Source organism: Toxorhynchites rutilus, chromosome 2 (genome assembly GCF_029784135.1).
Source record: "Toxorhynchites rutilus septentrionalis strain SRP chromosome 2, ASM2978413v1, whole genome shotgun sequence".
Lineage (NCBI taxonomy): Eukaryota > Metazoa > Arthropoda > Insecta > Diptera > Culicidae > Toxorhynchites > Toxorhynchites rutilus.
Genome location: NC_073745.1, coordinates 35,932,857 through 36,055,483, shown reverse-complemented (window position 1 = coordinate 36,055,483; position 122,627 = coordinate 35,932,857). Strand labels below are relative to the sequence as shown.

At 39.4% G+C, this 122,627-nt stretch overlaps 3 protein-coding genes across 3 annotated transcripts; all 3 read right to left on the bottom strand.

Annotated features, from left to right (window-relative positions):
* Positions 1-11,039: 11,039 nt before the first annotated feature.
* LOC129765211 (transmembrane channel-like protein 7) lies at positions 11,040-87,908 on the bottom strand. The gene is made up of 5 exons (XM_055765263.1): positions 86,881-87,908; positions 31,102-31,374; positions 30,893-31,024; positions 20,845-20,945; positions 11,040-20,776 (listed from the first exon to the last, which is right to left on the bottom strand). Exons 2-5 carry the CDS (start codon positions 31,262-31,264, stop codon positions 18,137-18,139), a joined length of 3,036 nt encoding a protein of 1,011 aa, XP_055621238.1. The 5' UTR covers positions 31,265-31,374; positions 86,881-87,908; the 3' UTR covers positions 11,040-18,136.
* An 8,278-nt stretch (positions 87,909-96,186) lies between these two features.
* LOC129768280 (protein LTV1 homolog) lies at positions 96,187-120,137 on the bottom strand. Its single transcript, XM_055769805.1, has 5 exons — positions 120,005-120,137; positions 119,733-119,918; positions 118,933-119,666; positions 96,563-96,832; positions 96,187-96,496 (listed from the first exon to the last, which is right to left on the bottom strand). Exons 1-5 carry the CDS (start codon positions 120,005-120,007, stop codon positions 96,247-96,249), a joined length of 1,443 nt encoding a protein of 480 aa, XP_055625780.1. The 5' UTR covers positions 120,008-120,137; the 3' UTR covers positions 96,187-96,246.
* LOC129768279 (uncharacterized) lies at positions 96,841-108,982 on the bottom strand. Its single transcript, XM_055769804.1, has 2 exons — positions 102,886-108,982; positions 96,841-102,825 (listed from the first exon to the last, which is right to left on the bottom strand). Exons 1-2 carry the CDS (start codon positions 103,583-103,585, stop codon positions 99,092-99,094), a joined length of 4,434 nt encoding a protein of 1,477 aa, XP_055625779.1. The 5' UTR covers positions 103,586-108,982; the 3' UTR covers positions 96,841-99,091.
* Positions 120,138-122,627: the final 2,490 nt, after the last annotated feature.

Sequence of the window (122,627 nt, the reverse complement as noted above, 5' to 3'; positions counted from 1 at the left end):
AAAACCTTCATAACGCAAAATGTCATCATCATAATCAATACGTTCGAACACACTTCTATGATTTATAAATTCAATTTTTATCACTTTTTTATTACAATTTTTATCATATATATTTATCATGTGGGCCTGAAAAGAACCGATAGGTATGCGTGATTTTGTAGAAGCTGCTTAAGATGGTTGATACACGATTCATTATTTGTATTGCCGTATTGCCACAGGCGATACTGTTTTTGTTCCTACACCAACATTATTTCCTTTGACAACACATTAAATCAACAATGCTTACGTGTGATTTAATCATGCAAAAATACTCCACCTAACGGTATAAAATCGACGCGATACGTTCTATTTAATATTTCTCTTCTGTCCATCAGTGCTAGCACTGTTCCATGCTTGCTTCGTGCGTATTCTAGGAATGCATTCTGAGTCAAGAAATTTCGTACATTCGTTCAATACGATAGCACTGAGGTTGGCCAAGGGCGATCACAGTATTCATAGTAGGGTAAGTGGGGGCAATTTGGATCCCCTAAGCAAATCACCATATATTTCCAAACCAATACGGTCTAAATAAAAAAATGTCACATTGAACACTGAGCTACACTTGTTTTCTCTCAATCGATAATATCTAATCATTATATCAAGCTTCAAACTACCAAATATATCATAAAATGAAAGAGATGATTTTTGGGCATGAAAATTTGATGCGGGGTGATTTGCTGCAGTGTGTGCGAATTGTAAGAACCTACGATAAACTTACTTAGGTACTAAATTACTCGAAACTTAACCTAACTTTACATAATTATATAGAAAGTGAAATTGAAGTTTGCTGTTTGCGGAAGAATTAATTGTCTAATACTACTCCGGCAAACCGAATTTTGTAAGTCTGATTAATATATACTTATGAACTATTGTAAAACTAAATTACAAATAAACTTACAGCTAAAGCTACTTTACCAGGAAATACAAATTTGTGACTGGCTCGAAGAAATCGATCTGAAAAACAATTTTTGAAAACATAACCCAACACTCACCTTATTTGCAATATTAAAATGCCCCCGACTTGCATATATTTGCAATGTCAATTTCTCCTAGGCAGCTTGGTTTTGATGTCTGAACAAAAGTTCCCCCTACCTTCATGTATTTGCAATGCCGCTTTGCCCCAGGCAGCTTGGTTTTGATGTCTCTGTTGGGGACCCGCTGCATGTGTCGTCAATTTCGACCAATCATAAGTGGGTATTTCCGTTAGGATAGGGGTTGAGATTTTTCAATTGTTCGATAGTTAGTTTCATGACATATATTATTTTCTTTAATATGAAAAATTGTTATGGAGTGCCGAAATCGATTGACGCAAAAATTGTATCAATCCATCATGAAATGACTGAGCAATAAACGTTTGAAATTGGACACGATGTGCTCGATTTTCGGTTTTCAATTTGTACCCTAGTATGTTTCGAAAGACGTAATCCTACGTCAAAACACACTTATGTCTATGTGAAGTAATTTGAGATGATATTACAATCAGTAACAGTGTTCTGGGATCGATACCAGGTGTCTTGGACAGCTTCTAGACCAGAAAAATTGATGGCCTGCGTTGCTTTTTCAAACTCCTTCTTCTTCCAACGTTCCTTTTTTTGTAATTCAGCGTGCAATCAATTAGACCAAAGAAAAGCTTCAAACCAGTATTACCAATCCACCATTGTCCATTATTTACCACGTGTCCATGTCACCCCACACAACATGCAAAAAAAACTGCAATTAATTTCATTTTTTGTAATCAAACTTACAGTTTCGCTGCATCAAATTGTTCCACTCCAACTTACCCTACATTTACTGCCATTCGACGACATGCATTTACCGCGGAAAAAATGACTGAGATGGATTTTCAAGCTGGTGATTTTCTATTACCGTTCTGCGAAAGGTTCTGCATAGTCTAATGTTCGTTTGGAAAATTGTGTTTTTAGGAGTGTTGGAGATGTAACTTTGCTAAGAGATACTGATAAACTAATTGGATATTCCATAAGTTCAGTGTTCCGTTGTTTGGAAAATTGGGTTTTTAGGAGTGTTGGAGATGTATATAACAAACCTAGATTTAACCGTAAAAGACTTACCTTTCAACTTTCCAATGCTCTTATTGTCACCAAAACAATTCCACATACAAAAAGCAAAAAAAAAATATATGCAAAATATTGCTGATTGTTTATACACACTGCGGCTGATGGCCAAGATGGCTGAAAGGCCTTTCTCATAAGTCGCGGTTCCGTATTGTACTTATTGTTCTTATAATGTAGCCTGGATTCATTCCTCTCCAGGTAAGGGACAATGTATGTCTGAGGCTGTACTCGGATGATGTTTAGAACAAGCCTTGGCCTTCATTACGCGCCATACTGAGTAATCCAGCGGATTAAGATCGGGGCTGGATGAGGGCCAGATATCCTTCGCTCAGAACGAGGTATGGCACGGAGCTCCATCTAGTTGAAATACAACATTTGCTTTCGAGGCGAGATGCTCTTTTATTCACGGCATAACATACCTCAAATTCCGATGTAGACCTCCGCGTTTTCTTTGTAGGGCTAATCAGGAAAAAATCGACACTGTGGGTAAAACCGACACCCCCTGATTTTTTCAGTTAAAGGCAATTTTTTGAAAAAAGTTCCGATGTCCCCCGTACCCACTTGTAATTTCTTACCGTTCGATTCACCCCACAGCCTAAGTGGTGCGGACTCAATCCACTTCATTCTCAAGCAAATTCATGCATGTTTTCAAGCGATTTCTTGCAATAAATTCTCAGACCACCAGAGATGCCAGATTTACAAATATGTTTGTAAATTTACAGACATATCTGTAAAACATTCATCACATCTATTCATCACATCAAAAATATTTGACTCACCATATGACATTTTTCCATAGTTTTAATACAGAAAAGTTATTATATTTAGTATATATCAATACACATGACGTTAGACCAGCGATACTCAACCTGCGGCCCGGCAGTCCTTCTTGTTGGCCCATCTGGTTTGTATGATGTTTGGAACTCATACACATAAGTACTTTTGCCTCGACATCATTGCAGACGAAAAAGAGGATACGGTTATTCACAATTAATGAACAATTGCATTCTCTGCAGGTAAGGAAAAATCTTGAACGAAAATTGTCTCTGATAATTATTTTCTGTTCTAGATAAGATTGTTTTGCTGAAATGCAAGGAGATTTATTGAAAAATAGTAGGGTCAGGACTATGTCTTCTAAGTATTTAAACAACATCGAATAAAAATTTTCATTCTATTTTCAACAACTTACATTTGCTTTCGGGTCTGCTTATGACGAAATATGGGTTACTGTTCGATATTGTTACGACAGACATGGTTCATGGCCGTGTGGTGATCTAAAACTTGTATAGCCTTGCATGGCGGATGGAAAATATACACTGCATTTTTTTATAAATTTCATCAACGACAAGACCGCAAGCCTAAGACGGCGCCAGTGGTTGTGTGGTTAACGTAACAGCTTCACAATCCGATCAGCCTGGGTTCAATCCCAGCTGGCGTCGTTGGGATTTTCTGAGGTGAAAAATCTCTGGTTACGTCTTCCTTCGGAAGGGAAGTAAAAGAAGTTGACCCGGCTCATGAGTTGTTGAGTCTGATAGGTAGGAACAGGTGGAGTCGCCTCCCTGATGTCGGTGATTGGCACTAAAGTGGCGGAAATAGGCCGACGAAAAATAAGCGAAGATAAAAAAAAAGACCGCAAGCCTTAGTGGATGTCCAATATATCAACGGAGAAATACTGTTTTTCATAAAAATTAACAACGCGTATGTATGTGTAGATCGTTGAAACATTTAAACACACTTACAGCACATAAGTTATTAAGTGGTCCGAAAAATAATTTTTTTCCACTTTTTCCCAAATATGACAAATGAAAATTAATAACTTTTGAATCACTGAATCGATTTAGATGATCGACATATAAAATTGACCCTTTTATAAAAAAATATTTAACTTGCGAAAAACATAATTATATTTTTGTAATTATTGATTGTAGTCGTTTTTTATTTTTTATGACTTTAGACTAGAGGGCGCTATATTTTTTTATATTTTTTCTTGAAAGCTGAGGATTTTTTACACAACATATCTCGATATCAGGGTTGCTATTTTTTCGTTTTTTAGATATGATTTTTAAAAACAAATCATTTTTCCCCATTTGTCCAAAAATAACTTTCTGCAAAAAATCATAACATTTGAACTACTGAACCGATTTAGATGATCGATATATTAAATTGAAGCCAATAAGCAAAATTCACACTTGCGGGAAGATAGGATTCTAGTAGCATAGGTCTAGTTTAGTCACATATGAATATTGATCGAAGACTTAAAACATGTTAAATTTACAAAATTCTAACTTAAAAACGATAATTTTAGCATCTCTGATATCGAGATATGTTAGGTAAATAATCCTCAGCTTTCCATAAAAAATATAAAAAAATATAGCGCTCCTATCTTTAACCGAGAAAACTATGAAAAACTAACTGAATCCATAATTACAAAAACAAAATTCTATTTTTTCGCAAAAGTAATATTTTTTCAAAGAAAAATAACTCGTAAGCTTCAAATTGATATGTCGATGATATGAATCGGTCCAATAGTTCGAAAGTTATGACTTTTTGTAGTGGGAAAAATGGGGAAAAAATGTTTTTCGAACCATCGATTAGTTTTGCAAAATCATATTTCAAAAACGAAAAAAATAGCATCTCTGATATCGAGTTTTTTTTTATAGATATGCAAGTTAAATATTTCTCAATTAAAGCTCATTGGCTTAAATTTGATATGTCGATCATCTAAATCGGTTGAGTGGTTCGAAAGTTATAAATTTTTGAAAAAAGTCATTTTGGGAAAAAGTGGAAAAAAATGATTTTTGGTATCACCCTAAAATGGAAATGGGCACCCTAATGACAAATTAAAAAAATACGAGTTTAATGTTTTGCGATAAAGAACAAAATTACCACTTTTGACGAAGATCTGAGAACCACTATATTAGTTTGGCATGGAATGGCTGTATATATATACAGAATACAATCTTACGTGCATCGTGATGTACAAAGTATTAATGAATAAGTGAAAATTAACGTTAAAAGACATTTCTATAGATCTGCACACTTTTACAGACTTTTCCACATTTTTAACAGACATTCACATGTTTTTACAGACTTTTTTTAAAAATCATCTGGCAGCTCTTCCTTCCACTTTTTATCGAATATTTCCAAATCGCAGGAGTAAACATTTACGTGACTCTGACTTTGTTTGTTTTTGTTACGTTCGCAAAAACGTTATGACAAAGAGAGGGGACATTAAAAATGCGTTGCTCAGTGAAAGGCTGAGATGCTATTTTAGAGATGCAATGGTTAATTAAACAATTGACGGAAAAATGTAGTTCGTTCATTTTTTAATTTTACTTATTTTTGCCCTTGACAACAATACCTCTTTTATAGTGTTGATTATCATAAGAAAAATAACACTCCTGATCGTTGGATCTCTTTTGACATTTCAATTGGATCTTTTTTGACAGCCGTTTTGATTCAGTCCGCACTACCTAGCCCACAGCGGCGGAAGTCGCTTTGCTGTCAAAACAAACAACAAAACAGAACCGGTTAGCAAACAGGAGACAGTCCATGTAAAATTACGCTCGTGGAATTTAAGTGTTAAAGTCGGAAAATTTTGGAAAATTCGATACTTTTATGAGCTTAACTTATCTTAGATCACCAATCACATTTGAATATACGATGGGGTCGACCGAAGTGGAAAGAGTTGCAGCCGTCAAAGACCTGGGTATCGTGCTCGACAACAAGCTAAAATTTACGCAGCATATTGCAACGGTCACCGCTAAGGCTTTCACCGTTCTTGGGCTCATTAGACGCCACACTCAGGCATTTAGAGATGTCTATTGCCTCAAAGCATTGTATGTGTCGCTCGTACGCAGTATATTGGAATACGGTGTTACTGTTTGGGCCCCATACCACGCTGTTCACATCGCTCGTCTGGAACGTGTGCAGAAAAGTTTTATCCGATATGCTCTTCGTCATCTCCCCTGGCGCAACGACCAACATCTGACCACATATGAAGAACGCTGCGCACTGATTCACTTACCGACACTGCAGAAACGACGAGAATTTCTCCAGAGACTGCTGATTTTCGACCTTCTTAACAACAATCTTGACTGTGCTGAAGTTTTGGGCAAGCTTCAAATCAACGCTCCAGGTAGAACAACCAGACAATTTGTTTTCTTCCGGCAAGCAGCACATCGTACTCTATACGGACAGAATAATCCCTTGGATGTTTGTTGCCAACGGTTCAATGAAGTGTATCATTTGTTTGAATTCGATATGTCCAGAAATGTGTTTGTTATAAGGATTCAATAATTGAATTTTAGTCTGTCCGACAATTTCTTGGCGAAGACTGAATAAATCATTGTTCAGTGTAGTTTGTGAGGCGGTAGGTGGTGTTGTTGCTTATAAATGCTCGAAAACATACGTTTTGAAATTTCGAGTCCATTCGGGGTAAAACCGACACCTGGTTTGTGTTTCACAGACAGGAAAAATGTGTTCTCACTTATTTGTAGATGCCTAGTGCTTATATTCGAAAGGCAAAACGGCTGAGCTGAACTGGTAAAACTGCCAAAACCAACGTTGAATCGGGCAAGTAAACAAAAATGCCTGGCAGAGCTCATTGTACCATTCGTTCAACGTTTATCGGTGCATTCCACGTGGATGTTCACCTAAGCTGGGATCTTAAAGTGTCCACATAAAGGGTGTGTCACATCAAATTGCATCACGGAAAAAACGCTGTAGAAATTTAATTTTTAGGAATTATATCTTCAGCTTTCGGTTATAATCAGATAAGAGTGTAAAGATCACGTTGGCCATGCTTCACTGTCAATTTTTCGTAAATTTGGAAAAATGTCGTCGAACGAAAAAGCGCGTCGTGAATTAATCTTGTGCACTCATTTAGAGAACCCGGAGTTGTCACATCGGGACATCGGTAAGATGCTGGGAATCGTCCAATCCACGATCAGCAGAGTACTAAAACGATACTTCGAGAACCTAACCATCGACCGGAAGGTGAAGAACGGCAAAAATGGATGCTCCGTCAGTGAAAAAGATCACAAGCGCGTAGTTAAGCAGTTTAGACGTGATCCGAGAAGTTCGGTCCGGGATGTCGCCAATAAGCTGAATTTGTCAAGTTCATTCGTCCAGCGGACCAAGCAGCGGGAGGGCCTACGTACATACAAGGTTCAGAAGGCTCCTAACCGCGACGAAAGGCAAAACATGGTGGGGAAGACGCGAGCCCGGAAGCTGTACACCGAAATGCTGACGAAGCCGCATTGCCTGGTAATGGACGACGAAACCTACGTCAAAGCGGACTTTCGTCAGCTGCCGGGCCTGTTGTTCTTCTCCGCAGAGGACAAATTCAGCGTTCCGGAGGAGATTCGCAAGCAGAAACTATCCAAGTTTGCCAAAAAGTACATGGTGTGGCAAGCGATCTGCTCTTGCGGAAAGCGGAGCGTCCCCTTCGTGATGACCGGCACGGTAAACGGGCAGGTTTACCTTAAGGAGTGCCTACAGAAGCGCTTACTACCACTATTGAAGCAGCACGAGGGCCCGACCATCTTCTGGCCGGATCTCGCTTCGTGCCACTATTCAAAGGACGTGTTGGAGTGGTACGAAGCCAACGGGATCACCTTCGTGCCAAAGGAAATGAACCCGCCCAACGCGCCGGAGCTTCGCCCAATAGAGAAATATTGGGCGATTATGAAGCAGGCCCTCCGGAAAAACCCAAAAGTTGTCAAATCGGAGGCGGACTTCAAGAGAAAATGAATTTATGTTAAAAAAAAACTACAACCTGACGTTGTACAGAACCTTATGGACGGGGTACAGAGGAAGGTGCGAGCATACGGGCTTGGGCTCGAAGTATGAATAAAAAGAAAATGCCAAAAGTTGTTTAATAGTTTTTATTTTACTGTCTAAAATTTTCAAAAGGATCGGTCTACTGGGCGAATTTCTACAGCGTTTTTTCCGTGATGCAATTTGATGGGACACACCCTTTAGTATATAGATAACCTCTTAATAATTTGAAATTATTCTAACAAGTTTTTATTCTTTTCTTCAAAGGTGTCGGTTTTACCTGACAGGGTGTCGATCTCACCCGCAATCCCATTTCTTTCACCTGAAAACATCAATTTTTGTATTCTGTCAAAACTCGAACTCTACTCAAAAAAATCATCAACAGATACTGTAGGATGGTTCATAAACAGTTGGAGAGAGGTTCTGTAACGATTTGAAGTCGAAGACACATGATAGATCTTGGGAATATGTGGAAATCTTTAGGGAGTCGATCTTACACTGATTTCCCCTACATTTCGGAAGCCATCAATTTAAACACCATAACGTGGAGGCGATCTGGCGTAGTGGTAACATCTATACCTCTTACGCTGAAGGTCACGAGTTCAATTCTAACTCCCGATATTCTTCCAAAAATGAAAGTAAAAAGTGAAAATAAGTTGAAAGTCACTATGATAGAGAAAAAAACACCATAACGCTAGCAGGATGTATGCTCAGATACACGTTTTTATGCTTATCGGCCACGTCCTTTACCGCGAGAGAACTAATATAGCGATCGGTTCTAGAATTTGATACGGGATCGAAGGTAAACATGCTCTCGTCGGTGAACAAGATTACCTTATTTTTCCGGTTAAGGAAGTTCAAGATTTTTCTAAATCGCTCGACTCGTAGCTCCCTGATGCGGTTGATAATCATGTGAGTGTTTTTCCATGCCCTCGACTTCGCCTCGAAATCTTCCTTTACGATCTCCCGTGCCGTGAAGTAGATGATCCAGTGTTCTTTCGCCATTTTCCTTATTGAACACACTGGAATAATGTAGGAATAATGTCCACATGGGCATGTAAATTTTAAAAAAGAATGCATTTACATCTATATTCAAGAATAAATTAAATCTGTTCTGGATTTTCAAGAATTTTTAGTGTGAAACAATTAACAATTTTCAACCATGAATAAAATAATATATATCATGTGACTTACTATCGATTAATTGAAAAATCTCAACCCCTATCCTAACGGAAATACCCATTTCGAAATTGACGACACATGCGGCGGGTCCCTAACAGAGACATCAAAACCAAGCTGCCTGGGGGAAATCGACATTGCAAATACATGGAAGTAGGGGAGCTTTTGTTCTCACCGAAAAGTGTTCCCTAACAGTTGATGTCTCGTTGAAATCGTGGGACATATAATGGAGTCGCTGATTGTGGATAATGGAAATCCAACGTGCCCCACGATTTTATTTTAGTCTTATCAATGCCCTAGACTAATGCAGGAGAGGTGTGATAACTGCTAACTGCTACTTGCCTAATTATTTTCTAGCATTTAGTACATTATTATGTTTAATCACAATTAAACCGTTTAACTTAAAAATGTTTTTTTTTACTTATTTTGTTTTCTAGTTTTTAGCACATTATCTGTTTCATTAGGATATTTCTCTACAATAAAACCATTGTACTCTATCAGTCAAATAATTTCATTTGATACCGATATTGAGGGGATTGCAGAAAATACATAGTGTGTTCTTCAAGTCAAGTTCGTTCGTTTGATACACATATCTCAATCAACCCTTCTTTTTAGATGATATGGAATCAGCTATTTTGTAGCGGCGGCCAAACTGAATTCTTCAAGATAAGCAGTTTTAAAATGACAGCAGAGATAAATATGTTTTATAAATTCGGTCAGTTCCTATTGGTCAAATTTCTATTGATGTGGGACAACCCTACAGACATACAAACAGTTCAAGCTAAATCAAACCGTTTAATAAAATAATTTGCCATTTTGTGATTGCGGCCATCTTGGATTTGGATGTTCCATGATCTACTGTGATCTTTCATTTGATACCCATATTAATGGGGTTTTGACATAATATGTAGTCCGCCATTTGGTAGGATTTTGATGGATTTGCATTTTTCATAAATAAACGTGTTCTACTAGTCAAGCCCTTTCATTTGATACCCATAATAATAGGGTTTGTGCTCCCTTGGCTGAGTGGTTAGCGTCATAACTAACATGCCGGGTGTTCGGGTTCGATTCCCGTTCTGGTCGGGGGAATTTTTCGTCAAAGATCACACGTATTCTAGAGCTTGCCACTCAGAATGCATTCAAGGCGTGTTATTTGGCATAGAAATCTCAACTAAGTACTAATCAAAATGACGCAAGTAATACTACGTTGAGACGGCGAAGTTCCTCTAGGAACGTTAGTGCCATTGAAGAAGAAGAAGAATAATAATAGGGTTTTGAGAGAATACGTAGTCTACCATTTTGTAGTGGAAGTCATCTTGGATTTGTATTTTTCATAAATTAGTTTGTTCTACTAGTCAAGCCCTTTCGTTTGGTACCCATATTGATGGGGTTTTGGAAAACCCTTATCGATGAGGTTTTGAAAAAACATGTGATCCGCCATTTTGTAGCAGCCGCCATCTTGGATTTTCAAGATCATGAAATTGGCAGTTTTATAATGACTACAGAGATAAAGGTGTGTTCAAAATTTCAGATCAATCGGTTAACAGAAAGAGGTTCAAATTTCTATTAATGTGAGTCAGCGCTACAGACAAACATGTTACAAACATACAAACAGATTACAGGGCAAGCTAAATAAAACCGTTTAAAAATATATCACGTCAATCCATCATTCCTAGTAAATCTTATGGCTTCCGTTTTAACATATCCCGTGTTTCAACTTGACCCAGAGTACCTTACATTATTTTGGCTTTGGCTTCCCATCTATTTGTTCTAGGCGAGATCCTGCGTCAACTCCTCAAAATTTTATTGTTCGCAGGGACCCTCTCTTCTTCACAGACTGTATTCCATGTTCAGCGCGCTCTATCCCATCGTATCAATTTGGTGGTCCGTTCCATTCGAAGCGACTTTCAAGGCGTTCGGATTATTGATCGTATTTTCCTCACACTTTTTTTTTATAAAGTTTATTTCGTTTAAATCTTGGATCGTTTTCGGTTCAATTTGTATACAAATAGTGAAATACAAATTAGATTATTGTTTGCTAGATATTTTCTGTAGGATTCAGTTTTGCTACAGAATCCCGTCGTTGTGATTTTGTTTCCCCCCCTTCAAACGGTGCCGTCTACTTTCTGTGTCCATTTCTGCCTGGCTGGATGCTACAGGAAACATCTCGTGCACAGTACGATTCGAATATTTGCTACGTCTATTACAAAAACCGAATTCATGCTTTGCATGAAGTATTTATATAATTATATTTACTATATATATAGCGATTAGCCCTGTCTGTAGTTTTATATTTACATTGTGTGCCAATATTTCACTCGAAAGAAAAGAATTGTAAAACACTGAAAAACGTCGTGTCACGTAAATATGTACAAATACTAGTATGTAATGGATGCGTATTGGTTCTAGTATATGGTACTGCACAAAAGGTATTTTTTTCTGTTTAATATTTGTGTATAGCTGACACATTTTTTCTACAGTGAAGCATGGTTTTCACTTGTGATGATTGCATGCTGATAAGCACGCATATCTGCGACGTTTATCCGCTATTTACAGTTGATTTGTTTATGTTGTTTGTAGATGTAGATGTACGTATTTGTATATGGGTTTATTTTTCTCTATCCACAGAACGGCTAATGTGCAACTAGCTCAAATGGCAGTCTCTTTCCTGGGTTTATCTTATTGTTTATATTTAAAATTTAAATTTAACTATACCATGCCTTGCATTGAGCACACGGAAATGAGAATTGATCATAATTGAATTATCGAATTGTACTCCAACTTCGCGAACATCTCTAGCAAGTGCCAGGTTTAGGTCTAGGATTGTTCTGTTCACTTCTACCGCATAGCGGTAAGATCCGTCTTTGTTATAACATTCTAACCAATGTAGTTTCTTTTCTACACGACTAACATTGTCTACTCCCAATCCACCAATCCCCAGTGAAGGGCGACAGGATTTTTATGTCTGTTTTGTTTTTGCTAAAAAATCAGTAGTATATTAAAAATAAATATCCTACGCTCAACTCTACCAAAGGTGGAATAATATATCACGACTAAGGTTTTTCCTCGCGGCCTCGATTTCGATAAATTATTTCGAACGAAACATTATACATAAAATGACTAAGTTACAACTATCGTCTGACTTGCACGAGGATTATCCTCGTACCTACCCGAACCGATGCTGGGTCCAATAATCTCATGGAAAACAGTCTACTGGAATAAACTTAGGATACAGTAAGGTTGCTGTGGACATTGAGCAACGATTATTCGGTTTTGTGACCATCGTGTACAGTTTCTGAGGGCCCTCTAAGTTTTACGAAGAAATAAACGGAAGATTAAAATAAAGTGTAGATGTAGAATACATTCTGTCAAATATATACCGGATATTTTTTTTCAAGTTGGTATATTGGTAATTTCAATTTTGAGCGCAATCTGTCATCTAGTTTGTTTTCAGCGTCATTAAGCGTCATGGATAATCCTATCCGTCAAAGATGTTGTGAAATTATTTGTTGCAAACAATGTTTCTTGTGCAGATACGCTTAAAAATTTGCAGAATACATTCGGTGACTCGACTATGTCGAAAACACGGGTGTATGAATGGTATGAGGCATTCAAAGAAGACCAAGAAGAGATGAACGATTTGCCACTTCTAAAGGATTGCCAATAATATTTGGAAATACACTTCTACATAATGTACTCATGGTAAATGCTCTCAAACTAGTTCCATGGCAAAGCATAACAGAAATATAGAATTTGTTGAAAATTATGCAACAATTTTGTACTATATCAACCAAATGAAACTATTCATGAATACAGTGATAGGGCTAAAAAAAGCCCACCTTGCATATTTAAAAACTTTTTTCAATTTCTGGACTACCGTAATTTCGTAGAATTGTATATTAACTATTACTCTTCCAAATAATCAACAAGTTTTGCCATTTTTGTTAGGTTTTGTTTACTTCCGTACACGCCTTCTTCAAAGTATGCAAATATGCGATGACAAAAATAAAAAGATTCACAAAAAAACGTCCGTTAATCAACAAGAAAAATACATTTAAAGAGTTGGAATTTACCCGGAAACATGTTAACAAACCCAAAGACTTTCGGAACAAAGTGCTTTGAACAGACAAATCGAAATTTGAGCTTTGCAACAAGAATCGGCGCGAAAGAATGTGACGGAAGGATGATGAAGGATTGCAGGAACGTCATTTGCAGGCTACAGTCAAGCACGGAGGAGGCAATGTAATGGTGGAGATGCTTTTCCTGTGCTGGTGTTAGAATTCTGGAGCAAATTTACGGAATCAAGACAGCCTTCGTAATCTTAAGGACAACCAGAAGGAATCGCTTTGAACAACTGACCTACTAAACAGCTTCGTTTTCCAACAGGACATAAATAATACCCCTTGAATGATCCCCACAAAGTTCTGATCTCAACCCGATTGAGAACCTTTGGGCCATTCTCGACAACAAAGTGGTGAAAGATGGTGTCACTAATAAGGACACTTATTATTTATAATGTATTTAGCTCGATAGAGGCTAAGGGAGGGTAGTCAGATTATATTTTCCATTTTTAACGCCGCTATCCCTTGAAATATGTATATTCATATAGACCGCATAGTTTTACTAGCAACACCGCTCCAGTGAGAAGCAAAAACTCTCGCGTTTTATCTCTTTTCCCATTCGCTGCCCTCCGCAAATGGTGACTAAATGATGACGTAATTTTTCTTGTATCATTTATTGCTTTGCACTTTTCTGTGCAGTGGGTTTCGCTATAGTAAAATGGGACAATATATGCGGTTCAAACTTGTATGCAGGCTTCGAAAATGGTATGCGATGTTTGATACAGATCGGATATGCAATCAACAGTCTTCGTTCCTCTCTTAGTTTAATCACTAAATGTTACACAAGTGATTACTGACATTCATACAAGTATCTGAAAGATCCTCTCATATTTGGTTATATGTTCGTGAGAGCTTACTTGCATGACACATTGTGTATCATTCGATTTTGATCGAAATCCAAACACTGGGGAACGTTAGTGCCATTCAAGAAGTAAGAGAATATGAGCTATCCTGATTTTTGAAAATTGAAGATGGCAATCCTAGTCCATATCAACAAACCGCCTCATGCTTGCTTTAAAATTAACGAATTTTTCACGTACGAAATTGGTTCTTGCGAAATGTTTTCGCTAAAGTCATTCACATTTAATTACGAAATCACGCGGATCTGTCAAACTATCGTCCTTACTACGAAAACAAGCTGTACGAGATTGGTGAAACAAATTCATATTACTGACAAATGTGAGTTCAAGTATATCTCGAACTCCATACAATTCAATATTACAAAATTTTGAAGGGTATAATTAGAAATTCAGAAAATTATTTATTATCTTGCAGCAAGCTTGAATATTGCATACATCGTTTCATCGATGTGAAGATATCTTGTTGCACTTGTTCCAACTTTCTGATGTGAGCAGAGGCAACTGTCAAAGCAACGCGAATTCGTATTTTTTCGCAGAAAAAGCTTGGGAAGTTCTATCTTTTTTCGCATTTTCGCATGAGATCCTGCACTTCGTTTTTTTATTACAGAGTCAGGTTGGAACTAAGCCAGGTTCAAAGACTTAACCACCAAGGATTTAACCATCATGTGCAAAAAACACGAGTTATTAGAAAGCTCGTGAGCGCTCCTTAATATGTTAACGTGGTTGTCACTTGTTGTATATACGCATTGTTGTGGATTGAGTCGATTGTTGATCGTCCATTAGGGTGCTCGTACACTGTTTGACCGAAGCCAAATATTCGAATTTTTTTGACAGATAGAATGTGATCAACGTGTACTGATCACATGTAAGTTTGGGGAAAAAGTAATCCATTATTGTTGGGTGAAATTCAAAATCTTTTTAGTATACTTCGGATTGTTCGATTTGGGTCCAATATGCACCGTTTTGTTGTAAAATATGTTATCATTCTAAAAGTAGCTTCATAATGTCTCTCTCATCTCTCATTGGCTCTTATTGGAGAAAAACTCTAGCAGTAATTTTTTACAATCTTCTCTTGATTCCAATATCTTATTACTCAGGAAGTATTACAATATGAGAAAAAGGTGGTAAATTGCCGGAGTTGTGTGGCCTTGCGTTGTCCTGATGGAGCACAACACTTGCTCTGTTGGCCAATTCTGAACTTTTCTGGTCAATCGCTAGCTTCAAACGTTTAAGTCGTTGACTGTAGAGATCTGAATTTAATGTATTGCACTGAAAAAAATATTTTTTTTAACTGATAAATTTTTCAAAAAATTGAAATTAAAAAATATTGCACCTATTTTAGTGTTACAATATCGACATCATAAACGCCATTTACAATTTCAGCAGGGCTTGCATTTTCGCCTTTTTTAAAGAAAAAGAGTAAAATGTACCGAATTTTCATTTTTTGATTTCCATTGTTAACACCCTGTAATTCACAACTGAATGGAACAAACAAAAAACAGTAAAAAAATTTTTTGCGTGAAATGTCACTTTTACAACGAGTTTAAACATGAAATTGTATGATCGGTATTACGCGAGATATTGATCACTGAAGCCAGCTACCGAGAAAATTATGGATTACTTTTCCCCCAACCTAATATATTCAACACAAAACACGACAAGCAAATTTTTAATAAATGGAATTCCAAAATATTTTTTCAATCTGTTTTTCCTCGATCCAGGGATGCCAGGTGTTATTTTAAAATGTCTTCACACGGTACGAAAAAAATGTCTTCAAATGTCTTTTCATGGTACAGAACAATGTCTTCACAATTATATCGGATGAAACTAAAATTCATAACTTACTTTTAAGCAAAGTTGAATAGCTAATTCAATGTTTATTTAAATTGGTATTGTTATACAGCGCATTTTATTAAACTTACTTTTAGGTTTTGAAGTTTATTTCAATAAATGTGAACAAAGAATATACAGGGAAACTTCGATATAACGTACCCTCGATATAACGTACACATTTCCAAAGTGTAAAGGAAATTTTTTTTCAATATTTTTTTTCTGATAGAACAATGAATCACCTGTATTGTGATGTTAAACAAGTTTTGTACTTTCAATAAATCCCGAAATACAGCTGGTTTTGTGATTCCGGATTCTAAATGAATCAAGCTTTAATCAACAGTACGAAGGAAAACATCATGAGAAAGGCTAGCTTCGTCTTCTGATTGAAGTTATTCATTATCTTTACTAAAACAGCAACACAATAATGTATTATAGACTACGTTTGTGAGTACTTTATTATGCTTCGATATAACGTACAATTCGATACAACGTACAATTTTGAAAGTGAAATGTACGTTATATCGAAGTTTACCTGTATTGCGCAACTGCGAACTAAATTTTATGAGTTTAGAAATGATAATTGGCTTGATAAACCGTTGATTGGGGTAATATAAACCCAGTTCTTCCACAAAAACGGAACTGTGATAACTCAATTTGTTTATTTTAGCTTTGAAGTTTTGGTTTTAACTCAAACCATATCCATAAACTAATTATTGAAACGGTATTTAACCGGAATACCTTCGAAAATGAACTAATGTTTCTAGAGGCAATATGCATTCAAACCGCTGGGAGTTCTCTAGAATTTGAAGTAAAAGTCGCTTTGTTGTTTAATTCTTTCTATATGCATGTGGATTTTCTGCTTGAAAAAGTTTAAAAAAGGAAGTTAATAACCCCGAGACAAAAGTCTCCGTTGACTACTAAGAACAAGAGTGAACAAGTGACAATGATAAAAAAGATTTATACGATATTTTCGGCCAATATTTAGAATTTCATGGAAATAATATCACTCAATAACCCACATACGCTATCATACTGAAATGTCTTCACATTTTTCATATTGTCTTCAAAATGTCTTCACAAATCAAATGTCTTCACAGTACGTCAAATATCTTCAAAATGAAGACATGTCTTCAAACCTGGCATCCCTGCTTCGAACCTGTCGGTACATAGTTAAGGTGGCCGTACACTGTTTCCCCGGAGGTCAAATATTTGATATTTTTTGACAGATAAGGTTTGATTTGATATTTGTACAAACACTATTTTGTTTGCCACTCTTCAATTTTCAACAGTAGTAAACAATATCAAACACCGAACATGGAAAAAATCCACTGAAATATTCAAGGTAACCTAACCATGTACCGACAGGTTCGAAGAATAGACTGAAAAAATATTTTAGGCATCCAATAATTGAATATTTGCTTGTCGTGTTTTGTGTAGAATATATTTGATCAGTACACGTTGACCAAATTTTATCTGTCAAAAAGAGTCAAATATTTGGCTTCGGTCAAACAGTGTATGAGCACCCTTAGGTTACCATAAATATTTCGGCCAATTTTCTTCCATGTTCGATGTTTGACATTATTAGTCACTGTTGATAATTGAAGAGTGGCAAACAAAGTAGTGTTTGTACAAATATCAAACCAAAGTTTATCTATCAAAAAGTATCAAATATTTGACCTCCAGTATACGACCACCTCAACACATTGCGGACCGCTCACGTGTTTTCTCGTGTTTCGCGTTCCGTCTGTTACGGATGGATCACGAAATAAGCCGTGTTTTCTACACTTGATGGTTAAATCCTTGGTTTGCCAATAATCTAACGCCGTCGTCTCATCCAGATCAAAGGAAACGTTCTCATTCGTGGAATCCGAACAAATGAAGCGTTAAAGTTTGCCCCAAAACGTGCGGTCCTTAATATGTTAAGTAAAATGTATTCGTCTAGTATGTTGTGAATAAAGTTTGTTTTATTCAAATCAAATCCAAGGTTCCGCGGTACAAAGCTTCAGAATGGGCCTATTTTGAGGGAGATAATATAAATTTAGATGGTAAATAAAGCATTTTAATCAAAAACAAAAAAAATCCCGGTTTATATTTGACAATGTACAACGCCAATTCGACTCCTGCATTGATCATGGCGCAATCATATACTTTTTGCAAGATTGAAACACAATATACAAATAACAAATAATTAAAATATCACAGGAAACGAAACATCAATCACACTCATAACTCTGCTGCTCCCAGTCTGCATTCACTTAATCTCTCCGCTCCCGTTCTCCTTCCGATCCCGATCCCGACTACTCGGTTTAGAATCGCGATCCGCCCTGGGTGGCAGCGGGGGCTGCTGCTCGGGTTGTTGTTGTTGCTGTTGTTGCAGCTGGGGTGGCTTTGGCGGTGCCACCGGAGGAGGAGGATGCTGCACATTATTTCCCTGAAGCTGCTGCTGTTGCTGTTGCTGCTCGATGGCTTGCCGCATCATCCGTTTCTGGTATTCTTGCTGTTGTTTGATGAACAGACTTAGTCGGCTCAGCAAGAACTGCTTGTCGTGACCTTCGAGCACCAGTTGGTGCTTGAGAACCGACACCATGTGTCGGTTGGCGGCCGAAACGGCATAGTAGTAGTAGATGAAGAAGGTGAGCACCACGAAACAGGGAATGGCAAACGAGGCCGTTCCGAAGTAGAAGATGATGTTCTGGAAGAACAGTGGCATCTTCATGAACGCATTGATGGCTCGGTCCCATACGGATGGCAGGCCCCGGAAGGGACCACACGAGCGAGACGGGATAATTTCGGCCCATGCGTAAACCACCGGGATGATCGCCACAGTGAATGAGATCAGCAGGGTTGACATGAAGAGCGAGTTGGAACGGGATGCCCGGTACAGAACCGTGGAGGGATTCGAGTTGACTAGACAGGCAAACTTTTTGATGTAGAACATCAGGAAGAAGAGAACGGCGGCGATTGCTGGGAGAAATGGTGTATAGAAGGTACCCAGCCAACAGAGAGTTTGCGAGTAGATCACGTCCAGCACGTGTTTCGACAGCTCGAACTCTTGTTCGCCGATGAATTTGGCGAAACGGCTGGACGAGTGCCGAGCGAACATTGCTCGAGGAAAGTTAACGAAGAACGTCACCAGAAAATGGGTGACGAAATCAACGATGAAAAGCTTGTAGAATTGTTGACCAACAAACGTTTCCCAGCATGGCGGAGTGCCTCGATTGTAATCGTGGCATTGTTCTGTTGCGGTACTGTTTGAGTCGATTGTGTAATTGCTGAATAGTTCTGTACTATTTGCTGGTAATTGGTGAACTTTTGGATTAACGAGAAAGTAAAAGCGACTGAGTAATACAGCTAGCGAGGACAGTCGGAGGAAAACCGTCCGAAAGAGTGAAATTTTGATAACAAAGAGTGGCGAATATTTTTCGAATTGGACAAGATAGTTGAAAAGTAGGGGGACAACCAAATTCATACATACGATCGCTAGGTAGGGAAGGAATTCATAAAAAAGCACCTCTAGACGGGCCGATATACTAGACTCCAGATCGCTTGGAGTCATGGGCGAGGAAAAGTCCTGTGAGATCATGATGTACGGAGGAGTTGAGCTTGTCGATGGCACAATCATGGTAGCGGAGCGACCAAACGCGGAGAACGAGGACCATGATGGAACGCGGGGCAGATTGATGGGATGGTTTGGCTGGAAATTCGGGTCCAGCTTGGACATTGACTCGTTGAACAACACGTAGATTATCACGACAGCCGTTATGAGTATAACAACCACTACAAAATTAATCAGGAATCGTATCGCCATAAGCTTAACCATAAAATCGCGAGACCGATTGATACGCTCATTCTCAAAACGTTTCATATGAATCAACGACCGAATCTCGTTGTATAGTGCCTTATGTTTAACATCGGCGGATTTTTCGTTGTGAATACAAAAATCCCAGCCTCCGAAGACTAAATTACAGTACTGATAGAAGAGGCCCTCGCCCTCGGCTATGCGATCTTTGAACTGTCGCACCACGGCCTTCATTATGGCAATCAACGCCACCACATAGCAGATTGCCGTAATAATCACATAAACCAGCGGGAAATCGTAGTACAGAACTGTATGAGATCTGACTGCTGCTTTACTTTGGTCAATAGCTTCTTCCGTTTCCATCACTAGCGCATCGAAAAAACTTTCGTTGAGAACACTAAAATTACTACTTCTAATTTCTCCTATCACTACATCACCCATCGGAGTGGTGGTTGCTTCGGTAGTGCTAGTACCGGTACTGGTACTGGTACTGGTACTAGCACTTGTGCTAATATTACTATTTCTCTTATTACTGCTGCCACTTATTGCAGTACTACTTGGAGCCATAGTCGTCATGATCATTGTGGTCGTCACCGATGACATAATACTCGTTCCGACAGCTGCTGTCATCATTCTATCTTCCGCTGGACTGTACCCGTAAATCATATTGGTGTACATTCCGTAGAAAAGCAGTGTTCCCTCCATGAAGCCCGTCCCCTGTATCACATCGAGTACGGAAAACTCCGCATTCTTGGTCGCATTCACGTACGACTCCGAGCAGCACTGCACCGACACGGGGTCAACCTGCTGCTCACAGGGCAAATCCTGTGGTTCCTTCAGTGCCACATGGGGCAGCACGATGAACATCGACACAAGTCCAAACACAATCAGGTTGAGAAACATGAGCCAGCGGAGGAAGAGAAAGTATGCTACCACGCCGGTTCCGAAGTTACCTTCGATGGTTTTCAGCGACATCCGCCACAGCTCGAGCTTGGTCCGGTACTCGCTCCACTTCGACCGAATGCTTTGCCATGCTTTCCGGCGACGCCACTTGATCTGCTCGAAACCCTGCAGGCGTAACTTGGTAGCGTTCTGTGTTTGAGAGAATTGGTTGTAAATATAAAGGTTTCTGGGAACATATAAAATAATGATTTAAATACCTGTAATTGTGCTTTCATTTCACGTTTTTGTGCCATCGGAACGGGCATCGATTTGATCTCCTGAATCTCCTCCCATGTGCGCTCCTCATTGATAAGATTCTCTGAAAGATGATCAAACACAACAGTGAGTATTTGTTTGGGGGATTAGTGTTGACAAACATATGATAATGTGATTCCCATTTTCGCGCTTCCGAAAAAAAACACATGTTTCTTAAATTATAATCCGCAATGCAAACCAACGACACATTTTGATTGCTGAACTTCTCGGGAATACTAGAGCAGAAATAACTGCATCGGTAAAGATTGAAGGTGCGCCGGAAACATCTCGCGGTCGGTGATAATTAAATTAGTTAATTGAACCAGGGCGGATAGTTCACGTGATAGAGGGTTCTGGTAACGGTTTAATTTATTGCCTCAGAAGACCCGTCGGTTATAACTGCGTTCTGTTATCTGCTATATCAATTAAAGGTCTCCGTCGGTCATGAAACGAAGAGAGGAAATCCTCACAGATCAATTGAGGAATTTTAGGAACGAGTTCCAATATGGACCATCGAAAAGGTCGTTATCGATCATCACACAATAAATTTTTCAATAACAATTCCGAATCCAAATAGATTTGTCGAGGAAATATTCCCGGAATTCCATATGGGAGAGACTTTTTAATTAAAAGTATAACTAACCAGACGTGCTTAACCCTTTCAGGACCATAAGATGACTAAATATGCCAATACAACACAATATCGTAGCTATTGTGGGTGTAAAGTAATAGAATATCACCAGAAAAACATAGCAGGGTGTATAGGTTTTGCTATAATTTCATGGGAAATAGTTTTTCCTATGGACCATAAAAGTAAATATGAAGAGTTATGTTTATTATATCGGTATTGCTTTGCAATACAAAAAACATAATAAAAATTATCAGAAAAGTAAAATAAATAGTTAGTTATGGTGTTCTACGAAAAAACTTCGTTTACTTGTGAAGCACAAGTGGACATTGCACATAACACGTTTATTATGTGGTCTTTGTTAAGTCAGACCGGACCATGTTTGACAGTTCTTTTTTATTTGTTCAGAAACACATTTGCTGCCTTGGACATACGTTTTATTTTGACATTCAATAAAGAAAAATGAATTCAATAGTAATTGAACAAAATTGATAACGATTTTCATAGAAGGGAAAAATATTTCTTTTGGTCGTTCAAGGGTTAATATAAGAGGTTTTTTCTTTTGATTTCTACTCGACGATTCTGCTATCTAGCTTCAAATTGTAAAATGCCATTTTAATCTGTCACTTGTCTAAGGTATACATTCCTAATTTGTGAGTGATACGAGTTGTCATCGTGAAGTTATGACTAAATGTTTGAGAGGGCCACGTGCGATGGTTTTTCATTCTGAAATTTACATCGTGGTTTATCTTCGCTTATTTTTCGTCGCCCTATTTTTGCCACTCCAGAGTGCCAATCACCGACATCAGAGAGGCGTCTCCACCTACCTATCCTACCTATCAGACTCAACAACGCATGAACCGGGGCAACACAACTTTACTTCCCTTCCGAAGGAAGCCGTAACCAGAGATGTTTCGCCTTAGAAAATCCTGACGACGCCAGCTGGAATTGAACTCAGGCTGGTCGGGTTGTGAGATTGTTACGTTAACCACACAACCACTTGCGCCGTCGACATCGCGGACTTGATTAATGTATTACACTCAGTTTTTTTATGCGGAGGATATGTGTCTCGTAAAAACCGTGTTAATTCCAAAATCCTTGTTGTATCAGAACAACAAGTCATAACACAAATACAACAACTGAACTAAATGTTTAAGGATTTTTTCATGCCAAGAATGACGTTACTTGAGCGATAATGGGTGACGAGAACTATTTGACGCTGGGTGAAAACGAATGGAAAGGAACCAGCTACCATACTTTTCCAAAAAAAACTTGTAACCGACGAAGTAATGTTCATTGCACATTCCAATTTTCTCCAAAAGATCCGACTGTGGCTAATATTTTATTCTTCCGAACAGTTTATGAATACCAAGTCAGTAAAAATCGTCCACTGATCCCGGATGGAGCTGGATTTTCTCGATTTTTGTCAACAAAATCATAAAAAACAAATCGCTACTGAACAAGTGCGTGCCCAATCGTGAACATTGCGTACGGCGGCGACAAGCTTATGGTGGTCGACGAGTTTATCTACTTTGGCTCATTGATAACAACCGACAGCCGTCTGATTCGGAGACGCAAAATGAACGGAAGTCGTGCCTTTGAGCTCCATAATTTCATAAGGGTAGGACCTTATAGGAAAATCCGACCTCGTACGAAGTGCACCATGTACAAATCTCCTACATTCTACTTCGTTGCAATACAAACAGTTAGAATTTCAACAAGATACATTCATACATTGTTGAATGCTCAGAATAAAATATATTTAACGTCAATTTCGTTCAAAAGAGTTGTTTGTTTATTTATTGTGCTTAAATATGATAATTTCAGCAGTCCAGTTTCTATAAGACCATTTCAAAATTCATAAGTATTATCAATGAAAAATTCAAAACGATCGGCTGATTTACATGTCAATAATTGGCAATCTTGCTATTTCGGCTAATAACCTGGAAAATTCGTGTCGGAATATGATTTACCAAATGCTGCTGAGCGAATTTCTCGATATTTTTCCATATTTTCGAAATTGCGACCTTGAGCTCTTCAATCGTGGTGTACCGTTTTCCCTTAGTGTAAATTCTGCATACAAGGATCCCTCCTAAGATTTTCAACAGGATTCAAGTCTGGATAGCGAGCCGGCCAGTCCAACAAATAAAGTTTTTGGTCCTTAATCCATTGCTTAGTTTACTTGCTGGTATGAAAAGTAGCATTGTTTTGCTAGGATGTTAATTTTTTTTGTGACGATATCCACGCATAAACGTTAGGAGAGAGGATTCCTGAACATGTATGTGATCCTCGAATGATGTGAAAGCTATCTTGAACTTTCCGGTTGCACAGAATTCCGCCCAAACCATGCACGAGCCTCCACCAACATTCATGATTGAAAAATACTGTTCCTTCCTCCGTAAATTATGCCAGTACCCGTGGAAACTGTCAGAACCATTCTAATTAAACTTTTTTTCGTCAGTGAAGATAGCCTATACATTGAAGAACTTTTCGTTATGGTATATAGCAAAATATATTCTTTTGGAAACATTCTTTGTCACAACATACCATGTCCCACTGTCGGCTCATGTGAGCTTTGGAAAAACTCAGACATCTTCCGATGTGAGATGGTGTAAGATGAGGAGCCTTAACCTTTTAAACCCTCTTTATGTGAGGATTTTTCACCGAAACTTGACGAATTGTCACCCGAATAACATTTAAATTGAAATATTGATATATATAATATGCATGAACGATTTTGAGGTACCGCTCTGAATCATATTTCGAACAGCATCATATTTCGGACACTTTGTAATAATATCTTGAAATGCTTAATGCCCTGATGATATAACAGTGAAATTAATATCACTATTGATTCTTTAGATTATCCCCTTGGTTTCACTATCATTTTATATTAGGTTTACTTTTAAATTATAACATAGTAGGCAAAAATATAACAGCGCTACTCATTATTGTTTGTGTTTGACGTTCGCTTAGCGTGAGCAGGTAGAGTATAACCGTTTATTAATAGTTCAATTTCTCTCGTGTTTCATCCCTGATCATCATCGTTATCAGTTAACTGTTATTGCTTGGTAAGTGTTTCACAGTTGATTATGAAACATAATGAAGTATATTGTAATTTTTCTTCAAAAAATTATAAAATAAAATGTCCGAAATTTGATTCGAATTTTTTTCCTACGATTCATATTTCGGACAACTAAAATTGGTGATATTACAATATGTGTTTTCAGGTTTATTATGAATGCGAAACGTAAATACAACAAGGACAAAGTTGAAGACGCTTTGGATGCCATTCGAGCAGGATCATCTATCCGTACTGCTGCAACCCAAAATCCAAAATCCTTAGGAAATCCTCAGAATCAGTGTTGACAAACATGCAAAGCGGATGTGGGCGGATTGAAGCGGATGGATGAGAGCTCATTTGAGATATATAAATATATACTAGTAATATTGTAACTAAAATCAATAAACATCATGTTCATTAATAGTAATAAAGGGTGTGTCACATCAAATTGCATCACGGAAAAAACGCTGTAGAAATTTAATTTTTAGGAATTATATCTTCAGCTTTCGCCTATAATCAGATAAGAGTGTATAGATCACGTTGGCCATGCTTCACTGTCAATTTTTCGTAAATTTGAAAAAATGTCGTCGAACGAAAAAGAGCGTCGTGAATTAATCCTGTGCACTCATTTCGAGAATCCGTAGTTGTCACATCGGGACATCGGTAAGATGCTGGGAATCGTCCAATCCACGGTAAGCAGAGTACTAAAACGATACTTCGAGAACCTAACCATCGACCGGAAGGTGAAGAACGGCAAAAATGGATGCTCCGTCAGTGAAAAAGATCACAAGCGCGCAGTTAAGCAGTTTAGACGTGATCCTAGAAGTTCGGTCCGGGATGTCGCCAATAAGCTGAATTTGTCAAGTTCATTCGTCCAGCGGACCAAGCAGCGGGAGGGCCTGCGTACATACAAGGTTCAGAAGGCTCCTAACCACGACGAAAGGCAAAACATGGTGGGGAAGACGCGAGCCCGGAAGCTGTACACCGAAATGCTGACGAAGCCGCATTGCCTGGTAATGGACGACGAAACTTACGTCAAAGCGGACTTTCGTCAGCTGCCGGGCCTGTTGTTCTTCTCCGCAGAGGACAAATTCAGCGTTCCGGAGGAGATTCGCAAGCAGAAACTATCCAAGTTTGCCAAAAAGTACATGGTGTGGCAAGCGATCTGCTCTTGCGGAAAGCGGAGCGCCCCCTTCGTGATGACCGGCACGGTAAACGGGCAGGTTTACCTTAAGGAGTGCCTACAGAAGCGCTTACTACCACTATTGAAGCAGCACGAGGGCCCGACCATCTTCTGGCCGGATCTCGCTTCGTGCCACTATTCAAAGGACGTGTTGGAGTGGTACGAAGCCAACGGGGTCACTTTCGTGCCAAAGGAAATGAACCCGCCCAACGCGCCGGAGTTTCGCCCAATAGAGAAATATTGGGCGATTATGAAGCAGGCCCTCCGGAAGAACCCAAAAGTTGTCAAATCGGAGGCGGACTTCAAGAGAAAATGGATTTATGTTCAAAAAAGACTACAACCTGACGTTGTACAGAACCTTATGGACGGGGTAAAGAGGAAGGTGCGAGCATACGGGCTTGGGCTCGAAGTATGAATAAAAAGAAAATGCCAAAAGTTGTTTAATAGTTTTTATTTTACTGTCTAAAATTTTCAAAAGGATCGGTCTACTGGACGAATTTCTACAGCGTTTTTTCCGTGATGCAATTTGATGTGACACACCCTTTAGAATATATTTTTTGAGAGACGAACGAAACAGATGAAAATCAAAACAGGCTCTACTGCTCTTAAGAGGGGACCCGGTGAGGAAGGTCGAAAAAATCGATTTTTTTTTTGCATTTTTGGGAAGCTCATGTCCTCAGAAATTTTGTCCTAAAACGATTTTTCGATATAGTATTGTTGTACGAATTTTTGAACGAGTTTTTCTCGAAACCATGTTTTTTCAGCTGGTAGTATCGATATCTCAGGTATTAATCAACCGGTTTAGCCATTTTGGATTTTTTTAGAATTTTCAAAAACCCCTAAGTAACGCTTTAGGTGGTGTCCTGAAGTTTCAAAATATTCTAAGGAATTCGTTCAGCAACACGCCATTGCTTCAGAACCGATACCAGCATCAAGATACCGATTATTCGTTCACTCAAAAAATGGAGAAAACATCTAGAAATATACCTTAAACAATAACCAAAATACCCGATCACTTCAATTGAAAAACTTTTTTATCTAATAATTGTTGATATTTTAACCAAATAGGCACCAAAGTAGAAAGCTTAAAAGCTTATTGAACTAATTTAATCAACCAAATAGTACTTGTGCATAATGTTTAGATCTGTTTTCTGCATCAAATGCCTTAAGCGTCCGAAATATGGTTCAGAACGGTATTCGAAGCTGTTCTAGCTATTTCCCGCTTATTCCGGTTAGAGAGCTTCGATTTACGTGGAGCTCTCTCCTTCTTACAGTATCCTTGAGAACTACTTGATGGGATCGTCCAATCTGACGAGAAATTTCTCTGATACTTACATTTTCTTGGTAAAATGCATCGATTTGTCTTTCTTTTCTCTCCGTGAGCACTTTTTCCAGATTTATTGATCAGAACAACTAAAACAACGGAAAAATGTAACTGGTCTTATAGAAACTTGACATTACAAAAATACAAAACCTTTGGTTTACGCTCAGCGCTTGCACACACACACATATGAAAATCATGCAGTGTATGGTAGTCACCAATACTAATACACTAGAATATAAGTTGAAACATTGTTTGTTTACAATGACACAAAGCAGCAAGATCATCACCTGGTCTTATAGAAGTTGGACAGAGTGTACTCTACGAGTACAAAGCATGGACGATGCTCGAAGAGGACGTGCAAGCGGTGTACAGGAAAACGGAGTATGGAGAAGGAGGATGAATCACGTACTGGCGGAACTCTACGACGAACTCAGCATCCAAATGGATGAGTTCGAAGGACGGGACGTGCTGCAAGATTGCCGAACAGCAGTCCCGCAGAGATGATGTTCGCATCGAATCCGGTGAGAACAAGAAGAAGAGAGGCTCAGCGGACGAAGTGAGACTTGGTAAAAGTTGATGCCACCAGGGGTTGGAAAACTTCAGAAAACTTCAATTGGCGAAAAATTGTGAAGAAAATCTAATCTCTCAATGGGATGTAGTATTATTATAAATAAATTAATTAATCACATAAATATTATGATGGTGGCACTTGCTTTTAGGATAGAATATCGTCACCGTGAAACAGATCATGTCTCTTCAAGAGATGTAGCATCATTGTAAATAAATAAATTAAATCGTCACCGTAACACTACTGTAACATGTTTAGTTTATCGTAGCAATCAATTTCATTCTATTGCAACATATTCTGTAGTGGAAAAAAATAATAAACATAAATCACTTCCCTGAATTTTTTTTTTTTTTGAGATCTCAGTAAATCTTGACGTTTCATGCAATTTTAAAACATTCGGCATCGACAATTTTTTTTACGTGGGACAACGTCTAACCGAGATATATGGGGGTAAAATGAAAAGATCGGAAAGATGTTTGCATCAATTGATAGCTTATCTTAAGATAAGCAATTGAACAACTGGTCGGTGTTAAATCAGACCGGACCATGTGACATTTTTATGATTTCGAGAAAAACGAGATTAAAGTTTGATGCCATAAGAGGTTTTTATTGAGCATACTAAACAATTTCGATACGTTATTCCTGCTGCACGTGTGATTTTCCTAATCTGATAAATGTGGTATGCAGTTTACGAAATGCTTAACCTATTGCAATCAATAAGTCGAAATTTTTAAGGGGGGACCCCTGTCTGGAAGGTCGAAAAATAATGAATTTTCGCGATTTTTTTTCGAATGTTAGGAATCAAGTGAACTATTCGGGTATTTTGGTTATTGTTTGAGGTATATTTGAATATGTATTTTCCATTTTTTGTGTGCACGAATAATGTAATGCGGGATTTGTAGATGCTGTCTGAAAATTGGTACCTTGCTGGTGGTATCGGTTCTGAAGCAACGGGTTGTCGTAGAAAAAAATCCAATGAATACTTTGAAACCTTAGGACAATACATAAAGCGTTACATAGGGGTTTTTGAAAAATCAAAAAATTGTTAAAATGGCGGCCATTTATGTTATAAATGAGTTATTTTCATGAAAAATCGAAAAAATGAGATATCAAAAAACGGCTACGTAACGCTTTAGATAATCCATACAAATACTATCCATACAAATCAAACACAAATTTTCTACATTACTCGAGAATTAATCAAGCAAATGGAACCGAATTAGGCATATGGAGGTTTTAGGGTGCAATAAATGTTTCTATGGTGGTTAGATACTCCTCCCCCTTCTCTTAGGGGGAGGGGGGCTGCCATACAAATGAAAAACAAATTTCTTCATAACTCGAAATCTAATCAAGCAAATGGAGCCAAATTTGGCATTTGAAGATTTTAGGGGGCACGAAACGTTTCTATGGTGAATGGACACCCCTCCCCCCTCTCTAAGGGGAGAAGAGGGGAGATGTCTGTATTTTTTCTATCATATTTTCTGTATCAAACTTTTATTCCATGTAACGGAGAAACATGTTATTTGCAAGTGTTTGAAAAATATTGAACGAGAATTGTGTCTGAAAATGATCTGATATTATCATGATGAGTTTTGGTAGAAGTACTAGGAATTTTTTAGTAAAAGGTAAATTCAACGGGGTCGATTAGAAAATCAATCAATGAACAGTTCTGCGATTGGACTCATGAACTTAGTAAGCGCTTAGTAAGAAAACGTGAATGTTTGAAGGTATTGATTTTTTTTATTGCTATTGATAACAAAAAAAAACGGGACGAAGTTTTCCGGGTCAGCTAGTATATCATAAAATAAAAGAGATGATTTTTGGACATTAAAATTTGATGCGGGATGATTTGGTCCAGTGTGTGTTTCATTTAAAAAAAAACATACTTATTTTTGTGTAAAGTAATTCAAGATCATATTACAGTCAGTAACAGTGTTCTGGGATCGATACCAGGTGTCTTGGCCAGATTCCAGACCAGAAAAATTGCATTGAGACCATTTCGAATTCTGCATGAATCTTTTCACCGTTGTTCGAGCATTTTCAAACACTTTCAATGCAAGGTCAAAGAAAATCCGTCCTTGATGGCCTGTGTTGCTCTTTTCACTTTTTTCTTGTATTCCACGCCATCTGGAATCAATTAGACCAAAGAAAAGCTTCAAACCTGTAGCACCAATTCGCCTCATACAACATGCAAAAATTTAAATGCAATTAATTTCAATTATTGTTATCAAACTTCCAGTTTCGCTGCTTCAAATTGTTCCTCTTCTGAAGGTGAACAGAACTTTATTGCAAAATACACGAAACGTTTGTTCAATCAGCGGAAAACCCTTAAAACCACGATCTAAGAATTCACATTTTCTTACAATCAAATACTTGCTTTGTTCATGCTACCGTTTCTCCCAACCTGTAAAATTTTACCAAAGTTTTTTTACGTTAGCTACATACGGTTCAATAATAGAAGAAGATGACATTATAAAAAAGCCAAGTGGAGCCGTACTTTTCGAGATGAAGGGGAGGTCCAAATCCCCCCGAGTTACCCTCCGCGTCTAGAACTCTATTCAACTGTGCTGCATTTAAAGATTTCTAACAAGGGCGATAGTAATCAATTTAGAGGATCTCATTAACCATTGATCTTAAATAAATTCAGAACGTGTGGTAGATAATCATAAGTATACAAAACACATGGGGTGATCGAGCTCCCAATGGGCTTTCAGGGAGCAGCTAAGGTTGTCACTGTTAGTGCACTGAACACTCGTCTTCGTAAATTTATTCTGCCTTCTAATGAATGAACATTTCTAAACAAGATGCTATTGAACTTATGCGTCATATGTTTATATACACTCATGACGATTATTATTATCTAACACTTTGTTCCACACCGATCGCTGAATCAATCAAAAACAGGAACCATTAAATTGTATTAGATGGGGTCTGTGCGTTTACGTTTTGTTGATGATGGCGTATCAATGAAACCAAAAAATACGCTTCACCATATGACACACTAAAAACTATTCAGTCATGTGTGTCATCGCCGCTTGGTTCATTCCGTACGGGAAGATATTTGTCAGTGTGCCGACAATTAGCGGCCGCGAGATTCGATTCGTCATAGTGTTTGAAGAGTGGTTCACATGATACCGACGGCTTCTCACCATCCATGATTGTTATCACTATACGTTACTGGCAGTCCAATCATTGATTGATTGATTCGAGACATTTTTTTTCGTTTGTTTCAACCCTTCTGTACCTGACAAATCCGGAAGAGTGGCAACTTGAATCTCATGATACTGCGATCCTCTCCTGGCCACCGTGGAAAAGCTGGTTCTCCTTCGCGTGCCTTTTGTGTCTTGCTGCGACGGTCGCACTCTACGGGTTGTAGCTGAAACCAACCGAAAGATGGGAGGATGAGTAATTCTGGATGTGATGTAAGAGACAAATTTGGACCACTGATATTACCATTTCTGGTCTGCTTCGACGGCAACAGAGTCGCAATCTTGGACGGATCCCTCTGCATGCCCTCCAGATCGGCGGGATAGCTCTCCTGGTAGAATTCACCGCCGGCCTCCTCCCAGCCTTGGGTCTTGCTGGCCCTTGACCTCCGATCTTTGCCACCGGACATTGTGCGATCGGTTCAACTGCTCAACGTTTTAGGGGTGGCGTTGTCCTCGGTTCCTTATTTTCCCACCGGCTGCTGCAAGTAGCGCGTTGCATTCGCAACGAATCATACACCTGTAATGAACCAAACAGATAGAAGAGTGAAACCAATGACATACGGAACTTATTATTTTCCTTTCTCGCGTGTGCGTGTGTGTGTATGTGTGGGGTGATATCGTTTTGATTTGCTATCATATAGTTTTGCATTGATGAGCTGTGAGTAGTGTTTGAGAATGTGGTAACATGGACCAGAGGTTGGAACGACATTCGTGGCAAAATTGTCACGCAATTGCCTGCTACACTCGGATGTTACACATCAATTTCACAGTCATCAACCTAGGTGAATCACTGTTATTGTCGACCTTAGGTACTTGCTAACTACAATCGGCTAACTGGAAAGTCATGTAGTCTCGGAACGAACGGCTTTGATGTGTGTATTAAACTTTGATTTACATGCGCTGTAGCAGTCTAATTAGATATTAATTGACACAGGTTAACAAAAAAAAAACGCGATATAAATTTCATAGTATGTAATCATTATCAACTTCTTGGGGTTGATTAGATAACAATATATGAATTGGCTCAGCAGCAGTTGAGGATCTTGGACAAATGTTATCTGCCTGGAAATTCCCCTCATGCAGAGTTAGGTGGCAATAACCAGTCAATGATTGTAGCAAAGTTAATGAATGGCCACTCAAGAGGTTGTCTGGGGTAGTTAAGTTCAAGATTGTGGAATTCCTACTGGCTGATTAATGGAAGAGAGTGAACTGAAGTTCTTTCTTCTTCTTTCTTTGTTTTTAAGAGGCTTTAAACTTTGCAGTTCATTCGCCTCTAAGTTCTTTCTCTTATCTGGCATGATGTTATCAGTATTTTGTGGTTAGCATAACAAACTCACATTCCATCTGGTCCAATTTCAATCATAGTCGACGTCGCCTAGGAGTTACCGAGGCGAAAGACTCTATTCACACATATTTCTTCAGAAATATGTAGAAATATTTTTTTACATAAATATAATTTCATTTTATTTGAATTTTGTTTTATACAAGGTGCTTACAGGTTAAGTGAACAGCTTATGCTTTGCATCTTAATTCTAGATAAAGAAATTGCATTATGAAATGCACGTTTTATATGATAGAACTTTTTTTAAATTTTGAATGTTGGACAGTTCCATTTGCTGTTGAAAATTACTAAAATAAACTACCTAGTTAACCTAATCTTAACCTATGAAATTGCTGTACAATTTGCGGATAATCAAATGTCTGTAATAGGAGCACTTTTCGGTACAAATAAAGCGCGATTTGCCCTCAACTTCGCAGGAGAGACGGGACATCAACCAAAATTAGAAGCATTCACGAATTACCAAAAACCTGTATATACGTACAAAAGGTTCGCGGAAAGATTATCATAAATTATTATTGTTTTCTCCTGCAACCAACGCATTTGAAAAAAAAAAAATTAAACCAAATAATAATTTCGTTGCATCTAAGATTTGAAATAACCAACATTATTTATTACCCTGAAATCGTTGCTTCTCATGATCGCACAGTATTTGCTGCTTGGAGCTTGAGAAAATATTTAAATTTGTCGCAAGAGGTGAAACGAACTCCACGTTCATAAGCTAACAAAGTAACATAATCACTAATTTCAACCCGCGAAATTGCTTTTCGTAACGGTCAAAGTATGTTTCCTACAATTAGTTTAGATTTTAATAATTTAGAATGTTTGTTCTCGGTGGTAATGAGCAATTTCAATACTAGAACTATCGACCGATCAAAAAGACCAGTTATTTTAGGTTGGGGAAAAAACCATTATTTTCTCGGTAGATGGTTGTAGTGATCGATATCTCGTATACTACAGTAATCGTTCGCTAACTGGACCTGGTTTAACTGGTCTGATTTTCAACTGGGCGAACGTTAACTGGTCCTTGGACCTGAATTTCGTAAACAATCGACACCATATTCAAATGGAAGATTTGCTGTGAGGGCCATTCGAATGTAATTTGAAATGTAATGAAAAAAATTTTCGCATGAGAAAAACATTGATTAAATTGCAGAAAAATAATTTCCTCAAATTATATTTCACACCTGTTGTCGCACTCAATGCGAAACTTTCAATGGATTCCTTTTGTTTATTCGATGTCATGATCTACGCGAATCAAACAATTCATTGGAGTTCCCCTCGATTTTATTTGACGTTTTACAGGCCGGACCAGTTAAAACGCGTATCTCGATAACTGGTCTTCCCTTTTTGCACGCGAACCCAAATAAATTAATGACTTATTATAAATTATTGAATAACTTGGTATTCCCCAAATAATTTTTTGGTGCACAACCTTAAAACCTGCTTCACCATAGCATCAGTTCAATGCATTGATGCAATGTCAAAGGCACCAACGAAATCTTTATCATGACAGAAAACAAACAATGTTAACTGCTTGGAAAAAGGATAAATATTTGCCTCAGCAGAGATTCATTACTAATATCCTAGCGTAAATAATTCCCTCCCGCTATCTCCCCTCCTCGTTTATATTTATCATTACAAATAAGGTTTCAGCGTAGCGAAGATGCACTATTTTTTACGTACGGGTTATGAAGCTCTTCGCAACAGGAGCTCTTTCTGTTAATATTGCCAGTCTAGATTAGCTTAGCTGTCATCCTTTGTGGAGAGATTTTTCCTACCGTCATGCGAACCCAAATCACTGTCACAATTCCAGAACATGTATTTTCTTGGAGAACTGACGATAGCCTTGCTTGATGATTCTCCACACAATTATGTAGCTCAAAACATCAATGCAATGGCGTTAGTTTGATACAATGATTGCAATGCCATAGACATCAACGAGTGAGTAATTTGCAAGGAAGAACAAGCGATGTTCATTGTTTCGTATCTAGAACGATACCGAAAGTTTGCCTTCCCTTCATTTCCTTGTTGAATTAAAGAGACTTTAAACTTCTTCAGTTCATTCGTCTCTAGTCTTTAAAAAGGCCCTTGGAAAACTCCACTCTTTCCTCATACTACTCCTCCACCCCCATTGCCTTGAGAAAACCATTCGATCCCTCGCCGTCCAGCTCGCCCAGCAACGGTGTTGTGCAGTCGGTGTCCTTACGAAGAATGAAGTTTGCCTCAGCAAGATCTACTGTTTATACTCTAGGCAAATATTCCCCTTCGATCTTCTTCTTTTCCATTGTTCACGGAGCTTTACATCTTCGTTGCTCGTCGATAAGTTGCTCGTTATTGACAGCTTTGTTCGGGAAAGCACACAAATGGACAGAATAAATGTATGTCGAAGTGGGAATGCTTCCAATTTTCATCAATTTAAACCATATACAGACTATGGGATTGTAATGTATAGCATGTCAAAAAAATCTTAAGGAATTTCCGATTCGTTTGGTTTGTAAATCACCAGAATCCAGTTCACGGCAAAAATAGTTATTAACGTTAACTTCATTTCATAAAAACGTGACCTGTTTTCTGATTTGGCACCCTTAATGAAGGAAGTAGTTCTACGTAAAAAAAAAAAGTTGCTGTTTTTTGTTTGTTCCATTCCAAGATGCTGAACGATAGGTGTTTCGTTCTTGGCACTTTCAGGACATGAAGTGAGACGAGCAGCGAGACGTAACTTTCAGAATTATTTACTTTTTGTTTGGGTTTGTGGTTATGGTTTCATATCAACTCGCTGAGGAAAATAACTGAAGAAAAAAACCAGCAAATATATATTCGTGAAAAATAGTGCACAACTTCCTCCACCCAACTTCTCGTAACTGCCCTTTCCGGATCTACTGGATCTGGTAATCTCCTTCCTGGTATAAGCACAGCATTCTCCTCCTCCCTGAGCGAAACCAGTGGAGCCACAATCAGCGTTATTTCTTGTCACCATCGCCGTAAGCTGATAGTACTCTTTTCCCCGCCGATGGGAGCCAAACAGAAGCACATTTTGCTTGGAAAGAAAGGCATTGGTTGCGTAGCTAGAACGGAAAAGGTATACTAAATAAAAACATCCTTCTGCACTGTTATGATTCGACAGTAAAGCGCGAGCAGCTATTTTGCCAACGAATGCATTTGTCACCAAAAGATACGATTTGTTTTGTAAACAAATTTGTTTTTTCACGAGCAATGGCCGAACAGCAGTTTTGACATTGCGGTCCACCTATAGTACACGCCTTGTTCCATTCAGTTGATAGTTATAGGGTTTCAACGATGGAAGTCAACGAAGAGAAAATTCGGTTCATTTCACAGTTTATCTTTGATAAAGATTGAAATGCAAGCCTGACCGCTGATATTGTGTATGGTGTTTATGGTGCCGATACTGTAACAGCTAAGTATGTGCAATTTTGATTTCGTCGACCTCGTTCAGAAATTTTTGATGTTAAAAATGCACATCGCACAGGCAGGCTTGTCTTCGAAAGTGTCAATGTAAAATCACAGAAATGATCATTGTCGACCGGAATGTCGCCCAGAAGCTAAATATCGACCATAAAACAGTTTAAGAACAAATTTTTTTAAAAAAACAATAACATAAAAAAAGAAGTAATAATATACGAAAAATTTGCAAAATGGGTTCTTGTAAAAATTTAAAAACAAATTGTAACTAAATCCAAATAAAAAACAAACAAATCATAGCACACTGAATTTTTTTTACGCGACTGATGCGTGCGCGCAAGAACAAGTCGCGTAATTTCGAGCACATCACGTAGTTTCGAGAGAATCGCGTAAAAAAAGTTTGTCCCATGACCAGCGCATGCTCCTCACAACCACACTCGCACACGCTCTCACAGAAATACTTTTCTTCTCTTTCTCTTCCCAACGAAGCGACGGTAGGCAGTGCCAAAACGCGTAATTTCGAGAGAATCGCGTAGAATAAAATCACGGAAAAAAATCGTGAAAAAGGATCCAGTGTACTACCTTTCATGTAAATAGATATATACATCATGGAATTGTAATATTAGAATGAAATATATTTTGTTTGCTTTAAAACTTTTTTTCCAATTTTTATATTTTGGCAACTAAATATTGCATCAGTAAAAAGGACCGGTTTGGTAACTGTTGGTAGTTCTAATGTTAAAAGTGTTTCATAGTTGTATCCGGGAATGGTTTCTTACGTTTATGTATCGTTATTGGATTTCAATGATCTTTTTCAAAGATATTGCACAAGTTTTCATTTATTCCGTATTCTATTCCTGAAAAGGAAAAAAAAAACACGACGGAACCGAAATGTACCGTTTTTGCTGTTCTAAAGCTGTGTTACTAAAGCGCGCTGGAACGAAAAGCTACTTGAAGTGACAACGCGTTAAAACGTTCTAAAGGCTATTTCAAAAGGGACGCTACAGAAGTAGACCGATACAGACAACAAACGACGCCATATTTTCTTCCGCTCTCTTGACATTTATCTTCAGTAAGGTTTTTCATTTCATAATGGGAAGATATACGATCCAACAACGAGTCGAGATTATTAAAATTTACTACCGAAATTCGGAGTCAATGGACTCAACTTTAAAAGCGCTAAGTCCAATTTATGGTCGTCATAATCGTCCTGCCAGATCAACAATTGAGCGTCTATTTGAATCCACAGGCACAGTACAAAATGTTCCTGTGCCAGTGAGACAAAGAAGTGCCCGTAGTGTCGAGAATATTGATGTCGCTAGCGCATCAATTGAGGAAGTTAGTCTCTCACACGTCGTTCTCAAGCGTTGGGCATCTCTGTGACGTGTTTGTGGCGAATTTTGCGAGAAGATCTTGGGCTACATCCTTACAAGATCAAATTGACGCAAGAACTGAAGCCGTTTGACCACCAGAAGCGTCGTATGTTCGTGAATTGGGCTGAGCAACAACTTGAACATGATCCGGATTTTCAGAGAAAAATAGCATCTTCAGCGTTGAGGCTCATTTCTGGCTGAATGACTTCTTCAATAAGCGAAATATGCGTTATTGGTCAGGCAGCAATCCACACGTACTCCATGAGTCACCATTGCATCCCGAAAAAAAAAAAATTTTTGGTCGCTCAAAAGTCGTGATTAATTTGACACTGACTGCTAAATACTGGTTACTGGAAAGTGAATACATTTTGAAAGAAGAGGGTCTTTAATTTTCGGTGAACTAAAACGTGTATTTAGTTTTGCTAAATCCGGACTCCAACTATTCTCATGAGTACACCCAAAGTTAATTTTCAGCACAAGTTATGGCATCCCGATTTATTACATTAAATGAGCTGAAAAATAACAGAAAATGTTCTACTTCCCAATACATGTATATCACTTGTATAATATATATGCTAGAGCCAATATGAGCGAGCGAAACAGGAGACACATTTGAATGAAAGCATATGAAAGCTTTTCGTATAGTTTGCCAAATACACGACCCACACAGTGAAAGATATATTCTCGTTCATGTTCTTCTCTATCCTCTTAGAAAACACTTTCCAACTTCATTATATGATGAGGTGTAATATTATCACGCTTCAATATAACAGCGCTGGCAGCTATATGGATAGCGTGGTCGTGTGAAATAACTTTGCATTCCAGCCGGCCTTGGTTCGATCCCCATTGACGTCGTATGGACTTTTTTTGGCACAATCCCAAATGAAATGAGGAAAGAAAACAAAGAAAGATGTCTGCTCGCATACATACAAACCATTTTTAAGCTTTTAAAACAGCTCATTATTTGCGTATTTGACTCTCCAGCACATGGCATCATTTCTGCCAAAGATGAAATGTTTTCCGCCAATGCCAGTTTGGGTGTACTCAAAGTCTTTGCAAACGGGTTTTCCGATATAAAAGAATCAATGAGGAATTGAGGAAATCATCCTGATTATCACGGGCAACGACCGACAATGGTGATTTGGTTCAAAATTGTGAATCTAAGTAGTAATTTTGCTGGAATTAATTCACAAAATCAAATGAATGTTTGAAAAAAGCATTCATATTAGGTTGGAGGAAAAGAAATACCTTATTTTTACGTACACTTATACAACGCGAAATATCAATCACTACAGCCATCTACCGTAAATATAGGAGAAAAATCATTGATTTCTCAAAGAATATCAACACTATGACTTTGCGATCTTCGGTAGTATCCTCATTTGTTGTTTGTCATTGTTCAGCGTATTGCTAGTTTTGATACAGAGTGGGCGTGTGTCACTGTTGTACTGTTATAAGTTTGTAAGACCGACACATGTATAGGTGTATCTTTTTGGAAAAGTGATATTTTACCTATTTTAGAATATCGTTCAATGAAATGTATAAATTTATTTTAATGGTGTAGAATATTTGTTGGGTATAATCTATAGATGATTTCATGCAAACTCGACTGGCCATTGGCAGCACCATCTCAGATATCAGTGAAACGTTGCGGGTGTAAACTTTTGAGCAACTTTGCATACTTGAAATTTTCAAGAAAGAATTAGACTACTTTTTTAAAAGGACCAACAATTTTTTTACAAAAATTTAAAACTCAAAAAATATAATACCTACAAAATTTTGAACAAAGGATGAAATGTAGGAAATGGTAAAAAATCAATAAGAAAACACAAAAAAAAATTAAAATTTCTCTTAAAAAAAGATATTTTAAAAATTTAAACTCATTTTTCTCAAAAATGTGTTTTTTTAAATAACAATAATATGAATAGCCCTTACAAGAGGGGGGCAAGAGTGTCTATCCACCATAGAAACATTTTATGCACCCTAAAACCTTTACATGCTAATTTCGGTTCTGTTTACTTCATCAGTTCTTGAGTTATGCAGATATTTATGTTCCATTAGTTTGGCAGCTCCCCCTTTGAGTTTGAGAGGGGTGAGGAGTGTCTAACCACCATAGAAACATTTTATGCACCCTAAAACCTTCACATGCCAACTTTGGTTTCGTTTGTTTGATTAATTCCCGAGTAATGCAGAAAATTGTGTTTCATTTGTATGGCAGCCTCCCTTTAGAGAGGGGGAGGAGTGTCGAACTACCACAGAAACATTCGTTATTCCCTAAAATCTTCACATGCCAACTTTGGTTTGCTTGACTAATTTCCGTGTAGTGCAGAAATTTTTGTTTCATTTATATGGCAGCCCCCCTTGAAGAGGGGGGAGGAGTGTCTATCCACCATATAAACATTTATTGCACCTCCCATGCCAACTTTAGTTTCGTTTGCTTGACTAATTTCCGAGTAATGCAGAAATTTATGCTTCATTTGTATGGCATAAAATTTGACTCCATTTTTATATATATATATATATAGATACCAAAAAGAAACTTAAAACAAAAATCACCGATTTTTTTTTTAAATTCAAACTAATTTTTTTCAAAAACGTATTTTTTTAAACGTATCGTAATCGATCCAAAAAAAAAATCGGTGAAAACACAAAGGAATTCTGACCACCCCTGATTTGATTGACAATTGAAAATCTTTGGACTATCCTCGATGACAAGATGAACAAAACAGTAGCGAAATACAAACGATGAAAACAGATTGAATATAAATATAAACGTCGACAATGTCTGTACCCTTTGCATTTGTTCGACAACTCGCAAGCAGATCGGACAAGTTTTTAATCGATCAAACAAAGGTGTTTTTTTTCACATCGAATAATAGTGTTCTTTTTCACCGGGTGCGCTTGCGAGTGGAGCGAAGTTTAAAGTGGTGCGCGCTGAGGATCCAAATCAGACACATTCATCACACACGCCACACAGCCGCGGCAAGTAGAAATTTATTTTTCTTTTGTTTCCCCATCATTCCTTCTACCTTCTGTGCACGATTTACACCATTGTTCAACTTTGTGTTAACCAAATCGGCAAACGTTGGCATTAGGGGTGATCATTATTTCTTATATACCGTTGAACTTTCATTGGATTTTTTTTTCATTTTATTATTTTATTTAACATAAAATAAATTGAATTTAATATTCGCATCATAACCTTATAAAAAATATTTTTTTTCACTTATTTATTTATTTTGATTATCATTATATTCTGTTCATATCGAACAGTTGACCGATTTTTTTGATATGGCTGAGGGCGGAAAGGATCCCCCATCGACGCTATTGAATATTTCCGATACCGATCCTCCTCCTGAAGAGCAGGAAGATGAAGCTGAAGTTGAGGAAGAAACTTCTGTATATGAAGTTGGAAGTTCCGAAGATGAGGACATTGACGAAAAACAGGATTTTCGTCCAAAAGAATACCATGAAGGCTCCAAAGGCCCATTCATTGTATACTTTAGACGAAAATCTAAACCTCTCAATGTCATTCGTATCTCGAAGGAACTTACTCAGAAGTTTTCTGCAGTTACCGAGATTACACGGATGGGGCCAGACAAACTACGAGTTGTCGTCTCAAGCAGGACCCAAGCGAACGAAATCACGCGCTGCGACCTCTTTGCGATTGAGTATCGCGTATACGTGCCCTGTTGCAACGTCGAAATAGACGGCGTAATAACCGAAAAGGGTTTGACTCGAAAAGAGATTATCGATGGTGTCGGTCGCTTCAAGAACTCTTCACTAAAAACTGTAAAGATTCTTGCATGCGATCGACTGAAATCTGTGTCACAAAAAAATGACAAAAGGGTTCTCAATCGGACAAACTCTTTTCGTGTGACATTTGAGGGTTCCGCCCTTCCAAACTACGTTGCAATAGGTGCACTTCGTTTACCTGTTCGGTTGTTTGTACCCCGGGTAATGAAATGCAACAAATGTATGCAACTCGGTCACACGGCCGCCTATTGTTGCAATAAAAAACGTTGCGCAGATTGTGGAGAGAGCCATGATGAGAATCCTTGCGCGAAAGAGCACAAGTGTCTTCATTGCGGCGGGACTCCTCATGATATTATTCAATGCCCGGTGTACAAACAACGAGGGGAAAAAATCAAGCGTTCCTTAAAGGAACGTTCCAAGCGGACTTATGCAGAAATGCTTAAGAGTTCCGTTCCAACGACTCAGGACAATCCCTACTCCATTCTGCAGAACGACGAGCCTGTTGCTGACGCTCCCAATGCAGGAAGTTCCGGTACATCGCAGGGTGCCGTCAGGAAAAGAAAAATTACTTCTTTTCCTTCACTCCCCAGAAAGACGACCGAAACTTCCCAAGTTGGAATGAAAACTCGAATTGAACGTGCTGAGAATAAACCGAAGCAAGTACCTCCTGGTTTAAGCGGTTCTTCTACGCGCCAGGGGTCCTCAGCACTTCCCGGAGCAGCACCCAACACGTCTGCTCCTTTTTCGCGGTCGAGGCAACAGCCACAATCTGGCTTGCTTGCGCTTTCTGACCTGGTGGACAACATTTTAAATGCTTTAAATATAAATGACCCTCTTAAAAGCATAGTATTATGTTTGCTTCCGATTGTGAGAACATTTTTGAAAGAAAAATGTGGTTTTTTAGCAGCGTTCATTTCCCTCGAAGCCTGATTCAGTGCAAGAGGTCAAGGATTTGACCACTGTAATACAGTGGAATTGCAGAAGCATCATCCCTAAACTAGATCAATTTAAATTTTTAGTTCATAGTTCTAACTGTGATGTATTTTCCCTCTGTGAAACATGGCTTTCTTCAGCCGACGAGCTGAATTTCCACGATTTCAATTTTATTCGCCTCGATCGAAATGACTCGTTTGGTGGCGTACTATTGGGGATCAAAAAATGTCACTTCTTCTATAGAGTCACTCTCCCATCGATGACAGGCATTGAAGTTGTCGCTTGCCAGACACAAATCAATGGCAAAGACCTCTGCATTGCTTCGATATATATCCCTCCCAGAACTACGGTAGGCCGCCATCAGTTCTTTGATACTATCGAGGATACTTCAAGCTCAAAAGAAACGTGTTCCTGCTACCACTTTCCGACGTCGTCCTCCATCACTTTGGTGGGACAAGGAGTGTTCAAAGGTCTACCTTGAAAAATCATCCGCTTTCAAAAAATTCAGGAAAACTGGATTAGTGGAATGGTTTCGAAAGTACCAAGCTCTAGAAGCCAAACTAAAAGGTCTGATTAAAGCAAAAAAGCGTGGATATTGGCGGAAGTTCGTCAATGGTTTGTCAAGGGAGACAGCTATGAGCACTCTTTGGAATACAGCTAGGAGAATGCGTAGCTGGAACCATACAAATGAAAGTGAGGAATACTCTGACTGTTGGATTTTCAAATTTGCAAGAAAAGTTTGTCCCGATTCCGTTCCTGCACAAAACGTCGTACGCGACATTCCGCTCCAAGGCGATTATGAGAATTTTTCGATAGTAGAATTCTCAATTGCACTTCTCTCATGTAACAATTCAGCTCCGGGGTCGGACAAGATTAAATTCAACTTATTGAAGAATCTTCCCGACTTGGCAAAACAGCGTTTGCTGAACTTGTTCAACAAGTTTCTGGAGCTGAATATAGTCCCGCATGACTGGAGACAAGTGAGAGTGATAGCCATACGAAAACCCAACAAGCCGGCTTGCGATCACAATTCGTATAGGCCGATTGCAATGTTATCCTGTATTCGTAAATTGTTAGAGAAAATGATTCTACTTCGTTTGGACAAGTGGGTTGAAACGAACAATTTGCTGTCAAATACGCAGTTTGGCTTCCGCCGAGGTAAAGGGACGAATGATTGTCTCGCGCTGCTATCTTCTGAAATCCAAATCGCATTTGCTCGCAAAGAACAAATGGCTTCCGTTTTTCTCGATATCAAAGGGGCATTTGATTCAGTTTCCATGGAAATTCTCTCAGAGAAACTTCATAATCGTGGACTTTCGCCAATTCTGAATAATTTTCTGTACAATTTACTCTCAGAAAAGCACATGTTTTTCAATCATGGCAGCTTGAAATCTTCTCGTTACAGTTTTATGGGCCTGCCACAAGGCTCCTGCCTAAGCCCCCTCTTGTACAGTTTTTACGTCAATGATATAGATGATTGTCTAACTAGAGATTGCACTTTGAGACAACTTGCAGACGATGGAGTTATTTCCATCACGGGTACTAATCCCGCCGTTCTGCAAAAATCCTTGCAAGATACCCTGAACAACCTGTTCACGTGGGCTCTCAAGCTGGGTATCGAATTCTCTACGGAGAAAACTGAAATGGTCGTTTTTTTCTAGGAAGCACGAAGCCGCCCAATTCCAGCTTCACCTATCCGGCAAAGCGATCAGGCACTCGATGTTTTTCAAATACCTTGGAGTATATTTTGACTCTAAATGTACCTGGGGAATACACATTGCGTATTTGAAACAGAAATGCCAGCAAAGAATCAATTTTCTCCAAACAATAACCGGAACATGGTGGGGCGCCCATCCAGGAGACCTCATTCAGTTGTACAAAACAACGATATTATCAGTGTTAGAATATGGCAGTTTTTGCTTCCGATCAGCTGCCAGGATTCATATTCTCAAGCTGGAGAGAATACAATATCGTTGCTTGCGTATAGCCATGGGGTGTTTGCATTCGACACATACGATGAGTCTCGAAGTTTTGGCAGGAGTACCCCCGCTTACTCTTCGGTTCACAGAATTATCCTACAGATTTCTCATCCGTTGCAAGATCATGAATCCATTGGTGATTGATAACTTCGAAAATCTACTCCAACTGACTCCTCAGTCAAGTTTTATGTCTTTATACCATGAGTACCTTACCCATGAAGTGCACCCTTCACCGGGCATCTCCAACCAAGTTTGCTTCCCATACTTTTGCAATTCTTCTGTCAATTTTGATCTGTCCATGCGACAAAAGATCCATGGAATCACAGATCATCTACGCTCCGATTATATTCCGGAGATATTTTCGGCAGAATATGGGAAAGTTAGATCTGATAAAATGTTCTTTACTGACGGTTCATGCATAAACGGGTCCACTGGCTTCGGCATCTTCAATGAAAATTCCAGTGCCTCTTTCAAACTCAAAGATCCTTGTTCCGTGTATGTCGCTGAACTGGGTGCGATATATTACGCATTAGGGATCATTGAAACATTGCCCATCGACCACTATTTTATTTTTTCAGACAGTCTCAGCTCAATAGAGGCAATCCGCTCAATGAAAGTTGGTAAACGCTCATCTTATTTCCTAACAAGAATAAGACAACTATTGAGTGTTTTGGTCGAAAAATTATTCAAGATTACCTTAGCATGGGTTCCCTCTCATTGCTCGATTCCGGGGAATGAGAAAGCGGACTCGCTAGCTAAGGTGGGCGCTTCAGAAGGCACACTTTTTGAAAGGCAAATTGCTTATAACGAATTTTTTCACATTCCTCGTCAGGACACACTCGTTAGTTGGCAGCGCATGTGGAGTGAAGATGAGTTCGGTCGTTGGTTACACACGATTATCCCTAAGGTTCCGACGAAAGCTTGGTTTAAGGGATTGAATGTCGGTCGTGATTTCATTCGCGTGATATCTCGGCTTATGTCCAATCACTACAACCTAAACGCGCATCTCTATCGCATTGGGCTCGCAGCAAACAATCTTTGTGATTGTGGCGATGGCTACCACGACATCGAGCATGTTGTCTGGTCGTGTATCCGGTTCCATGCTGCTCGCTCTCAGCTCTCTAGAGCACTGAGAGCAAAAGGCAGACAATCGGATATCCCCGTCCGGGATATCTTAGGTAGCCGTGATCCTGATCTTCTGCTTCATCTATACCTGTTCCTCAGAAACGCCGATGTCAACGTTTAATGATGTTTCCTTCGTTGTGTCCCTGTTTCGTATCCCTCCTATCCGATCTATAAACTTTTACTTAGTCGCGGCAATACATACACACACTCTTTACAGATACACGGGCTAAAGGTTGTGCAGTCCACTGATGATTCAACAAAAGCCAAAGGTTGTACCGCTCATGACAACTCTACACGAGCTGATGATTGCGCCGGCTAGTGACCATTCTATCCTGGATTCTTCGAGAAGACGCACCACGCTAGATATGGGGTACAGACTAGGGGGGCGTTGCTGATTAATGGTCAGCTGCATCCCAATAGGAAGTATCCCGTGTCGGGCACAGGTACAGATCATTGAAGACAGCAACATCACAATTACGAAAACACTTGTAATACTAACCTCGAGCCAACCGCGAGTAATCGGTTACATATTACTAACATAGTTATAAGGCAAACATTGTCGAAATATTGAACTCCCGGCCCCGTCAGGTTGACGCCATATGAGCCTTAATAAAAATATATATTTTGGATAAAAAAAAAATGTCTGTACATGAACAAGTGTCAATTCACCCAATGACGACTTTAGTTGTCAATCTATATATTGAGAATCAGAATCAGCCTCGGGTCACTTATATGGATAAATCTACTATCCTTAATCCACTACTAGATCCCCGAACGTATGCACTTACGTATTACGAACGCACATGCAACACATCCGCCATTCATTCGCACGTGCTCATCAGCCTGAGACGGCGCGTAGTGGGTGTCATTGACGGTGTGTTTCCTGACTGACAGCTGACCTTTGGCGATCATCTTTTGCAAACCAGCGCGCAGCGAAATTTCTAAAAAAAAATCATCGTCACCTTCCAAGATCGACGTTCGTCCTTGACCGAGAAATTTTCTTCGTAGGAAAAAAGATGAGTAACAGAAGAACAAAAAAAAACGCAAACCGTGAAGAGATTTCCCCCCTGAATTTATTGGTTTAATTGGAATGAACGTGAGTCTGATGAGGAATATAACGGTGGGGAGAAGGAGAATTTCTTATCTTTTGTTTTGTCTGGTTTGTGTCATATTCCACCACTCTCGATCCATAGTTCAGTTCACATATGGTGAAACACTTGAGCAATGAACGGTAAACCTATCTCTTCGCGTCGGACATCGAATGCATGTCAACAAGAACAGTTATGAGCGTGGCTTCATTGAGACGTATTATTCATGTCAAAGTATGGGAACTTTACTTTTTTTTACCGAGCGCAATGAGCTTGTTATGATAGGAGATGGTTACACTCTGGAAAAATCGTGCACAACTTCGGTATCGGAACAGCGGATCGCACCACAACAAAATGTTCGCACCGTGTACTTTTATTGCGCGCTACCGCTCTTTTTACTGCACCCATCACGCCTAATGACAACTATTTTAATCTCAGAAAAGCCACCGCGAGTGGTCTTTAATTCACTGCATATTTCTACCTTGCTGGTGGTGGTGTTCCCTTAAATGTAGCAATGATAGTTCAGCTGATTTTCGATAATCTTCTTTGTTCAAAATGAGATATAAAACAGTCAAGATGTCAGATATGAAAATACGTGAACGCAACGTGTACCCACGTCACTTAATTGCTTATCATTTAATGTTTATTGAATATTGAATATTGGATATTGATTTGGAATTGGAAACATTAAAAATGACGATGAATATACTTTTAGCCTTTTTACAATTTTTTGAAAATTTGTACATGTAATCGCAGCTTTCCGAATTCATAGTGTGCATTAACATATGACTGTGCTCCCGTGGCCGAGTGGTTAGCGTCATAACTAACATGCCGGGTGTTCGGGTTCGATTCCCGTTCTGGTCGGGGGAATTTTTCGTCAAAGAAATTTCCTCCGACTTGCACTGTGATCACGCGTATTCTAGAGCTTGCCACTCAGAATGCATTCAAGGCGTGTTATTTGGCATAGAAATCTCAACTAAGTACTAATAAAAATGACGCAAGTAATACTACGTTGAGACGGCGAAGTTCCTCTAGGAACGTTAGTGCCATTGAAGAAGAAGAAGATTAACATATGACCAATTTCAATTACGACTGATTTTTTAAGAAAAACTTTTTTTGAAAATTTGAATTTTTTTTAACTTTTTTTAAGAAAATCTAAAATGAAAAAATATGATGCATAGAAAGTTTTTTTTCTAGATCATCTATTTAGGAATATAATTTTAAATATATCGTTGAAAAATCATTTTAGAAACATGAAACTTGATTTTGAGATCTGATTTGATTTTTAGGAGAATTTACGCAATTTCCTACATTTCCGTCTTTGAACAAAATTTTGTAGGTATTAAGCGTTTGGGATAGCAATTTTTGTAAAAAATTAGGGAAAACAAAATTTGACCCTTCTAAAAAAGTAGTCTTCTCTCTTGAATGTTTTTAGTATGCAAAGATAAAATGTTACATATAGTTTTTCATGTAGATTTTTTTTCATATGTATTCTGATCCTTGAATCATTATAGAACACTTCTGGTTAGTTTTTCAAGATGCGATGCCGTTTCTTCCGAATGCCAGAGAGATGTTTATAATCGGTTGAAACGCATCTCTCTCGCATCGCATATTTGAAAAGACACCACAATCATCGCAGTTCTAAAAATACGCTCACACTGAATCCAAAAATTCCAAAGAACTTTGCGAGAATCCTCTTGTGTATCGTGAATCCGCTATAGTTGGGCATCATTTTCCGCCGCTGCGAAATAACAGTTAGCAGCAGAGGGGTTCAGTGCACGTGCCACTTGCCAAGCGGTTAAATGCATTGCTAATTACTATGTAGTACACGTAGCTACGTAGTAGTCCATCTCGATGTGCATGTTTGCAGCTGTAAGACCGTTTCGAACAATCTTTTCATCCGATACGCTCAGGTACGCGGGGGTGTAATATTTGTACATAGGAAACGGTACAAAAATGCATGCTGCAAAGCAGCGCGCAGTAAGCCACTGAGTATGGGCAAAATTTTATCCAATCCACTCACACACACCTAATCGGTGGAATTTTAACCACAGTGAGGTGAGCTTTGAGCGCGATGTGTCTGTGATAGGGATATAACAATGGCGTAATCGATTACCTGTTCATCGGTTGATTGGCCAGTGTATTGAACTGTTCGGAGAAAAATATGCATAGTTTAAATCGCAGCTGCTTCAGCGGGAAAACTGATGAAACGCCCAGACAAAGTTTCAGAACTAATAGCGCGGAATTCCCTCTCGAGGAAGGAACAAAACGAAAGTTGCGACATATGTACGGGTAATTCTGCTATATTTATCTGCGCAAAGCCGACTCTTGCGAAACAGCACACGGCCTGTGATAAACATCACATGTAGAATTTCACTGCTCTGAACTTGAACTTTTGATTTCCGCATAGGAAAAAAGAAGAGTAATAGAAATGCGACGAAAACCACACGTTGGATCGAGATGATTTAATCTTTAATTTTTTTTTCCTATCTGGTTATTTCGAGGAACAGGAAAACATTTTAAATAAACATACAGTGTTTCCCAAAGAGTAAAAAAAAGCCGAAGCTGAGGAGAAAAACAAGGGTTTGTATCGACAGTCTTTTTTATTTAGTGAAAATGAAAATTCAGTGCACTGTCTGGAGACAGATGCTGAACGTCAATAGAACTTCAATGGACTCACGGTCATAGAACGTTACGTTATACCCGCACTTCATTCTTCATAACTTCATAACATTTACAAATCATTGAATTTCAATATCGAAATTCGTGCTCTGCGAGCTTATAATGTAAAAATTTCGCACGAAGTTTACTCTATCAGACGACTGACCCGTGTTCGCTGAGTTCAGAGGAGAATATTGCTGTCGTACTCGCCAGTGTTGATGGAGATCGTGAAATATCGATCTTTCGCCGTTCTCAACAATTGAAATTGTGTTACTCGACCACATAGAAGATTTAACGGAAAAACTTGGCCTGAATTCGCATATAATACAATTCGTTCAAGAACTGAAGGTGAATGACCTTTCTCAGTGTCGAATTTTTGGTGAGTGTGCCTTAAATAAATAAAGTTCGCTTTTTTTTATCCGGAAAACTGTGTTCAAACCATCATGTACGGTTCCGGTGCAGAAAGTTTATCTTCTTCTTTGCCTCTAACATATACATATCAAACCTCTCCATGCATAATGAAACAGCAGGATCATACGGACTACGCATTACCAACTAATGTAGCAGATCCTGATCGACAAGTCTCAGAGAGTGCAAACTATATGATTATATAGCTAGAAAGAGGCTAAGGGAAAGGTAGTTAGATAATATTTTTCATTTTTAACGCTGCTATACCTTGAATTATATATATACATTCATATAGACCGCATAGTTTTACTAGCAACACCGCTCCAGTGAGAAACAAAAACTCTCTCGTTTTAGCTCTTTTCCCATTCGCTGCTCTCCACAAATGGTGACCGAATGATGACGTAATTTTTCTTGTATCACTTCTCGCTCTGCACTTGTCTGTGCAGTGGTTTTCGCTATAGTAGAACGGGACGATATATGCGGTTCAAACTTGTATGCAGGCTTCGAAAATGGTGCGCGATGTATGGTACAGTTCGGATATGCAATCGACAGTCTTCGTTCCTCTCTATGTTTAGCCCTTTCAATACGGCAGTATGCTCCGCCGGAGTGCTACCACTGTACGGAGCACTGCGCCGAAAAGTATGCACATCGCGCTGGTGTGATCGATGTGCAGTATCACTTTCAAGTCGTCTAAAGACGACGCTATAAATTCATATAAAATTTTATACAGATTTCGCATTTTCGTGTTGCGTCTTGCGAGGATGGTTGGCCCAGATTCCGTTCCAGCACAAAATATCGTACGTGACATTTCGCTTCAAAGCGAATATGAAAAATTTTCAATGGTAGAGTTCTCATTTGCCCTTCTTTCGTGTAACAACTCGGCTCCTGGAGTGGATAAGATAAAGTTCAATATATTGAAGAATCTTCCCGATTTCGTCAAAAGACGCATGCTGAACTTGTTCAACAAATTTCTAGAGCTAAATATTGTTCCGCGCAATTGGAGACAAGTTGTGAAACTCTCAGAAAATCACTTTTTTACCTATTTTGAAGTTTTTTTGAAGATTTTACCAATTACGTGTCCGAATATTTCGATGATTCGATCAAAGTTAACCTCCAAATTCTATATCATAGCCTGTTTATTAATGTAGACTCTGGACTTTTCATGGTCTCAGAGGGATGAGGTTCAAAGATGATTATTCCTCCGAGTCATAAACTGCAACAATTGCATTCGCCCTTTGTGAGAAACTTCTTCGATTTCAACGTAATTCGTCTTGATCGAAATGACACGTATGGTGGTGTATTATTGGGGATCCGAAAATGCCACTCCTTTTATAGAGTCCATTTCCCTCCGATGACAGGAATCGAGGTTGTTGCTTGCCAGACAAAAATCAATGGTAGAGACCTCTGTATTGCTTCAATTTATGTTTCTCCTAGAACTACAGTTTACCGTCAACAGCTCAGAGATATTGTCGAAGCCTTGCCAGGTCCTCGTTTAATTTTGGGTGATTTCAATTCGCATGGAATGGGTTGGGGATCACTATATGATGATCCCCGCGCCTCATTGATCTGTGCGATAATTGCAACATGACGACTCTAAACACTGGGGAGGCTACTAAGATAGCAAAACTCCCCGCACGGGATAGTGTTCTATAGAGATGTGCCATCCGCTCATGAGCTGTTCCGAAGAATCGACTCTTTGAAGTGAGTTGACGCGGAACAGCTCGCAAAAAAAAATCAAACAGCTCTTCAGCTCACTTTGATGATGATGAAGGAGAGAAAAGAGCTGTAGAATTGAAGAGAGTGTGTGAGCTGTAAGATTCAAATGAACTGACCGTCTCTCGCTCTCCGTGTTATGACATCAGTTCAGTTTCATTTGTTCCTTGTCTTTTCAACTGTTATATTCGGGTTGACGGAATTGGGCTTTGTTTTAGGGGGCGCCAAAAATAATAATTGACTTTCAGGCAGAATGAACACGTTTTTAAAATTAAAATTATGAATGAAAATTAAAATCTGTGTATTAAATTAGTCTAAAACACTTTGTTTGTAGGCGGTGAAAAAATCTCAAAAAATTCTTCTTGAAGACAATTTTATATTATAATGAAAAGTCTCAGTAAAAATATCGGAAATGTATAGACAAAAATTCATTTAAATTTTAACATTTTAAACTGGCTTCGTCTTCTAATCTGATAAAGATTACACTATCGAGTTTGGGACCCAAATTGAAAGTCGCCACCAGATGTCGACACTGACAACTGAGCTGAAGAGCTGTTCATAAAGAACAGCTCTTTTAGATGAGCTGAGCTGATCTGAGCTGTTCATCATGATGAGCTGGATTGCACACCTCTAGTGTTCTAGACTCTTCTTCTTTATTACCCCCATGGTAGTGATTATCTTCCTATACATTTATCTATTGCCAATGACTCATATCCATGTGAGATAGTTGATATTCCGTATTACTTAACGAAAAATATCGACTGGATGAAATTTCGAGAAATAATCTCTGAATCTATTGACTCGGTTCATGAAATACCTCTTCTCGAACAATATAATCTCATTTCTGGCTTGATTTATGATTTATGATTTCGACGCCGTCTTCCATCCCTATGGTGGGATAAAGAGTGCTCTAAATTTTATCTTGAAAAATTGACTGCGTTCAAGGAATTCAGAAAACACCGGACGATTGACTGTTTCCGAACTTACATTGCCGTGGAACGCAAACTTAAGAATTTGACTAGAGCCAAGAAACGTGGGTACTGGCGAGAGTACGTCAATGGCCTATCGAGACAGACCGCTATGAGCACTCTTTGGGAAACGGCCAGGAGAATGCGGTGTCTGAGCCACAATAACGAAAGTGGGGAATACTCTGATCGTTGGATCTACAGTTTTGCGAGGAAGGTTTGCTCTGATTCCGTTCCAACACAAAATATCGTACGTGACATTTCGCTTCAAAGCGAATATGAAAAATTTTCAATGGTAGGATACTCATTTGCCCCTCTTTCGTGAAACAACTCGGCTCCGACTCGGCGCGACTGGAGGCAATTTAGAGTTATAGCCATACAAAAACCCAACAAGCCAGTCCGCGACCACAATTCATATATCCTGCATTCGTAAATTGCACAATCCCGCAAAATTTCCGCTTCATTTATTCGGCAAAACAATCACCCACTCTATGAATTTCAAATATTTTGGTATCTATTCCGATTCTAGATGTATCTGGGGGAGACATATTGGACCTGATTCTCGAATACAATTCACGGTGGAAACGGAACAAACGGCACGCCATTGAACTACGTTTTACGAGTTAGTGAAGTGTCGAAGATAATATGAGTTTTCAGGCAGAATGAGCACTTTTCAAATAAAAAATCATTAATGAAAATTAACTTCTTCGTATCAAACGGGTATTCAATGTGAGTGGAAAACTTTGTTTCCTTCATGTGATATAATAATCTCATACAAAAATTTCATCTGAAGATAATTTGATATTATAATGATAAAGTTTAGTGGGAAACTAATCTCGTATCCAGATGTCGACACCGTACCGTTGTCATCGCGGATACGTTTCATTCCGTTTCCACCGTGAAGTGTATTCGAGAATCAGGCCCATTGTGTATCTGAAACAGAAATGTCTACAGAGAATCAACTTCCTCAAGACAATGGGTCTGATCACGAACCTCATTGTCACAAACGCTTTCACGTCACTTACACTTCACTTAATCTTTTTGTGCCTATCATCATCGTCACGGATAGTTGCGTGTAAAAATGAACTCCGTGAAGTGAATGAGTTCATTCCAGTTTATAAGAGACATGTTGGTTGCATAATGTCGGGCGTTTGAACGTTATGTCGGTTGCATAATTTCGGACGTTTGAACGTTATGTAGGTAAAATTAATAAGTGTATGAGATAGTATTCCATTTAATTGAACGTATGTTTTAGAATGACAAGTTTGCGATTATACCTCGATGAATCGGTATTTCAATGCCAACTAACGGACTCATTCCATGAATCATTTGCTTGGTGCGTTAGTGCGTTTCTATAATTTACTCTAAAGATAAAGCATGACTATCGTGAGTTTAATAATCGATATCTCGCATACTCTTGTACTCAGCTCTGTCTTACTCGTTTGAATAGTGAAAATTATTTAGTGTAGGTCAATGTTAAAATCATTTTTTAAGAACCCTTTCTACAATTTTGATGAATAATAATATCTTCTATATATCAGAATAAACCCGAATTATCCATCTCATGATCAGCATAATCTGAGCTAATCCCATATGATTCTCTTATCCTTCCCATTCTCGTGTACTTTGATATACGGGATATGATGTTTGATATAATAATTTAAAAAGAAACTGGTCAGTAGCGTCGGTCAGAGGCATAATTTTCATATGACACATCTGATGAGTTTCAAGGAATTTGCCAAAAGCAGAAAATGATTAAGATTTTCTTTATTTTTTTTTTTTTATAAATTCGTTTATTTTTACAGGCTCAGTTACATAAGTTTAAAGGAGCCGAAATCTTAAATATATTTTTAAAACTATATATATGAACAATTTTCTTAAATCTATGGTTAGTAATGTGGGAAACCGATTACTCGTGGTGGACTCGAGATTAAAAGGGTGACATTTTCTCAGGAAAAGGATGGGGTATAAGGAAATTATTACAATGTTGATAATCACACACACTCAATTCTTAAATCTATTCGTACATCAGTTGTGAATTTACATTTCATTCTTCTGTTTATAGCAAGCGGACCAATTACTCACAAAGGAAGAAATGGAGGGTATAAGGATATAAGGATAATCACACACGAACATCGATAGATTTAAGGAAAACATATATTTGGGACATGTAATCAAGGTCTAACCGAGCCAACACATCTCTCACCGGCACATTGGGCTGCCTTCCTCTAGCCCGAAGGGAGTTCTCTAAATTCGATCTGGCAACAAGATACACCTCACACGACCAAACAACGTGTTCGATGTCGTGGTAACCTCGGCCACAAACGCAGATATTGCTGCCGGCCAGATTGAAACGAAAGAGTAGCGCGTCTAACGAACATTGATTGGACATGAGTCGGAAGAAGGTGCGAATAAAGTCCCGACTCAAGTCCAGACTTTTGAACCATGGTTTGAGGCTAACCTTAGGGATAATCGAGTGAAGCCACCGGCCCAATTCATCTTCGTTCCATTTGCGTTGCCAGTTAGCGATGGTATTTTTACGGACTAAAGAGTAAAATTCATTGAAGGCGATTTGACGCTGATAAATATCGCCTTCAATCGCACCTACCTTTGCTAATGAGTCAGCCCTCTCATTACCCGGAATTGAGCAATGAGAAGGGACCCACACAAAGGTAATGACATAACAGCGTCTGGATAAAGCACTCAAAATTTTTCGTATTCTCTCAAGGAAGTACGGCGAGTGCTTTTCCGGCCTTACTGAACGGATAGCTTCGACAGAGCTAAGACTATCCGTTACAATGTAATAGTGTTCAACAGGTCGTGAGGCGACGCTGTCCAGCGCCCAATGAATTGCTGCCAATTCAGCAATATACACTGAGCAAGGATTCTGAAGACTGTGTGAGGTGCTAAAAAATTCGTTGAACACTCCAAATCCTGTGGACTCATTTATAGTGGACCCATCAGTAAAGTACATATTATCACAATTGATACCCCTATATTTTTCATCGAAGATCGTTGGAGCGATCCTCGATCATTGGTAATCTGAATATCCATGGATATCTTGCTTCATGGACAGATCAAAATGCACAGAGGAATTGATGTAGTCAGGGAAACAAACACGGTTGGGAATATACGAAGAAGAATCAACCTGCATGGAGATGAATTCATGATATGAACTCATGAATCCGGAGTGAAAATTTAGCTCGATCAGCCGCTCAAAATTTCCGATCACCAATAGGTTCATGACCTTACACCGGATGAAGAACCGAAGAGATAATAAATTGAAGCGATCTTTTAGTGGGAGTAGGCCTGCCAAAACCTCGAGACTCATGGTATGCGTTGAGGGCATACATCGCAACGCAATACGGAGACAAAGATACTGAATTCGCTCGAGTTTAATTAAGTGTGTTTTGGCAGCTGATTGAAAACAGAAACTGCCATACTCCATCACTGAGAGAATAGTTGTTCTATACAACATTATAAGATCTTCGGGATGGGCTCCCCACCAGGTGCCGGTAATTGTACGGAGAAAGTTTATTCTTTCTTGGCATTTTTTACTCAGATACCTAATATGGGCCCCACAAGTGCATTTGGAGTCGAACCAGACCCCAAGATACTTGAATGACATAGCATGAGTGATCGGTTTACCCAAAAGTTGAAGCTTTGGTTTTGCTGGTCTATGCTTCCTAGAAAAAACCATCATCTCTGTTTTCTCCGTGGAGAATTCGATCCCTAGCCAAATGGCCCAGGTTGAAAAATTGTTCAAAGTATCTTGTAAGGGTCCTTGCAGGTCGGATTCGTTTGATCCTACGACAGACACCACTCCGTCATCTGCAAGTTGTCTTAGGCTGCAATTTTGTGTAAGACAATTGTCGATGTCGCTTACATAGAAGTTGTACAAAAGGGGGCTTAAACATGAGCCCTGGGGGAGGCCCATGTAGGAGACCCGATTTACTGTCGAATCCCCGTGAGAAAAATTCAACTGTTTCTCACAAAGCAAGTTATATAACATATTATTCAATAGAGGCGGAAGACCCCGAGAGTGTAATTTGTCTGACAAAACCTCTATTGAAACAGAATCAAAGGCCCCCTTTATGTCCAAGAATACTGAAGCCATTTGTTTTTTTCCGGCGTAAGCCATTTGAATTTCTGAAGAAAGCAACGCAAGACAATCATTCGTCCCCTTGCCCCTGCGGAACCCATATTGTGTATCTGAGAGTAGGCCATTCGTTTCAACCCATCGATCAAGGCGAAACAAGATCATTTTCTCCAACAATTTCCGTATACAAGACAGCATTGCTATTGGGCGGTACGAATTGAAGTCGGACGCGGGTTTTCCGGGTTTTTGAATAGCTATAACTCGTACTTGTCTCCAATCATCTGGAACAATATTATTCTCCAGAAACCGATTGAATAAATTCAACAAGCGATGTTTCGCCACATCAGGGAGGTTTTTCAGCAAGTTGAACTTAATTCTATCCGATCCCGGAGCAGAATTGTTACATGAAAGCAGAGCAAGAGAGAATTCTACCATCGAAAACTCGGAATCAAGATCGCACCTATCTTGTGGTATATCTCGAACAATTTTTTGCACAGGAGCGGAATCAGGACAAACCTTCCGTGCAAAATTCAAAATCCATCGATGTGAATATTCCTCGCTTTCATTGGATGAAGAGCGATTTCTCATGTTTCGAGCCACTTTCCATAATTTTTTCATTGACGTTTCTCGTGACAAACCTCCCACGAAATTTCGCCAATAAGCACGTTTTTTCCCTTTGATCAAGTTTTTAAATTGATTTTCAAGGTCCAAATACGATTGAAAATTTTCAATGGTTCCACGTTTCCGAAAAGCTTTGAATGCGTTCGATTTATCCTGATAAAGCTTGGAACATTGGCTATCCCACCATGGATTGGGAGGCCTTCGACGAATAGTGGAGCCTGGGATGGGTTTCGTTTGAGCGCGAACCGCGCTGTCATAGATCAAACGAGAAAGGAAGTTATACTCCTCCAATGGAGGTAAACCATCTCTGGAATTGATGGCTAGAGCAATCGCGTCCGCATATTTTTTCCAGTCAATGTGTCTTGTGAGGTCATATGCCATGTTTATAGATTCAGAAAAATTCGACCCAATGGTGATGGAAATTTTGATTGACAAGTGATCACTACCGTTGGGGTCCTGGATTACATTCCACTTGCAATCTAACGATAGTGAATTCGAGCAAAGCGAGAGGTCAAGAGCACTTGGGTTAGCAGGAGGTTTAGGTACACGTGTTGTTTCCCCAGTGTTCAAAAGTGTCATATTGAAGCTGTTACAAAGATCATATATCAACAGTGAACGATTGTCGTCGTACTGTTCCCCCCAGGCAGTTCCGTGAGAATTGAAGTCTCCCAAGATCAATCGTGGCTCAGGAAGGAGTGAGCACATGTCAACAAGTTGCTTGCGGCTAACCGCAGCTCTCGGAGGCCAATACAAGCTGACAATACAGAGGTCTTTGCCTCTGATGTTTGCATGACAAGCAACAGCTTCGATCCCTCCAATAGGTGGAAGGTCAATTCGAAAAAATGAGTGGCACTTATTGATCCCCAATAGCACCCCTCCGTATCTGTCAAGATTTTCTTTAGACGGATATCAAAATTATGGAAAAAGAACTAGAGAATAATTTAAAAGCTTTGCAATTATAGTTTCAGTTTTTCCTTATTTGAAACATAAATATTCTTTCATTCAAAGTATGTCTTCGAATCCACTCATGCTATGTCATTCAAGTATCTTGGGGTCTGGTTTGACTCCAAATGTACTTGGGGGGCCCATATTAGGTATCTGAGTAAAAAATGTCAACAAAGAATAAACTTTCTCCGTACAATTACCGGCACCTGGTGGGGAGCCCATCCCGAAGATCTTATAATGTTGTATAGAACAACTATTCTCTCAGTGATGGAGTATGGCAGTTTCTGTTTTCAATCAGCTGCCAAAACACACTTAATTAAACTCGAGCGAATTCAGTATCTTTGTCTCCGTATTGCGTTGGGATGTATGCCCTCAACGCATACCATGAGTCTCGAGGTTTTGGCAGGCCTACTCCCACTAAAAGATCGCTTCAATTTATTATCTCTTCGGTTCCTCATTCGGTGTAAGGTTATGAACCCATTGGTGATCGGAAATTTTGAGCAGCTGATCGAGCTAAATTTTCATTCTGGATTCATGAGTTCATATCATGAATTCATCTCCATGCAGGTTGATTCTTCTTCGTATATTCCCAACCGTGTTTGTTTCCCTGACTACATCAATTCCTCTGTGCATTTTGATCTGTCCATGAAGCAAGATATCCATGGATATTCAGATTACCAACGATCGAGGATCGCTCCAACGATCTTCGATGAAAAATATAGGGGTATCAATTGTGATAATATGTACTTTACTGATGGGTCCACTATAAATGAGTCCACAGGATTTGGAGTGTTCAACGAATTTTTTAGCACCTCACACAGTCTTCAGAATCCTTGCTCAGTGTATATTGCTGAATTAGCAGCGATACACTGGGCGCTGGACAGCGTCGCCTCACGACCTGTTGAACACTATTACATTGTAACGGATAGTCTTAGCTCTGTCGAAGCTATCCGTTCAGTGAGGCCGGAAAAGCACTCGCCGTACTTCCTTGAGAGAATACGAAAAACTTTGAGTGCTTTATCCAGACGCTGTTATGTCATTACCTTTGTGTGGGTCCCTTCTCATTGCTCAATTCCGGGTAATGAGAGGGCTGACTCATTAGCAAAGGTAGGTGCGATTGAAGGCGATATTTATCAGCGTCAAATCGCCTTCAATGAATTTTACTCTTTAGTCCGTAAAAATACCATCGCTAACTGGCAACGCAAATGGAACGAAGATGAATTGGGCCGGTGGCTTCACTCGATTATCCCTAAGGTTAGCCTCAAACCATGGTTCAAAAGTCTGGACTTGAGTCGGGACTTTATTCGCACCTTCTTCCGACTCATGTCCAATCAATGTTCGTTAGACGCGCTACTCTTTCGTTTCAATCTGGCCGGCAGCAATATCTGCGTTTGTGGCCGAGGTTACCACGACATCGAACACGTTGTTTGGTCGTGTGAGGTGTATCTTGTTGCCAGATCGAATTTAGAGAACTCCCTTCGGGCTAGAGGAAGGCAGCCCAATGTGCCGGTGAGAGATGTGTTGGCTCGGTTAGACCTTGATTACATGTCCCAAATATATGTTTTCCTTAAATCTATCGATGTTCGTGTGTGATTATCCTTATATCCTTATACCCTCCATTTCTTCCTTTGTGAGTAATTGGTCCGCTTGCTATAAACAGAAGAATGAAATGTAAATTCACAACTGATGTACGAATAGATTTAAGAATTGAGTGTGTGTGATTATCAACATTGTAATAATTTCCTTATACCCCATCCTTTTCCTGAGAAAATGTCACCCTTTTAATCTCGAGTCCACCACGAGTAATCGGTTTCCCACATTACTAACCATAGATTTAAGAAAATTGTTCATATATATAGTTTTAAAAATATATTTAAGATTTCGGCTCCTTTAAACTTATGTAACTGAGCCTGTAAAAATAAACGAATTTATAAAAAAAAAAAAAAAAAAGTATGTCTTCAAAACAATATCGTTGAAAATATCTATTACGTAAAAACGAAAGATCAATGGTGTTATTCGAAGTAACTATCGTCCTGATTCGGGTCTTGTCCACCAATTGCGAATGTTTGAATTACAAAAACCAGCTCTGCAATGTTTGAAAAACATTAAAGTTATTATTCTATATTCAAAATATCAACAAATCAATATTATACATAATCAATCATAATGATCGTTTTGGGCCAGTGGTCTCCATTACCATTTTATGATGTTGCAACTCTCTGTTTTTTTATCCCATTTATTTTTTTTAAGGCTCATTAGCATTTTAGCTGTAACAGAGCCGAATTTTTAATCGTGTACATGTCACATGGTTATCATATATCTATAATTAGCACATTACACAGTTGCCATTCGCCAGTATTCCTTCTACACCATTACATATGGTACATTCACACAGTAGCCATTTAGGCGTAAGAGTATTCTTTCTGTTCTTCCATTATCCAGTGGGAGCACCGGACAGCGGAGACAGTTGATTGATCATTGTTGAGTTATTTATAGAACAGCAGCCCGATGTGTCTTGGAGAGCAGAGCAGTTGTATGGATAAATCGATCTTATTTCGACCGTGGATCGATCTCCATCGCTGATGATTGTTGCGTGGACGTAGCTATTCTGTAACAACACAAAGATGGTCAATGAGGGTCCGCGCAACCAATGTGGCTCCGGAGACCCCCTAACTCTCTGTTAGTCTAATCCTTAAAAGAGAAACGAAAAATTTCTATTCATTTAGGACAAATTATACCTTTCGCCATGTTTCAATCGGTCTACGGGAGCTACATTTTTAGTCCTCAATTACATCCAATAGCGCATTTATCGAATCCAAATAAACAAATTTACGTCCTCTGGATACGTCAGGATTTCGTTCTAAAAATGCCACCAATCGGGTAAATTGCTGTTTGTTTATCTTTTCTTTCTTAAAAAGCAAGACAAGATTCAAAATGTTAGCAAAAAAGCTAAATAAATCCGAAAATAAACTTACTCCATTCCGCGCTTTCACCATCTAAAACACAAGTGACAAATATACTTGTTTTTCCCCGTGACAGTATCGTGATATTCATAAGAACACCGAGTTCATCAAAGTTGTCACGACGAATGAACTCTTCCGAATTCTACACACACGGTGGCAGCCGTAATAACGTTGTATACAATTCACTTCGTTTTCACCGTGAAGTGACGTTCGTGATCAGACCCAATAACTAGAACATGGTGGGGTGCCCATCAAGGAGACCTTATAAGTTTATACAAAACAACGATATTATCGGTCCTAGAGTACGGTAGTTTTTGCTTCCGAACGGCAGCTAAGACTCATATTCTAAAGATGGAGCAGATACAATATCGTTGCTTGCGTATCGCTTTGGGTTGCATGCAATCGACTCATACGATGAGTCTTAAGGTTCTAGGTGGAGTACTTCCTCTGTCTCTTCGATTTATAGAATTATCATACAGATATCTCATCCGATGTAAGATTATGAATCCGTTGGTAATTGATAATTTCGAAGAACTTCTTCAACTGAATCCACAGTCAAGGTTCACCACCTTATATGTTGGGTTCCGTTCACAAGGATTCCAACCTTCGCCAAGCATCAACAACCAAGACTGTCTATCGTACTTTTTCGATTCCACTGTAAATTTCAATTTAATCATGCATCAAGAAATACGTGATATTCCAGAACATACACGTTTTGTGGTTATCCCACGGATGTTTTCGTCGAAATTTGGCGAAGTAATTTCTAATAGAATGTTTTTTACTGATGGATCATACATTAATGGCTCCACTGGTTTCGGCATATTTAATGAAAACTTCAATGCCTATTATAGATTGAAAAAAAATCCATGCTCGGTATGGATTTTTGAAAAAATCCATGCTCGGTATGGAAATTGAATCCTTGTTGATTGATCACTATTTTATCTATTCAGATAGCCTTAGCTCAATAGAAGCTATCCGTTCGATAACACCTATAAGAGCCTCATGTTATTTTCTTATGAGAATATGACAGCTCTTGGGTAGATTAGCGGTAAAATCTTATAGGATTCCATAAGCCTGGGTCCCAGCCCATTGCTCCATTCCAGGTAACGAGAAAGCGGACTCGTTAGCTAAGCTCGGGGCCTCGGAAGGCACCATTGAATCATGAATTTTTTTGTACTCCTCGTAATTACGTACTCTCCAATTGGCAACGCAATTGGAGTGAAGATGATATGGGTCGCTGGTTACATACAATTATTCCCAAGGTATCGACAAATGCATGGTTCAAGAGGTTGCATTCGCGTGATGTCCCGCTTCATGTTTAATCATTACTTGTTAGATGCACATCTGTATCGCACTGGGATTGTTCATATTAATATTTGCGTTTGTGATTATGGTTATGGTTATGTATAAACTTTCATTCTGCCAGGGCTCATCTATCGGATTCACTCAGGATTTTCATTTGATAAATTTCGTCTTCTGAGACTATCCAAAAAATGCTCTGTCAGTCCATCGACTGGGACAAGTTGCAGGCGAAAGCAGCAATCCGTAAATTTACCTAACGTCTTTTGCAACTTTGAAGATAAACGTTGTCATTTCTGTTGGTGCATTAGCTCCTAATGGATCACTCCTAACAGGAACACACCAGATGCACCTCATTAGCTCCTCGTCCAATTACAGTAGAGTCCTATTATCCAATCATTAGACTAACAACCAAAAACCCCACCCACAAATTCCGAGCTGGCTTATTGAACTACGACGTGCATAACGCTAAAAATACGGATTTCAGCTCGAATTTCAGTTTAGGTCTTTATTTTTTTGAATGCACGATAAAATGAAATGCGTCAATTTAACGTCGTTAAAATTTTGATCGTAACACCCTTCAACATTGATTTTTGAATTTTCAAGTTTTGTAATTTGTGTAATCTTCCGTAAATTTTCGAAAAAGCTGTAGCATTTCACGAATCAAAAACAGTGAGTAAAGTTGAAGCTGAGTTACTCAGGAGAGTAAGAAAATGCCCACGCAGACTGCAGACTTTTTAATGGCCAATAACTGGGTCGGCTTTTTAATCAGTACGGAGAGGTATGCATTTGTTTACATTAGGCGTGGTATACAAACTACTGCGGTTTTTCGTCGCACTTCGTGTATCCTACGTCGGTGCGATCTGGACCCGGTCAGGAATATTCTGTTATCGAGATGTTATTGGACGGTGTTGCAAGGAGTAATCTGATCCAATGCAGTAGTATTCGGAGTATGTCGGAGTATGTACTCGAAGACTCAATTCAGGGTAGCACGTTCTGCTTACCGTGCATACAATCGCCGAACATATGCTGCTTTTGTGAGGAGAACTCAGGAGCAATTGCGTCGCAATCAAAGGATGTTTTATTCGTTTGTGAAATCAAAGCACAAGGAAGATTGTTTACCCTCGACAATGTCACTTTAAACCTCTACAGCATCGATGAACGAAACGAAATGTCAACTTTTTGCGTCAGCTTTTGGCAAATCTCATCCGGAAAATCCATCCACTGAATTTCTTGATATTGTTCATGCAAACCTTGTCGATAGTGATTGCTTCTTTGTATCCGAAGAAAATCTTTTTAGAGCGGCGCACAAGCTTAGGTCTTCGTACACTCCATGACCCGACGGTTTACCAGCCATTGTTCTGAAACGATGCATACAATCACTATCAACGCCACTCCTGAAGATCTTCAGTGTTTCAATGAATTAAGCAAAATTCCTTGCAAAACGGAAGAAATCATACATGTTCCCAGTCTACATAAAAAGGTGAAAAACGGTCTATAAGTGACTACAGAGGCATCACTTCGCTGTGCGCTGGCTCCAAGTTGCTGGAAATAATTGTAAGTGAAGTAATTCGCTGCATCTGCAGGAGTTACATTGCTCAAGAACAACATGGGTTCGTACAAGGGAGGCCTGTTGGTACAAATCTGATGGAGCTCATCACGTTCACGTTTTGCATTGACAATACTGGATCCGGTAACCAAGTTGATGCTATAAAGTATAAAATAAGTATATGTATAAAACCTGGTAACTCCCGGGAAAGAGGAGCCATCCGACGTTGAACTCGATTGAAAGCACTGCGTCCTGGAACATTTGTAGCAACCAATATTGCATCAATATTCAATTGATTAAAATGATAAATCGTAAATATCTATGACCTTTTTGAAACGAGGGTTCTCGTCTGTTCCTCCATCCATATTAGTTATGATTACCGTCTTGATTATTCCTCGATACTGAATAATCACGAATTCAGGCAGCTCACACACCCTTTTGAAATCGACCCCATGAGAAAATGCGTTCGAGGAACAGTGGTTTCCTGAACAAACTGCAACGTACATTGGTATTCAACTGCTTCAGCTTGACCAAGGTGCAATAGCTCTATTTTGCATTCTGCAATAACAGACGGTGCCAGCTTATGTTTAGCAGCCGAGACAAAATCATGATCCGGTAGATTAACGCGATATTCGAGATGTTTTAATCGGTGCCTGCTGTTAAACTCATTACAACACGTGCTTTATTATCTTGGCTCGGGAAATACACCTCATTTGGTTCCAGAATCGAAGCTAGCTGCTCCAGCATACAGGGGCCAAAATTACACAGGTCACACTTGAGCCAAAATAGTCCTCATTCCTGTGGAAAACTCATATTCCTCTAGTCCAAAAACAAACACAAATCACATACAAATCAAAAAGACTCAAAAAGACTCAGGGCCTGATCACGAACGTCATTTCACCGTGAAAACGAGATGATTTCTTTGCAATTTGTATGCCCTTCATTTCGTTTTCACCGTGAAGTGACGTTCGTGATCAGGCCCTCAATCTTGTAAGATTATATGCAGTATATGTGTGAGAAATCGAAAGAATTAGGCAATTCAATTTCAATTTCGTAAACGCTCGAGAGAAGGACAGAAGGAAAACATTACACGATAAACGCGAGCCGAGTGTACGATCCTAAAATAAGCAACCTATCGGGACCGGGTGCAATAAAACAGTGAAAGGAAAAGGGACCAAAACGATCGCACACATTTCTTATCGCGTTAGGCTCCGTTGCCCTTAGAATGTAGTATGAGTGAAATTTTAACCAGGAGTTGTATGTGATGAAACACAAATAAGCGATAGGTAAAGGACTTGTATGCAAAGTAGCAAGAACGTTTATAGTTTTCTCTTCCTTTCGCACGTTAGATTGAAATTAAGGATTAAATAGATTGAACAGCTCCCGTTCGTTGCTCGTTCCGTACGGAATTAGTGCGAAGGCAGTCAGTTCAATTTGTTGAAAGGAATAACACTGGTTAGCTTCCGTTCGTGGCTCGTTCAGTAGGGAATTAGGGCGAAGGCAGTTAATTCAGGAACAAGAGTAATTCACCCGACACTTTCTCTTACTTCAACCCTGTAAAGTGCCAATCCAGATTCGCAAGGTTGATTCCTTCGCATCAACCGAGTTTTCGTATTGGGCATCTTTTACAATATTTATAACTTGTTAGATTATGAAAGATGAACAAATCAGATAAGTGTTTACTAAACAATCTGTGTTTAATGCTTTTGACGTAGGACTACGTCTAACCGGAAGATATAGGGGGTGAAATGGAAATCTAGGCACTGAACAAGTAGGAAAAAATGCAAGATTTGGAACGCTTATAACTCGAGCATTTCTCAATAGATCGCGAAGGTTTTTGCATCAATCGATAGGAAATATATCTACGCATCTATCATAACGAATAACATTTCATTTTTCTTGAGATAAATAATTGAATAATTGTTAAATATCAAGCATTGTCCAAATGCACTATGTGCCCATTTTTGATTGGTCCATTTTGTGCTCCTCAAATCGTACCGACCAAAACGGGCAACCAGAGCAGCAGCGAAATAGAATGAAGCACGATTGGAAAGGAAAAAGAAAAAAAATGAACGAAACATTAGTCGCAGTATCACACATGCGTAATTCTCGAGCCAGCCAGTCAGCTTAAAAATCCCCGCTCCGCTGCAGTAACGATCATTATTTGTGTGGACACCGACTGGACAACATCGTTGCTGGACGAGCTGGACGGCGAGGGATCGAGTGCCTTTCTCAAGGCAAGAGGGTGGAGGTGGTAGCGCTGGAGTAGAGTAGGGTAGAGTTTTCAAAGGGCCTTTCTCAAGGCTAGAGACGAATGAACTGAAAAAGTTTAAAGTATCTATAATACAATACCTTCCTTCCTTCCGTAACGATCATTCTCATCCAAACCGTACACCATATCGTTTCGCATCACATCACATCAACAAACCAACACAAGTAGCCATGGTTGGATATGGCAAAGGAGGAAAAGTGAAGGGAAAGGCAAAATCCCGCTCGAACCGTGTTGGTCTGGAGTTCCCCGCAAGGGTAGCTAGGCCGAGCACCTTAGTACCAGTGCACCAGTCCACCTAGCCGGCGTTATATAGTTTCGGCCGCCGAAGTGATCGAGTTAGCTGGCAATGCTGCTCGTGACGATAAGAAAACCCGCATTCAGAACAGAACACATTCGGTTCGGTGGACATCGAGACAACAGACAGTTGCAGCGAGTGGCGAGTGACAAACGCAATCGCAAAACGGCAGCAGGTAGCAGAAGAAAAAAGTTTCGTTCTTTATACAAACTGCTTTGGTGGCAAAACCAGCCACCGTAAAACACGGCGCTTTTCAGGGCCATTAAACCTTTTAAAGAGGAGTTATCAAAAGTTATTCACAATACCAATGCATTCTAAAGTGACATAATATGATATATAATATGAACTGATTTATTTTGTTTATGCTTGTTTTTGAACTTATTGGTGGTTGAGGTCTTTTAAATTGATCATTCAGTTTTCACAAACCCATGCATGGTTCCCGAATTAAAAGTGGCTTCAAATTACAACACATTGTATGCATGATGGCATTCACGAATTTTCGTGGTAGCAAGAACTGCTTTCTTTGGTTGATAACTGATGTTGAAAATTGACTGAAGTTACATCTGCATTGTATAGAAACATAACTAAGGAGCAACATGATGAGCTATGTATTTCCTGCTGCTCTGTTCTTATTTTAAAGGACTTTAATCCGAAGGTCATCCGTCCCTGTATTCACTGTTGGTTTTTCAGAACGCTTATAGCTCGTCTATTTCTCGACAGATCGTAGAGTTCGTCTCCAAAACCTCAGTTCTTTTTCATTTTTATTTATTTTGTTTGCGGAGACTACAAATCTTACAATTCATTCGTCTCCGAAGCCACAGTTTAAGGTACGGTAATGTGCTCAATAGTGAAATATATGATAGTGAATGAGCTGAGGACCACTATGCATTCCCTATCATAGCCATCATTTTGATTGTACGATATGTGCATACGCCAAAAGATGACCGGCGTTAAACATTTAATAAGTACAAAGCCTTCAGAAAAATATCAAGAAGCAACTATAAGATAGTGAGAAAAAATTGAGAAAGTTTGTAAAAAAAAAAAAACGCAAAAACACAACATCAAAAGTTCTTTTCAGAACGTTCAACATGTTCATAAAGAACAGTAAACTAATCCATTTTTCAGTTATATAGCTAGGTATTTACGTAGGAGAAGAAAATAAAGCAGTATATTTAAAATATATATTTAGCAAAAGCTGTCCCCTTTGTATAGTCCTACGTCACTCCGGTTATGTCCCCGACATTACCCACTCGTCTTTTTTTTTATATACGAGGTATGGCTATTAAATACAAAGATTGGTTACGAAAAAGGGTTATATTTTAAAAATTACGGCACAACGATATGCTCCCCTTGGCTCCTCACACATCTTCCCATACGTTTTTTCCATTGTTCGAAGCAGTGCTGAGACTCTTCTTTTGTGATGGAGTTCAAAAGCCGCGTCACTTTTTCCTTCGCCTCTGCTACGGACTGAAATCGGGTACCTTTCAACACGGGGAATAGAGAAAAGTCGCATGGGGCTAGATCTGGCGAGTACGGGGAATGTTCGAGCACTGGATTGCCCTTATCGACTAAAAATTGCTTCACCGACAGCGCGTTATGGGCAGGTGCGTTGTTGTTCGTGTTTTTCGTCATACATGATTTCCGAAGCGCACTACAATCCACGTTCCATTCAAACCACTGCTGCTCGCATACTACTATAGTGACAAAAACGTGTATTCGTACGTTTATAGCAGACACTTCAAGCTACCGAACGCACTACTCGTTTTTCCCCCTACCCCTCTAGGGCGCACTCCAGGAGTGCAGTCTCGTTATTTGATAGCCATACCTCGTACAAAAAAAAAACGCCATAATTCTTCTTCGTGTGCATTTCGAAACAGTCTCCAAAAAGCAGTCCTGTTTTTCTCAAGTATCAAGTTCAAAAATAATTATTTCGGCTTTTTTATCTTTATGTTTGAACAAACTGAACAATATTCTACTAAACATCACAATTTGTTTAGAAAAAGTGTGAACTGATATATTGTTGCATAAATTATAAGATTAGCATACTTCCTTGCTCTGGTGGCTGTCGCGTACAACGCGAGTGAAGTTAGAGTAGCCCGACACAACACTCAACAGACCAGATAACACAAACGCTGTTATTGTGCACAATAGCTATCACACACAAAACATCTCACTAGCAGTATAAATACCGGTCACCGACACAACATCCAACCTCAAGACTCAAAAGAAGTAAATAAAGTTTCCTAGCAGTTCGCTCCGCCTGTTCAGGCCTGGGAGCCTTTCGAGAAGGAGTCCGTGGCGCGGACAGTGGCTGTGGTGGTCGTTTGTCTGCAAAGGCTTAATTACTGATCTTCGACTTTCTGCCGAAGAATTGGAATTGGATCAGATTTCAGTAATCAAGTGCAACCAGATTCGATGACGAGAAAATTGTGTGAATTTTGATCACATTCAACATGACAGTAATGCTGCAGCCACCTGTCAGCCCCGACCTGTGACTTTTGTATATACTCCCGAATATCAAAATTTGAAAGTAAAACAGTTCGAATGTTCCAAGAGTTTATGAACGACGGAAAGAACGCTCACAAGGGTACGCTTATGACCATATTCCGAAGGATTTAGGTTCGTTGTACAACAATGTTTAATTTATTTTCTGTTCCGAAATTGTCTTAGAATTTCATGACCCCTCCCTGTATTCTCAGGTGAAAAATTCATAAGGTAACGCGCTTAAATATGTCTAAATTTGTTAATCAAAACCATTGGAAACATAATATTTGTCGACAACGACAAACTAATCGTATTATTGAGAGATAGAACAGACCCCTCTAAACGTAGCACTACAACACTAAAAAAACAAAGAGGTTGATTATGGAACGCTACTTCGATGGAACCAGTTATACCGAAAACCGACCTTACAAATTCTGAGTTTTACAATCGCTGTACCATTATCATTACACCATCACATAAATTGTTGATGCACTGGATGGTTCGATTGAATATACATACGAATATACATCGTCGAAACGTGAAAGTGTTATGAGTTTGCGGAGAAGGTGTGAAACAAAATGCTAATAAATGTTTCAACGCAGAACATTGAGAAGTAAATAACGAGAAGGTTTGAAGGGTGTTTCTGTAGTCTATGAAACTTTTGGACTGGAAGTCAGTACGCGTTGTAAAAACAAATGGGTTCTATGGTTGAGCGTTTCATTGATTTTATTTCAAGTCACTCTTCTGAGCATTTGGAGATCAATCTCTTCTTCTTCTTCTTGAATGGCGTTAACGTTCCCTGTGGAACTTTTGCCGTCTCAACGTATGCATTAACTAGCGTCATTTATTAATACTTAGTTGAGATTTCTTAAGCCAAATAACACGCTTTGAATGCATTCCGAGGGGCAAGCTCTTGAATACGCGTGACCACAGTGCAAGTCGAAGGAAATTTCTTTGACGAAAAATCTCCCGGCCAGAACGGGAATCGAACCCGAACACTCGGCATGATAATGTGAGACGCTAACCATTCGGCCACGGGTGCACGGAGATCAATCTCACAAAGGTCTAATTAGCCAGTGGATTATCTACGTACATCAGAGACTTAACGTACCTCCAAAAGCTATGAACACACATCGAAACGCACGATTTGGGAAACTGATAATTGTGGTAATTGGATATTGGCAGAAAACTTTAACGAGTGTTTCATAAGCATCCTGTGGATTTGACGGACTGACAGATCTTCCATGTTGGAAGATCTGTCTGTCACGAAACAAAAAACATTTTTTTTGATTGCAACAATGTCAACACAATGTGTGGGGATCTCATTGTATAAGGATAACGCTCCAAACCGGTTTATTCTCTTGCCATATCGAATGGTAGAAACAGATTTCGATGAAACCACACTTGTAACAACGCGTCAAAACGCCGCCTCGATAGTGTCTGAACGCCTACAGCTACTAAATCCGTCGTTTTTATATTATCTTAATTCAGTCACTGACCTGTGCGGCGAGACCCGCTTTATTCTGTGAGCGTAGCGCACGAAGAACCATGCAGTCGTAATTAGAATAAAAAAATGTAACAAGAATGTTGACCCGTTAATCACTTGAACGGCGCGCGATGTCTGTTCCAATCAACAACAGCGGCTAGGAAATTGATAATTCAAAAGGAACGCGTAGTTCTAAAAAAGCGGACTGTGAGTCATCATGCCCCGTCCAAATAATATTCTTATTACGCAATATGAAGTATGATGACAATATGAAGTATGAGTGGACTTACTTCGGTGAGAAAAAGAGATCATCAAATATGAATGCTGTAGTTTTTCCCTTGGTTAGCAAACAATAGCGAAGAGTTGCACCTTTTTTGTTTGCCAACTAGGTCACAAATTTACTGTCTGACGGAAAAACGCTCGATGAGCCTGGCAGCGCCAACGGCGCATTGTCCTCCATTTATACGAGTACGAATCTTCTTCTGCTCCAAAGTACAACGTACAAATCGTGGCAGTAAGCCGTACAAAACTCTTGTTGTTGGCTTCTGCCCATCCTAACCGACAGCATCCGACATGAGATAATGAAAGCGATGGCGACTTCCGCCGTTCCCAGTGTGCACTCGGCTCAGCCAGCGGCAGTAATTGTAATGTAGCAGCAGATTGTGATGTTCGCGAGACAAGTCTCACGAGAGGAGTTACTGCAATCTTCGCGTTTTGGTGTTGGTGGGCGATGATGGCAGGAAGCGACAATCATATACATATGTTGCCACTTCGTTTCAGTCTGAAAAAGGAACACACCACAATGTATTTTTATCAGAATGTTTCTACATGTTGAGCGATGCTGTACATTTGCCGAGTTTTGTACCAAACCTTGACCGGATTCGTTCGCAAAAACTAAAATGGTGCTTGGATTTCGCTTTAGTTTTTATCTCACCACACGTGCCCTTTCACCATTTAGAGGTAAGAGTGGCTGCGATTCAGGGTCGAAATGTTACAACAAGAGCAAGTAACTCTGACTCAAGAAAAAGCGTACGTATCGAATATTGGGTGAAGGAACAAACGTTCGGCGGCAGCAAAGATGCAACGACTCCGAGAGAATGTTTGCGTGAAGTTTCTTCCCGTTTCACGCGCTTTCGTTTGTTTATAAATTTTTTTTTGGGATTTGTATCGTTTGCAATGAGTGATACGAGTTTTATCGTTAACCACTGTTTATATTTGTACACTTCGTTTCATAATTCATGGCACATTAAAAGAACGGAAAATGTCCATATTTACAATACTCTTATTTAAACATGCTCCCAGAAACCCAGTTCACGCTGGCGATAGGAAACTGGAATTCACGATAAAAAAATAAAAGAGATAATAGAAGACGATCAAGAAGTTCAAGACGATCAACTTTTACTTATCTAGATAAATTGTAATTAAAATTTTAATGTATAGTTATTTGAAAATTCATCTTATTTTCAGAGTTTCACCAATACAGTTCTAGGGAGAAATTTCTTTCATTCATCACATATAAAGATTTTGTTTGGATAATTTTGTTAAAATTTATAACAAATATTCTTCAACATACTTTAAGGTACTATCGTGGGTAAGCGTAATGCACGAAATTCATTAGCTACCTCATAAGTCAGCCTTCACCCGAATCAAACTATAGAGGAACCGTGGGTAAGGCGGACAGTGGGGGCATGATGGACAGATGGTTGATTTGTATAGTTGCATTCTTCTTCTTCTTCAATGGCACTAACGTTCCTAGAGGAACTTCGCCGTCTCAACGTAGTATTACTTGCGTCATTTTTTATTAGTACTTAGTTGAGATTTCTATGCCAAATAACACGCCTTGAATGCATTCTGGGTGGCAAGCTCTAGAATACGCGTGATCACAGTGCAAGTCGGAGGAAATTTCTTTGACGAAAAATTCCCCCTACCAGAACGGGAATCGAACCCGAACACCCGGCATGTTAATTATGACGCTAACCACTCGGCCACGGGAGCACACGTTGCAGTATAGTTGCATTATGGATTTCAAATTTCTGTTGATGGGAACCCCTTCTACATGCTATTCTAGAATATTTAAAGCATCTTTTGACAATGAATACTGATCAAAAGTGAAATAGGGAAACAAAAACCGAAAATCAAACATGATTCCGTGTTTGGATGTAATTTTTGCGGCTTCGATATTAAGCATTTTAAGTGGTTTAATTGCAAAATTGAATTCGCTGATGGTTATATTTCGGTTTGTGAGTTGACAGAGAAGCGATATTAGATATGTACGGAAAAGTAAATTCATTCGTAAGTGTTGAATTTAAATTATTGAAATAATTGCACTGGTGGGGTTGAAATGGACAGTCACGTCTATCATCACATCCAATGCACGATGGAAAGTGAAGGGAAGAATATTGAACTCTTTTTTATATTGCTTTCTCTTTTTGTTCTATTTCAGTTGCCGGACTCACAAACACTGAGAAAGAGCGAAATTATTCCTCTCGCGAGCGATAAACTTCTACGCATCGTATATTATAGACCTGTCCATATCCTCCCACATGTCCATTATACCCGCATCGATAAAAATCGAAATAATTCTACTTTTCGAATTGTTTTAATTTCAGTAAAAAACATGAAAAAATACATTTTTATAAAACATTTGGTCAATTATTTCGAAAACCAGTATATTGAACTGTAAGAAACTGCTTTTAAGTTTTGGAAAACATGTCCGTCTTACTCCATCTCCCCTACTTTATGTCTGGTGAGATTGGGAAGGGATTCTGTAAAATGAGCAGGGCTCTGCATAGTCATAATTAACTGAGGATAGTCAGCTGACTATTTGACTGACTATATCCGTATTCAGTTGGTAATGACTTTTGGCTTCTTCACGCAGTTTCTCCGCCAAAACGATTGTTTAGGTCAGTCGGGCGTTTAGTCGCTATCTCCCTCTACCGACTCGACTAAATCATCTCATTCTTCCCAGTCCAATTGTCCTCATTGCAGTTTGAAGTGACTTCCCTCAAAACGAATTCGCTCCTCTCTTTCTCTCTCTCATGTACGTGTGCATGCATCGATGTTTGAGTTCAACGTGGTTTGAAATACGCTACAGGTGAGCTAGATTCTTTTGTATCGTACACGAAAATTACTCACACGTATAAAATAGCGTGCAGTGTGTGTGCGCTATTTTGCTTGCTATTTACCAATACTAACGCGAGAACCTTTATAGCATACTTGATAAATATCCTTCTCACTGATCGTCAGCCACGTCAAACACGAACGACCTCGATTAACGAATCCGCATACAAATAAACATTTTGACCAGATACTTCTTAACCGTTTGGCCGGTAGCTACGATCTCCCAACCCAAGGCGCGAAACAACGAGTCCAACTTGCTCGCGGTCTTCCGCTCTGCTGCCCTTTATGGTCACGCAGCAGCGTCGGATGACCGGAACCAGGCTTCCGTTCCACTTTCTCAATATTACATAAATGTCGGATCACCTATATCCGACCTACACCGAGGGTCTCACGATGTCACGATGTACGAACAAATTATCGACTAATTGGTTGACTGTTTCGCCATAACTGCTGGCAAATCAACTGATTAAGGCATCGAAGCATTTTCGAAGAAGGATTAATACACGTAAATTTAGCGAAAATTTGTTCCATTCTTGTTCCATTATCTTGTAGTTTTTTTTTTAATTAAAAATTATTTGAGATGCAGTTTTTCTAGCAGTTTGTTCTATATTTTGCTCTTGTTTATTCCATCCAGCCCAATCGTATGGGCGTCGAACAGCTGTGTGTGGCTGATACCCTACTGACAAGAAATCTGTTTATCCTCGTGCTATATATATGCAGCGCGAATGATGAGCAAGCGTTCCATTAAATAGTTTCTCTTTTAAATTCACCTATCTTTATCCTCATCCAAATCACTTCCTCCAATTCAAAATGCAATGTGTGGTGCATGACACTACATATACAGCGTAAAGCAAAGAGAACATCGCAGAAATAAATCCAGTATACAGAAGTATTCCAATGTTTTATGATTTTCCAAGTGGTTCAGTTTTCAAATTGCTGAAATCCTGGTCTTTTTGAAGACTAAAGTTCCACGATTCCTGAGCGTTCAACATCGAGGCCTCCTTCAGCCGAGGAATACGTCATTTCTACCAATGGGCTACCACTAGTCAAACGACGCAGACACTATCCAACGCTGTATGTTATATTACATTTTCGTCTAGCTTGTTAATTCCGTGACAGTACAGACACCGTTTTTTACGATTATCGTGATGCAAATTTCGAGGGAATCATTTTTTTTTGTTCCACAACTTTTCTCAACGCAGATCAAGAAAGAACTGATACGGTGAGAACTACTGATCTGTTCCAGTCGCAGTTTGACAGTATTCTCATCAACGAACATTCATCCAATGATCACATCCTAGCCATTGCTAGTGATGTTTCCGTACATCGTACTGTTGCATTTTATTCGTCAATTTTGGGGTGATGACATACTAAATGTCAGCTTTCGTCTCAAAACGTTGGTCCGAAAGGAATACCATCGCTCGTCTTGTGTTGGAGTCTCCTACGCACCATGAGAATCCGTCTTCAACCTCTCGATGAATTCTGGAATCGTCTCCGAGAACTCGATGGTTTTTGTTTGTCTTTAAGAAGAGCGAACTTTCGCGGCATCACTGCTTTAAACTTCTTTAAACTTATTGAGCTGTTGGTGTTGAGTTACCTAATACTAACCTGCTTCAGCTATATTGGCTCCGAACAACATGGGTTAACACTGAGAAAATCTCATATGGTAAACTTCTTCAATTACATGCGAGATAATATAAGAACACCAAGCCGATGCTACACCCAAAAATAATTTTTAGCACATATTTTAGCATCTCGAATTCATTACATTAACCCTTTGCGGTCGTATTAAATTTGGGCATGGGTGTCGTACTGGTCGGAATTATTTTCCCTTGAAAAATCTTGAAATACATGCAAGATCACGAAAAATAATTTTTTTTAAATATTTTTTCGCTTGATACACTTATGCGATTATTCAAAAAACATGAGACATTTATGCAAACAGTAGTTCTGATACTTATGAAAAATCATTTCCATCGCACCAAAGTGTTCTTCTTCTTCTTGAATGGCGTTAACGTTCCCTTGTGGAACTTTTGCCGTCTCAACGTATGCATTAACTAGCGTCATTTATTAATACTTGGTCGAGATTTCTTAAGCCAAATAACACGCCTTGAATGTATTCCGAAGGGCAAGCTCTTGAATACGCATGACCACAGTGCAAGTCGAAGGAAATTTCTTTGACGAAAAATCCCCCGGCCAGAACGGGAATCGAACCCGAACACCCGGCATGACCAAAGTGTTATAATGGCTGAATTCTGCTGTTATGATTTTAGTCCCGCATTCCTATGCATTCAACACACTGTGCGCTGTCTTGTGTGGGTGACTACTTTGTTTGATACTGAGTACCGTTTTCTATTATTCATAGGAGCACCGTATTGATTCGTGAACAGGTTCACTAGACATCAAGTTTCGTTTAGGAGAAGCATAAACTGATACTTGGTTGAGTAAAATATAAGATTAACATGGTTTCTTGCTGGTGTGGCTGAGAGCAGACAAACGATCAGACCGGCAAAAAAGGTATGGTGTGCTTCGTATCGTCTGATTTGGGTCAAATATTCACCTTTTTGTTGTTGAATGCCATTATAAAGGTAGCTTCATAATCCCTCTCTTGTAGTAGTATTGGTCCCTTTTGGCGGAAAACTCTAGCAATCGATTTTTACAGTCTTCTCTTTATTCTAATTTTTTATCACTCAGGAAGTTTTGCATTGCGAGTAAAGCTTGATGCCAAGTCCGGACTATATGGTCCTGATGGAACACAACACCTCTTCTGTTGGCCAATACTGGACGTTTCTGGTCAATAACTAGCTTCAAATGGTTCTATTGTTGACAGTAGAGATCTGAATTTAGTGTAAAAATAAAAAAAAAGTTAAAACAAAAAAAATATTTTTCTGTTATAGTATCGACACCATAAACACCATTCATAATTTCAGCGGTCGGGCTTGTATTTTCGCGTTTATCAAAGAAAAAGTGTGAAATGTACCGAATTTTCTCTTTGTCGGCTTCCATTGAGAACACCCTATAACTCACAACTGAATGGAACAATCAAAAAACGGCAAAAGAATTTTTTTAGTGTGAAATGTAACCTTTACAACGAGCATAAACATGAAATTGTATAATCGATATTACGCGAGATATCGATCACTTCAGCCAGCTATGGAGAAAATAATAAATTATTTTTACCCCAACCTAAGATATATGCTATAGCAATATAAGAGCAATATGAGAGAGCGAAACAAGAGACACGTTGCAAATAAGCACGCTTTGAAGCTTTTCGCATACTTTGCCACATACACAGCCCAGACCGAGAAAGAGATAGATTCACCTTATACTCACCTCTTTACTCTTAGAAAAAACAGAAGAAACTTAGAAGAAACTTTATTTTATAATGAGGTGTAATATTATCACGCATTTATGCAACAGCCCCAGTGGCTATCTGGATAGCATGGTCGTGTAAAACAATCTTTCTTTTTTTTTCATTCGTCTGCCTAAAACTGTCTTACGCCGATGATTTGAAACTATTTTTAGTTAATATAATATGATAAGATAAGATTTAAAGAAAGATAAGTGTCATTATTCCCTCAACAACAGTTAATAGTTTTTGCTATTTGGTGTTACAATAACAGAATACTGCTAAACACCACCAAATGTGCAGTTATCACTTGCAAAAAAGGACAAAAAAGGATGTCGTTGACATAACCGGAGATGCGTAGGACTCCACCAAAATCTGTCAAATATTATGTTTTCTTTCATTTGTTCGAATTTTACAAATGATAACTTAATTTGTGTGTGAAGTTATCTACCTTATAGTAGAACAGCAAAATTACGTCTACAACACTCCCAAAAATAACATTCCCAATTAAATAATCCACGAAATATATTACGCAGCATCTTTCGCTGAAAGACAACAGAAAATCCCAATCGAATCGGTTGTGTGATGGCAAATGAGACGTTAGCAACCGCAGTGGAACAAATTTTCATCTTCAGTTTTCAATCGGAAAACACAGCTCACATCGCTGCAAAATACTTTCTTTACATCCGGCTTAGAGAGCACTGCACTTTGACGCCATTTTTAAACCGGAAACTATGCCCGAATTCGCGAAATTTGAATTATCGGTCGGAAAAACCAATCATCAATAAGCCCAAAAAAAACTCTAAATTCACACAAGCATTCTCTCGGCAATACATTGTGATAAAATGAGAGATTTCGAACACTCGAACACAAATAACTCGAGCATTTTTAATAGATCGCATACATGTTTACATCAATTAATAGGAAATATTTCTACGCATCTATCACAATGACTAACATTTTATTTTATATAATTAAAATAATTAAAATAATAATTAAAAAAGAAATAGGAATGTCTAACATTCAAATTAAAAAAAAAATCATATTAAATAAGCTAGAATTAAGATGCAAAGCATAAGCTGTTTACTTAACTTAACTTTGTATAAAACAAAAATAAAATGAAATAAATATATATTTGTGTAAAAAAAATGAGGAAAATATTTTCAAAAAGGTGTGGTTCAGAGAGTTTTTCATCAACACGAATGCACAGTAAGAAGTGCAATGAAGTACTTCAGAATCATTTACTGTTGTTTTTGCATCGAAAACACCGTGTATATTGGGTAATTTGGCATCAATTTATAAAATCCGGAAAGTCATAGAATGGTTTAATAAATAGGGGCTTCAGATTCAGGACTAGTCAGCTTGTTTTCCGGATCCAAACCTTATCAAGAACTTATGGGGAGTGATCGTACGAATAGTAGATGCAGCTTACAAGCAGTTTGAGTGATTTGAAAAGCTTAAACGAGGAGTATCCTCTGCGTAGAACGAGATACACACCATAATATGGCGCGGCGAGGTCGAAAGCTCCCCGAATGGGATATTTGAACTGATTAAGAACGTGGAGCCGATCTGGCGTAGTGGTAACATCCATACCTCTCACGCAGAGATCACGAGTTCAATTCTCACTCCCGACATTCTTCCAAAAATGGAAGTAAAAGTGACGAACCAGCCGAAATGTGTTGAAAGTCACTATAATAGAGAAAAAAACTGAACTAAAACGACTAAAGACGACCTACGAATAAGAAACTTATTGTAACTCATGTGAAATTAACGTTAATTTTGTAAACAATAAAGTTGAAATGACCAGTCTTATAAATGAAGATAGTTATTGTATTCTACACTATACACTTCAATTCAACTCATTCTTGCATATCTCTGGAAAAATGGAACGGTTCTATAGTTATGAAACGCAGTGTATGTTAATATTTTGGAAGTGCCGCGTGGAGGCTACAATTTAAATTCAGGGAACAAATAGAATTGAGTATATTGTTTTGAAGCTTCCTCGTGGTTCCCTTTCCAGTGAACGAATGAACAATGAAAACTCAACGCCTGTCTCTCTAGATGAAATCAGTTGACATTTTCAGTTCAGTTGAACATAAAGGGTGTGTCACATCAAATTGCATCACGGAAAAAACGCTGTAGAAATTCGCCCAGTAGACCGATCCTTTTGAAAATTTTAGACAGTAAAATAGAAACTATTAAACAACTTTTGGCATTTTCTTTTTATTCATACTTCGAGCCCAAGCCCGTATGCTCGCACCTTCCTCTTTACCCCGTCCATAAGGTTCTGTACAACGTCAGGTTGTAGTTTTTTTTTGAACAGAAATCCATTTTCTCTTGAAGTCCGCCTCCGATTTGACAACTTTTGGGTTCTTCCGGAGGACCTGCTTCATAATCGCCCAATATTTCTCTATTGGGCGAAGCTCCGGCGCGTTGGGCGGGTTCATTTCCTTTGGCACGAAGGTGACCCCGTTGGCTTCGTACCACTCCAACACGTCCTTTGAATAGTGGCACGAAACGAGATCCGGCCAGAAGATGGTCGGGCCCTCGTGCTGCTTCAATAGTGGTAGTAAGCGCTTCTGTAGGCACTCCTTAAGGTAAACCTGCCCGTTTACCGTGCCGGTCATCACGAAGGGGGCGCTCCGCTTTCCGCAAGAGCAGATAGCTTGCCACACCATGTACTTTTTGGCAAACTTGGATAGTTTCTGCTTGCGAATTTCCTCCGGAACGCTGAATTTGTCCTCTGCGGAGAAGAACAACAGGCCTGGCAGCTAACGAAAGTCCGCTTTGACGTAGGTTTCGTCGTCCATTACCAGGCAATGCGGCTTCGTCAGCATTTCGGTGTACAGCTTCCGGGCTCGCGTCTTCCCCACCATGTTTTGCCTTTCGTCGCGGTTAGGAGCCTTCTGAACCTTGTATGTACGCAGGCCCTCCCGCTGCTTGGTCCGCTGGACGAATGAACTTGACAAATTCAGCTTATTGGCGACATCCCGGACCGAACTTCTCGGATAACGTCTAAACTGCTTAACTACGCGCTTGTGATCTTTTTCACTGACGGAGCATCCATTTTTGCCGTTCTTCACCTTCCGGTCGATGGTTAGGTTCTCGAAGTATCGTTTTAGTACTCTGCTGACCGTGGATTGGACGATTCCCAGCATCTTACCGATGTCCCGATGTGACAACTCCGGATTCTCGAAATGAGTGCACAGGATTAATTCACGACGCTCTTTTTCGTTCGACGACATTTTTCCAAATTTACGAAAAATTGACAGTGAAGCATGGCCAACGTCATCTATACACTCTTATCTGATTATAAGCGAAAGCTGAAGATATAATTCCTAAAAATTAAATTTCTACAGCGATTTTTCCGTGATGCAATTTGATGTGACACACCCTTTAGAAAAAACACAATCATACAGCCATAATCGTTGATCAAATTCGCCAACAAGATCATTGCATCGCAAACTGTTGCAGCTAACCGTTCATTGCATTCAATTCATTAAGACCTTGATGTCAGATGAATTATAAACTCAAATACAAATACAAATACAAATTCAGCAATCCAGCGATAATTGACTCACGGATTGCACTATCCGCTGCCGCACACACATAGTCGGTTGGCGGTTGGCAGATTCTGTTCCCTAGCGGATCGATGCACATCACCCGATGATGATGATAGCATTCCGCTATTGTAATGGGAGCAGCTGACAACACACCGAACCGAACCGGACTCACGCGATAGATGATGCGCACATCGAAACGATGTTCCCCGGCCAGATCTGAGGCTTGTCAAGCTTTTTCGGTGCTGCTTTTCGTTCCTCATTAGACGCGTTTGAATGCAGCGGATGAAACTGTAATGGATTCATTACTTGCTGGACAATTTACCGCTGGACACACAGCAGATGGGTTTGAGTGTTTAGGGGCAATGATTGTAGCCTTGTTGTAACGATGGGAGCGGCTAATTGAAGCAAGCAGTAATTAATGTGATACTATTAACAAGTACACTTCGTGGTTTGGTGTTTATGTCTTCCGGTTTGATTGAATGACCTTAGATTTTCAAAGTTTGGTGAACTTAAAATCGTAATAATAAAATGTGGTTATTGAGATCTGACAGATCGGACATGCATATGTACGGATTTCGCGCTGACTCGACCAGATGTTGGTATGACCCTCTCAGAACTTAATGAAACTTTCTGGGCGTGATGACCTTGCCTAATTAAGCAACTTGACATACTTAGTTTCCCGAAAATTTATCTAGACTAACATATGGAAAGGGCTGAATATTTTTGATTATTTTTTTACAAAAATTGTTTTACTCAAAAATGGTAAGTCCTACAAGAAAGTGATCTATGGGAGAGTTCTACAATTTCTTCAGAAAAAAATACTGAAAATTTTTTTTTTGAAATCCTACACTAAAAAAACCGGTTTTAAAAACTAAAAGTCGATTTTCTCAAAATAGTCATCTGAGATTTTGATGAAATGGTTGATAAATATGTGCCCTATAACTCTTCCATACATTGCAACTTGTGCATATCTGAGGCAAAAAAGTTTTTCTAACAAAAATGTTTTCTAACAAGATTTTTTCTCGAAATTTTTCGTATAGAAACGTATAGAAAAAAAAAATCAAATAGTAATAATAATAGTAATAGTAATAGTCATTGTAATAATAATAGGAATAAGAATAGTAATATAATTACCATTAAATTATTAGTAATAACTAATTGCGCCAGTAAAACCGGCTGAGTGTATCCTATGGCTCACCTTCTCCACTAACACATATCCTAAATTCCCGAGATATTTATGAGGGGTCGTAGAGTTCTCTGCATCTCTCTTAAATAAATATCGAACATTCCTTCCCTTTCCTTAGCAGTTGCAAGGACGTGGCCAGGACAATTCTTAACTGTTGGAGAAAGCACACCATCATCTAAGAGATATTACTAATCATCAGCAATTGCAACGATATTGTGCAATTTGCTCAATGCTAATGCTAATGCTAAATGCTAATACTAGAAACGTATAGAAAAAATCAATAACACGTAGAAATGGATCTATGGTGGCCCTTGGATGCTAAACTACAGTTTTCGGCTTGTTTTGGTAGTCAAATACAATATATTTCAATTCAGAGAGCAATGCCAGCTCTTCTGATCGGTCGGTCAGGTATCGAATAGTTGTTGTAGATTTATGTACATATCTATTAAGAGTCACTGTAAGTCACTGTAGATGTGATAATAAGAAATGGATTGTATAGATAGCTGAAGGATGAATAAAATGGCTCTGCAGTTGTTTGAAATTTACCAGTCGTAACCTGTAGCATATTTGAAGTGACGGAAAAGAAATATCTTTTTTTTTCCGCCTAATCATCAGATTTAACAAAGAGAAGTGTGACATTATTTAGCAACATGAGTCAAGCCGTGATCTCCAGGATTTGCAAAGATTGCGAATACAGTGCTGGTATTAACAACCCCAAGTTTAACACAATAAGTGTGTTCCAAAAAATAAAAAATGGTTATCATTCCATGTTATATTTTAGAAGTGGTATTGCCCAAGCAAAGTCTTCAAAATCCTCACCCATCGACACGTAACCGTGTAAATACACAGACCATTTGATGGAGCTTGTGAATCTTGAATATTTGGGTTGATGTTATCCTCATCTATAGTCGTTTTTTTCTTTGGAACACACCTATTGTGCCAAAACACTGCCATACAAGATTCACAAATTCGCATTGTATCACCCAACGGATGGATATATCCCAGTAAACGTATTTTCTCTATTACTTTTGATGTTAACCGACGTAATTTATTTTGGTTGCACTTGGAGTTGTTAATACCAGCACTGCATTTGCAATCTTTGCAAATCCTGGAGATCACGACTTGACTCATGTTGCTAAATAATGTCACACTTCTCTTTGTTGAATCTGATGATTACGCAGAAGCCAAATAAAGATATTTCTTTTCCGCCACTTTAAATTTGCTGCCGGTCACGCCTGGTATTTTTCAAACAACTGCAGAGCCATTTTATTCATCCTTTAGGTATCTACACAATCCATTTATCAATATCATATCTACAGTGACTCTTAATAAATACCTAAATTTACAACAACTATTCGATACCTGACCGACCGATCAAGAGATTTTGGCAGATGGCTATTATTTGAGAGCTGTCCAGAGATGCCAGGTATGAGGGCATGTCTTCATTTCGAAGACATTTGACTTACTGTGAAGACACTTGATTTTGTGAAGACATCCTGAAATATGTGAAGGCCACAGAATGAATTCAACAACAATGCGACTTTTACTTTAAATTGGGGAGAACTTCAAGCGGCCTGAATAACACAGATTAACCTAGATCTTTCAAATGAGCACTTTACAAATTGAAGGTTTTCGGGTTACCTACCGTTTCAATAATTAGTTTTATGAATATGGTTTGAGTTACAATCAAAACTTCAGAGATGAATTAAACAAATCGAGTTATCACAGTTTAGTTTTTGTGGGGCTGTATTGACTCAATAAACGGTTTATCGAGCCAATTATCATTTCTAAACTCATGGAATTTAATTAACAGTTGCGCAATATATTCTTTGTTCACATTTACTGGAATAAACTTCAAAAGGTAAGTTCAATGAAATGCGTTATGTTGGTTACTGAACAAAAGTGAAATGTTTCCCCCTACTTCAATATGATTTGCGGAATGGGTTCATTTCACTAACACATATTACTGAGGTCAACAAGATAATAAGAAAGAGAAAGGAGAAAGGTAAACAAACCAAGAAATTATAAGAAACAAAGGGAGACCAGAAAAAAAAGGATTTGAAAAAAGGGACCAAGAAGGCGGCCATTGGATCAGTCGGAAAAACTATGTTTTTTTATCATTTTTTAAATTTAGTAAAAATTGTAAATAAATTTTAAATTTGTGAATGTTGGTATTCTGTTAATTTGGCGGTTACTTACACCCCCAAATAAATATCCTGGACTCTATCAGTTTCAAATCGTGGTAAACGCAGGACAGGGTCCTGCGTAAGGACTAGAACCAGCTCTCAAACACGCTATACAGCGCGGACTCGATTATATACAGTTTCTGATTTCTTTTCACTGTATATAATCGAATCCTGTATCTAATCGAGTCAAAAAAAATATTTTTTATTCGTTTTTTTTTTGCATGTAATTTTCGATTTTTGAATATAAAAGAGGAATTTTATTTTTAATTCATCAAGTCAGATAACACCTTTCTCACGTGAAAAAAGTGAATTTATCCATATTCTCTCAGGAGGTAATAGACGATCATATTTGATGAAAAAATCCTTCTACGCATATCTTCGAATTCAACAATGACAGAGTTAAAGAATTTTCTTTTGTCTCGGACTCTGTTGCATCAAACTGGCTCTACATTACAAAGTACGTTACGGAAGACGATTCTGCTGCTTTCATTTGAAAGATGAGAAATTTTTTAAAAAGATATAGTACTGGAACATCTAATTTAGTGAATTTTAATAACATTTTGGAAGTGAAAAACTTAAAAGTTAATAATTTTTAATGTGTTATTATCAATTTTATCCTAAAAAATTATATTAAACTAGATTGTTTCTATCAATTAATTTGAAGCTCTCTAACCGTCCTACAATTTGTTCTCTGAGACCCTACTTCTATCTTTCCTAATTTGGCTGCAATATGGTTAAATTATTCCTGGTGAAAATTCAAGCAAAATCTTCAAAAATCACGATGTTTACCCCACTGTACATGTAATAGCCACTTAAATTACACGTGAATGTTGAAAGGTTACATTTCTTCTTGAAGTAAGTCATATTTGAAGCATAATAATTTTTTTTCAAACTGTATATAATCGAATCCAAAATTTTATATAATCGAATCACATATAATCGAATCTGTATATAATCGAGTCCGACCCTATTACAATACCTATAGAAAAAACATCAAAAAACACAAACAATAAGTCTTGATTGTTCAAAAGTATGCTATGAATTTTAGTTTCCTCCGATATGACGGTGAAGACTTTTGAAGACATCTATTCGTACCATGTTAAGACATTTGAAAAAATCACCTGGCATCCCTAGAGCTGTCGTTGCTCTCTGAATTGAAACATATTGTATATGACTACAAAAACAAACTGAAAACAGAAAACTTCAGCATCCAAGGGTCACCATAAATCCATTTCTACGTGTTATTTCTATTGTGTTATAACTGTACACAAAAAAAAAAAAATTGAAAATTTTCGAGAAAAAATCTTGAAAAAGTTTTTTTTAGAAAATCTATTTTGCCTAAAATATGCCCAAGTTGCAATGTATGGAAGAGTTGTAGGGCATATTTCAGTATTTTTTCTGAAAATTCAATTACTTTCCTAAAACTCTTCTATGGATCACTTTTTTGTAGAACTTACCATTTTCGAGTAAAACAATTCTTTAAAAAATGATCAAAAATATTTAGCCCTTTCCATATGTTATTCTAGATAAATTTTCGGGAAACTAAGTATGTCAAGTTGCTTAACACTAAACCTACCATCATTTTATATACCGTTTCCTACCGCTGGCGGTCAAATGACCGCTTTTCGAATAAACGTTATGTTTTTTTTAAATCAATTATGATCAAAACATAATTTTTCATAAACAATGAAACACAATTAATTATCATGTAATAATCATAAAATATTCAACATTTTCCATAAACATATCTTTTTCATGTAGAACATATGTTTATTATTTTCCTCTATTTGCAACATCCAATTTGACAGGTTTTTCGTCTCTCTGAAATTGCACTTGATTCTCCTTAAGTTTTCTCCATACTTTTCATTCCTTGTTCTTGAAAATCTTGATATTCAGTGGCAAGTTCCTCCTCCAACTGAAATAGAAATTCTTGTCGCGATATGTTTTCTCCTGTTGTCTGCTTGTATAAAATCCAAGCATTTATACCAGTCAAATCCAAAATGTTGAAAAATACATGAACAGGCCATCTATGAGATATTTATTTTGTGTTTTGCTTTTTATACTTTTTAGACATTTGGTCTGTTATATTCACACCATATTCAGTGTAGTTATAATATGAAATAGTCTCAGGTATACATTTACCAATTTTTCCAATTTTTAAGAACTTATGTTTCGAACTCAGCGAGAGAACTTTTTTGTTCGGCTTGCTTTTATAAATTGTTAAAGTACAATTTTCTGATTTGTAAAGCTGCGTTGCAAAACGTGCAATCATTCTTTTGTTCTGCAGGTTTAAGCAATTCCATCTTGTTCGATCAAATAGCCCCTATCAAAGTAGTTCTTTCTGATAGGAGTTTCGTTACTAAAGAATCACTTGTCTCAGAATTACCATTATCGTTGGTTATATCCCTTTCGCACCCTGTGGTTCAGTGGTTCAGTGTTTCACTTTCCGAAGTACGAGAATCCCATTTCAAAATATTTACTCTTAACGTTTGATACCAACCAATATTCAATTCCAAACTGAAGGGGGTTTGTGGGCATACATTGAGTAAATCTATATTTTGTTTTTGTTGCAAGTAGTTGTTCGTCAACGGTTTTATTTCCACCTTCGACATAAGAGCGAATTTGTCAGTCTGTAAACGCTTCGTTCGTCTCCTTCATCAAAACGAATAATTCACATGATTTCCGAAAAAAAATCTTTGTTCATTGTTCGCGAAAAAAAAATCAGGGCCCCATTTCTTATTCCATAAATATGAAATGTTGCAATTTCTTGTTTGATGTGCACCACGTGCATCTAGAATTGGGATAAAAGCATCTAATTCTGCAGAAGTTAAACTCCATTCGGATCCAAACACTCGACGTGCTTCACTCTCTGTACACATTTTTACGTGTTTCATAATTCGTTACTCAAGCATCAACGAAAATGCACTCCTTACTTCTCCCATCATTATATTGCGTTTCGCAAACCCTGTTGGTCCTGGCGTTGCTCTAAAAATGGTATGAAACGGGGATTTCCCAGGTTCAGAGCTATGAATTTTAGCTAAGTTATTCCATAAGATGAAGTTTCCATATCCTGACTGTTCTGTTCACAATGATCATCGGAGCTAGAAAACAATTTCATTCTTTTTTGTTCTCCTCTGTGTGTTCACAATGTTTCCTTCCTCATTATCGGTGTCGAGTAGATCAAAGATTTGATCCAATAGATCATATATACTTTCCATATTCTCAGAATTTGCTTCGTGTATTTCAGACCATAGTTCGTTATGATCGTTTATTTCTTCTAACAACATTCTTTTTTTTACATGCTGGGAATAAATTTCTGAAATTGTTTTTTGATAATCCATCAATAATAAATTACAAAAAATATCACTTACTATTTTTAGAACAACTTAAAATGCTTGCTTGAGTTTCAATGCAAAACTTCATAAAAAACCATATATTCTCCAGTACGTAAAGGTATCATACATATGATTATCAGGAAAAACAAAAGAAGAAGAGAAATAGAGTTTGAGAAATAAAGTAGCTTTATAATATAGAATAAATCGTGTAGTAACTTCACATGAAATGAAAACCTGGAATTTAACAATTTTGATTAAAGTTTCAAAAGCGGTCATTTGACCGCTCTGATAGTTTTAGTGTTAATTAGGTAAGGTATTCACGCCCAGAAAGTTTCATTAAGTTCTGAGAGGGTCATGCCAATGAATTAGCGCGAAATCCGTCTGTGGCTTAATGGAACGCGACACAATCCGGTACCACTTTTGCACTCAAGCAGGATGCTGCAATCTTGCTACACTACATATCCCAAGCACTCTCTAACGATAGGCGAGGTTGAAGTGATTTACTTACATATAAATATTCATTTGTCCATTAGTGCAATTGTTGTTTCCAATCTAGTTGTGGCGGCACAGCGCAAGAAACTAACTAATCTGCTAGTTGTTCCCGGATAGCCGTCGCTTGCACTTATATTCCATACCGCGCCAACCCCCAGCCTTTATCCACCGTTAGCCACCCTGATTTCTTCTTGTACTCTCACTATCGCTCACCCACACTCCTTGTTGCGGTGATTGCTGTGTTGCTGCTGCTCGAATTTATCGTTGGCACCGTAATTTAGCACTTGTTTTGCAAGTTTTCTCAATTGGAACTTCAATCATATAATTTCATGAACCCACACACTGCATTGTTGTTTTTTTTCACCGAGGGCTGGGCAGACAGATAGCTACAGGAACCTGATTCGTATTCTGTTAAATCTCGCACAAACATTCCCTCCGTGCTTGCGTTCCAGTTGTTGAGGCGCAGCGACTCCAGGCGCACGGAACACCACGGAAAACTTTGCTACCAAACTTTTGCAGAACTATTTCATTCTCTTCCGGTATCACACAATCACAATTCATCACCTTTGCACTACTCTTCGCACATACCAGAAATGTGGCGTTATGCATTTGCTATTCTTCGTTGGCACTGCTTTTGCTTTCCTTGCGCTGCTGCTGCTGCTGGTCAACAACCATTGCCACTCAGTGGGAGAAATTCTTCCTCACCCTTATTTTCACTGATTCGATCTTCTTTTTCAGCTGCTTCCAAATACCTGTTTCCTTTAATCACCGACCATGGTTCACCCAATCGCGGACTGTGCTAGGCTATTGAGCGTGCAATTGCACTAATTCCATTCATTTTTAACCCACAAATCACTTACTATTTTTACGAAGAAAAAATAGGTAATCTAACAAATCTTGTCTTCATCACCACTCTCACGCGACGCAGCTGCTCTTCTTCGGAAGAGGCTCTCCGCACTTTTTGAGTGAGTCGCAGCCAAACCGAGCCGTAGCAGAGGAAGCCACACACAACCACGGACACGACGAAGACGACCAGTCAGCGCGAACTCCGAGCGAGATTTGACAAGCGCTGTTGCTCGATGAGAGAGCGAAGGAGCGAAAAACAAAACTTTTCACTCTCCGTTTACCCATTTCACTAGCAGTCGTGTGGCAGTAACTCAAACAATGTGTTGTGTTGTGTCAGCGAAGTAACTCACGGTTCAATATCACTACCGTCGGAAGGTGGGCAGAGGTACAAGGTGTAAAAATATCTTATGCTAGCGTAATTACAGAAGCTTTCCGATTTCGTGACTACTGCAAAGTTTTTTCAACGTACGTCTGAGTTGCGTAGGTATTAAGGAATCAAATTCTTACCTACATTTTTTAAACCAACAGTTTATAACGATTTTACTTAATTGGTGAATGATTAGTCACGGTCGGCCCGAACTGTTATAAATTTACATTTTTACTTAGGAAGGAAATCGATTACTCTCGAAGGGAGAAGAAAGGGTATATGGCAGTATTTGGATATCGATCAATATCGAATGATACACAATGTCTCATGCAAGTAAACTCTCACGAATATATAACCAAACATGAGTGGATCATTCTGATACTTGTATGAATGACAGTAATCACTTGTGTTACACTAAATGATTAAATAAAAAGATGAACGAAGACTGTCGATTGCATATCCGAGAAAGTTTTTGTTTCTCGCTGCAGCAATATGCGGTCTAAATGAATATACATATTTCAAGGGATAGCAGCGTTGAAAATTAAACATATAATCTGGCTACCCTTCCCAGAGCCTCTATCTACACTGAGAGAAATAATTAGTAAATATAACGAATTTTTTGGTAAATACTACCAATCTATAGTCATTTTCGACCGTACTAATAAACACATATGTCTAGCAGAACCATGATTCTTCTTCTTCTTCAATGGCACTAACCTTCCTAGAGGAACTTTGCCGTCTCAACGTAGTATTACTTGCGTCATTTTTATTAGTACTTAGTTGAGATTTCTATGCCAAATAACACGCCTTGAATGCATTCTGAGTGGCAAGCTCTAGAATACGCGTGATCACAGTGCAAGTCGGAGGAAATTTCTTTGACGAAAAATTCCCCCGACCAGAACGGGAATCGAACCCGAACACCCGACATGTTAGTTATGACGCTAACCACTCGGCCAAGGGAGCAGAACCATGATTCGGAAGCCCAATATCGGCTACATTTTCTCGCCGAAAATGCACGAATCAGAATTATATCCTTATTATACCTCCGTATTGCCTTATGGGAACAATGAAAATGGTTAATACGCGCTTTTCTCACCAGTTTTCAGATATGACAATATCCAAGCTTACTAATGTTATCGAGTAAAATATACTAATCTCTGGTAGGGATGCGGGTTTGTTGACAATATGTACAAACAATTTGTACATTCTACTAATTTTGCATTACCAAATGTATTTAGTAGTTTTCGACCGAGGATTTTTCTAAGGGTAGCTAAATGATCATATACAGTAGAACCCCGATTATCCGCGAAATAGTCGGGCTAGATCACCGCGTAGAACGCAATAAAGGACTAAAAATGAAGTGCAAACATGAAAAAAGATATTTTAGCATAAAAACTAGGCTCTATCAATACAGAAATTGTTGAACTATTAATCTGTAAGGTCGAGTGCATCAGTGATCAGATAATGTGAAAGCCATGACCAAGTCAAAAGAGCAAGACTCTACCACTCACTCATAAATTTCGGAAAGGTTCATAGAATTACTAGGGATCTCGCATGCGTGGATACTCGAGGTTCTACTGTAGTTTGCACTCTCTGAGACTTATTAATTAGGATCTGCTACATTAGTTGAATATGAATCATTCGTTTTGCGTAGTCCGTATGATCCTGCTGTTTAATGATGCATGGAGAGGTTCGATATGTATATGTGAGAGGCAAAGAAGAAAAAAAACTTTCTGCACCGAAATCGTGCATGATGGTTTTGGTTTGTTGGCTCCTATGTCATGAAGTGCGAACAGAAGTAGAGTTGTCTCGTTCTCTTTTGTGTCGTGATTTGTAGCACGTAAAAGTAAAACAATGCCGCTGGAGGAAATGATTCCTGTAAGATCATGTTTGAACTCCAGTTTGTTGTAGAAATAGCAAATTTCAATCGCTGTTTCCACAACCGATTGGCGTTCATCCATCAAAGTATGCGAGAATCTGTTTCCAATTATTTTCTCCAAAATGCCGCCGTTGAGCGGAACATGAGGAAGCATCAGGGTGAAAAGATCTACATATTTTCCGACTTTGTAGTACGCGTCAAGCAGGCTAATGTAGTTGAGAGCCCGATTGTAACAATTATGGACAGCACCATTTTTTTCCAATCCAAAATGCGATTGAAAACATTTAAAACATAAGATAATGCCTTTCGAAATCATCCGATGTAAAGCAGATACAGTTTATGCGAGGATGTTTTGAGTTTTGTTGCAAGATACTTTTCGATGGAGAATGTGCAGTGCAGTTGTTTACCAAATCCGACATTTACGACATTTCAATCAACACTCAGCTTCAATCCATCCGAAAGAGAAAGCAGGCAGGTAGGAAAGTAAACAGCGTCAAGAAGCTTTGTCCCTTGATGCCTGAAGATAGAAGACATCATTGCCATCAAAATACATCAATCCTGGTAAATATCAATTGAATTGATGAGTTTAAACTATTTAGTTACAATTTTTCTGTGCAATATATGAGAAGTGCAATACTTTTCATTTTAGGATAAATTATTCCTTTGAGCTGAGTTTGATTAACGGCTAAACGTCCATTACGGAAGATGTGAAATCTGCTGTCCATGCTCGTTCATCCTGCGCTATTAGAACAGATCAAAAAATCACTTCGCATCACAATCAAAATTACGTCACATCATAAAATGAAATGACGCTTACGCCGCATCACAGCGGAAATAGCGCACAAGCCATCATAACCAAGCAGCTTTGGGGAAATCTGTGAAATGAGTGTTTGAAAGTAAGCACATTTTTTACATTGAATTTATACAAAAGTAGACCTAATTCTTCAAATACCTTCACAGTTTTTTATAACAAAATGTCTTCCTTAGGGTCCCCTCTAAACTTTCCCTTTATGGCTTCTGGCCACTTCTGACCACTTTGCGAAAAAATGCCATGAATATTTTGATACCCCACACGTGCTTTTCGATTTTTTAAAATTTTATCCCCTCCCCCGCACCCTCTTTTGGGTTTTGAATAAAAATGAATATTGAAAACGTGTTCAGGAAGTTTGAAAAACATATATTTAGACACCACACGTGTTTTTTTTCCGAAATTTCAAATTTTACCCCCTCCCTCTGCCCATGCTTTGGGGTTCATAATCAGAATGACTCAAAAATAGATTCAGCACCTTCGAAAACAATCGTACACCAAATTTCAAGGCATTTCCATTAATTTTTCTATTTAATGCCACCTAGAATTTCTGAGCGACCACTGTGTGGCATTATCCAGAGGCGAGAGTATGCTCCAATAGAATTTAACATATTGCGGACCGCTCACGAGATTTCTCGTGTTACGCGTTCGGTCTGTTACGGATGGATCACGAAATAACCCGTGTTTTCTACACTTGCAGGTTAAATCCTTGGTTTGCCAAGAACTTAACAAGGTCTACCGATGGCTCGCCTTAGTCTCATCCACACCGAAGGAAACGATCTGTTTCGTGGAATCCGAACAAATGAAATGTTTAAGTTTGCCCCAAAACGTGACCGTACGTTTTATAAAGGGTGTGTCACATCAAATTGCATCACGGAAAAAACGCTGTAGAAATTTAATTTCTAGGAATTATATCTTCAGCTTTCGCTTATAATCAGATAAGAGTGTATAGATCACGTTGGCCATGCTTCACTGTCAATTTTTCGTAAATTTGGAAAAATGTCGTCGAACGAAAAAGAGCGTCGTGAATTAATCCTGTGCACTCATTTCGAGAATCCGGAGTTGTCACATCGGGACATCGGTAAGATGCTGGGAATCGTCCAATCCACGGTCAGCAGAGTACTAAAACGATACTTCGAGAACCTAACCATCGATCGGAAGGTGAAGAACGGCAAAAATGGATGCTCCGTCAGTGAAAAAGATCACAAGCGCGTAGTTAAGCAGTTTAGACGTGATCCGAGAAGTTCGGTCCGGGATGTCGCCAATAAACTGAATTTGTCAAGTTCATTCGTCCAGCGGACCAAGCAGCGGGAGGGCCTGCGTACATACAAGGTTCAGAAGGCTCCTAACCGCGACGAAAGGCAAAACATGGTGGGGAAGACGCGAGCCAGGAAGCTGTACACCGAAATGCTGACGAAGCCGCATGCCTGGTAATGGACGACGAAACCTACGTCAAAGCGGACTTTCGTCAGCTGCCGGGCCTGTTGTTCTTCTCCGCAGAGGACAAATTCAGCGTTCCGGAGGAGATTCGCAAGCAGAAACTATCCAAGTTTGCCAAAAAGTACATGGTGTGGCAAGCGATCTGCTCTTGCGGAAAGCGGAGCGCCCCCTTCGTGATGACCGGCACGGTAAACGGGCAGGTTTACCTTAAGGAGTGCCTACAGAAGCGCTTACTACCACTATTGAAGCAGCACGAGGGCCCGACCATCTTCTGGCCGGATCTCGCTTCGTGCCACTATTCAAAGGACGTGTTGGAGTGGTACGAAGCCAACGGGGTCACATTCGTGCCAAAGGAAATGAACCCGCCCAACGCGCCGGAGCTTCGCCCAATAGAGAAATATTGGGCGATTATGAAGCAGGTCCTCCGGAAGAACCCAAAAGTTGTCAAATCGGAGGCGGACTTCAAGAGAAAATGGATTTCTGTTCAAAAAAACTACAACCTGACGTTGTACAGAACCTTATGGACGGGGTAAAGAGGAAGGTGCGAGCATACGGGCTTGGGCTCGAAGTATGAATAAAAAGAAAATGCCAAAAGTTGTTTAATAGTTTTTATTTTACTGTCTAAAATTTTCAAAAGGATCAGTCTACTGGGCGAATTTCTACAGCGTTTTTTCCGTGATGCAATTTGATGTGACACACCCTTTATGTTAATGTTAATTTGTTAAGATTGGCGGCAAAAGAAAGCTATGACAAAGAAAGCAGTGAAGACAGGTCATTTATGAAAAGGTTGAAGATCAGCGAGCCAAGAACGCTACCCTGAGGTACGCCAGACGTAATATTGAATGGACTAGATCAGTGGTGGCCAGGTATAGGCATGATGAGGGTCGGGATCAGATTTTTCATCGTATGTTCATATTAGTTCAACAACATGAGTTTGCCTTCCTTTTTTAGCTGTGTTGAATTGTGAGGCGATTTACCTAAAGCTCAAATTGTTCGGATGACTTGTGCAAATCAACTCCTAGTGCAAAAGCCTCACTCGACGCCACTGGGTAGACCGAAGGTTCATGAAGCCATGCTGGGTGTCGGAGATGATTTGAGATGTCACGTTATATAATACCTTGAGCACTAGCTTTTCGAAAAACCTCATTTTCTTCGTATCAAGTTCCTCAAAACCTTCCTTCGCATCTTCAGAGGTGAATTGCAGAACTGGAAATGTGAAAAATGTGATGTCATACGATGGAATGTGAGCAAAGCAATTGCGACGACTAACGGGCGACACTTTGCTGAACACACTTTTAAAAACTGCGACAAAAATCTCCGCTGCTACTGCATTTGAGCTTGCATGAGAGTGGAGGTGACCTGGCGTAGTGGTAACATCCGTACCTCTCACGCTCAAAGTCACGAGTTCAATTCTCACTCCCGACATTCTTCCAAAATGGAAGGTAAAAGTGAAGAACCAGCCAAAAGTGTTGAAAGTCACTATAGTATAGAGCTTGAGCTTGGGTAGACTGTACACTTCGTAGTTGCTCTCCGTGATTGACCTGAACCAACCAAATTGCACAAAGAACACACAGAATGACGCTTGAGACTAGCAAATCATTCTCGTTGTGTAATTTTCGGTGATTCGAGCTTTAAATGGTCAATAACGACGCCGGCCACGTCCTTACAGTCACCAGGGGAAGGGAAGGAATGTTAGTATGATAATCGCCGCCCGAAAGCCAGAAGGGTCGCCTCTATAGCGTGGTTCCCTAGCGATTATCATGGAAGGGATAGTTGTTAGTGGGAGAGGTAAGAATCAGGATTCACTGTGGTAAGTGATGTGATTACGTGAACGCGAACTACCAACCACTCGACCAAACATAGAAATATCTTCAAAGGGTGACCTGAAAATGCATTTCATGGCGGTAAAGGATATTGAAGGGTGACCTGAAAAGGAACTCGACGAGACGAAAACTCGAAAATCATATACCGGAAGCTCGAACTCTGCAAACTGGAATATAAAAACATGAATTTAAATGTGTAATCAACGAATTTTCCCATGCATGCTAAACAGAAACAAAACTTAATCCCAAATGAGGAACACATCTCGTATCATTCTTAACCACGCCAAATACTATCAACAACATAATATTAAAAATCCACAATTCCTAATAAAAATTCCAAATATAAAACTTTACATAGCAACGGAATTCCGTTTGGATGCGTTGGGATAGCCGCTGCCCCCAAGCGGTGCGATGGAGGAGCGCTGGTCCTAAAACAGCTCAAAAAAATAATTAAAAAAAATCTTGTCTGAAATTCAGAATCAATTTGAAATCCCGATCATCCGATACACGATGCAAAGAGAAGAGTGACGTAATCAATTTCTTTTTCACACCTTCCGGGCAAATCACGCCGTATATAGGATAATTTGACTACTATGCGACAACATATATATTACACAACAAAACAAAACACCTTCACACCTGTCAGCAGAACAACACATGTATGCTAGAAATTACAAGAGATAGAAAATATAAGAGATGAAGAGATCTAGAGAAAGGGAGTACGATAGAAAAACTTAGCTTGCTGGATTGTACTCATCATTTCGCTGGGATAGATGTTGTTCTCTCTTTTTCTGTCATTCTCACCGATGCAGCGAAATACTCTCAGAGTGCTTTTCCTCACCACACACATGCAGCCCAAGGCAACAGAAGAAACAATAAGTGAGCGCATCTTACAGTTCAGCTCAACGAATAGTGAAACTATTCGTTGAACAAACGTTCATTTATTATATTGCACCATAAAACCAACTACAATCTAATTCACTGATGTAGAATATCTTTCGAACATTTCTCCCGAAACGTCTCAGATACAAGACTCCTCACACCACTCGAAAACAAGTTCGACAATTTTGATGCTTATGTAGCAACATGTTTTAAACATACGAAAAGTTCGCCTGGCATCCCTGAATACCAGAGAGCATCAGGCACACACCGATGCAGGAGAACCGAAAACACACACCCCACTTCAAATCTTTAAAAATAATGCTGTAAACTGTATGTGAGAGAAAGTGAGAGAGAAAAGCGAGAGAAAGAAAGGAAAACTTATCTGACACCGCCGTCCGCTTCTTCCAACCATGTCTACATTCCCTTCTCTAGTGATATTACCGCTGCGCTCTCGCTGTGCAAAATAACACGAGAAATATTCTCCATGCGCTGAAGAAACGAAAGCACCACACAATAATACAGCGCGTCGATCAATAGCCCAACATATATATGGCTTTCACAAACACAAGCAAGGTAAAATGATGGCTTCGTCCAATTCATTTCATTGCTAATTCACTCTTTTTGCACTATCCATCCACGAAAATCAAGCAAGCTTCTACTGATTTCAATTTCAGCATAATAGGAAGATCATTTTATCACTAATTTTGCAAATTATGACACTCCAAAGCCCAGACAACACAAAGAAAATGATGTTAACAAGGAGCGAAAATGTACACGTCCGCTCCTGTACGCTGCACAATCCAGATTTCCTGTTGAAAGTCACTATAGTATAGAGGAAAAAAACGCCTCAAATTCCCTCAGAAAAATACATCGACAAGCCGATAGAGTTCTGGAAACAGGTTATCTGGGGCGATGAAAGTAAATTTTAGCTTTTCGGCCGCGAACAACAAGCACGAGTTTGAACGAAACCTGGTCAGGAACTTGTTGATAAAAATATCCAAAAAGCATCGATGACTGCGTATACGAGTAGACTATGTCCCGCAACATCGACCGCTTCGTTCAATAAGCTACTGGTGGTGGCAGTATCATGGTGCGGGGGTGCTTTTCTAGGTCGGGTGCGGTTATCTCGAGAAAATTGATGGCATAATCAGTTTCATTGACGCGAATACCTTCTTTTTGAGATACTGCCAGCAACTGAGTGGATCCACTAAAACACTCAACAATACCAATAAAATCTGTTTTTTCTCAAATTTTGCATCAGTAAACATACATTCAGCTTTCGCAGGAGTAAACTTTTAATGGAGAGACAAAAAACATAAACACGGGGCCAATATATATTACACAATTTTCACGCCAGCATTCGCACGTTTGTTCACTTGAGCCTTTTCCTGCTGCTTTTTCACTTCCTTGAAGGCATCCGTGTTGGCCTTACGTTCTATCCTGCGCTCGGCGCGATATTCCTTCAGCAACTTCTTACGTTCGCGTTTCTCGCCTTGCGTTTCATCCTTCGGTCGGATCGACAGCACACTGAGTGTGGAGATCACACTTCCCTCGCAGAGCGATCTCGGGCCGGAGGCTTTGAGGGTGCTGAAAATGCAAGAAATAAATCATTTATTGGTTTGTTAATGTTTCGCAAGAAATTTTCATGCTTACCTTTCCTCCTGATTCAATTTGGCCAACGACTTCACTGTCAGCTTGCCGCTGTCCGCCCCGAGTACATTCATCGGCAAACCGGTTCTGGGATTAATGCTAATTTTAGCCACCTTCTGTTTCCTTGGTTCCTCGATCAACTTCGGGTGGTTGTAGATGTTGGTGTTGGTGGACAGGATACTCTCGCAGTCCCATTTCTTCTGGGTTTCATCCTCAACCACCATCTCCACCATTTCCTCCTCATCGGAGGACACTTCTTGCAGTTGTAGGATTCTGTAAAAGTAACGGTGTGAATATCAGCTTTGCTTGATAGCGGGATTTGTCAACTTTTGACGTATTCGTGTCTGAACTGGGGAATATGTTCAAAGTTTCGAAATCCAAAGCGTTACGTCGGAACAACAACATTTTAAGCGCCAATACCTCCTAAACAACTGAACGAAATGGTAGGAGAACCCCTTCATTCGAAAAACAAAATGTCTACGCATTATATGTTTGTTACTCATTGATTCAAAAACTTGTTTCGATAGCTCAAAAAGTGCTTTGAAAGTAAAATATTTAAATCACAAAAATCTGTATATAAGCAGGTGCCAGCTCGGAAATCCACCCAGTTATAATTGTAGAGCGTTTGGAGCATGGTATCGCTACTGTGGCGTTGCTAATTTCGTTCATAAGGGAAGCGCTGATGAACGGTGTCACCAAGAGCCTGTTTGTGCACACAAACGGCATTGGTATATTTTATCTGCTGTACTTAAAATATTATTTCAATATTTTACTTAACCAAAAACTTCAAAAGGTATCTGGCGATACTCCAATTTTTCTTGGATTGCTAAAAATGTACCATTATAATTTGGGGTACAGCTGCAACAAAGCAAACACCATCGAAAGTCGTTGCACAGACGCCAAAAACATCACACACAGCACGAGGGACTTTGTTTTCAGCAAATTGATACCAGTTCTTTTTACTTTGAAACGAAATGTTTTGTAATTTTTTCAATCAAGTGTGATTAAGTTTAGATAACGTCTTTCGATAATTTATTATGGGTACAATGAAACTTCAGAAAGACAATTCATTCCCGCTCGACACTCGCCGGCAAACGATGATTACTAATTTCTCAAACCGGAAGTGGGTGTTGTGAGGAAGGAAGAGCGAGCACATCGTTTATGTAGACTGACTGGAAGCAACCGATATTTTGTCTATTGGAAATGGTATACAAATTATAGCACACACAAAGGGGAGAAACAGTTTGAGAATTAGTGACAAGCAAGGTATTATGTATAGAAAACATTTTGCACCAGTTTTGCGTGATTACTTCTTTTGATGAATATTTTACCTTCGCTACATACAAGTTGTCGACCAAGCTGTGCACAAATCGAACGATAATCTTGTTTTGATAGCCGTGACTTGCATATTAATCATGACTGAGATGAGAAATATTAATCATGACTGAGATGAAATTTCAAGTAGGTATCCCTATTTATAGTCGTCTTGAATTATAGAGACTTAAAACTTTTTCAGTTCATTCGACTCTATCAATAGTTTGCTTTCAAGGCATATAACTCGTAGACACTCTATCAATCGAATGAAGTGACAATTATGTCTCTCGTTCAGTCGACAAAAAGCTATTGAGACTCAAAACCTTGTCCCTCAAACGTAACGCTTAGAAACATCCACTTTCGCCCCAAATATTTATTCATCCATTTATTGAGAATTGACTCCGATGCAACTTCAAACAAATGATTACTAAACCAACGGTAGTCCTTCGTCAACCATGCGGTTATACCACAGATATAATCCATTTACATTTTTTTAATAAAACACAGTTTTGTTGAAATATTGAATTCAAATTTATTCTGGTTGTAGTTAAACACTCACATTTCAAGAATGAATTTCGAATTCGGTCGTATGACCACCACGAGCCCGTTTACAGCAATCGATCCGTTGGACCCAATTTACCACTACTCGACCACACATTTCAACCGGAATGTTGCGAATTTGGCGCCAAATCACAGGAAAGAGGCCATTGACGGTTACATGACGATCGTTCTCGTCGTTCTCATCAGATCACCGAACGGTAATTTTTAGAGGATGCAATGGTGTTTCTTGAAGCACATGTGGGTTTGCACCTGACCAATAACGCATATTTTGCTTTTGACAAAGTCATTTAGCCAGTTCTTGAGCCAATTTGATCTTGTAAGGTTGTAGCCCAAGATCATTTCGCAAAATACGCCACAATGAGGTTTGGGAGATGTCTAATTCTTGAGAACGCCATGCAATTGACTGATTAGGGTAATTTCGGATGGATTCACTTGCGGCTGCGATATTTTCGTTGCTTAGGGCGGCCATAAATTGGAGTAAGCACTCTTGAAGTTGCAACCACCGACTCCGAATTTCGGTAGTAATTTTTAATAATTATCAAGCGTTGCTCGTTCGTGTACTTCACCATGATGAAAATGTTGATTTGGCTAACGTTTTGGCATTGACAGATCATTAAAATTTTTTTAAAGGTTCTTTCACACGAAGACACAAAACTGTCAAGTCGCTAATGGATGACTCTTTAGCATCGCAACTATTTGATCGTTGGCTCGTTCCCGTGCGTAATCAAGGGCAGTATCTCCGTTATCGTCCGCTGCGCGCGGATCAAGTCGATAAGGGTGATCGAGTAGCAGTCGTACCATAAAGACCCGATTCTCGTGGGCAAACTTGTGCAGTAGCGTAGCGTTTCGAGAGCCTCGGAAGCGGAAGCCACGTACGCAATCAGAATTCACACCACGTTCTATGAGAAGGTTTGCTACGGTGAGGAATTCCTGTAGAAGAGCAATTACTAGCGCAGTACGCCCTTCATCATCTACCGCATCGCGATCACAACCGGCTTGAATAAGACGATCACATAGCTCGGGTTGATTTTTGCTGGCAGCAATGTGCAGCGCAGTTAGATCACCATGGGTACGCTTGTTGACGTCGATATCTTTGGCGAGTAGGTACTCAACCATCGGTAGGTTCACATCGATGACTGCGTATACGAGTAGACTACGTCCCGCAACATCGACCGCTTCGTTCAATAAGCTACTGTCGCGATCAAGTAGCGTGCGTACCATATGGTAGTGATTGAAGTATGCCGCGTGGATCAGCTGATGGGTCATGATTCGGGCACCCTTCGTTAGCAGGAACTGTATCATCCTGGTGTCATTCTGAGAGATCGCAAGACTGATCGCACTGACGTTATCATCTGCCAGGGCGTTTAGATTGTTTCCTGGCTGGGCTAAGAGAGCTTCCACAATTTGACGATTACCGCTGTGCACCGCACTGTGTAACGCCGTATAGCCGTAGTCGTTCACGAAGGATGGATTCGCTCCATGCTGTAGGAGAGTCATCGCTATGTCGAGTCGTCCACAGGCGGCAGCCGTCATCAGCGGGGTGAAGCTTAAGTAATCAAGCGAGTTTATGAGCGTGGATGCTTGGGACGATTGCAGGATATAGTAGATGAACTGCTTTCGTCCCTGCTGGATAGCCCTATGGAGTGAGTAACTGCTCAGCAGTTCCAAATTGTACTTTTCGTGCAACGTTTTGAATAGTTCCAAATTATTCGCCCCCAGAGCTGCGTTCAATAGACTGTCACTATCCATGTTAACTACCGTCGCTTCATTGAGTAGCCAACCAATTAAGACCGAATTGCCGAGAGTTGTAGAAATCCATAATGGGGAATAAACACCCGAAGTCACACTGGCTCCGGTCTCCAATAGTAGTTGCACAATATCTGTGTAACCATAACGAACAGCCAGTGCAAGGGGAGTTTCTTTGAATACATTGGGTTCATCAATCAGTGTCCGGTGACGTGAGAGGGCATCCCTAACCAGATCCCCGTCCCCTCGAAGGACTGCCCAGTGGAGGATGGTATTTTGAAGACGGTTATCGCGAAGCAGTTGCTCGGTAGGCAGAGTGTTCATCAATCTCCGAATCGAGCTCACCGCGTATCGACTGAGAATTTGTTCGGTCTCTTTGTTGTGAAGGTTTGCGTTGACCTCGGGATGAGAACGAAGCTCGATCATCTGATCGACTAGTTCGAATCGAATGGCTGTGGCGTAGCAAAATTGGTGTGGCTGCGTTAGAAGATGATTTATCTGCTGCTTCAGTCGATGGTTGGTTGAATGTGCCAAGAATATCGTGAAGTAGTTGCGATCAATTTCGGGTTGGTTTAAAAGATGGTTGATGAACATGGTTGGGTTATTGTTCAGTGCGATGGAAATCACATCCTTATTGAGCGTGTCACGTCCCAAGAGGCTGACCGGACATGATGCAACAATTTGTGCGATTTGTGAAACATCAAAAGCTCCGATAGCTTTGAAGAGCTCTTGCTGTGCGTTGATCCAGGCTAGTTTATTACGAAACAGGTCATGAAAACCATGCTCACGATTACTTTGGAACGTCGTGTGTTTCCGGAATAATTTAAATGGATTTTCAAGTATATACAATGCATTCATTTCGATCACCGATGAAGATTCAGTCAGGATATCGTACGTTAGTCGATCATGAGCGAGGTAATTTCTCAGATTACGCCCGGTTATCATCGGAACTGCTAATTTCAAAGTTTGTAAGTTATCCTGAAAAGCGCCTAAGCTGCAAAGAATCTCACCAATCTCTAGTAGATAATATTCCAGCGCATAACGATCTGTAGCTGAGAGCTGCAGCGAGAGTTTGTTTTCTGGATATCCGTACTTCGAAACAATACCTCTGATAGAATCAATTATGTATTCAAATTGATTCTGGAAGTATGCCTCATCACTTTTTCTCATTTTCTTCAATTTTTCTTTGAGGTCCCTCAACTGACCTCCGGCCCGTCGATCTTTGATGACCTCGTTTAGAACATGGTACTTATTGTTGAGATCAAACAGATTCTGATAGTACCTATTAGTCAATCTACGGTCGACCATTCCCACAAAATCCATGTTATCAATTGCTATTCCCAATTGACTCAATAATTTGAACGTTTCCTCTCTGCAATGATCGTTCCCTACAACCGTTTGATGTTTGAGTGATTCAATTGCTGACACGTTTTGCTTCACCAATCGTTGCCATATTTCATCCAGTAGGATTTTCCTTTTTTCATTTGTTTCGCTCAATCGCAGCTGTAAAATAAGATTTGGAGCCATGATGATCATCGACTTATCCGCACTTGTGTACCTTCGAACTCGTCTACTGATCCTCAACATGTACTCAACAATCGTCCGGACATGTTCGACCCTAGTCACACTCTGCCGTATGTAAAGTTCCAAGAAAAAGAACTGATCGATCAATTGTCCAATTGATGCGACGTCACTCTTCAAAGCATTGCTATGCATTGTCAGCAGCCGAGATATCTGTCTCAATTTAAGTCCCTCCTGAGGATCGTTGCATTCCTTGATCAAGTAGTCCACCAACAGGATCGCTTCATTCACATCCTGTGGTTCGTATCGGGACTGCAGCCGGGCTTTGAACTCCATCCCAATAAATTTTACGTACGATCGCATTCGTTCCACGCTTGACAATCGATACAACCGCCCCAGGTACAGCCGGAGCACATGAACATTCTCCAGAAACAACACGTAAGTGATCCATGGGCCGGACTGTTTGAGATTGTTGAGTATCGATCGAAACAGCTCGAGCGGACAATCTTGATCCAATCTACGCTTGGCGAGAGAGTATCCGTGGCTGAAAAACTGCCGCAAATCTTTGGTGATTTCGACGAAAGATTGAGCAGAAAAGATGTGCATAATCGAGTCCAGTTTCTTCGTTATGTTTGGTGTCTGTTTGGAGCTTTTGACGGCTTCGCCGATAATCTGTAGGGATCGTTTCAACGCCCCAACGGAAGTGAGAAGAAACGCCCGATCCTCTAGGTTTAGATCCGCCACCGTCTCGATGCTGGCGATGATTTTTCGAACCGAATAAAATTGTTTCGCTGTGTAGTAGGTTTTGAGGAGGCGCTTGAAGCGCTTCCGGTGGAGAAACGATCGCTGATCGCTCTGCAATTTCGTGCAATGTTTTTCGAGTGTGTCAATCTGCGAGGGATTGAGAAGATCAAAATGGCCGATTTGGGCAATAGTTTGAAGCTCTGGATCATCGGTCAATGCTTTCCGCATTGAAACGAAGGTTTGCTTGTTGATTCGTGAATGCGATGGTTCCCTCTCAGACATATGAATACACTTAAAGTACATTTGCGGGGAAAGTTTGCCAACGCTGTCCAAGTTTTTGAGAGCAATTTTTGTCGTTTTGAGGAAGCCAATAATGATCTCTGAAAAGTATTTTTTTTTCGATAAAAATGCCACCGACACATGTTAGCCTAAATTAATACCTTTATCAACAATGAAATTGAAGATATCGCAATTCTCATCCGCCTCGCCGGTGATTCCGCGCAGGAAAATTGCCAGACAAAACTGCAGCTGCATCAGAGGCAACTCCTTGATGGCATTTTTCAAGAAGAATACATGCTCGAATATTTGTCGAGTGAACAACACAAATCGGCCGTCCATATCGCTGAAGTCATCTTTATCGTATGAATTTTCCACGAGCTCAATACATTCAATCAAGTGCCGCAATCTGTCTTGCTTCTCCTCTGGCCCCATTTTATCACAAATCGGCCGCTGATAAGCGCTCTCTACGAGCAAATATTGTGCCCATTTGACAATGTCTGTCGATAGGTCAACGTTGCGAGATTGTAACTCTGCAAATGCCATTCTCAGCTCATCTATCGCCGCTTCATTACCCAATTTTCGCTCCATTTGTCGCATCAAAATTTGAACCACGAAAAGATTTCCTCTCACTAGGATCCTCTTGAAAGCTTCCACCGGTGAAAGAGACACACACTCGGCCTCCAACATGGTCCCGGCCAGTGTTCCTTCTGGTTCCAGAAGCACCGCCAATTCCACCGGAGTCAAACCATCGGAGTTTTGAGCGCCACAATGGAGCGCATTGTTCGCGATTAGATCGACCACTGCGACATGTGGTCGCTTTTCGGTAATAATTTCACGCACCGCTCGATGCAGCTCAGACATGTTAACGGGCGGTGTGTTGAACTTCGAATGAATCAGCTGGTTGAATGTACCTAAATATAACTGGTTCTCTTCTGGTGAGTCACCGTTTTGTCTTTCTCTGTTTTCGAGTGTTCGGTGCAATGGAGGTGGGTGATTGTGTGTCGGCTTCGCTTAAGGGGTGTGATGGAATTCCCCGAAAAGATCAGGCTGAGAATTAATTTCATTTTCATACTGCTCCCATATTTTTGTTGTAGTTTGTAATAAAACTAGGTTTTTTGTGTGTTCTTTGTGCAATTTGGTTTGTTCAGGTCAATCACGGAGAGTAACTACAAATTGTATAGTCTACCCAATCTCAAGCAACTGAATATAGATCATGAAAGTATAAGGAGCTAGAAAATAACATAAAAACGTATTAATCGATTGTGGTTTCATTGGTGTGAGAATCAGAACAAATCATAACTACATGCTCGAGACAAACATGTTTCTAACATTTCATGAAGTTGTAGCGTGTTTTTCGGGTCTTTTTTTCGAAAAGAAGAATGTATAACGATCTTATAGATAGTTACCAGATGATAAAGGTTCTGGAATTTCAATTTTCATATTTATAATGTTCTTTACCTCTGTGATCTTGGTAAACTAATATTTAATGCCTGTTTTTGATGGGGTGCAAAAAGATGATATAAAATGATTTCTAGGAACTTGTTTTCTTGTCGATATTATTCAGCCCATATATTATAAAGAAATATTCCCGAAACTGCAACTGTAAAGTAACCATAAACCACCGATTAGTTTATAGTTTACAATTCTTCCACAAGTGCATTTCTTTCACAAGTGTGTATATGTATGATCATTGTTTTTAGCGAATAACTATACGAAAGCCAAACATTTGTTTTTTTTTTGCACGTATAAACATAACAACGAATAATATACGAATCCGTTCAATCCGGTGACAAAAGGACTAAAATCAAATAAAAATAGCCCGGTAATGATGCATTATATTCAATAAATATTCCACGCCACTAACCAGAGATCGAAATCCTCGCTCGGATGCACGATAAATATTCAATCAATCAATCTAGTTTTCGATGAACCGTGTATTGTTGATATTTTCGTCTCTTCGTTTTCACCTAAAATTCTTTTTCAGAGAGAAAGAGATGTGGAAAATCTCGTTCTCGGAAGTTCAACGAGAATGGTTTTTCGTCTCTCATTTGGTACTGAAAATATGAAGCGAAAAATCATAGCTAACTTTACCAACGTTAATCTGTTAGGACAGCGTTCAAACGATTTGCATTTGGACAGCGTCTGAATTGTACAAATATTAATCCATCTCATGTTCACTTCACGATGAAACCCAATATTGCCACATATTTTCATGCAATTTTTTCAGCTGTACTGAAGAAGTGAAAAACCATTATCGGCATCAAGGAGTCACTGAAAACGAAACCATTTTTCGGCAATCATAACTCACCGAAAAATAAAAATCGGCTTTGCGTTTCTCGCGAGAATCGAAGCGAGCGTATAACATTCTCTCGCCTCCTATATTCTCAGCTATTTTTCCCTGTGGGTGAAAACGGATGTTTTTCGTTTCAAATCGGCGAGCATTTCGAGAGAGTTTCTCGTGAGCAGCCATCGAAGACGGACATAGGTTGCTCTGTGTTTTTTTATTTTGTTGAAGTTCCGGTGATGGGCGGCACTATTTTCTTAAAAGTCCAGAGGTTTCAGCTAGAATTGTGTTAAAAACAATAACGAATGATAGTGACCAATAGCTAGTTTTCCAACGTTGTTTCTATGAATGTGAAAAGTGTATATATCTGGTGAAGAGCCATTATCCTCCGACATGTTTCGATGTGATCCAGCTTCGTCTGTTGTGTTACCGGTGTATAGAGTCGATTAGCAGCTAAATCAGAAGTGATTGAAATATCATCGGAAAGAAAATGTGGTCCCATTTGACAGGAAATGCAATGCTAAAGCATGCTAGATAAGTGTTTTTCTATTCTATTCCGTAATCATTTTTTTTCAAATGGTGGTGTGATTGTAACATCCAAATCTCTAAACTCTTTATTTTTGTTTAGATGGGAGAGCGAGAGAGGTTAAAGTGCTGAGAGTTTTGCGTTTGTATAAGTGTGGCTTGTGTATGTATTGCCGCGGTTGTGAGTGAGTGCAGGGTGTTGTGAGGGGATGAATGCAGTTCTCCCGATTGAATCTTGGAGACTTTGGGTGGTTATGTAATCCTCGCTTTTTCACTGGGGACAAGTTTTCTTCTCTTCTATCTCTGTCTATCTTACGCTGGGCTTAGTAGTCGACTGTCTGAGGTGCCGATCGGGGAGAGCTTTTGGAGTCGTTGGCTCGGTGAATGAGCTTTGTTAATGTGTGCAGGGTCCTTTGGGTGCATTCTCCTCTAATTCTCTCGTTCTCTTCAAGTGTTGTGCTATGGGTTTTTTGTATCTCATTTCGTTTGATGTTTACGTGTTTGTGGGAGCCGAGGATTTGATGCTCTATTCTCGCCGCTCTGAGGGGAGCATGGGGTTCAGTGGTTCTGAGGGAACCATGCATTTGGAAATATTTATGCAAGCGAACGCAAAAGTATTTTCAATTACCAAATTAAAAACTATTCAATAAAGGTAAAACTATTTCAATTGTTATGATTTTCCGTTGCTCTACGTGCGATGTGGAATTAAAATTTATAGTAAATATAGAAGTGATTGTGTAAAACGTTCGCTGTGCAGAAAAAGGGGGGTAGTTGCTCTGAATAGATTTATTATAGTTGGAGAAGATGCGTATATTTCTGATCTTATTGGTTTTAGAGGTCTCGGTCTCTAGGTTACCTTCTCAGGTTTCCCACAGATAGGGAGATATGTTGTACTGTAGTTGTGGGAATATTTATGTAGAAATAATGTGTTTTTTGTTTGTGGGAAGTTTACAAATATCGTATTTCGGTGTCGCGTCTACAAGCATAGGATTGAAATTTTATCGCCCGTTTGTTTAAAATATGCGATTACTCCCGGTTCATTTTAAGGGTCGATTATGGAGATCTTTCGCGTGCCAGTATATGCCGAAATATCAACGCACGATAAATCATGAATTATAAAGTTTATATGGATTTCTCGCGCGGTTGACTTTATAGAGCTCTCGTTGAGATTATTCGTTGTCGCATTGGTGCATATGGAATAATAAATGTTCAATAAATTACAAAATATAAAGTTGGTGTGTTCTTTGTGCAACTTCGCTGGTTCTGCTCAGTCACGGAGAGCAACTACGAAGTGTAAGGCTGTTCCAGCTTAAATCACAAAATATAAACTCGATCCGGCTTGTTTTAAAAATGTTCTCCCGGTTGTCTTTATACTTCTGTCGTTGGGTAACGGTTCAATGGAAGAATAAACGTACAAAGAATCAAGATACATATAGTAGGTATGTTATGTTATAGAACATTTCTCCCGGTTGCTTATTTGATAACGAGAGAAGTTGAGGGAGATGTGTTCAGTGGATTTTGCGCGCATTCGCAGGATCCGTCTGCCGTGATTCTTTGGTCGGCACTTCGAACTAGAGGTGTGCAATCCAGCTCATCATGATGAACAGCTCAGATCAGCTCAGTTCATCTAAAAGAGCTGTTCTTTATGAACAGCTCTTCAGCTCAGTTGTCAGTAACGACGTCTGGTGGCGACTTTCAATTTGGGTCCCAAACTCGATAGTGTAATCATTATCAGATTAGAAGACACGAAGCCAGTTTTTTAAAATGTTAAAATTGAAATGAATTTTTTCACACCGTGTTATTAAATTACTTAAAACACGTATTCCTGAATCTTATTTAACCATTTGTCTATACATTTCCGACATTTTTACTGAGAATTTCATTATAATATAAAATTGTCTTCAAAAAGAATTTTCTTATGAGATATTTTCACCACCTACAAACAAAGTGTTTTTCATTGAAATAGAATACTAATTTAATACACAGATGTTAATTTTCATTCATAATTTTAATTTTAAAAACGTGTTCATTCTGCCTGAAAGTCACTTATTATTTTTGGCGCCCCCTAAACTGGTAAACAAAGCCCAATTCCGTCAACGCGAATATAACTGTTGAAAAGACAAGGAACAAATGAAACTGAACTGATGTTATAACACGCAGAGCGAGAGACGGTCAGTTCATTTGAATCTCACAGCTCACACACTCTCTTCAATTCTACAGCTCTTTTCTCTCCTGCATCATCATCAAAGTGAGCTGAAGAGCTGTTTGATTTTTTTTACGAGCTGTTCCGCGTCAACTCACTTCAAAGAGTCGATTCTTCGGAACAGCTCTTGAGCGGATGGCACATCTCTACTTCGAACAGTCTACGGTTGAGCTTGGCGTGGGATGAGTGAAGGTGGAGGAGAGCAGATGTTGTCTTTGGTGAGAGAGCGATGGTGACAGAACCGTGTAGGCTATGAATTCCAAAATTTTCAAATTCAATAATATAAAATCCGAAAAATTAAAAATATGATATTCAAACTCTAAAATCGGATTTTTTTAAATTTCATGGTTTTTATAGTTTAATGCATACATCGCGATTGGAATTCGATAAATAATATGCTCCGGTTCAAGTGATTTAAGAGGAGTTCTCTCTGTTACCTTCTCAGGTCTTCAAAAAAGGACTCCGCGATCACAAATGGAGTTCAATGAAGAATAGGTGCGATGAATAACAATGTACAATATATATTTCCGGTCTTATTGATTTTAGAGATCTCTCGGTCTCTCGGTTACCTTCTCAGGTTTCCCACAGTTAGTTCTCCGACATCGTAATTGGACTTTGATAAACAATTCCGTTTTGTTGTGTGGTCGATAGTTCGTGTTCACACAATCACATCACTTACCACAGTGAATCCTGATTCATATCTTTCCCACTAACCACTATCCCTTCCATGATAACCGCTAGGGAACCACGCTATAGAGGCGACCCTTCTGGCCTTCGGGCGGCGAATATCATACTAACATTCCTTCCCTTTCCCTGGTGACTGTAAGGACGTGGCCGGCGTCGTTATTGACCATTCAAAGCTCGAATCACCGAAAATTGCACAACGAGAATGATTTGCTAGTCCCAAGCGTCATTCTGTGGGTTCTTTGGCAATTTGGTTGGTTCAGGTCAATCACGGAGAGCAACTACGAATTGTACAGTCTAACCAAGCTCAAGCTCAAGCTCAAATCAGCGAGCATTTCGATCTCTGCCACTAACATTATTTTATACACTTCATTGAACAATATTCGAAAATAGGAAAGAAGTCACTTGTCCAAAAAAGTTACTCCTGTACTCGCGTAGGTGTCTCAGACCGAAAGTGATACGCTAAACGATGACGAACGACGAATAACGAAGCTAGAGAGAATTGCAAAGTCGTAGTGTAGATATTTTTTGAGAAATGAACCAATTATTGATTTCTCGGTCTCATAGACCTATGCGCGAGTATAGGAGTTGTGGAGATTGGCACACCCCTGGTTGCCACTCACACCAACAGAGAGAGAACTGTCAGGGAAAAAAGCCATAAGAGAAAAGTATCCCGAACGTATAGTCACACTTCGCGTTTATCGAAATATATATATATATATATATATATATATATATATATATATATATATATATATATATAATTCGAAAAGCGAAAGTTGCATTTTTATTCGGATTCCGTATCCGCCCAAATCGGTCCACCACATTGGTGACCCCGACGTAAATAATCGCGTAAATGGAAAAATTATTGAACTCCTGCGATCTAGGCGATATGAAGCCGACGCACCTTCTAGCCCGGATGCAGGATCTGGCCTCTGGGCTAAATGTAGACGATGGGCTCATGAAAATGTTGTTCCTGCAGCGTCTTCCTGCAAACGTAAGGACCGTATTGACGATTCACGATGGCACGCTTGCCAAATTGGCCGAAATGGCAGATAAGATGGTAGATTCTTCCGGCTCACACGTAGCAGTAACTACATTGCAAGCACCATCTCCGACACAGGAGGAACTCGGTGAACAAATCGCTTACCTCACATCTGAAATTCGAAAGCTCAAAGGACTAGATAAAAACCGAAACATTCGAAGCAGATCGTCGTCACGGGTGAAACAGAATTTCGACGATTCAATCTGCTGGTACCACAAGAAGTACGGTATTAATGCTCACCAGTGCCGCGAGCCGTGTGCTTTTAATGATAAGCTCAGATGTTTCGATCCTACTGCCACCAGAAGAGATAAGACTAAACCACCGATCCCGTTCCTACTGCACGCTCCAAATAGTACGAACATTCCAACTTTCGACACACGTTTCCTGTACGTGGATCTTGGACTCCGCAGAAGATTTTCGTGGATCTTTCTCGTTGCAGACGTTAGTACCGCCATAATAGGGACAGATTTCCTGTCCCATTTCAGTCTAATGGTAGATCTCAAGCACCGTACCATCATCGATGGAACAACAAAGTTAAAGTCCACAGACGGGGTGGTAAAAACGTTCCTTCACGATGTTACAACAATTAACTATGATCATCCATTTCGGCCTTTGCTTGAAGAATTTCAAATCATAACACGTCCATCGATGTTACGCACAGAAGTTCGCCATGATGTTACGCACCATATTGTGACAAAAGGCCCCCCGACCGCCTGTAAAGCACGTAGGATGTCGCCAGATAAGCTGTTACTCGCTAAACAGGAATTTCAAACGATGACGGATCTGGGCATTTGTCGTCGCTCCAGTAGCTCATGGGCTAGCCCGTTGCATTGCGTCCCCAAGAAATCTGGACAACTGCGCTTCGTCGGCGATTATCGCAGGTTGAATCACGTGACGATCCCAGATCGCTATCCTGTTCCACACGTCCACGATCTACTAAACTCATTCCACGGTAAGTCAATATTCAGACCTTGAACGGGCTTAACACCAGATACCCGTAGAGGAAGAAGATATACCAAAAACGGCCATTATAACACCATTTGGACTGTTTGAATTTTCTAGGATGCAGTTTGGCCTGTGTAATGCAAGTCAAACATTCCAAAGATTTATGCATAAACTATTCGGCGATCTAGTTTTTGTTGTCGTCTTTATTGATGATATATGCATAGCATCGTCTTCTATCGAAGAGCATCATCAACAGATGCGAATAGTGTTCGATTGGCTTCGCTCAAACGGCATGGTAATAAACCTACCTAAATGTAAATTTGCGAAATCAGAAGTCGAGTTCATCGGAAGGATGGTGTAAAACCGTTACCCAGCAGGGTGGCAGCTGTATTAGGTTTTACTCGACCAACGACGATTAAGGACCTTCGGCGATTTCTTGCATTTGTAAATGGATACAAACGGTTCGTCCGTCAAGCGACCGATATGCAAGCAGCGCTAAGATGTCTCATCACAGGTAACAAGAAGAATGATTCCAGAAAAAATCACTGGATCGAACCAGCATTAAAAGCGTTCGAAAGCTGTAAAAAAGCACTAGCAGAAGCAACACTACTCTACTATCCAAATCCAGAGAAACCTTTGGGCCTACTCGTGGATGCTTCAAACACCTCAGCCGGAGCAGTTCTGCAGCAAATTGTCGATGGGGCTTGGCAGCCGCTAGGTTTCTATTCGGAGAAATTTTCATCGAGTCAACGCAATTATTCTGCTTTTTGACGGGAGTTGATAGCCATGAAGATGGCCGTAAGATACTTTAGACATCTGTTGGAGGGGAGCCGATTTACGATATTCACCGATCATAATCCTTTAACGAATGCCATGACTTCGAATTCTGCTTGTCGTTTACCCCACGAAGAGAGAGCGTTGCAGTATATTTCCCAATTTACCACCGATATCAAACATACTAGTGAGAGGCACAACGTGGTTGCCGATACGCTGTTTAGAGTTGATACCATCAGTTCTCCTTCGCCGATTGATTATCGAACCATTGCGCTGGACCAAGATATCGATGCAGAACTACAGAGGTTACTCACATCGAATAGTTCTTCGTTACATCTGAAACAAGTTACCTTGCAGTCGTGTTCGAAACCCCTATACTGCGATGTCTCGGTAAATGGCTTCGCACGTCCATATGTCCCAGAGCCACATCGTCACCTAATTATGAAGCACTTCCATGACATTGCCCATCCTGGCATACGAGAAACTCGTAAGTTTTTATCAAGTAGATTCGTATGGCCAAGAATCAACAGAGATGTCGCCGAGTTCGTGAGAAATTGTGTAGCATGCCAGAAATCAAAAGTTCAACGTCACATAACCTCGCCTCTTGCTTCGTTCGGTTTGCCTAAGTGTCGTTTCAATCATATCCACATTGATTTAGTGGGCCCACTACCACCATCTAACGGTCACGTTTACCTTCTCACCATTGTAGATCGATTTACCAGATGGCCCGAAGCAATTCCACTGGTGGACATGACAGCATATAATGTATCAATGGCACTCTACCCTCAGTGGATCTCCCGATTTGGCTGCCCTGAATTCATCACAACGGATCAAGGCCGCCAATTCGAGTCGGAATTATTCAGCGAATTAGCGTCTATACTTGGAACAAATCATACTCGAACAACCGCGTACCACCCACAAGCAAATGGGATGGTCGAACGCTTCCACCGTAAACTGAAGGAAGCAATCATGTGTGTAGACGCAAAGAAATGGTTCTTCCGTCTTCCCTTAATCCTGCTGGGTTTGAGAACCACATTCAAAGAGGACTTAAACTGCTCTCCAGCTGAACTAGTGTACGGGCAAACTTTACGGGTACCAGGATAATTTTTTGAAGTACCCAGCCCTTCTGGTCACCTGAAAAATCGAACAGATTCTGAATCAGTAAAGATGCCGCTATCGCATGAACCTCGGACAAATCAAAAACGTGTTTTTTTAAAAACTAGTTTTGAGAAAAACGCGATTGAAGTTAGTTGTTATAGCCTTACTAAATTATATACCGCATTACTGAAATTACTTTAACTTGGTATTTCCACAGGAAATAGCAAAATTGTTGTTGGTGTCATATACACCCTACCGGATAAATCGGGCGACATGCAGGTTATGAGGCGTCATACTGATTGTTTGGAGTCAGTCGCATCCAGGACTAACGCAGAAGATATGATCATTGTTTTTGGTGTCTATAACTTGACAGGGTTAAAATGGATCAGTTCGGATAACGCATTTTGCACACTAGACGTTGCTATCTCTTGCAATATGCGGCAACTTAACAGTTTTCCTAAACGATACGGAAACATTTTGGACATTTCACTTGTCAGTTAAGTAATAGACGGTGCTTTTACGCTTGACAGTATGAACGACCCGCTCATTGCAATCGATGAATGCCACCCGCCGTTCATGGTCACCTTAAACTGCAGCTCTCCCACACGTTATACTAATGATATCTTCGACCTTCGGGGGTATAACTTCGCAAAAACCGATTTCACACAATTGTCTATTGTGTTAAATCAAATTGACTGGTCCTCTGTCCTGAACTGCCTCGATATTGATACTGCGGTCCACATATGTTCGTCTAGCAATTGCTCAATGTGTTCCGTCGAACCGGCCACCCAAGAAACTGCCGTGATCGAACGAAGAACTATGTATGTTGGGGACAAGTGGTCACCCTAACAGAAATTTACCATTGGACTCTCCATGACAGCTTCGTCTGTCATTTGGGATGACGTCGTGTGGAACAAAAGAGGAGTTGTCAAGAAATATATAGTCTACGTCTAAGAAGAATGAAGTGTGTTTTACGATTTAATAAAGTTTTAATTTGTATATTCCATTTACGCCTTGTAGTTACATTACTTGGAAAATACAACAGTGGCGACGAGTTCGCGTGTTAAAATTCGTTAGTTAGTTCGCGAGACGATCGCGATTTTACTATAATCCCCGCCGCGGAAGAGAATTAAACGCTCATTCAGCACAATGGAGGAACAGCAGCGCGTGGAGCAAAATGCGGGAATCAATGCACCCGGTTTCATTCCTCAACAAAATGGACACCCAACACAGCAGCAGCAGCAGCAGCAGCAACAACAACAACATCATCATGGGATACCATCACACTTTTCACCTCCACAGGGTCCAACCTTCCAGCAGCCTGTTTCTACCGATGCAATCATCGTGCAAATTCTACAACAACTAAGACAGCAACAAGCTGTCACAAACCAACTTCTTCAGCAACAACAAGAATCGAGCCAGTATCAACAAGGTTTCATGCAACAACAAGAACTTTTATTGCGGAACGCCATGTCATCAATTCAAGTAAACGTTCCCCCGAATACAGAGGTTATTTTAGATTCACTAGCAGCGAACATAAAGGAATTTCTATATGATCCCGAAAATCACAGTACTTTCGCCGCTTGGTATGCCAGGTATGAAGATCTTTTTGCGAAAGATGCTGCGCGAATAGACGATGGAGCTAAAGTCAGGTTACTTCTATGGCGGCTAGGAACAAACGAAAATTACAGATACATCAGTTTTATTCTGCCGAGTGCACCGAAAGATTTTACGTTTGCAGATACGATAAGCAAATTGAAAGCACTATTTGGAAGCAGAGAATCAGCAGTCAAGAAGCGATATTCTGCTCTTACTGTCACAAAAATATCCCTCGAAGATTATGTTACCTACGGTTGTCGAGTAAATAAAATGTGTGTGGAGTTCGAGCTTTCGAAATTATCGAAAGAGCAATTTAAATGCCTGATCTTCGTGTGCGGGTTAAAAATAGAGTGCGATGCAGAAACAAGAACAAGATTGTTAACCAGAATTGAGGATAATAGTGATGTCACATTAGAGTCTTTAATGGAAGAATGTCAGCGAATAATCAATTTAAAAAATGATGCAGCAATGATAGAAGGCGTAGGAGGTCAAGTTCATGCAACCAAAAGAAATCCAGCGTATCGAAATCTAACAAGGCGACAGCACTCCAGTGAACAAACTGAAAATCATCCCCAACGCAATTTCCATAGATCATCTGGTCCCAAAACTCCGTGTTGGAACTGCGGAGCGATGCATTACTCCAAGTATTGTAAATTTCGGAACCAGCGATGTACAGAATGCAAGCAGCTGGGGCATAAGGAAGGGTACTGTTCTAGCGCGAAACGATCTTTGAAGAAGCCAAGTCAACGGAACGAGAAACACTATACCAACAGCATCACATAATCCGTCGACTGCGTTCGAGGTAAACGTCGTTATGTGTTGATAAAAATTAACGGAGTATCAACGCGTCTACAATTAGGGTGGGTTTCTTCTTCTTCTTCAATGGCACTAACGTTCCTAGAGGAACTTCGCCGTCTCAACGTAGTATTACTTGCGTCATTTTTATTAGAACTTAGCCGAGATTTCTATGCCAAATAACACGCCTTGAATGCATTCTGAGTGGCAAGCTCTAGAATACGCGTGATCACAGTGCAAGTCGGAGGAAATTTCTTTGACGAAAAATTCCCCCGACCAGAACGGGAATCGAACCCGAACACCCGGCATGTTAGTTATGACGCTAACCACTCGGCCACGGGAGCACTAAGGTGGGTTTAGACTAGGGATATATTCATGTGAAGAAAGATGATGAGATTTATAGAAATCGCATCAACCGTTTACACTAGCGCGAACTTCTATAATGAATATATTAATATTCTCGGTGAATTTATTCACCTCAAGTAGAACTGCATCCAACTTTGGCGATTTCTCACCAGTGAGAAATTCACCAGCGTTTACATATGCCTGAATTTATTCTATTGAAAGTGGTTATATATATATACCTGGAAGAAATGTATCATATATATTCTCACCCGTTTACATCTATTTGCGCGTGAATAAATCCATCTATAGCTATAGATTTTCCTAATGTAAACCCGCCATTAGACACTGCATCGGACACAACAATTATATCCGAGGAAGTTTGGCGAAAAATTGGCGAACCAAAAGGGAAATCAACAATGCAAAAAGCCAAGTCAGCAACAGGTGAGCGGTTACCTCTCCTATTGGAATTCGATTGTGAAGTCAGCCTCAACGAATCAACATGTAGCGGTCACATATATGTCTCCGAAAATTATGAATATTCAGTTTTCTTTGTTTCGTTTTTTACGCTGATTGGTGTCTAATGCAAATTTTCTATACAATAGTGACTATATGCAAGTTTATGAATAAGTAGACTCGTGAACATACCTGAAACAACTAGTACTTAAACTCACAAAAACGCGCAGTAAAATAAGCTACAAAATATTAGGGTACTTTTGTACCCGCATGCATCTTTACCCTCGGGATATGTGCAGACTCCAGATGCAATAAATTCAGAGGGAAATGTAAAATACATTGATCGGTCAGCCATTCTGGCGTTCACATATTTTGGAAGTCCACGAGAAATGTAATCACTGGTTTAATCAATAATTTAATCAATACACAAATGACTACTAAGCCAACGGTAGTCCTACGTCAACCTTGCGATTGTATTTTAGGTATAACCCACCCATAGTTTTTGAATGCGTCTTTCGGGAACATATTTTTATGTTTACTTTGCGATTTTAAAGTGAGTTTCAAAAATTAATTACCTACTTTAGTATTTGTAAGTAATTTGTATGAACAATCCTTAGTTACACTTGATAATTACTGAAGTTCATGTATACATTTATTTTGTTCAATTTCAATGAGAAAATAATGTCAAGTTTTCTCATTTTATCAACCGCATAGTTTTCAGATTGGTAAGAATTATGTATGAATGAGAAAAAAAATTACTTCATTCTGGAAAAAAGGGTCTATTGCCCAAAACAGTTTAAGAACCCCTGCTCCAGATCAATCGAAAGGAACCTCAAACGAAATCCAAAATCATTCTGGAATTTTGTAAATTCAAAACGAAAGGAGACTGGACTTCCAATCTCCTTATCACTGAATCAAAAAGTTGCATACACTAGTTCAGAGAAGTGTGAACATTTCGCCGAATTCTTCCGCTCTATTTTTGAAGTTGCACCAGCGAATTAAGATTCCGCAGACCTACTCCACATCACTCCATATGAGGTGATTGAGCTGGATACGTTTGAGGTCTCAACTGAAGAATTCGTAAAAGCTGTAAAGAAACTAAAATCATCGAATAGTCGCGACCCAGATGGAATACCTGCATGTGTTATTAAAAAATGCTCTGTCCAAGCCACTGCTGCGCATATACTTGTCCATGTCGTTGGCCAAATTCCCGACTGACTGGAAATCTTCTTACATGTTTCCTGTCCACAAGAAGGGAAACAAAACAGATGTCAGATGTTACCGTGGAATTACGTCTCTTTGTGCATGTTCAAAATTGCTGGAGATCATCGTTTCCAACTGTTTAACAGAACAAAAGGACACATTTCTTCAAACCAGCATGGTTTCTATCCCGGAAGGAGTGTAACCACAAATGTTACTGAGTTTACATGGATCTGTCTCAGAAATATTGGTCAGCGCAAACAAGTGGACACAATCTACACCAACTTGAAAGCAGCTTTTGATCGGGTTGACCACTCAATTCTTTTACGTAAACTGCGTAAAATGGGCTCGTCTGAAGATTTTGTTCAATGGCTTGAGTCGTATCTCTGTGATAGAGCTCTCGCGGTCAAGGTTGGATCATCAACTTCAGACTGGTTCTGTAATCCCTCAGGAGTGCCTCAGGGAACCAATCTTGGCCCTCTGCTATTCTCGCTCTACATGAATGACGGAACTTTACTTCTGGAGAACGAGTGCTTTCTGATAAACGCTCTCTCTATTATAGTGATTTTCAACACATTTCGGCTGGTTCGTCACTTTAACTTCCATTTTTGGAAGAATGTCGGGAGTGAGAATTGAACTCGTGATCTCTGCGTGAGAGGTATGGATGTTATTCTGATATACGCTGACGACACAAAAATTTTCGTGATCGTTGATAACGAAGATGATTGTCACCGGCTTCAGGAGCTACTGGACAAGTTTGCATTATGGTGCCGTGCCAACAACATAACCCTCCGCGTTCCAAAGTGCAACGTCAATAGCTTCCATCGCAAGGAAGTCTCTCTGCAATTCGAATATGTTATCAATGGAACACCCTTAACGTGCTGACGGTGTACGATCTTGGAATTATTTTGGACTCGAGCTTAACATTCAGAAACCATCATTCAGAAGTAATTGCGAAGGCACGACGACAGCTTGGTTTTATTGGATTCGTTTCACAGTGCCGTAATCGATCGCATAGAGGTCATTCAGCGTAAATTCGTGAGATTTGCGCTTCGCAACTTGCCGTGGAACGATCCGGTCAACTTGCCGCCCTATCAGGACAGATGCAATTTGCTAGGACTGGAAACACTAGAACAAAAGAGGAAGAATGCGAAAGCTGTTTTTGCTGCTAAGCTGCTAAACGCCGACCTCCTGGCCCTAGTGGACATAAACGTTCCTGGCTACGCACTTAGGACCTTCGAATTCTGCCGCCTGCCACGATGGAGACAGGACTACAGTGGTAATGAACCAATACGAGCAATCATGCGTCATTTTAATACCGTGTTTTATCTGTATGATTTCAGTGAGAACTCTGCTCAGTTTCGCACAAGGCTACTAAGAAATTAGAATTCAGTACTCTTCATTTAGACTATATAACGTTGGATGAAATAATAAATAAATAAAATAACTCGATAAATAATGGTATTTTCGAAAAGTCGTTTCTAGTGTATGTTCTGGAATGACTTGCACATCAGAAATATGCAAAAACAATATTTTTTTTTAAAGTTCTAGACCTTTCTCCATTAGAAAATAAAGTACAGAATCAAGTACAAGAATACAAGAAGTATATTCTGCTTTTCTGATGAGCTTTCGTACTTTTCGCTGAATACCTCCCTTCAGTTTCTGCATAGTGACCGTCGTCAATCGTATCTGTAATATTTTTTCTACCGCTTTTCCAGATGGTCAGATGGTTTTCTGATTGTTTTGCCACATTTCCTTAATTCACGCTCGACAATGTCCAATGTTTTTCGATGAGACGAAAATCAACTTGTTGCATTCATACTTTTTTTCAATAAAATCAATATTATTCTGCGTATGCCATTCTACGACATCCCAGCTGTAATGGCAGCTGTTGGGCCAGATCTTCACGAGACATTGTAACTGAATCTATTTGACAAATGTAAAACATGGTAGAATTCAATCTATTTTTAATTCATAATTCTAATTATTTGAATAAACTAATTGTTCGCGGCAGCATGCTCGTTTATCTCTCTCATTCGAAAGCAGCTCGCGTTGTCGGTAAAGCTATGCTGGCAGAGCGGGTCAGCACCGAAAAAAGAACATATCACAGTGATATAACGTTCATCCTTTCAAATACAAGAACTGATTGCACATAATCACTCCTCGCACGCACGCAGTTTAGAATTGTCGGAATTTGCTTTGCTTTATTGTAGTTCCGCGAATTCAAACAATTGTAATTCCGAAAACAATGTACTCACCTCTCCTTGTCCCACTGCTTATCATACGCAACGTCGTACTTCTCGTCGCGCTCCTTCCGATATTTTTCCGCATACTGCAGCAACACGTCATCATCTATGTCGATGTGACCCTCGATATCTTCACATTCCAGCGCTCCCAGCTCGGGATCATTGTACTGCTCGTAGAACTTTTCAAATCGATCGTCCAGCAAACTCAACTGTTCGTTTCTTCTGATAACACTACTGCTGATCGAGTATTCTGTGAATCTCGACTTTGTTTCTTCCCGGTCGAAGTCCAGCGGACCCAAACCGTCCCGCTCCTCATCATCGTACATTCCTGCCTCATTGGAGTCCACATCGCTGCATTCATCTTCCTCGTCGAAATAATCATCCCCATCTGCATCCCCACCCATGGCTTGGTCCATGAAGTCATCATCCAGTTGGTTTTCAGGGTCTTCATAGTCAAAATCGTCGTCCAGGGCTGCCACCACATCCGGATCCCAATCCGGACGGGGTCCCGGTCTTTGTTGTGCCTTCTTTTTCATAAGACCCTCTTCTTCCTCGACCTCGGATGCGAACACCGAGCTGGGCAGCTTAATGCTAACTTTCTCTGCACCAGCCGTTTTGGTGGGTTGAACCGGTTCCCAGTACACTTCGTTTCGGCCAGGCTCCCGTAAATGCTGCAGATAATCGTAATCGTCATCAAAGTAGATGCCGAATTTCGCCTGTACATCACGCCGTTTGGTTGGATCCACCTGAAACAAACCGTTAGTATGAACAATGATACATCTTCCAAACCCTATTCGCCGTGGCTTTTTTACCTGGCCTGCAGAAGTGGATGCACGGGAAGCAGCACCCGAAGCTCGCGGGTCGTCTTTACCAGGAGCCGACACCGGGACAAGTACATGCTGTGGGGCGTTTTCATCCACGAACAAAGGATCCTGCTGGCTACGGTTGACCAGCCGAAACGTGACGGCTTTTTTCTTGTCGATGAACTTCTTTTTGACCTGGTGCGTAGTAGAGCGAATGAACGAAAGGTTACAATGAATAAATTTTATAAAAAGGTGATATATTCAGAAATTATACTACTTACCATGTTAGCCTTGTAATATGTTCACAAAACTATGAAAAGTTTGAGGCGGAATGGATTTTTTGTATCTCCCAAGTGTACGAAATGCACAAAACGTGATTACCGACGAGAAGCTCGTGTTTACTTCTCCGAGTTGTTGTTTTGAAAGACTGACAGCAATGTCAACTCGTACTTTTTCAATGAGCTGTGAGTTGCGATTTTCAATGGAGGCTACACTTAGAGAAATAATTAGTGAATATGACATTCTACTCCAGAAACGAATATAATTTAATTTTAATTTAAATTTATATTTTTGAGGTAAATTCTGGTAAATTTTTATAGGCACCAGAGATGCTTCGTTTGAAGATATGTCTTCATTTCGTTTTCATTTTGGCTTATTGTGAAAACTTTTGATTTTGTGAAAACATTTTAAACGCATTATGAAATATGTGAAGACATTTCAGTATGATAGATTATGTGGGTTTTTGAGAATTATTATTTCCATGAAAAAATTGCCCAAATTACGACGATCTGTGAAATCTTTATGAAATCAGCGGGAGCGTGCGAGATATCTTAAGCGACGAACCAGCGAAAGTAGCAGCGCTTTTCTGCTACTTAAAAGATGCCGAACTATTCTTCAGAGTCTAACGCGTGAACAATGGATCAGCCACGAAGATCCTTGTTCCTTCCCCTCCACGATGAAGGGGAATAAGAACTTCTCGGCATCTTCAACGGTACGGCTTCCTCTCCTGGAGCCATGGTCCGAGGACATCCTTACAAGCTGGTCCAGAAAGCAAGCAGCAATTGGAGAAAAACTAGTATTTTTTATTCAATTTATTTAAAAATGTTTTAATGCGTTCTTCTTTCGTCGTCATTTCAAGATCCAGTCTACGTAGTCATTTTACGTTAATGTTTTATGTACATTTTATGTAAGTTGTTGTACCTTGCGGCAATATTTACTGCCGTCACTACAGAGGCGAACCAGCCTAGGAGGTTGAAAGCCTCTCAAATAAAGAATAAAAAAAAATAATAATTTCCATGAAATTCTAACTATTTGCGGAAAATATCATCACAAAATGAAGGGCTTATGCATCAGTGTCATTCGCTTTTCAACAGTGTCACTTGTTTACTTTTGTTTTTAGCAATCAGCGGAGACTTTTGACTCGGGATCATTTACATGCTTTTGTGTAACTTTTCCGAGCTGAAAATTCGCATAGAATGAATTCAACCTCAAAGCTACTTAAAATTGCTGCAAGAGAGAAATCTGTATATAGAGAAGGAGCTACGAGGAAAATAGGTGGCCCAACGACACAAGGAGGTCACGACACAAAAGAGAACGAGACAACTCTGCATCGGCTCGCACTTCATTGCACACCAGCATGCAAGCAAAGCTATCATATACGCTTTCGGTGCAGAAAGCTTATTTTCTTCTTTGCCTCTAACATATGCATACCGACCTCTCCATGCATCATGAAACAGCAGGATCGTACGGACAACGCAAAGCGAAAGATTCATATTCAGCTAATGTAGCAGATCCTGATTTTTAAGTTTCAGAGAGTGCAAACTATATGATTATTTAGCTCGATAGAGGCTAAGGGAAGGGGAGTCAGATTATATTTTCCATTTTTAACGCCTCTATCCCTTGAAATATGTATATTCATATAGACCGCATAGTTTTACTAGCAACACTGCTCTCTTTCCCCATTTGTTGCTCTCCGCAAATGGTGACCGAATGATGACGTAATTTTTCTTGTATCATTTATTGCTTTGCACTTGCCTGTGCAGTGGGTTTCGCTATAGTAGAGCGGGACGATATATGCGGTTCAAACTTGTATGCAGGCTTCGAAAATGGTATGCGATGTTTGATACAGATCGGATATGCAATCAACAGTCTTCGTTCCTCTCTCAGTTTAATCACTAAATATTACACAAGTGATTACTGACATTCATACAAGTATCTGAATGATCCTCTCATATTTGGTTATATGTTCGTGAGAGTTTACTTGCATGACACATTGTGTATCATTCGATTTTGATCGAAATCCAAACACTGAGTTACGACATTAGTTTGTATGAAGCCAACTATTCTCTATCAGATTAGTCGGCCCTAAGGGTGGGTTTAGACTAGTGATATATTCACGTAAAGAAATATGATGAGATTTATAGAAATCGCATCAACCGTCAAGCGTGAACTTCTATAATGAATAAATTCATATTTTCGGTGAATTTATTCACCTGAAGTAGAACTGCATCCAACTTCAGTGATTTCTCATCAGTGAGAAATTCACCAGCGTTTACATATGCTGAATTTATTCAAGTTATATATACCTCGAATAAGTGTATCATATTTATTCTCACCCGTTCACACCTATTTTCACGTGAATAAATCCATCTATAGCTATAGATCTCCCTAATGTAAACCCGCCATAAGGCAGTTTTAAATTGCCAAAATCTGTATGAAAATTTTTTCTTGGCGTTATTTATCAACTACTAAGTAAAAGTGATTTTCATTTACATAGAGTACTAATTTGAATTGGGAGAAAATATTTTCATTCATAATTTTTATTTTGAAAGTGTGTTCATTTCTTCAGCAAACCTGTTCGGATGGGGTAAGAAAAACGTCCAGATAGCAGCTAACTCGCAGCTT

Excerpts from the sequence above, each read along its gene's own strand:
- LOC129765211 (XM_055765263.1), bottom strand. The coding sequence starts at position 31,264 with ATGTCCGGTGGCAAAGATCGGAGGTCAAGGGCCAGCAAGACCCAAGGC. Across the intron at positions 31,025-31,101 it reads GTCGAAGCAGACCAGAAATG|CTACAACCCGTAGAGTGCGA; the intron begins GTAATATCAGTG and ends GGTTGGTTTCAG. Across the intron at positions 20,777-20,844 it reads AAATGAAAGCACAATTACAG|AACGCTACCAAGTTACGCCT; the intron begins GTATTTAAATCA and ends TCTCAAACACAG.
- LOC129768279 (XM_055769804.1), bottom strand. The coding sequence starts at position 103,585 with ATGTCTGAGCTGCATCGAGCGGTGCGTGAAATTATTACCGAAAAGCGA. Across the intron at positions 102,826-102,885 it reads CAATTTCATTGTTGATAAAG|AGATCATTATTGGCTTCCTC; the intron begins GTATTAATTTAG and ends AATACTTTTCAG.
- LOC129768280 (XM_055769805.1), bottom strand. Across the intron at positions 119,667-119,732 it reads CATCCACTTCTGCAGGCCAG|GTGGATCCAACCAAACGGCG; the intron begins GTAAAAAAGCCA and ends GGTTTGTTTCAG. Across the intron at positions 96,833-118,932 it reads AAGCAGTGGGACAAGGAGAG|AATCCTACAACTGCAAGAAG; the intron begins GTGAGTACATTG and ends TTACTTTTACAG.